This window comes from Mus caroli, unplaced genomic scaffold (assembly GCF_978045245.1).
Source record: "Mus caroli unplaced genomic scaffold, Mus_caroli_1 scaffold_17, whole genome shotgun sequence".
NCBI classification, from domain to species: domain Eukaryota; kingdom Metazoa; phylum Chordata; class Mammalia; order Rodentia; family Muridae; genus Mus; species Mus caroli.
Window position 1 is genome coordinate 82,359,539 of NW_028227272.1, and position 144,179 is coordinate 82,503,717.

The window sequence follows — 144,179 nt, forward strand, 5'->3', positions numbered from 1 at the left end:
TGTTTCTTCGTCAGTTTACCCAAACCTATCCCCATTCAGATCAAGATTCGACACTAGACAGGGAACAGATACACAGAAGTCCTTGGTTTTGAAAAAGAGTGGCAAGTACAACCAGAACCAAGAGTTTTGTAGAGAACTTTCTCTCATATTGTAGCAGGAAACAGAAAAGACACTCAGATCACAGTCTCACCTTCAACCTTAACTAAAAATGCCATAGAAAATAACATAATAGGAGCTATGTGATTATAACTGTCTCTATCAAAATAATTTATATGTTCACCTTCTGTTTGGAGCAAGTATTGTATGTCAAGGGTGCAGAGGAGCTTCTTTGCAGCTGCTCTGCTACCGTGAAGACTCCATGAATCAGTTTTCTCATTCATGGAATGCAGGTTATGACTAAATGAGATGATATTTGTGAAAAGCTTCAGATGCTGTTTGGTACACACTAAGTACTATGATGCATTTGTTAAACACCAAGTAAATAAGAAATGGAGTAGGAAGAGGAGTAAAGTGATTGAGCCTCATGTCAGGACGTGCTCAGCCTTGGTTTTGGCTTCACTGAATGGGATAAGGTCACCGTCCCAAGAGTGGACTTATTATCAAAGTGCGTTGTGTCCTCTTCCTCCCTGGTTCTTCTGCTCTCATATCCTACCTTCTACCACAGATGAGGTAGGGCCTTCACCAGAACTGGGACGATGCACTTGGCATTCTCAGCCTCTACAATTGTGAACCAAATACATTTCAGGTCATTATGAATGATCAAGTCTCAGGTATTTTGTGACAGCAGCAGAAAACAGTCTAGTAAAGTTATTTTTAAATTCTGGAGTTTGTTTAATATACTGAAGTTAGCCATTACTTTCACCTTAAAGTTCTTTCTTAACTATAGTAATGTCCAATTATTTGGCATATACATATCAATTTATTTTGATATTCTATTATAAACTTGAACTAAAATGAGGTAACACAATACCAACTACAAACTTCACAGGAATATTTGCACAAAGTAGTCCTGCCATTCAGAGGATGTTTGAGAGGACAGATAACACTAAACTATGTAGTCTGTTTTTTTTAAATCTATACATACACACACACACATTCATGTATATGTACCTATGATACTGTTTAATTTATACTATAGATACAGTAAATAGTTGACATCAACAATAATAAGATAGAATAACAATAGAGTTATTAGAATAAGAATACACTATTAGAATTTGAATAAGAGTCATATGAACTCAGTCGCTCAGAACATATAATTGAACTTTTTTTTTCACTTAACAGAAGGATTTTAAGCTTGTCTGGAACATATCAGAATCAGCAGCCACATTCTCCTTTTATCTTGGGTCTTTCTTATTTAAAATAGGAGTTATTTCAGTCAATCACTGCTTTTCTGCAGCAGTCAGTAACCTGATAATATTAACAGTTATTAAATGAGGAAAAGGTGAGCAGCATGAAGGGTGGAATGCAGGACTCAGGAAGGATGCATGGCCAGAGTGAGATGCAGCAAAACTGGTGAGTTTCCATCATGCCTCTCAGAATAGTGTAGCACACGAAACATATCAATTGTTTAGTTCTGGAATTTTTCATTTGTTATATTTGGACCACAGTTAGTTGTAGATAACTAAAACTCTAGGAGAATCAGAATGAAAAATTCATAGTTATTTCTAATATTTATGTTGCAGGATACGAGGGAGTTGCGGGGAATATATTACAGGTGGGTGCTGAGCCCAGGTGCTGTCTCAGAGATAAGAGAGTCTGTTCACTTTTGTCTTGCCCATATTGTCATAAAAACTGGAACTCATGGAAGTATTGCAACAGATGAACAGACGGGAGGGGGTGAATCAGTAAGACTGTCCAAAAATGTGGAGGAATTCATGTGCAATTCAGGTCTCTCCACCAGGGCCCAGACTCTGACAAGTGAGTTTCAGAAGGAGCAAATCAGGATGTGTTCTTTGAAGAACTCAAAATTTATTCTTACTGGAAGAAACACCGTTTCTTTCTAATGGTGAAGTCACGTAGTACAGATTTTATTTACGAAGACCTAAGGATGTTGAGAGTCCCTACCACACTGAGCTGAGCGGGGTCAGATTTGATTGTGAGCTATGTTAGAACCCTGCTTGGCACACACACAGGGAGATATTATCACTGTTGTTATGACAGGTGACAAGTGCACGGGCAGATCTATTGAGAGCCGTTGTACATGGGAGTTTCTTCTCTTGACAATGGCAGTCAGTACACTGTCGCTCTCCTTATACTCAGCCACAGCACAGAAGCGGCTTGCTTGTTCTTTCCCAGGGTCATTCTGTTTTAACTGTGTTTATTTGTTTTTCTGAATATTCAGTTTTTCAATATACCTTGAAGACATGGAAAAAAATGAGTGAATCAGGGCATCTCCTTTCAGTCCAGTGGCTTTTGAGTGAGTTGCTTGTACACTGTGTCTAGGGTTTGAGTGACATCAGAATCTATGCTATGGAAATGGGTCTTATGAAGCAATTCTTTTTATGTAAAAATAGGAGACATTCGACGTCAGGGTAAAGAACTAGAAAGTGATTTTGCCACGTCATTTTATTCTTTCTAAAGCAGTCAGTCAAGATGAATACCTTCATTTACATGGCAGGCATGTACATTGTATGGAACACCATGATTCACTTGTGTCTGGTTATGTGTTATCAGTTAAACCCACTAACCGGCAGCCTTGGCTCATTTCTTTGATCCACACCTCATATTCTGGACACCATGTAGAATATTATATTCCTTGTTCATTCCATCTAAACCTCAATGTTTGCATGTTTGTGTATATGTGCTCATATGTGTGAGTGCCTGACTGTGTATACGTTGTGAATGCCCATGAATTTGCACGTATTGGAAGGCCAGAGGTCAATCTCAAATATCATTTCTCATGCACTATCCACAATGTTTTTGGAGATAGGGTCTCTCCCTTTTATCTGGAATTCAGTCGATGCCAGCTGGACAGTGAGCTTCAGAGATCTGCCTGCCTCTGCCAGCCAGAACTGGCATCACATGCCTGTGCCACCATTTCTACTTTGTATGTATGTATGTATGTATGTATTTATATGTCCGTTCTGGAGGTTGAACGCGGGTCCATATGCTTGTACAGAAAACCGTTTACTAACTGATCTGTCACCCCAACCCTATCTTAATATTTTTAGTTGTCCAATATCTTTTTCTGTCTGAATATTATTACCCAGTTAGTTCATGATCTAAATGTATCATAGACCCAGGAGACAATGTCCAAGTTCCTGCTTTCAAAGAGTTCATAAGGTGGAAAAGAGACAGACAGATAATCCTGGTTATGAAGAAAATGTAACAGCTACAAAGAGGTGCAGAGAAGGGACACTGAGCTCTGACTGAAAAAACTACAGGCTTCTCCTCAGTTTGGATTCTCTGGTGCTGTCTGGAGGAATGAGCACATTTCCACAGAATAAGCAAGAGAATGATCTATCCCCGAGACCCTTAGGAAAGCAAGCTAGTGTCTGTCCTGCGTTCACACCGTGGTGAGGGTCTCAGGAGGGGTTCTTTGAGGCATGCTCACAGGAGGTGAGCTGGGAACAGTTGGTCTGTCTGATCTGCATCCAATGAGATCATCAGAAAGGGGGCTTGGTGAGGAGATCCAGAAAGGTTTGATCGCGTCTCATCTTGTTTTATGTCTTTGGATTTTAGTCAGAGAATATTAAAAACTTCCATGTTTCGAGCCACGGAGACAAGTCCAGATCTCTCATTCGGCTTATCGCCGACAGCCAAGTGGATGTGAGAAAATGATGTCTGTCTACACTCAAAAGTTACTCACGATGGCTTAGGAGAGGAGAAGCCAAGCAGGCCGAGCTGTGAGGTACTTGATGGTTCTCCCTGTTCCAGAGAAGGCAGAGATTCTGAGCACATTTGTGCAGTCTCAAGCCTTTCCTTGGACTTACTGTTTCTGTTTTATTGAATGTATTCAGGATTAGGCTAAAGAGCAACTCGATCCATGAACATTCATTTGGAAACTTGTCTTGGAAATGTCCTGGTAGAAATTACATAAGCTTCTTGGAACAGACTGAAAACCAATGGCTAGAATTTGGAACCCTGCTGAGATTGGTCTGGAGACATCAGTGGCTCTGTGGCAGACTCCTTTCTCTGCCAATCACCATGTGCACAGCCTAGATGATATTTATGAGAAAAACAAGCCGAACGTGTCTCCTTCAATATTGCTCAGGAATGTGGCGTTTGACTAGCATGGTCTCTGCATGTTGCCAGTCCCTCTCCACTACTGTCACTTCAAGAAAAGCAAGTTGATTCTAGCCAGACATAGTTCTCAGATTCCTTTGGCTATTGAGTCACTGTGTTCTTGTTAAAAGGAAACATTTCTTTTTCTACATCGCCTAATGTCCAAATCACCAGAGGAGAATGTGATAAAATACCCCGGCCGTGGCAAAGAGTACCAAGATGGCCCCTGACCCTCTCCATCTATTTCTTTCTGTTTCCTGGTGTGATTCCTCTTGTTTTATGTATACTGAACCCAGTCCTCTGATTCTCAGCAAGAACTATGGTAGAAATAGTGGGCTTTCAACTCAGAGAGATGAAGTTTCAGAACCCTCTGCTCCCTGCTGCTCCTCTGTACTTTATGAGCGTGCTCACTGACCCCATGAATCTTCTCATGTTTTTGCTCCATGGAGAGGCCCACATGGTAAGAAAGTGAAGGCAGCCCCTGGCCAATGGCCAATATGCACAGGATGTTCATAATCCAAATGTCTTCGAGGAACTGATTTATGTCAACAACTATGTTTGGGAGAGAGCTTGAGGCAGACTTCTTTATTTGCGCATTGACAGAACTGTAGGTTGGGAGAGCTCTTGTGCTCACTAGAAAATCCAGCTGAGCCAGACCTGGAGTCCTGTTCTGTAGAAATGGGATATAAATCTTAGTTCATGCCACTCAGTTCTATGGTATTTTGTTACCCAGCCTTGGCTAATTAGATCTTTGATTATAGAAAAAGCACAGCTTTGGATGGGAATCCATACATGCATTAAGGTCTATCTGAGTCACCAACCTGGATAATGTCTGTTTGACAGTTGTCCTTCATGCATTGCTTGTAATAATTACAACAACCCAACACAGGTTAGGTTGATCATATTTTGAAAGACAGTGATGATCTATGTGTTTTACACACACACACACACACACACACACACACATACACACCTTACAACATATAGTTAGAACCTGTGTGAGGCCGAAACAAAAATCAAAGTGTTTTCACTCGAAAGCTGGGCTCATTTCTCAATATGAGGAGAGTCAGAAGGGGTGGGGGCAGGCCTGCAGAGGGTGAAATGCAGGCTCTCTGAGGGCTCTCCTTTTTCAAGGATCCTGACAACTTGAAACCTAACACAGCCTTCTCCCTTGCAGTACTGTGTCTCTAATCAGTTAATAAGTGTTTCATTTTCTAAGCAAGCTCTGACTGAGGATCTGGTAGCCTTGAGACACTTCTGTGGTGATTAGCAAGGGATCCTGTGACGCTAGAATCTAGTGTTGGGTTGTTTTAATGAAGCTAAAAGGTGAAACAACAAAATGTCACGAACAATGAACATATCCAATAAAAAATTCAAGAGACATAGAGGGCATCACTGCTCATGAGGCCCCTCCACAATATGGACTCTTAGTATTGCAATACTTTCTTCCCAGGTAATTGAAGGATATTACAATTAACTGACAAAGTTACCATTTCTCATTGGAGGTGATTGAATTCCTTAGAGTCTCCCTTGTTTGCTCACCCTTTTCACAAACTTTTCTTTCTTTCTTTCTTTCTTTCTTTCTTTCTTTCTTTCTTTCTTTCTTTCTTTCTTTCTCTCTCTCTCTTTCCTTCCTTCCTTCCTTCCTTCCTTCCTTCCTTCCTTCCTTCCTTCCTTCCTTCCTTCCTTCCTTCCTTCTTTTATTAGATATTTTCTTTATTTACATTTCAAATGTTATTCCTTTTCCTGGTTTCCCCTCCGAAAACCCCCTATCCCCTACCCACTCCCCCACTCCCCAACCCACCCATTCCCTGCTTCCTGGCCCTGGCATTTCCCTATACTGGGGCATAGAACCTTCACAGGACCAAGGGCCTTTCCTCCCATTGATAACTGATTAGGCCATCCTCTGCTACATATGCAGCTAGAGCCATGAGTCCCACCATGTGATTTCTTTGATTGGTGGTTTAATCCCAGGGAGCTCTGGGGTTACTGGTTAGTTCATATTCATGTTCTTCCTATGGGGCTGCAAACCCCTTCAGCTCCTTGGGTCCTTTCTCTAGCTCCTTCATTGGGGACCCTGTGCTCAGTCCAATGGTAGGCTGTGAGCATCCACTTCTGTATTTGTCAGGCACTGACAGAGCCTCTCAGCAGATAGCTATATCAGGTTTCTGTCAGCAAGTTCTTGTTGGCATCCACAATAGTGTCTGGATTTGATGGTTGTATATGGGGTGGATTTCCAGCTGGGGCAGTCTCTGGATGGTCATTCCTTCAGTCTCTGCTTTCAAGTGTACTGCAGTACAGATTGGCTAGCTCCAGCCACATTGCTTGAAATGGGTTGGTGAGACTGAAGACCTTTTCTCTTCTCTTCTTTTCTTTTCCTTTCTTTTTTTTTTTTTTTACTTAATTTAGTTCCAATTAATTTAACTTTAAATGCACAAGTCTAGATGTTGTTATTTTATGACGAGTTTTGAAAATTTAATTTGGGCTCATTTGGATAGGATAGTTTCCAATTCTTGGGTTCCAGACTAAAAATAAATTGCGCACATTTAGGCAGTTTTCAGGAGACCCCTGAGGCTCAGTCTATCATTCATGTATCATAGAATGGAAATTTAGCTATCAGAGGAAAAGTATCCTTCCTCAGATCACTTAGGTGAGAGACAGGATTAAAAAGTCAGTATGGTGACAGAATTATTTCCTTGTGCAAAATAAAACAAAAGGCTTATTCAGGAGGAATAATGACATAATAATTAAAACATGGTTCTTGTTACTCTGGCAGTGGGGCTCAGCTTTCGAGGCAGAGGCAGAGGCAGAGGCAGAGGCAGGAGGCAGGAGGCAGGAGGCAGGAGGCAGGAGGCAGGAGGCAGGAGGCAGGAGGCAGGAGGCAGGAGGCAGGAGGCAGGAGGCAGGAGGCAGGAGGCAGGAGGCAGGAGGCAGGAGGCAGGAGGCAGGAGGCAGGAGGCAGGAGGCAGGAGGCAGGAGGCAGGAGGCAGGAGGCAGGAGGCAGGAGGCAGGAGGCAGGAGGCAGGAGGCAGGAGGCAGGAGGCAGGAGGCAGGAGGCAGGAGGCAGGAGGCAGGAGGCAGGAGGCAGGAGGCAGGAGGCAGGAGGCAGGAGGCAGGAGGCAGGAGGCAGGAGGCAGGAGGCAGGAGGCAGGAGGCAGGAGGCAGGAGGCAGGAGGCAGGAGGCAGGAGGCAGGAGGCAGGAGGCAGGAGGCAGGAGGCAGGAGGCAGGAGGCAGGAGGCAGGAGGCAGGAGGCAGGAGGCAGGAGGCAGGAGGCAGGAGGCAGGAGGCAGGAGGCAGGAGGCAGGAGGCAGGAGGAGGCAGGAGGAGGCAGGAGGAGGCAGGAGGAGGCAGGAGGAGGCAGGAGGAGGCAGGAGGAGGCAGGAGGCAGGAGGCAGGAGGCAGGAGGCAGGAGGCAGGAGGCAGGAGGCAGGAGGCAGGAGGCAGGAGGCAGGAGGCAGGAGGCAGGAGGCAGGAGGCAGGAGGCAGGAGGCAGGAGGCAGGAGGCAGGAGGCAGGAGGCAGGAGGCAGGAGGCAGGAGGCAGGAGGCAGGAGGCAGGAGGCAGAGGCGAGGCAGAGAGGCAGAGAGGCAGAGGCAGAGGCAGAGGCAGAGGCAGAGGCAGAGGCTCATTTCTGTGAGTTTGAGGCTAGCTTGGTCTACAAAGGGAGATCCCACACAGCCAAGGCTACACAGAAAAACCTTGTCTCAAAACCAAAACCAAAACCAACCAACCAAACAAACAAACCCAAACCTCCCATTCTTGTTATAAGTTCTTTCATTTATTGCTCCTTGTAAACAAATTAGCCATAACAAAGGTTAGTTCTTAAATAACCATAATCAAATTTTTACATCAAATATTGTTTGCCTCTGATATACATTACTCCTGAAAATAATCAGTGAAATTTTTAGACATCTATGATATGTTCATTTCTGTTATTATGATACAAATAAAAACAGTAAAATCCTTCATCTATGGTAATTATATAGGTTCATGCTATGTCTCAGGGTGAGCCATAAAAAAACTCAAATAGAGATAGTATGGACAGAAATAGTTCTGGTGCAGGCAATATTTATAGAATGTCAGAGGCACGTGGTAGATATACATTAGTGCCAAGAAGAGCATTTAATTTTGATGGTCATGCCTCTCTATTTTTCTTTAGAAATGTGTAGTAGATTTGCAGACAGACAACATTCTCAGATCACCATGACTTTGGCATTGCGGACTCTTGCTGGAGAACAGTGGAAACTAATCACATTGGTGGAAGAAAAATAAATCATAGCCCATGTACTGTGGACACTATGCTAATACTTCATGCCAGGCAGGAAGCCTCTTACTGGAACAGACAGGATCCCTGAAGGCTTCACATCTTTGAAGCTAAGATTATTCTTTCCAAAGCCAAGCAAGTCACTCAAAACAAATCTAGCCTTAATACCTTCGGTAGACCATTTTCAGTCAATCCCACACATTTCAACTGTAGATATTTGATACAATAAAAGGCACTATTTGTTCATATTAAATTCCTCGACTACAGGCTCATATTCCATAACTTATATTATAAGATATTTCTTTTGGTTATTTATGAAGTGTCTTAGTGTCATTTTGGAATGTCACTGAATTATAATCATGATACTGGATTGAATGTTTTAGATTTTCTTTTAAAGTGGTATTAAGGTCTGGTCATCTATCTCTAGTTTTTGGCAAACAGTTTAAAAGTACACAAAAAGACCCACGTAAAAATATGAATGTTAGGGCCACTTATTGTAGAACATGACACATTGGAATATTTCATTGATTGCTTTTACATTTAAAGGAAGTACTTCACAAAAACTAGTATTCAGGCAAAAGGCAACCCCGTGCCTTCTTGTCTTTCCCATTAATTATATAACTTGTCTAAAAGATTAAAGTTTATAAAATGGAAGAAATGGCTACTGTATTTGAGCATTTATTTTTCCATTTAAAAAGGTCTTTCATCTACAGTCAAATGACACATTTTATTACTGATATAAAACCCTGAGAATGTTTGGTTTCTCACCATTCATTCCACAGTTGGAGCAACCCTCATATACCAGTGACTAACACCATGTGGGTTTTTAGGAGGGGTTAGTAATGACTATGGAGATCTTAGCTCCCAGAACCTGTTGGGGACCTTTGATCTCTTTTAAATTGTCAAAGATAATGGATAAGATTGATTGGCAGCATTCATTGCTGCAGACACAGCTGGTCACACCTACCTAAGACAAAAGCAGAAAGTTTGACCCGTTATTCATTTTAGACATCCTTTCTAGAATATTTCTTTACCACACCAACACCTTTTGTTTGGAATCTTGATAGAAGGGCTTCACAAAGTTAGCTAGTCAACAGGAAAGCTGCAACTGGTGTTCGTTGTTGGCTTGCTTGGTTTTGTTTTACAAACGTAATTTAGAGATGGCATGTGTTTGATATACCCGTACCAGTAACACTTCGATGTCATTTATGAAGTTGCTTGTCTCTCTTGTAAAGCAAGTTTCACAAGAGAATCACACAAAGACTTTTTAGCTTTCCAGAGCACATTCAAGTTACGTTTATACTAGACTATAGTTTGTTAAGGGTCTTCAAAGCATTGTGTATACCCTCATTAAAATATTTTGTGCTAAAAATGGCAACTAGCACTGGAGCTTTCAGCAGGTCTAAATCTTATTGGTAGCAGTGGGGTGAGAGTTGCTGGCGATTAGGTTGGTGGTTGCTCATTTTGGAAGACTGTCAGTTCCTTCAAATAATATGACAATGAAGTCTGATAGATGGGTTTCATGAAACTTCTCTTCATGAAAGAGTTCGAGGTGGCAAGTGATACTCTTTGGTGGCTTTTAATGCACAGTGTTTCTTCCTTGAAAATTGTAATTTTCTCCAATCTGGTTGCTGACTTCTCAAGTCACTTATAAATACTCTAAACCCTCTGCTGTCACCTCATCTTTGTCCACAGCACCTTTCACGAGGAGCATGTTTCACCAGAAGAACCAAAACCTCCTTTCATTGCTTACCATAAGAAGCAATTGTTCCTCTCACAGTGATATCATAAGACATAGTAAGTGAACTGCACCTTCAACGCCTTTGTGGGTTTACCATATCTGTAGGTACTTCCCCACCAAAGCCCTAACAAAGGCAACATTATGTACGAGGGCAAAAATCTACTTCCTCCAAATGTGTATTAGTACTGACCTCTTGACTTCTTGTGAGTCATGGATCTACAATTGTGGGTTCTTTCCATGACTTTGCCAAGCCCCCAGAAGTTCCCATTTCTATGTCAGTTATGACCTTTAAAAAGGTAGTTATTAAAAAATGAGACATAGAAGTTGAGGTAAATCATAGTCTAAGGGACACAGAGTGGGACTGGAATCACTCATAAATTTGAGAAACATCCTTTATTTCTTTGTACATCTCCATCAGAGCTCTTAGATGAACAGTGCATTGTCAAGGAGCAGTAAGGTTTTAAAAGAAACCTTGTTTTTTCCCTGAGCAGTCTCAACACTTGGTTTAAAACATTCATTAAGTGACATCCAAAATAGACCTGGTTGTTCTATTTATAGACTATGGGCAGAGCAAACTTTGCATATGCTTAAGAGGACAAGGAGTTTTGACTAGAAAATGAACATTGAACATTGACTTCACGTGAAAGTTGTGGAATAGACACTAACAAGAAAGCCAGGCTGTCTTTTAAGGTGTGGGATTAGGATGGCTTCTTTTCTCTGGCTGGGGAAGTTCTAGAAGATAAGTCTTTCCATAGGAGGGTCTTTCATTTACACCAGGCAGCCATCTTATGTGTGATCTATTGAGGTCTTTGGGAGAACAGGCAGCAACCTCCATTGCAGTGCCTGAGGCTTCGCTTTCCCCTTTGATACTACAGGGGTAGCTCCTTTCCTTCACTTCAGGACCTGATCTCTGCTCCTCACAATCTTTCTCTTATAGCAGGCAAGCTATGATTCTTCTTCGCCTCTGCCAACCTTTGTAGAATGAAGAGTTAGGTCTTAGCTCTGAATCAAGCTTTATGACTTGAGGGAATGTGGCTGTTTTGATGGCTGCACACACCACTGAAGAGTTCTTATAAACGATGAGGTCGCTGTTTTCTTTCTTTTCTATCAGTTGTGTGTTTGGAGAGAGACATTTTAGCTTCCTTTGGGAAAGCCGCATCTGTGTTTATGGCTTAACTAACGAGCTGGCATAGATGCTGGCCTTTCAGCCTCTCCTGGATTTGAACATGCTTTTGTCACCAAGATGAAGTATTTCCAGTTTTGGGTTAAAGCAAGAAAAGCAAGAACTATATGAGTCTTGTAGCTTGAACACTTAGAGGTCATTGTTGACTTATTAATTGGCTTAATTTCAATACTGTTCCCTGAGTTGGGGGAGGGAGGGAGGGAGAGAGAGAGAGAGGAGGGATGGAGCTTTTCAGTGGAGCAGATATGACACACATAATATTTACCAGTCTATTAATCTCACTGTTCTATATGTGCAGAGTTCGTGACATTCCACCCCCCCCCAAAGGCTACTGTAACAACATCAACTATTGCTGAACACAGATCACCATAACAGACATAATAATAGCGATGATGAAAATGTTTGGAATACTGTTGAGAATGACCAACTTGTGATACAAGGATAGGAAAAGTACACTCCTAGTGGTGGGTAAATGACACTGTTTGGTGCCAGGTTACCACAAACCTTCAATTTGTAAAAAATGCAATACCTGCAAAGTGCAAAAGGTCAAAGTGCAACAGGATGAGGTATGCCTGTGCCAGAACCAAAGTTCCCTCTGGTTACTTCCATCCAGGGCCCCTCATATTGCGAGGCACAGAGTGGGCTCTAAGGCACTTGATACATATTTGTGGATAAATGAAATAATGATCTGTTCTAGTTCTCCTAAGGCTGTATGGAATGTAGCTTTTCCCTGATGTAGATCAGACTATGCTCTGTTCTTCTTTATTCCAGGTTCAATATTGATTTTGTCTTCATCTCATCCTAAAGCAGCATGATTATCAGGAGCCTTCCAATTGCAACACTTTGATCTGACTGTGCCTGGGTGGATCCGCAGATCACTTAATCTATGACTTCTAATTCTCCACCTAGCTCTGAGCAGGGAAAGAGCCTGCTCCATGTGTACATTCTGCCTGAGATGTTATCTGACCCTAGCAAGTAGACAATCAGTTTTGTGCATGTTTCTAAGTTGAGGCATTTTGTTCTGGGTAAAATTGCTAATTGTCATGTATTCTGTTCTGGGATGAGGAATATTTCCTTGGATTTCCAGGATACGGAGGGGGTGGAGAGCGCTGGGCTGAAGCTTGTGGGGCTGCAGAGTATGGAGGTGGCAGGTCTGTGCGATATTCCATCTCGTGGTCATAAGTATAGGGGGGCGGTGCCACTGAAAAAGAAAAGAAAAGAAATCAGGCATTTAGTAATGCCTTGGTGAGTGTGTTAAACCACTGTGCTGGATACTTTGAGAGCAGAAGCACTTTCTGCTGGCAAAACTAGTAATATTTGCTTAGAGTGCGGACAGGTATGGCTGAATAAATGAGATCTCTACAAGGCAGTGCTGTGGGTGAAGAAGGTGTTTGGAGTTGGGGCTTAGAGAAAGTCCCTGAGAAGTATGACACTGAGAGTGAGGAAGCAGGGGGTAACTTAAGTGTGGCTAAAAGCAGCACAGGAAGAGGAGGTTGTGTGGATTTCAGCAGAAAGTGTGAGATCGGAAGAAATGGAAAGAGAGGCTGAGGAACAAGGTTCAGTATCACCATGTTGGGCCTGGTGAGGAACAGGGCTCACTATCCTCGTGCTGGGCTTGGTGAGGAACAGGGCTCAGTATCACCATGCTGGGCCTGGTGAGGAACAGGGTTCAGTATCACCATGCTGGGCTTGGTGAGGAGCAGGGCTCAGTATCACCATGCTGGACTTGGTGAGGAACAGGGCTCAGTATCACCATGCTGGACTTGGTGAGGAGCAGGGCTCAGTATCACCATGCTGGACTTGGTGAGGAACAGGGCTCAGTATCACCATGCTGGACTTGGTGAGGAACAGGGCTCAGTATCACCATGCTGGACTTGGTGAGGAACAGGGCTCAGTATCACCATGCTGGACTTGGTGAGGAACAGGGTTCAGTATCACCATGCTGGACTTGGTGAGGAACAGGGTTCAGTATCACCATGCTGGACTTGGTGAGGAACAGGGCTCAGTATCACCATGCTGGACTTGGTGAGGAGCAGGGTTCAGTATCACCATGCTGGGCCTGGTGAGGAACAGGGTTCAGTATCACCATGCTGGGCCTGGTGAGGAACAGGGTTCAGTATCACCATGTTGGGCCTGGTGAGGAACAGGGTTCAGTATCACCATGCTGGGCTTGGTGAGGAGCAGGGATCAGTATCCCCATGCTGGGCTCGTAAGTGATGCAGCATTCTCAGAATATAAATCATAAAATTTATTTCTTTAAAATTATTCATTGCATATCTTCACTGAATACTGTTTATAAAAAGGATGTTTTCCAACAACTACACATTGCAAGTTGTCCTTCTTATAGGCTCTACCCCACCCTTTTCTCCCACCTGTCATTATTCTCCTTTTTTCCTTGTTTGATTTATATATTCATGTCATAAATGTTCTTAGCTATCTATATAAAATCTAGGACCACTAATGGGAGCCATGGTATCTTTCCAAGACTGGCTGAATTCCCTTAGTACCGAAGAGAATTCTATTGAATGTGGATTACATCCTATCTACCTCTCTCTTGTGGGGCACGACATGGTTTGTTCATTCAACTGTTACTTTGAACAGTGTTGCAGTAAACATCAGTGTACAAACATCTCCGTGATATGTAGAAAAACAGATTAGGGACTGTGCTTTGGCAAACACACTCTCTCAGCTGAGAGGACAGAGGATGCAGACATGAGAGGTGATGAAATAGTATTCAAGAGTGGTTAGAACATACTCCTGCTAACAAGGAGTGGATGCTCATAAAACACAAAGTGGTTGAGTCTGTAGATCACTGGGAAAGTAGAAAATGGTTGGAGGGTGACAGGAGGGGTGAAAGAAATAAGCACCCAGAATGAGAGTTCCTGGAACTTGCAGGATCAACAAGTTTGGGAATGGAGATTAGGAATTTCATTTTCTAAATCTCATTTGAAAATAGGTTTTATTTAATTTACTACGTCAGTGCATTTAATAATCACATTTATTATACTTGCTAGGGACTTCTCCCGTACACCTATTTTGTAGTGATCCTAATCCTGTCTCCAGGGGAGGAAGAGAAGCACCTGGGAGCTGAAATTCATCTATGTCTTCATGATGATAAACCAGAAATGAATCCATTCTCAGGGCATGGATCCTATTGGGAAGTGACAGGCCTTAATCGGTCACTGTGAATGTAGCATAGATCCCCAAACTCATGTCACAATAATATGACTAAATCACCAAGCTCTTAGCATTGCTGTCAGCAGGGAACAGCTAGCATTTCAGCAAACTGTTCTTCCCCGAAGGACCTACAGTGCTGTGGTAAAGCGGCACATGTGCACACATTAGGCCTAGACTACTATGAACATAGAAGTGATCCAATGGATCCTTCTGGTGGGCCTCTCATTAGCAAGACCCTAATGTTCAGATCATTGACTGACCTCACTACAGACAGAGGAAGTGAGGAAAGGGATTAAGTAACCAGAGAAAGGAGGACTATGAATCCACTCGACTAAGTGGTATGTGACCCCAGAGCCCTGCTCTGCTCTAAAGACAGCCACTAGTGTCCTGGGGGCACAGATGTCATTCATCACGGAACTGGGCTTCTTTAGCCTTCCTTCGGACCTGCCTGACTCTAAGCTCTGTATTCTCTGAGCAAACGGAGTAACACCTACAGAGGGCATCAACCTTCTCTCTGGATTTTGTGCCCAATTCCTGGCTCTGTGAAATGTAAGAGGGCTGATACAAAGACTTGCAAAATGTTTCATACATACCAAGCAAGGAGGACCTACAGCCTTCACATAAGCTAGCAAGTCCCAGGAGGCTGCCCTATCATGCTGGTTCTTGTAAAGAGGTGGGTCCATAATATTATTAGGCTGAAGTTTCTCTTGCCTCTGCCATGGGGAACACAGAGTAACTTATCCCACAGACCTTCTCCACTTCCTCCTCTGTCCTGAACCTACCGTGTGTGTGTGGTGTGTGTGTGTGTGTGTGTTGCATTTATGCTTTGCTTCGCTGTGCTATGAACACTGCTAGAGGTCAGTTCAATGGGGATCTCTGTGGTTAATGTTGCTGTGTTTTGAACATCACAATCCCAGCTATGAAACAATGTTCTCTCATTCACAGATCCTTTGAACACTGATGAATGACTGCGATGCTGCAGAGTGGGGCTTTGAGGTCTATTCATCATGAAAGAAGAGCATCTTTTACAACACAGTCACTGGAGGATATGTCTGAAATTGTGTTGTATAATGGACTGTGTTATCTCTCTTCATGATAATAAGGATTCATAACGAAGTAGATATTCAAGGCATTAGTTTTGGAATTCCTGATTAATCCTCATTAATTAAAGGGTTTGGTCCTTTTCAACTGGGCATATGGTTTCTAGAAGATGTGTGGATGCCTGTATAGAGCTGGAACCTTTGAAACTCTTGCATTTCTGGTATTCCAATTTCCTGATATAAGTAGTATAACTATGCTATTCATCTATAATGTCAGATATGAGTGTCTATATTATTAAAAATAGTATTGGGTATGATGGCATATATCTTTAATCTCACCATTTGGAAAGATGAGGCAGGAAATCTCAATTTTGAGGACAGCTTGGGTTATAAACTGAGTTCCAGCTAAGCTGCCATATACAGTCTCAAAATGACTGACTGAGTGAATAAATAAACAAACAAATAGATACTGAGGGAAAATACGAAAATTAGAGAAGAAATGCAAAGTTTTCAATTCCTTCAAGCAATATTTCAAAAGATAAGAAAATTTGGATTCAGAAGAAAATCACCCTGAATTTTGTCACCTCATTCTGAGTGGTCACACCTATGTCCATGGTCATATTTGCATTTATACCTATGCAGTCCCATAAAATGGCAACATCTTTGCCACTCCATATCATAGCATTGCTTATGTTGTGTATTCTCCCCAAAGGTTCATTATTGCTAGGTATATATTATTCCACATTACATTCACTCTGAGGCTAACAGTTCTGTTATGACTGACAAACATCTTCTCACAGGACACTGTATTGTCCTGAATTACTTATTTGGAATAAAAATTCTAGAAACCTTCTGTCTTACACAATGCTTACGTGTTATAATTTGCAAATGCATGGCATGGCAAATCTATTTACAAAAGAATTGTGAGATCCTCTACAGACTCCAGCATGGCACAGGCAGGCGGTTGTATTAGTCAATTCCTAAATGCCAAAATACAGCCATCATTCCTCTCGTCATGGCTGGGCTTTGGAACCTCCGTTTTGGTGGTTGAAATTCAGACTGGGTAATTAATGTATTTATTCATGCTTGTTTCAGCCCGGTAACTTATAAGTTGGGCTCTTAAGAGTTAAGAATGATTAAAGTAACAAGACTATAAAAGACATCTTTCAATTTAGAAATATTTTGTCAGCTGGATCTGGTAGCACAGGCCTTTAAGTTTAGGTCTCAGTAGGTAGATACAGACAGATCTCTGAGTTTGAGGACCTACCACAGGGAGGTCCAGGCAATTCCAAACTACTAAGTGAAGGATTCCCTCTGCCCCACCCTCTGACACAGCACAGATTCTAAGACATATTAAAATCCAATGTTCCCCTTCCTCTCAGATAACATCAGGACAAGTCAGATCATATCCTGAATCCTTTTTATTACCATGAGAGGACAATCTCCTAGGACAGTTTTCATTTTAGACTTGTAACACAGGAGGGCTTTGCACACCTCCTACACCTAGCCCCCTGCTCACCATTTTTCTGTGTGTTCAGCTCAGTGGAAAACAAATCCTAGCTTAGAACAGTCTTAGGTGTCTTTCTTCTGTTTCTTCATCCCTTCAGCTAAGGAATGGGTGCCTTCTTTTCTGAGTCTGATTTGTGGTTTGAGCATGTATGCATGTGTGAGGAGATCAACCAAAAGTGTCTCTTCCCCAGTCACTGAGACCGATGCTGCAGACACTGGGAGTTCACCATTGATTGGTCTAGGGTAGCTGGCCAGCAAGCCCCAGAGAGCCTAGAATCACAAACACATGCAACCACGCCTGGCTTTTTACCTGACTGTTGGAGATTCCACTGAGGTCCTTCTGCCTAAGCAGCAAGCTCTTTATCAACTGCTGCCTCCTCATGGCCCTGATTGTGAGTATTTCTCATAGAAATATGAGCCGTGGAGAATGTATCTGCTGTGGGCTCAGAGGAGGTCTTGAGTTTGGGGAAGGAAGTGGAATGTTAAGACTGCTATCCTGGGGGGTGGTTGTGAACAATTTTGATTTTACCATTGGTGAAATGGCTCAGGGAGATAAAGACGATTGCTCCATGAACCTGACAACTAAGTTTGAAACCCAGAACCTGCAAAAAGCTGGGAGAAGAGAATCGGCTGCAAGAAGTTGTTCTGAAGCCTTCACATGTGCTCTGAGACACACGTACCCACAAATATCACATGATGATGATGATGATAACATTAAAAAAATCTGATCTCCCCACCCCAAAGATGGCTTTTTCTGCCCCACTATCAAACCAGAGTTATTTTTCTCCTGCATCCTACAGTCTTCAGGGCCAGGATATACACAGGATATATGACGTTAAAGCCATTCTTCAAACTATTCTCTGTTTTCTTTTTAAAGGTCTGAGCTGAGCTCTTTTGTACCACCCAAGCCATAAGATTCTATTTCTATATCTTGTAGATAACTGTAACCCTTCCTGTTGCAAATATGTGTTCACTGAAGACTTACTAGAGAGCCACAGTTATCTTTTCACCTAAACATCTGCTATCACTCCTGGTTCTTGTGGGCCTGCCCGACATCCCTAAGGCATTTATGTTTTACATTATCCTTTCTCTCTTCTCATTAGCAATTATATTTTGAATTTTTTTTATCTTTAAAGTAGGATTTTTGCTTTTAATTTTTCTAGACTATTCCTTGCACTAAGCTTGGTCTTTATATTGATTTCCAACATATTAAATGCAAACTGAAAAACACAATTTAAATGTATGCCTTCTCTCTGTTTTCTTGCCCTTTGTCATCTGGTATGTATCTACTGTTCCTCAAACTACTCCTTTGAATCTGTTATCCAGACATTTACATCATTCTGTCCCTATGGTAACCATGGTTACCATGGAGGGATGACTACAGAGAGTCACCATGGGTTTCCCTAGGCAATCAGATTATCAGGACATGGAACATTAGGAGTTGGAATTCCCATCAGGAATCTCTAGCTGAGAGCACAAGGCTGAAGCTTAATATTACCCAGAAGAGGAACTTGTCTCTGAGGACGGTGACTGACAAGTGATGTCACCTCACAGAAGAGACTATAGCCAAGACATAGCGGGTCAGTGACAGGCAGGACCACACATTGGCCAGGAAGGCTAAACTGTATACTTCTTGTACTCTATTTAAATCGAAGCCTCATGTCAGATGCTTAAAGATGAACTAGTGGGTGAGTAAGGGAGATCCCTGGCACCCTTTATTTGTTCCTCTTCCCAGTGTGGTCACAAGAAATGGATACCCTTGTTTTGCTTTTCATTGTTATCTGTTTAATTGGCCCATTGAGGACCGGTGGTTGAGCATAGCTTGTTAGGGCTGCCAGGGCACAGGCTCTGAATGTAACAACTCTAGCAACATGGCTACCTGGAAACACCCAGGCTTTGATTAAAGTCCAACATTTGAACTACCCTGTATCTGTATGTAGGCGCTTTATGTGGCTAGACAAGAAAACAGTCATGCAGACTGATCTCACTTTAAAGCAGTGACCTTTTCTGAGATGTGTTGGCCATTGGTGTTGCTCAGAAAGCATACATTACATAGGCATTTCATACATCCTCCTTTCTGAGCTTGCTTTCTTCACTTTCCTTCACCTACAGTGTATCTGTATCCCTTTCTACTCGCAGAAGACTGGGTTCTTACTTCACTGAGACAATAGGAACAAACCAAATCTACTGCCTCTAACAGGCAGGATGTACACCCCTCTGCTTGCCTCTAACAGGCAGGATGTACACCCCTCTGCTTGCCTCTAACAGGCAGGATGTACACCCCTCTGCTTGCCTCTAACAGGCAGGATGTACACCCCTCTGCTTGCCTCTAACAGGAAGGATGTACACCCCTCTGCTTATCTCTAACAGGAAGGATGTACACCCCTCTGTTTGCCTCTAACAGGAAGGATGTACACCCCTCTGTTTGCCTCTAACAGGCAGGATGTACACCCCTCTGCTTGCCTCTAACAGGCAGGATGTACACCCCTCTGCTTGCCTCTAACAGGAAGGATGTACACCCCTCTGCTTGCCTCTAACAGGAAGGATGTACACCCCTCTGCTTGCCTCTAACAGGCAGGATGTACACCCCTCTGCTTGCCTCTAACAGGCAGGATGTACACCCCTCTGCTTGCCTCTAACAGGCAGGATGTACACCCCTCTGCTTGCCTCTAACAGGAAGGATGTACACCCCTCTGCTTATCTCTAACAGGAAGGATGTACACCCCTCTGTTTGCCTCTAACAGGAAGGATGTACACCCCTCTGTTTGCCTCTAACAGGCAGGATGTACACCCCTCTGCTTGCCTCTAACAGGCAGGATGTACACCCCTCTGCTTGCCTCTAACAGGAAGGATGTACACCCCTCTGCTTGCCTCTAACAGGAAGGATGTACACCCCTCTGCTTGCCTCTAACAGGAAGGATGTACACCCCTCTGTTTGCCTCTAACAGGAAGGATGTACACCCCTCTGCTTGCCTCTAACAGGCAGGATGTACACCCCTCTGCTTGCCTCTAACAGGCAGGATGTACACCCCTCTGCTTGCCTCTAACAGGAAGGATGTACACCCCTCTGCTTGCCTCTAACAGGAAGGATGTACACCCCTCTGCTTGCCTCTAACAGGAAGGATGTACACCCCTCTGCTTGCCTCTAACAGGAAGGATGTACACCCCTCTGCTTGCCTCTAACAGGAAGGATGTACACCCCTCTGCTTGCCTCTAACAGGAAGGATGTACACCCCTCTGCTTGCCTCTAACAGGAAGGATGTACACCCCTCTGTTTGCCTCTAACAGGAAGGATGTACACCCCTCTGCTTGCCTCTAACAGGCAGGATGTACACCCCTCTGCTTGCCTCTAACAGGCAGGATGTACACCCCTCTGCTTGCCTCTAACAGGAAGGATGTACACCCCTCTGCTTGCCTCTAACAGGCAGGATGTACACCCCTCTGCTTGCCTCTAACAGGAAGGATGTACACCCCTCTGCTTGCCTCTAACAGGAAGGATGTACACCCCTCTGCTTATCTCTAACAGAAAGGATGTACACCCCTCTGCTTGCCTCTAACAGGCAGGATGTACACCCCTCTGCTTGTATAAAGGACCCGACTCTTTCTCAGACTCAGACTCTGATTTCTGAAAGGTAAATGCATCAGATGGCACGTATCTGAGCACATGTGGAGTACAGCACACACGTGGAGGTCAAAGTCAGTTATCTACTTCCGACTTTACGTGAGTTGAAGGGATCAGACTCAAGCTCTTTACACGCTAAGCCATCTCACCAGCCAAGAGTCTAAGAATGCTCCCTGTCCTCTATATTAACCAGCTTCCTTTTTATTTTATCTAATTATATTAATTGCTAAAACACAAAATATCATGAAGTAAAGTTCTCTATGGGAAAAAAAATCTGACTTCATCTCTATTTTCTTGATTTCCCCCCTTAAAGTATAAGTTAAAGAAAACTGTGTGCTCTTTTCTCCCTCATCATACAATACATATGTGGTGGTTTGAATGAGACACCCCCATATTAACCGACAACAGGATTACTTCGGGATATGGTTAGGTGGAAGGTTGCTTATTGTAGGTGTGAGAGAAAACAGCCAGAGGCATTTAGAAGAGTCTAGAGCAGAGAAAGAAATAGACTGAATATGGTCAGCACATGACATGGTTAGGGGCTATCTGTGAGAGAAGAGAAAACATCAAAGGGATAGAGAATAGAAAAAACCACGGTGATATTAGCAGGAGCAGGAGCTTAGAGAGCAGCCAGGTTAGAAGAAGAAGCAGTAGCTGGGGGAGGGTGGAAAGCTAAGGAGATGGAGGCATTTTAGGGCAGTGGGGGAGGGTGAGAAGGGATAGGATGGTAGCATGGATAAGTGCCACAGGTATGTTTATTGGTGAGCTATATATCCTTTTTGCTAGAGAGAAGTGACTCCTTTTGGTAGGTGGGAACCTGCTTGACAATTTCCCACAGAAATTTGCTGGCTTTTACCTAACCACCAGAAGTCCTTCTATAGTCCAGGTTAAGATGGGCCAAAACTCAATTTTGGACAAGTCAGTGGGTCTGTCCTTTTTTTGAGGGGTACCCTTTTGGAACTGACAATGCCCCACTCCACATCTCTTGTATCTGATTACTTGATTTCCAGTTGGTAGCCTTGTCTGAGATGCTCAAGAGGTGTGGCCTTGCTGAGGGAGTGTGCCGTTGACTGAAGACTTTGAGGTTTCAAAGCTAGTGCCCTGTCTCTGCCTCATATTTGTGGTTCAAGATGTGAACTCTTAGCTCTTCCTGCTGCCATAATTTCCTGCCATGATGGACGCTTATACCTCTAGATTCGTAAGCACCACATAAACCCTTCCTTCTCTATGCGTCTTGGTCATGGTTTTCTATCACTGAAATACAAAAAGTAATGATTACAACGTCCAACAAATGTTATCTGCAGCAATTAATTAATTAATACAAGAAAAGAAGCCTCTCTATATCATGTTTAGATTCTGACATAATGAAGTTGGTTTCCAAGATGGCGTCTTCTTGGTGACCAGTTTGTTTCTCTCTAGTGTTCATTTTATCTTGAAGTTTATTGTAGCACTATTATTTTATATGGAACATTTCCAGTATCAAGTTTTGGCAGACAAAGAACAAATTACACTTTTCTTTACAATTATTCTTTTATCTACTGTTGTTGTTTATATTATTATTATTATTGTTGTTGTTGTTATTATTATTAATTTGTGTGAGTGTGTGTGTGTGTGTGTGTGTGTGTGTGTATGTGCACACCATAGCACAGCATATGATGAGGTCAGAAGACAGCTCTGAGGAGTCAGTTTCATCTTGGGTTCTAGGAATCAAACTCAGATTTCTAAGGCAGCATGGACTTCCCTCTGTGTGTGTATAGAAGGACAGGGACAGTGTTTTCTTTTTCCTTCTTTCTTTTGAAAAATGTTTATGGATGTTTTGCCTGCATGTACGACTGTGCCCCAAATGTGTGCCACAGAGACTGGAGGAGGTCATTTGTTCCCCAGGGATGGAGTTACGGAGGGCTGTGATCTGCTCTATAGGTAGTAGGGTTTGAACTGAGATCCTCTGGGAGGCCAGTGCCACTCAGCCATCTGTCTATCACCCAGTATTGATTTATCAATGTTTCCAGGGAATTTTAAAGACTAGAGTCTGGCTGTTTTATGGACCATAAAAGAGATTCAAGTAACTAAGAAGAAGGCATAGACTCTCTGGAGTTGTGAAAGGGTGAGGTGAAGGGACCCACCCCTGTTAAAACGGAACTTTAGAGGATGTTCTGGTAGGCTGGACAACAATTGAGGTCAGCATTTCTTGCCTTCAACATCTCTTGGCTGAAGTACCCCAGTTAACTAGCCAATAATAATTGGTTTGAGATTTAAAGGAATAATTTTTTGTATTTTGCAAGGAACAAATGGTGTCTGCAAACAAATGTCCTGTAGAAATCCTTGAAAAAGAAAGGAAAAGAAATGAAAAGAAAAGAAAGGAAAAGGAACAAAGAAAAACCTCTTCCCTAGTGCTGTACATATAGATAGGGCTAAGGGGAAAACCTGAAAGTGGCCACACCATCAAAGAAGAATGATGCTCCTGTCTATCAACTCTCAATTGCTTCTTGGTAAGGGGAGGAGCCAGGAGGTCTTCTAGCTCTATGTGTCAGAATTTTTACTGGCTTGATATTATACAGAGTTAGAACAGGTAAATGCAGTTGGTGTGAGTTCATGATACTGCTCACCTCTTATATCTTGTGTGGTACACATACAAAGTGATATAGAAAACACTATTGGACTCTAATACAAAGTGAAGAGCCTTGTTTATAGAATCTCATGCCCTCAATATATTTATATGTAGATGTTCTAGTAAATTTTCAACATGTATTTGTCAAATTATTAATGTCATTTCTGCTCTTTGCTGAAGATTTTATAATATTACGTGGGAACTATGCTTTTTGTTTAATGAGGACTATAAGAAGTTTTTTCTATACTTTCTCTAGAGACATACGTACCTACTGCCTCAGAGGCAGGTTTATTAAGACAGATTGCATACTTTTTCCATAATTGCTTGTCAGAACTCATTGGCATGTAGACAGAATGGGTGTGAATTTTCTATTTATCTTCATTCTGGCTGACTAGCGATTGTAGCTATTGAGAGTAGGACTATATTCAAAATGTAACATGAATTGGTTTCTTTCTTACCAAGATCTCTCTTCAAAGGTAGAGCTTCAATCTATCATTGTTTGGGAATACTCTAGAAAATTGGGGATTATTTCAAGGAGAGTCTCTTAATGTCTTTTGGAGGACTAGAGCCTCAGTAACAAACCCCGTTCTTCCTTCAATCATGAGCCATTTTGCTTACTGGGATAGGAGATGGCATTGATGTGTGCTGCTCTGATGACCCCAACGCGGGTCCCCCGGTTGTTCTTCATGCACATGCAGATGCAGATGGCGATTCCTGCAATGACCCCCATGATGAACACGATTCCAAACACGATGCCAGCAATCGCCGTGCCCCTGAGAAGGAAAACAAAGCGAATCTGCCTCAAAGTTCTGAAAGGTGGGAGTCCAGTCTCAAGCACAGCACATGGCTCTGAGCTAAATGATTCTCTACAGCTTGAGGGAAAATGTCTTGCTTATTTAGTAGAACCCTTGAATTCATCAGGCAAATGGTCTCTTATAGGAAAATTAAGGAAATTGAAAGCACACAGGGAACATTTGCAGAGCACAGTTGACCATCTCTCCATTCAGATTTTTGTTTAAAGTTTCCTAAATTTGGAGCTGGAAAGATAGCTCAGCAGTTAAGAACTCATAGTGCTCTTCGAGGGAACCTGAGTTTGCTTTGTGGCTCCTGTATAAGATGTCTCACAACCACCTGTACCTCTGGCTCTAGAAGGTCCATCATTCCGTACTGACCCTTGCAGACAAATGCACTCCATGAGTAGTCCCTGCCACAGACACGCATGTCTAAACACACACTCTTAAAATATTTTAAAATCTTAAATTTGAAAATTTATAAACTTATGCTAGCATGCACCCCCAGTTATAAGACAGTAATCTAAAATCATTTTGCTGTGTACTCAAGCAATAAAAATATGTATGTTGTACAAGGAGAACATATGCTTCATTGAAAAAATTTTAAAGGCCACTTAACATTTATTCTTAATTAAAATGCTTCACAAAGTAAGATGAAGAAAACCAGATGCAACCCCATATATATAGAGGATAGACAAAAACAAAAAACAAAAACAAAAAACAAAAACAAAAAACAACCCCCCCCCCAAAATATGTCCCCATTATGTTCAGTAATAAGTCAGCAAAGCCTCTGCTCCCTCTATGGCTAATGGTTTTCTCCTGAAAGCACTAACTTGTGCAACAAAAGTAAGTGAAAAATGGCAGAAGCTTATTGTTATTTATGCGCAACATAATTTGTAGCATCAATACAAGTCACTGTTCTTAGAAGTGGTCCATCATTACCAAAATGAAGGACCTGACTGAGCAGTATTGCTTCTCTCAATGCTTCCCTGGGAATGTAACATAGTAGTGCATGTGCAAATAACAGAAGAAGGATGCTCACCAAAGTGAGTGAGGTGCAATGGGTAAGATACTCACCATGGCTAACTTCCTAACAACATAGTGAAGGAAAACACAGCTACTAACAGATAATATCAACATTTACAGGATATCTGCGATACGCTGGGGGAGAAACTGTATTTTCATGAGCTAGGTTTTTTTCAATGCATGCATATGTCCTGTTTGGTAAATATGGAGCAATGAAGGGATTTTTCTGTTCTCTAATCCGGGCCCTGCACCCATAGCTACCGTTTTCAACTTTTAGCTACATTGCTGAACATCATTATAAGCTTATTTCTCGTTATCATTTTTAGTTAATTTTCTTTCAGACTTACCTATAAGCACCTTTGGCATGCATAATCACTTCATAATCACTATCGGTAGTTAAAATTGTTATCAGTATTTATATTGCCATTGCACTGTGCCCCACTGGGCCAAGCAGAATACGGTGGTAAGCATAGAATTCTCTTACAACCCATTTTAAAGAAGTTCTACTGGTTTCATTTCTCCATGTACCACTGAAATTCTTTCCCCTGCCCATCGTTCCTTGAAAACTCTCATGCAATTTGTGTGAACGTTCATTTGCAAGCACAGTAAAAATACTCATCAGTTTTGTTCCATCTCCATAGCAACCTCTGAAACATTATCAGGCCTAACACAGGTCTTCTCAGTCTATCGCTCTTTCCATTTAGACCTGTATTTCAGAGTCTGAGGCTCAGGACCACATTTCCAAATGGCTTCTTATGGAGGAATTCAAAAGGAAGCTTATAACGGAAAGCGACTTTATATTATGCCCTCCCTTGATTCCTAGTTAGGATATTGTGCTAGTTCTGTTACACAGTGAACAGTACAGACGATTCACCGTATAAGAAAGAAAATGTTATTTTGGCTCAGGGTTTCAGGGGTCTCCACCTACAGGTGCTTCTTCCTGTTGCTTTCCAGCCTCTAGCCCAGCAGTGTATTGTGGTGGAAAAGCAGAGCAGAGGAAGTTGTTCACCTTATGCCAGCATGAAAACAAAGGAAAGAGAAAGACGGTGTGAGGCTGGGGGTTAAGATCACCCTATTCCAGTGAGCCAACTTCCATTTATTGTGTTTCAGCCTTTTGTGGTGCCAGAACTTTCCTGTAGCATCACCCCAAGTACCATGCCTCTGAGAAGACAGCCTATGAGAGATCCAGCTACACCCTCTCAGCTGCACATGGAATTCCGAAGCAGAAAATTTTCTCTTGGGGTCTTGCTCACTGTCCTCTAGAATCTGCCCCAGGGAATTCAATAAATTCTAATTACTTTCCTTTTTGTGATTTCTTTATTCTGTTCTATCTTTCTAAAAATCCTTAGCATCTTCTAATGTTGCTAGACACTCAAAGATCTGACATTCTCTTAGGATTCCTTCTTTCTTTCTTTCTTTCTTTCTTTCTTTCTTTCTTTCTTTCTTTCTTTCTTTCTTTCTTCTTTCTTTCTTTCTTCTTTCTTTCTTTCTTTCTTTCTTTCTTTCTTTCTTTCTTTCTTTCTTTCTTTCTTTCTTCTTTCTTCCTTCCTTCCTTCCTTCCTTCCTTCCTTCCTTCCTTCCTTCCTTCCTTCCTTCCTTTCTTTCTTTCTTTCACTGAGACAAAAAAAGCTACCTTTTATTTGTATACCTGTACATGTATACTGGAAGGTAAAGGGATTAGGAAGACTGGATTCCTCAATTTCTAAAGACTCATTGTCTTCATGTTTTAAAATTCCATAAATCAACAGCTGCTCCACTGTACAGCACGGTTTTCCTTCCAGAGCCCATTCTGAGATAAACTTCTGATCTTCAGTTCCTTCTCATTTCTTCTCTGTTGCCATTTGTGTGTGTGTGTGTGTGTGTGTGTGTGCATGTGTATTTAAATACTATCTATAGGAATTTCATTTGCTCAATCTTCCCAAGTTGTTATTTTTTTCTTCAAAGGTCTCTCTCTCTCTCTCTCTCTCTCTCTCTCTCTCTCTCTCTCTCTCTCTCTCTCTCCCTCTCTGTCTGTCTTAAGCATGGATATTTTGTTATAGAAATGGAGTAGAGACTATTGAACTCTTCTACTTAATAAAACAAATGGTTCTGAATCACCTCCTGTAAGTCCAGTGTGCAAGCAGAATTTGACAAATGAATCATGTCATCTCAGTTTTCATGTCTTCTTGATGAATTTCCTTTTCTTCACAAAAGCAGATTTTGTTATTCAGTTTCATGGTTGGGGGACATGAATCTGACTGAAAATTTTCCAGAGTTTGAGACTTTGCTAGAACGGTGTGAATTTTCACAAAGTCCTCAGACCTTGACTCCAGAGACCCAATCTTTTGTTCTATCATGACTGATGCTTCGAGCTTCAGGACCATGGTTTATGACCCCCTTCTAACCGCAACTTGGGCACCTCATGCAAGTTGCAAAGCCTCTCTTTGCCTTAGCTTTGTCATTCCAGACATGACAGGCAGCTTGGGGCTTATGAGATTTTTCTGCCAGATTTCTTGTCATGAATTTGTGTTCACAACTCATTTGCCCGATAAATAGATCTCTACTTCCAGCCTGCTGTGAGAGTCATTCCCACATCTGTGATCTGCTCGTAATTTCCACCCAAAGCAGGCATCTCACAAACCAGAAGGTTGGGATGTTGGAAAGGACAGTGTATGTTTGGCTTATTGTAGGTCAGCCTCAGAGGCAGCTTTGCTGCTCTCTGAGAACACTTATGTTTCTACAGTGTAGGTAGGGATGCTAATAGGCACTGGTTACCTAGAGACCACTAAAAAGCCCTGGGTTGCTTCAAGCCTATTCTTGTGCCAATCGACCCTCATCTGTGTTTCTGAAATCCTTAAATGCCCTGAAAAGTGGAAGTAGAGACAAAGGACCTGAATTTGTGTTGCCCAAAAAAACAGTTGTCTACAAGACTCTGCCCCAGCAAACACAGAAGTGGATGCCCACAGTCAGCTATTGGATGGATCACAGGGCCCCCAATGGAGGAGCTAGAGAAAGCACCCAAGGAGCTAAAGGGATCTGCAACCCTATAGGTGCAACAACATTATGAACTAACCAGTACCCCGGAGCTCTTGACTCTAGCTGCATATGTATCAAAAGATGGCCTAGTCAGCCATCACTGGAAAGAGAGGCCCATTGGACACGCAAACCTTATATGCCCCAGTACAGGGGAACGCCAGGGCCAAAAAGTGGGAGTGGGTGGGTAGGGGGGTTGGGGGGAGGGTATGGGGGACTTTTGGGATAGCATTGGAAATATAAATGAGGAAAATACCTAATTTAAAAAAAAAAGACTCTGCCCTAGCCCACTTTAAATAAATAAATAAATAAATAAATAAATAAATAAATAAATAAATGAAAACAAAAAAGAAAAACCAGAACACCACAGAGGGATCCAAAACACTTTTATTTCTTACAGGAATTTTTACTTTCTTCTTAAATTACAAAGGCTGGAAGGGAGACAAACCTGGAAGTGTTCCCTATGAGCAATTAAAGAATGCCGACGTCTAGCCACTTAACAACTACTTTTCTGCAAAGAGAAAGACTTGTCAGAGGACGTCATTTGAAGGAAGAAAAGGAAAAGTTATCTGGAAACCTCCTTTGCATTACAATTTTCAGTTTTAAATACAATTAAACTGGAAGGTTTAATTTATGCTCTAGAAATAATCAATGGCTCAATTATTTAAACATAGAGTTCCCAAAGTCTGTGTTCCGCAAGCTGTTAAGATATAAAGTTGGAGCAAATTTATATTCATTAATCCTTCTTTTTAAAAACAGAAGAAAGTGGAAAATGAAGTGCTTTTTGTCCCTCTGTTGACAGTTCTGGCCAGAAGCGCATCCTAAGGTCATGTGGGTTGTAGCAGTGTGCTAAAGGAGGTTGGTGGATTTTTCTACATTAAATTGTGATTTTGGTGTCCTTGATCCTTTGCTACCCATTAGCAATTGTAAATTAGTGCCCAAGACACATTAAGTATAAAAGTCATAGCATCATTTATTCAGCTATTAATTAAAAGAAAGAAGAATCACATAGCAATTTTCTGTATTTAAATAACTTGGTCAGAAAAAAGAGAAGCCGTAAACCTGGGAAGTTCCGTATCACTGTCCCTCTGAAAAAAAAGGTTTAGAAATTTTTTTTTTTTTTTTGGTTCTTGAAAGAATATTTTGCAAAGGGGGCATATTTTTCGCTCCTTTACATTTTTATTTTGGAACAATTATAAGTGCAAGGAAATTGTAAAACTAATGGAGAGATCTAGTGCAACCTTTGTCACTTTCTTGCAATGGTAGCTTGTTAGTTAACTATAGAGTAACAACTGACTGAGAAAACTGAAGCTGGGCTAAGGAATGCAGAGCTCTATGTCAGCTCAGCTTACCATAGGCACAGAGCCACAGGAGTATCACAGCCCGCAGTGGGCTATAGTGTATCCCTGGGTTCCTGCTGTACTCATGTTGACTCTGCCTTTTCCTCACCTCCAGTACTCCTGTACACACACACACTCACACACAAACACACACACATGTACACGCACACACACAAACACATATACACACGGTATATACACATATTTGATTTAAAAGTTCATAGGAGAAGAAAGCAGAGGAGGAAGTCTTTGGAAAAGGAAAAGGAAGCCATGGGAGTGGAGAAGGATGTAGGGTGATGAGGGTGGATATGACCAAAGTATATTAATATGTGTGTATGAAAATGTCAAAGTAAAATCCAATATATTATATGCTAAATACATATATTAGTTAGGAGAACACATGCATATCCTCCTAAGCAAAAAGGTTCAGAGAGCCTTTAGGCTGATATATATACACTGAGGTGTGGGAACAAGAGTGTGTCCAAAATAGGCATTGTTAAAGGCCCCCAGACCTTAGCATAACTGACACCAGGATAGAAGCATTATATGGGCTTTGAAACTCTTCATATGACAGTAACACCTGCCAAATCTACAGCCAAGATCAAATCCATCAAAGTCCATAATTCTGGGAAAGTCCCTAAATATAGGAACCTCACTTTTTGGCTTCTGTAGTTCTGCTTCCTGCTAACTGTTCTCACGAATCGTGGTGTGCCAATCCAGGATGCGGACTTTGTGCTTAAAGGCTCACCTAAAGAAAGGCTGGGGACTGCACCAGGGTCTTGAACACCCACTGCAGCTACTGGCTGACTAATAAAGACTGGTTATTGCTTTGAACCTGCATCTGAGTGGGCTTCTTTGGAGGACACTTCGCAACTGGAACAAAGCCCTGAATGGATCAGCTCTCCTCCCCAACACTTTACTTTAAGCATCATTCATTTGGCTCTTTCTGATAATCAATAATAGCAATAGCTTTCATTGATAACAGCAAGTAAGTGTTTTTGGAGTCCTAAGAGTTGTTCCTACAAATACACAGCTCCCGTAGTAGGAGAGTAGGGATGCTTTAGCACTGTAGCCAGGGCACAGAGGGCACAGAGGGCACAGAGGGCACAGAGGGCACAGAGTGCTGGCAACCTGAGAACAGGAAATGTGCACATGGCATCCGAGGTGAGGAATGTTTGTGGGATTGAGTACTTCCCCCGAGGAACCTGAATGAAGCTAATTCCAATTCATTAACATTACTTAATGTCACAAAGGCATGACTTTGTAGACAACAGGGCATAGTAGCACACACCTCTGTCTACATCTGGACTGGAGGCTGAGATAGAAGGATCAAACTTCGTCTGTGCTCCATAGAGAGTCAAGACAGCCTAGGTGAGCTAGGGACACTTGTTCTCCAAATAAAACTTAAAAATAAGGCTGAGCTTAGGTAAGATAGGCAAAGCAATTTAGCCTGGGTGAGGCCCCGAGTTCAATCTCTAGTAGTGTGTGCATGTGTGTGTATTAATATGTGTGTGCAAAAGAGGAATAGAAACTCTTATATTTCTTTTTTTGTTCTGTTAAAAAGAAAAATAAAAAGAAACAATGCATATTCCTGTAGTTATCAAGCGCCCATTCTTTATTTCTACCAGTAGAAGCTGGCCATTTGCTGATAATGAAAAAATAAAAGAAAACAAAACAAAAGCCACTGGCATCACCACCAACAAAAATAAAAAACCCTTAAAGCAAAATAATTGATTAAGGGTTTGTAACAAATAACATTTTATAGTCAAGACTGCAAGTGTATTTTAGGGGCTCTAATGATAACGGGAAACTTGGTTATAACAAGGCTTAGAGGTAATGCTTTCTACTCCCAAAATAGATTCCCCTGTGTAAAGTAGAGTCTGATAATACATTGTTTTGATAATATTTATAATGCACTTTCTTTCCTAAGCTCAGCTTCACCGCGGCAATTTAGTACAGACATCTTGACACTATTTTTCCATTAAGTGATATTTATGTAAAATAGTAAATATGGAGAAATTGTGTAATAGCTCCTCTCCTCTCTGACATGACTCAATTTTCAAATACATATCATAATACAATATTTATGATTACTCTGTGTGGTAATTTAATGACATCAATCACTGTGAGGCAGATGAGTAAAGAGAAGCCATTAAAAAGGAAAGGACCACGTAAAACTATGAAGCATCAGCAATGATGTCTGTTAGGAGACGCCTTTCACATAGACATAAGAATTTCTAAGAACTCCATAGCTGTGGTGAGAGTATTCTCTAAGTGTGTGTGTGTGTGTGTGTGTGTGTGTGTGTGTGTGTGTGTGTGCGCGCGCGCGTGCTCGCACGCGAGTGCTCCTTCCTCCTAAGTCCCCATGGCAAACCACAGAACAATAACACCAGAGTTTACTGGGGGGAACCAATGAGTCTAAACAATTATTTATAGAGTAGTCAGTAAGTGATAATGGGGAGGAACTTGGGAGACCATAAAGAAGCCACACTGGAGGGTCTGAATTCAGCATGGATACGGGGGTAGACAGAGCTTCTTCCCTCATTCTTCCAGGCTACTCACTTCTGGCTTCTCCCAGAGACCACGTGCAATTAGGGTAGATTGCCTTTAGCTGGTTGGGCAGAGGGCCCTATATTTGGAAAAGGGCGCTTTAACCCTTCCACCTTTTCCTTAGATGAGGGAAAGCCAAGCGGCAATAAGCCTAGCCGTGGAGATCTTTTTGCAAGAGAAGTAATGATGAAGTCATGATCGCGACAGCATGGCTGGAGAAAAGTCCTGTGTAACGATAGCCAGAGATAAATTGTTTCGAAGAGAGTGCTTGGTGGAAGAAACAACCGAATTTTAAAAAGAATAAATTTAAAATGAGTTCATTTCTTATTATAACAAATTACCAGTGAGTTAAGTGGTTCAATCTTTTCTTAGGGAAAGAAATATTAAATGGTCCAATTTATTTATGATAATCTATATATGAAATGACAGGGCAATGAAAAAAATCTTATTCCAACAGCAGAAGAAAGTAAGATACAGACATAAAAGGAATAAAGTATGACACAATTCCCCATTAGAATATTCTAATTTCCCAATAACCTTGGAGTTTTGAGCAACGTATTACCGTAATATCTTTCAAGGCCAATATTTTAGCAGAACATTTTAGTAATTTATAATAAGTTAGATAATTTAATAAAATTTCAACTTGCCTAACTTAAAGGGGGTGAATACATTTTCTTCTATGATGCTTTACTAAATCATCACACTATTGCAAGAATAGGAAAACAAGTGGCTGGAGTCATACCCCAGAGTCATATCTCAGCAGATGAGAACACTTACTGCTTTCAAACAGGACCCAGGTTCAGTTCCCCAAACTCAAAAGTGTCTGCAACTCTAATGTCAAGGATCCACAGCCCTCTTCTGGCCTCCACAGACACCTTCATATATATGTGTGGTGTACATATATACATGCCAGCACATACACATTGGAAAACAAGCTAGTGGAGAACAGTTTTCAGGTCTTGCATAATTTCCAATAATAATCATAGGGTCTCAGAACTATATTCTTATTATTTTCTCTATGGCTAGCTATATATATGTGTGTGTGTGTGTGTGTGTGAATATCATATTAAAGACTGCGATGCCAAATGGTTTAGTTATTACTATTGTTCTGTGAATAAAATATCAGTGAAGGCTAAAAATACTAATCTACCTGATTTCCCCCAAATGTTATTATTCTGAGAATAACAGAAATCAGTTACTAAAAATTCCCTAGGGGTGAAGTGCTAAGTGAAATCATTAAAGGGATTTGCAAAGGAGGAAGAGGAGGAGGGGGAGGAAGAGGAGGAAGCGGAAGAGGATGAGGAGAATCAGTATTATTATTTTTTTGGCATGTTTTTATTTCCACTGACTGCAGGGTAGAGAATTTAAAATCCACACTCACATTCACAGTCATCTCCCTGCCAAAGCAGCAGCAGGCTTTTATGGCCTCAAGCGGAAAGGTCTAATAAGGCCCCTAGGCTTGAGTTGATGTGGACTGAAAGAACCGCAGGAGCAGGTGATGGATCTTAATGGGATAATGAGCCTGTGAGCCTTGCTCAGAACTTGCTTAGGTGGATCTGTCAGCAGCTGGACTGACTATACATTCAAGCCTGGCCACTCTCCCCAATAGCTGTGATGCTCTTTCTGGACCCTGTCTGTGCCTAGACAAACCTGTGATGGATCACTGTCTACTTAGGCTGTCTCCTGCCTATGGTTTGCCTGGCTCTATATTTATCCTCTGGATTCCACTCTTCTGAGCTGGGGGCTGCTCAGACCTGGCAGCTGCTACCTTGCCACACTTCTCTCCTGGTCTTGCTTACAGCCTTACCTCTGCCAGCCTGCTGTGATGGACTGGGGCTGCCATTTTGACTTCTTCCTATGATCTAGTATCATTCTCATTAACGTTATTTATAAAGTAATCCACTCTCCCTAGAACACTGTCTCATGTTCTCTCAGGACAGATAGACATAACTATATGCAAATTGTTCCTGAGGTCATATCTTACTATTATCTACTTAAAACAGACATAACAAAACCACTATATTTATCTTGTCTCATTTCAGTAGGAAACAGTTCCATAAAAGAAATGTGATTAGCCAGCTAGGGAGAGAGACCAATCTCTAGATCTTTTAGCCAAGGCCAGGGTTATCCTGCGTGACCCAGCTTGCGCTACTTAACCTGTATTCAAGCTTGCTGCTTGGAACCACAGAGTTAAAAGGAGGAGTGGTAGGAGAGTGGATCAGAAGCAGAAGCAAGAGAATTCTCAAGCATAGGTGTAAGTGTTCATGTACACTGGAGACTGGTGGAGTTGATAATACCAAAATTGTAGGCTGGTTCTTGGGTGAGAAGATTAGGAAAACCTTCAATAACATTTTAGAGACTCCAGCACTGAGAAGGAAAGGAAACAAGGGAAGAGCTCTAACTATGGATCAGAGTGTAGACTCGTGGATGGTAGATTACATGCAGAACATCTATCTAATAAAAGAATCGCCCAATGATTTTGGGAAAGAAAACAAAAGGTTCGGCTTGACAAAAGCATTGTGCCGTGGAAGAGATTGGGGAAGGGTGGGAGGTTCAAGAGCAGAAAATTCACGGATGGCTGTCTTTGAATCATCCAAACAAACTCTCCAAAACCTATTGTAAGCATCTGCTATCCTCAGGCAACAAAGCTTTTGAATAATCCCAGCATTTAAATGTTACCCAGCCTGGAGGTAACATGTATCTTATGGTGGAAAGTAGAATGTTAAGGTGTTCCCCTGTGGCTATGAATTTTTTGGATGCATTTAGTCTATCAGATTTTTATTTTTAAATCTCTCAAAGAGAACTGCTCTGCAGAATGTGTGCTCTGATCTTTTATAGGGAAAACAAGAAGAGTTGGACTAAGGAAGTGGTCGCAGGGAGGCCAGGGCACAAACTTGTCCATCTTGCTTCTTAATAGTCTGATTTTAATCAAGTGTATTTTCCAAAGGCGATTGTGTATTTAGAAGACACATCTGTTTTTAACTGCGTTCGGTAGAATTTTAAGATAACAACCATGTAGCAACAAGAACTTTGCTTTGGTCTTAAAATCTATGACCTCTTAACTGACCCCTGGAACTGTGTGCTTACACTTCTGTGAATCATAAATTAAAAATTCGCCTTTGAGATATAATTAGACAACATCATGCAGTCTGATCTTGCTACCCAGATCTTTGTTCAGTCCGCATCTAAATGGCTTAGAGATATTTGGGGTTCCCTTCAACTCCCCAGAACATGATTAATTAACAGAATTCCTACTTTAGCAATGTTGTTGCTGCAGGTCAGCAAAGGAAAGCCAAGTAAATGGAGAAATCTTACCCTCATAAGCATAAAATAATAGATTGGAACAGAATTAAATTTCAAAGATGTGATTAATTATAGAGCAATAGGAACAAAATTCAATGTACATTGACTTGTTATATTTCAAACTGTATTTAATCACACAATTCTTTGGCAATATCTCCAATTCTGAGAGGGAAAAGTATCTCTTTTCAATAATCATTATCACACTTATTCTCAAAGTAAGAAACAATCTTGTATTATACGGAAACGTGATAACCATACAGGAAGTAATAAATATTTCATATGAGTAATTATGATTTCATTTTATCAAATTATCTAGCCAATTTAGCCAATCCTTTTATCTTATATCTCGTTGTTGCTGTTCTCTCTCTCTCTTTCTCCACCTGTCTCTGTCTCTGTCTCTGTCTCTGTCTCTCTCTGTCATACATACACATACACATGGTCTCAGTATGTACCCTAGGCTAGAATGAAACTCAGAACCTTCCTGCCTGTGTTTCCTAACTGCAGGAATTACAGGTAAGTGGCACATTACCAAGATGGCTCTTAAATTACATTTTGTGTGTGTGTGTGTGTGTGTGTGTGTGTGTATCACTTGAAACACATAAACACATACATTATTTTTCTTACCTGTCAATTAAAAAAGATTGAAAGGATTTTTGTTTTGTTTTGTTTTGTTTTTAAAAAAAAAACTGTACTCTTTACTTAGTAGTAGAATGTGTTTCTTTGTGTTCTTTGAAATTTACATAGGTCAAAGACTTCCATGGCTGCAGAATTTGTAGGGTGAAATTTGTAAGAACATCACGTGTGATTTTACATCTTAAATGTCAAGAAATCTTCACTCTATTCATGAATTAAAACAGATAAGAGTGAGGGAGAGTAGCCTGAGAAGGGACAGTTTCCCTTCCAGGAAAGAAGAGAATTAATCAGTATAAGCTGTATTGACAAACTGTCAATATGTAACAAAAGGAATTCAAGCCATATGGATGGACTATAGACAGAAGAACAAGGGATGTTAGTTACAGTTGGATTTGCTTCTACCGATTGGAGGTGGCTCTGGTAAAGCTAGTGAAGAGTAGGTGGAGAGGAGAACCCAACAAGAACAACTTCTGCAGTGAGAAGGAAGTGATATTTTCAACATTTCCCTACAGAAGGGGTCATGTTACTAAGTCTCCCCCAAAGAATATAAACGCATCACTTCCTGTCAACATGCACAAGAATCAACCAATGTCTCTTCAATTACTTGTATCCCCAACTTGTGTGATAGGAAGTGAAGGATTCTGGGATGGACAGTGAACTCTTTGGGGGTGAAGTGAGGTTGAGTCACCCAGTTATAGCTTCAAAGAGGGAAACACACCTGAGTTGCTGTGCTGATGAAGTAGCGAGGGCTGCCGGCCTCAGTGGCATTATAAATTTTTCTGATGCGTGAATTTCAAGATCTGGATTAAGCACATTTTAAAATATCCAGTTTTCTCTACTAAAAGGCTTTATGACTTGACCACTTTGACCTTCAGTTTAGGGAGCAAGGATCATGTCACAGGGGTAGAAGGCGGTAAATGGTTTAGGTTTTAGATATGCAAGGCATATATAGGGATGAACACTGGAAGTGCTACCTCCCAAGGTACCCGAGGAAGACATGGAAGCTTATTCTCTGCTTGCTTCACTCATGTATACATGCAATACCTGTACACACACACACACACACACACACACACACACACACACACATACACACCACTTATGTGGAAAAAAACTTGAAGAATTTTATCACCATTTTTCTTATAATCACATTTCTCTTAGTTCTCTTGCTAGTGGGCAGCAAGATGGCTTAGTGAGTAAAGGAGCTCGAGGCCCAGTCTGATGACATGAATTTAATCATTGGCATAGAAACAATGAAGGGGATTCCCAGAAGTTATCTCCTGACATCCACATGCATGTTGTTGTATGCCCCTCTCACAAATAAACAAATGTAACAGAAATTTCAATAGCTTTGTCTTCCATGTACAATACCGTCCAAGTTCTTCTCAAAGACTTCATGTTATATGCTGTGGCTTAAATGGTACAGTATTGATAAAGCAATGATTGAAATTGCAAACTGTTGAATTGACTGGCATAACCTAAAACAGGTCATTGGCATTGCCCTAGAATGTTTTATTGCATCCGTTTCCTGTGGAGAAGACTTGAGCAGAAAAGGTCCCCTTTGCAAATTCAATCTGGGTAATTGTGAGCATCTTTAAGTTTTCCCACAAATATCTTTCATTTCTAGATAATATTTTCAAACTTTTCATATAACTAGGACTTAGAGATCTCACACCAGGGAAGGTTATTAGCGATGGGCTGAGGGAATCTAGCATGTAGATTTCCATGAACATTCACTTGTGTTTAGTAGAAAATGACCTTCCTTGCTGATTGTTAGTGATGGACTCAGAAAAATGATGGGTGTGAGTCAGTCTGGAATTTTCTGTTTCTGGACTGCCCCACCCCCACCCCATTTTGGAAACACTGATCTGTAGATTTTCTTACTATCACACATATCTTTCAATGCCCATCTAGGAACAGAAGAGATGGCCAGCAATCGTTCACTGCCTCTGCTTCTGGGACACTATGTCACTGCGTGGCTAGTTCTGTATAATTATCATCCATAAAGTTTCCTTAGTTAGGATGGCTGGAAATATTTGAGTGATAGAGTGTGTGCCTAGCATGCACGAGCTTATTAATTATCCACTCAGAAAGCACTCTATATTAAATATTCATGGTTACACTTGTAGTATATTTTCATATTCCACATATATACAATTGACTGAGAATATAGGAGAAAACAAGGATGAGTAGAAAAAAATTGACGATACCTACGATTGCTTTATTCCCATGTAATTTCTATTTTAAATGTGTTTAAGATCCTGGCTTTTTTTGTTGAGGGACATCATAAGATTACTTGCTGTTCTAGTTTTGTACATCTGAGTCCATCTGGTACTGATTTCCATGGGTTCTGAAACAACTTACAGGCAACCTGAATCCTTGAAAGCATCCCTGGAATTTTCTCTTGGCCTGGTGATCACCAAGGAAGGTCAGCAAGCCCCAGGGATCTTTTTCCCCATTCCTGAGATTACAATGATGTGTTACTATGTCAAAGTTACACGAATTCTGGAATTGGACTCAGGTACTCAAGCTGGCAAGGCAAGCAATAAATAAACAGAGCCATCTCTCCAGGCCCTTATCCCATGATTCCTGGCCTTTGTGTTTCCTTTGTACTACTATCATATAGATATAATATTCCCAAGGAATGTCTCAAACTCCCATAGGACTAGAGAAACACAGCCTGTGCTCTTGAAATATTCTGTGACCTAACTAAGGCATGGTCCCTTAAAAAGTAACACTGTAGTTACAAGGAATGACTCATTTCTTTGGGGAGACTGATACATTAGCATCCAGGCCCCTGTTATCGTATAAAAGTATAGTCATGCACATGGTGGTCTATACTTCCTTTAGCTGACCTACGTATGTACAAATAGTATTTTGTGCTTTCTGTTGGAGTGTATTGACTGAATGTTGTCTCAAAGTGGGCCCACATGTTTCACTTGTCTCATATATTTTTATTTGGTTGGAAATTTTAAGCAGCTATATTTGATGTTATCCCTTCATATTTCCCCTCATTCATATCTGATGAGTCCTGGAAAAGTGATGGGGACCTCATCTCTTCATAGAATATTGGCTATAAGTGTTTTTCTGTAGATATAATAGTGACCTAGGAGATATCACTTTTGACTTCTCCCAGAGAAGATGGGTTGCTACACACAAGTTTTATCTGATATTTGAAGTAATAATGCGTTAAACATTTTAATTAAATCAGACACTAAGGATGAGTTAATTTAAGGTAAAAAAAAATCGAGGAAATAGAAACGTATAGAAGCATGAAAGGATACAATGCATGAAAGACTACAAAGCTATTTTAAAAGCACAGTGATTAGCATGCTAGATCCTCTCTGTATCATGAATGGTAGAAAGGTGATTGACTAATGGCTGCCAATAAACTCACAAAGAGATTAATTCATGGTCAAGGGGCTTTGACCCACAGCTGGGAGGGGTGGCAATAGAAGATGTTAGGTGCTAGGGATCAAGCTGTGTTTCCAAAGGATGCAAGCAGAAGGAAAAACTAGATCACAAGGAGGAAGAATGGAGACAAGACAGCCATCTACCAGGAGGCTACATTGTGACTGGAGTGAGGAAAGACATTGGTTAGTATAGTGGTTCAAGGGAGTGGTGTCTCCACAAAAGATATGTTAAAGTCCCAATTCTCAGACCCTGTGAATGTTACAGCGTTTGGAAACAGCCATTAACAGGTGCAGTTAGTTTAAGGATTTTGAGGCATTGTGCTCATTTGGGGCAATCTGGTTAGTCACTGAGTCCTGCATCAACTATCCACATAGGGTTACACAATGGAGGTGTCACAGACATAGAAGAATGATCATGGTCAACTAAGTATGCTATAACAAGTGTCAGCATGGTCCAAGGACTGACATCAGCCCCAGAAACTAAACATCTAGGCTAGAGAAATAACTAAAGAGTGTGAGGTTCTGTTTGACATCTGTTTTGAGGCTGCTGGTCCCCAGAGTGTTAGAAAACACACTTCTGACTCTTTAAAAAAGAAAGGCTTCTTTATGGCAATTTGTCATGTCAACTATGTGTAGGTAGTATTATAGTAAGGCAAGGGAAATGGAGGGGGTAGGAATCGGTGCAGGTCAGTAGGGATTCTGAGCAAGCCCTGTAGAGCAGGATGCTATTGTATATGCACGAGTGAGTAGCTGGAAAGATGTCTGAGAGGTCAGGCAGGCAGGGAAGATCAGCAAGTAGATCAGACTGGTTAGAGGCAAGTGATGTGTTCTGAGTGGTAGAAAGCAACATTAGCAAGGGAATCCAAATGCTGAGAACATAGTATTTTCTTGAGAAAAGTAGGAGTCCTCTGCAGAGTAGCGAGTGATCCCACCATAGAGCAGATGCAATTTATACCCTGTACAAATGGATCAATGCCCCCGTCAGCTGGGGTGCACATAACTAAAATGCTATGCAGGGTTAATCAGGAGTGGCTTATTCTTCACAGTTACATAGGCTGGAAAATTCAGGGTTAAGTCACCTGCTCAAATGGCTGCTTTCTCTCTGTGTCTTCACATGCCAGAGAGAGGAGTCTCTGATGTGTCTGTCTCTCCCTATATTTACTCAAGTTGTCAAGGGGTTCTACCCTATTATTCTCATTTAAATCCATCAAAGGCTTCAGCAATTTAGTATCATCCTAATGATATCACACATTGCAAACTGCATTTCTATGGTGAGGTAAATAATTAATTTTATAACGAGGAGTTTGTTGACCTACAGATGAGGTGTTGACCACCTAGGAGTAGCATCTGGGACAGGTTCTGAGATAGTCGCCTGAAAGAAAAATAAGACTGCTCCGGGAGAGCCTGTCTGTGTAGAATGGATGGTGGCAGGATGGCAGGTGGCACAGGGACAGGTATCATTTGTAGATGTCAGCAAGCTCATTCGTTCAGTAGGAGACAGACTCTGCAACTATAACAGGGGCCAGAGCAGTCAAGCAAAGCATGTGTCAGGAGCGGAGCTGCAGTCCTGTGTGGTGGTCCTCTTCTTTTCTCTGTTCATCCCCACCCCAGATCTCACAGGGTAAGCCAACAACAGTTATCTACGTTTCTCTTACAAATGCATGTGGGCCACCAACTGCTGCTTTCGGAAGACGCTTCCCAAGATATCTGAAATGTTTGCCAATATTGTAGATGAGATACTTAAATTCTTTTGAATAATGGGACCTTGAGACTTATAAGACTTAAAGGTTAAGTGTGAGTCAAAAACTCATACATTTGAGCCACTAGATGAGAAACGCTTTCTGCAAACAAGGAGGGGGGAGGGTAGCTGTGGCTTGCTCCTCTAAGAAGCTTCGTGTTTGTTCTATGTGAATAGACTCTGAAAGCAAAGGACATTTACTGCTAATATATGCTAGTGAGAGAAACCTTTGCTTAGAACAAAGTCAACAAGGAAGCAAATGGCTGCCTTTCCATTCCTTGCGTTGCTCCAAGGACGTGCAAACTACAGGGTTTGCTGCATGTGGTTCATTTCATCTCTTCTGATTGTGAGAGGATGCTTTACAGAGAACTTTGTAAAGTATCATATGCAGGTTTGACTTTTATTTCCCGTGTCAAAGGAGAAGTCTGCCACCAGGTCCATGAAATGACTCGGGATGGAGAGCACGGACTGAACGTCTCCTCTTTATTTGAACACTCTGCCCCTCCCTCATCTCACACTCAACCATCTCAGCCTCGTTTTCTTCACCTGTGTCAGTTTCATCTTGTTATCTGGATAGCAGGATCCCCACCTTAGACTAAATAAAAATCTGACCATGTATGTATTATAAGAATTAATGACAGAATTATGTGCCTCTCTGAAGGGGCACATAATTAATGTAAGAATTCTAATGCTTAAGAACACACAGAGATGGTGGGGGGGAGAATGAGAGGAGGGGGAGGAGAGAGGAGGGGAGAGGGAGGAGTGGTGGATGGTATTAATAAGTGTCAAGGAATAAATATGTTTTACTGAACGTGGAAAGAAACCACACCAAAGAGGACTTTGTCTTGTCTGGCCCAATGTCTCAATGCCTCAGGGTAGAGCAGAGTATGTGTAACAATAACTAAAAAACAAAAGCAGTCACAAAGTGCAACAATCCAAGACATCAATAGCGCCTAGTTCTTTGCATCCTGAACAAATAGCAAAGGATTTTTAAACCCCAGCATCAGTTTCTACACCGAGACTGAAATGAAATCAGGCAGCATGCCTGAGACACGTGGAATTATCTGCTTAGGAAGGCAAAATCAAAAAGCAGAATCAAGATAAAGGTATCATGGACACCCTACAGCAGCTCCGGACCCAACCCACAGCAAAGGCAGGATTTTTTAGAAGAATCCGTTTCTTGTATACATTCAGCAGGTATCCATGCCATGCAGTTAGCCCTAAGTATACAACAGGTGTCCGTGCAATGCATTTAGCCCTCGGTGTGTTGTTTTTATTTTATATTGTTTGTAGGCTGCAGCACACCAGTGAGCTGTAGTGAACAATCAAGGGAAGCTCTGTGGCCCAAGTCCTTTCTTCTTCAGGATCACATGGAACAGGTGGGCATCTGCCATCCCCGGTGAATATTTCATTGACGACTTTTCCTCTTTACTACTGGTCACATATGGTAGTTGATTTTTGTCAGGGTATTTAGAGCCTACCCTAGAGATGTAGCTTGAGAATATATGTGCTGCAGTTATAAACGTCTACTTAATAATTCAGTCTGAAGATTAATGAGCCAAGGGGAATTAAAGTGGACGGAACTTTGGGAAGACAATGTGATTTTTTTTTTACCTTGTTTTCAGAAGGCTCAGTTGTAGGGCTTTATTGGCTTCCAAACTCATAAAAATCCATTCACTATGATACCAGTTCTAATGTCTCTCTGGTAACTTAACACGATTAATGGTACTTTAAGATTCTTAATATAAAAGGGCAATTTGGGGAGAAAGTTTTCTAGAGTGTTTGGAATCAGTTCTTGAGTGGGGGGGAAACACTTTTAAATATTTAAGTCCTGCTTATTTGAATAACTCCTCTCAATATACAAAAAGAAATTAATAAAACTATGTATGATCAAAGTAAATCAATCTTCTGTTTGGAAAAAGATGTTAGATATTAGATATTTCAGATAACAGTTAAAATACCATTAAACAAATAACTGTACAGCTCACAACCTACTTTAAGAAGTTAATTAAAAATCAAAATCTTTCCTTTTAATTCTTCTCAAGTCATGTTCACACATACAAATATGCACACACATGCATATATATATGCATATATATGTACACACATTCACACACACATATATGCACACATATCTTTTTTTTTCCTTCCTTTACCAAATTTACTGTCTCTCATCTTATTTCTGCTCATTTTTGTCCTCAGCATGATCTGCCTGGAAACTCTGTTGCCAGGAGACCACTGCTGAGCACCATCTAATGCTGGCTTCAAGAAAGAGTCATAGAAATTATTGGTTTCTTCCTGAGCACATGCAGTAGTTTCTAAAAGAAATAATAAAATACTTGTCTGGATATTAGTGATTCTGGCAATTGTACCTAATAACTAAAGTAGAAACTGTAAGGGGGGGGGGGGAAAGAACTTTTAAAAATCTGCATTGCATCTGAGAGAGAGAGTGGGGGGGGCAGGGAACAGGTAAAAATAAAATCTCCATCTTACTTATGGGAGAACCATCCTGTTCCTTGTTTCTTATTCATCCTGACTTTTCACATGACTCTGCAGGTCTCTATTTTCTCTGGTTCAGCTATGGCATTGTCCATTGTCATCCTCTTCAGCACAAAGGAATTTTAAAGTAGACAGTTCCATGAAGTGGAACAAGAGGGACCATGGGCAGGGACAGTGTTAAAGGACACAAAATATGTTTTGTTATGCAATTATAAGAATTGCATATCTACATAGCTTCCTAGAATCTCATACTGGAGTAGATTCCAAGAATCCAGGTCACACTTCGTTGTCCAGGTAACTCAGTGTTATGAGAAATGCAATGAAAATTAACCTATAATCTAGAAACCTTATCAGAATTAAAACACAACTCAGCAATGAAATTAGAGAGAAAGCAAGCCCCTCTTTTCTCAACTTTAATAGGTCATGTATTTGCTTAATAGTTTGCTGTATTTATTTCGATTCTATATAACATAGACCTTCATATAGTGTTCATGATTGCCAAAGTACAGTGAAATATTCAAAGCTAATATTTATTTAAAAAAAAAACCCTGTATTCCCGTGCTAAAAAAGAAATCAGTTACAACCCATGCTGCAAATGAGGATAAGCTCCAGCACAGGAATGCAGAGATGCCGGGAAATAGTGCTTCCCAGAGAGCTAAAGATGAAGCTTTGATGACCTCGGTTCTGCACTGTGTCACAGTGCAGCCAGGAGCTGGCTGTGCAGCCTCACCAACCTTCACAGCAGTTTCTTTGATTGTAAGAAAAAGGCACGGTCTTAACATTCTTCACTTACGAGGATATTACGAGAACTAAATGAGGGTGTACGGGCAAGCAGCGTGCCCGGAGCATCAAATGCTTGATATACATTAGCTATGATCATTAGCATTATCTTTTGGTTAATTGAGCTGTTGGGATCATGAGCTTCTGAGACAGTTTATTCAGGCAGCCACGGGGCCCAGCTACTCAAGAACTTCTGCTAAGAAGATGAAAGAAAGTGCCTGTCTCCATAACACCATCTAAGGAAGACTTTCCCTCATGTAAAATACAGGTTAATAAAAAACCATAACTTGACAACAATGTTTCTAACACTTGTTTTTGTAGACATTAGGGAGAAGTGACATGAGACCACATGAAGAAACTATTTATTCTTGGGGTTAGCTGAAATCAAGGTTCTCCCCCTTCTAAACTGTACCTGGACTGTTTATTAACATGATCAAGGTACGATCGTCTTTGCATTTTTAACACTAATTGCTATTATTCTCCTATTGCTCTTAATAGTGGCTGCATATTTAAACATGCTAATTGATGAAGCTTATGGAGTTTGGTATGTGCCTATGGAACCATTATCGTGACCCTTTGGTTCACTGATACCTCCTCCCAGAGGGGTACCATTTTGGTTGATGCCTTCAGAGTTTATTAATTCTGTCCTTTATAAAAGTACATTTATGTATTTGAATACTCTGAAGCCTCTATTTCCATTGTTGGTTAACTTTTAGTCCTCAACTACTAATTTTACTTCATTTACTCTGTCCCAGATCACCCTGGTTCTCTGTTGAAGTCATCCTTTTTCTAGTTTTCCTACGTGATATTTTTTGACAAATAGGGACTTTCTCTAAATTATTAATCTCTAAGGTTTGGTGTCACCACAGTTTTTTTAATTAAAAACTCTATGAATATTATTTTTAACCATATTTTGCAGTCTAAACCAACTTGGCCAAAGGCTTAGTAAGGGTTCAGAGAAAATCGTTTCTGAGAAGACATAAATGCAATCTGTAGGGACAGCTACATCCTCAAACCCAGCTTAATGAAGATCTGGGTCCATTTTGGGTGTAAGCTCATCAAGCAAGGTGCTTAGCGTTTTTGGTAGAACGCTACAATCCATATCAAGGCACTACCCTGGAGATCTGACCCACATACTCATGTGATTTTTTTCCACCCTGGAAAGAAAAACAGCCTTAATTAAAGTTGCATGGACTCCTATCGGGTTCATATCCAAGTGGATGCCCACTTGGTAAATGACCCAGGCCGTCAAGGACCATTTGTTTACATTTGTTCAGTAAATAAAGACATCTTTTTTTGTTGTTAAGAAAAGTAGATCAAGGTTTATAGCTCATCAGCCGAGAAATATTCCTCATCACAGAGTAGCATGCCTGGAGCTTAGAATTATTTCTATGCATGGCATGAAGGGATAAAGAATACTCGAAAATTATAGTTTGGAAAAAATGTCACGGTGGCTCTGAAAACACTCAGCCCCCAAGGTTGTAGCAATCTCCACTTGAGGGTTCTCTTTACTTTCATCTTCTAGATTCACACTCAATCGTGACACATGAAGCATATGTCTCAATTCCTTATATTACCAGCCGCGTGAAAACAGATGACTCACGCACCGCTATAAAAGCATGCCTCTGCAGTAGCCAACCTTCTGCTGACTGGAGAGAGACTTCAAGTTGATGAGGCAAAACCCAGCAATGTCCCATCCCAGAACATATGGTACCCAGTAATAAGAAACACAGGCCTAAATATAAATACCAAACAATGTTGCATTGCTGAAGTTAAGCATCTTTATGTCATTGCTCCATGATTGCTTCTGGGATAGCTCCCTTAAACGAATCATTCCTTACACAAATTTCATAATTGAGGGGCTAATTTTTTCCAACTATTTTCTCCTTTATAGTCAAAGAATCAAACACAGAATAAAATGATGTCAGCCATAGAGAAATTTCATAGCAAGCCAATGAGAATTTCAAAGATAAATTATGCATGGACATGAAAATGCCAGACACCCCCCCCCAAAAAAAACCAACAACAAAGAACATCAACAAAACCCTACTTTATGAAAGACCAAGTTTGATATTGAAATTCTATACAGTTTCTAAGTTATCCAATAAGCTATAGTAAATGCCCATATTACTTGTGGGAATATGTGAGAACACAATATTCTTTTCTGCCTCTTGAGCATCCTTGTGTGTGTGATGAGCTACACGTATCACATTCTCTTAGAAACGTTCAGTGGGGCAACACCTCTCGGTAGGGCAGTTCTGTATTTAGAGTTCAAGAGTGATTGAGCACCTACGATTTGCCTTTGCTTCAGTGGTTTCAGACTCAATAGTTGTCTTGTGGTACTGATGGAGGCAAGTTCAAAGTCACCTCTGATGTGAAGCATCCTGAAGGTGAAGCCAGGGGAAACGTCACCAACCTTTGGCATATAAATAGAAGCTGAAAGTAATAGAACATTGTGAGCAAGACACAGTGTGCAAATCCTCCACTGGAGGGCAGGAATTTTGGAAGGTCAAAGATGTGTGAAATAGCTTATGACATTTGGGAAATAAACTGTATTATATGGCTGCTGCAGCCTGTGCAGTCTAGGGGTGGCAACGGATGGCAGCTAAACATGCAGTCAGGAATTTGATCATGAGGGGATCTTTCAGCCCAACAAGGGGATTGCATAAGGAAGGCAAAAGCCAATCTAATTTTGGCAGATGCTGTCTCCAACAGTATACAACACGATGAGGAAGCCAGGGAAGCTCACAGGGGCATTTCTACAATTCACGTGCCACCAAACAAGAACTAAGTGTGAGGCTGTATTAAGTTGTAGGAAAGGAGGTTGGAGAGATGGGGAAGAAAAGGCTTTTTAGTAACATCTGAGATTCCTGGCTGGGGAAGTCTAGGGAATTATCTGCACTGACAAAAGCATGCTTTGGTCACAAATTACAGAGTTCTTAGAGTATTCATCTAGAAATGTCACAGTAAACCGTGAAATGAATACACCTCTGTAGCTTTGCATGCTATCAGCTTATATTTTCTGATAATCTTTTTTAGTTTCTGAAACATAGGTAAAGATTCTTGCAAAGATCTCCTTGACAGCTGTTTGGTAAATATTTCAAACCAGGGAACTGCAACTGAGGGGACAGGGGACATAGAAGCCTGTACCACTGTGTGCATCATTTCCACTAGATGCTCACAATGAACTAACAAATAGCATTGGCTCAGCTAGAATCACTTCTGGGTCAAGCGTCCGAGGATCAGTGATGGCGGCATTGCATTGCCATAGTGAGTAATGCAAGGCACCGTCCAGTATCACAAATTCAGTTTTTAAAAAATGTTGCTTTTGCGGTTTTGTAGGGCTTTGTGCATGTTTGCTTCTTATTTTGTTTGTTTGTTTGTTTGTTTGTTTGTTTTTAAAGAGAGAAGGAAATGAAGATAAAGTTGGGTGATTAGGGAGGGGAGGAGGATCAGGGAAGGCTTGGGAGAGTGGAAAACACGGTCAAAATATATTGCATGAAAAATTTTCCAATAAAAATATGCTGTTGGAGGATCTAAATTAAATTAAGTTTCTACATTGCACTTTTTTTAAATTGGATTACAATTTTATTCAGAACAAGGGCTGAAGTTCCCATAGTTGCACGAGAGCCCTTCTATGAAGGGCATCCCTCCTGCCTCTCTGACCTTAACACAAGTGTATAATGTAAACACATAATCAGATCAAGATAATTGGCTTGGCCATCTCCTCGAACATTTACTACTTCTCTGTGTTAAGAACACTCCAAGCCCACTTTACAAGCTGTTTGGAAGTACACAGTGTTTTAGTGTCAACCACTGTTGTCCTATTATGCTGCACAATAATATAAGTTCCTTTCTTCTTCAGCATTATACCGCTGATCCAACCACACTCTTTGTATCTCCCTTCCCTGACACCCTTCCCAGGCTCTGATAATTAATAGTCTACTTTCTGCATCTTAGAGATGAATTCATAAACCTTCACACGTGAGAACGTGTAGCACTTGTCTGTTTTGTGCCTAATTGATTTTAGTTAACATGTCCTCTGGCTTCATCCACATTGCTGCAAATGACAGCAATTTATTCTTTTTCCTGGATGAATAATATTCATGGTTGTGTATATACCATATTTCCTTTACCCATTCTTCCATTCCTAAAAGCCTAGATTGGTTCCATATGGTGTCAATTATGATTCACACACTTATTTTAACCTTTGGATAGCGACTTTCTAGGACATTTCTGAATCATTTCAAGTTCATGTTTGTCAGGCTTTTGGGGGGGATTCTATATTGTCTTCTATAACTGCTTCACTAGTTTATATGCCCAACAATCCTGTTTGAGAACCTCATTTCTCCATAGCCTTACCAGCATTTGCTTGCTTGTTTGCTATGTCTTTGATAAAGGGCATTTTAACATGGATGGAACAATAACATACACCATAGCTTAGATCCCAACTGGGCTGGTGGTGTTCTTAAGGTGCACTGTGGCACCATGATGGCAGCTGAGGAGGAGGATGCCCTAAGGCTGGACATAAGACCTGGCTAAGCCAACCACTACTCACTCATCTGGGAAAACAAGCAAACAAACAAACAACAACAAAAACAAGAGAAATGACATATGCCCTATTTCCACCTAGGGAACAGCAAAGGGAAAATTCTGAGGTTTGTAAGCAAATGGGTGGGAGAGGGCTGCTACTAACATGATTGCTGTCCAAGCACAAGGAACTGTATCCCGATCCTAGAATCAGTGTAAATAAAGCTGTGCATGGCAACATGAGCCTGTAACCCCAGCTGTAGGGAAAGCAGAAATGGGCATATTCCTGAAGCTCATTGGCCATCCAGAGAAGCCCAGTGTATGAACTTCAGGCTTAATGAGGGGCTTTGCCTCAAACACTAAAGGTACAGAGTAATAGAGGAAGAACATTCATCGTAGACATTGGACCTCCAACCTCCAAACGCACGTATACACCTACACAAGTATGTACAAGTGGATCCTATGTGCACGCTTGTAAACAGAGTTTCCAAATGTAGGCTGACACTCAAATGGTAGTACATGGACAATGGCGCTTAGTACACAGGGGAAATCTGTTCCGATAACGTAAAACAAATTGGATTTACACTAGGACCCTAGGGAATGTTACCATGTCCAGGTCTGACAATTCCTTCAGCACTGACATAAGTACCTGCTTATGAATTGAAGTTAGATTATTTTATATTTATGGATATTTGTATCCATATTATTTGTATCCATATCATATATAATATTTATATTTATAATTATTTTATATTTATATGAAGAAGATTAATTAAATAATGTAAAGGCCCAAGTTTATAGACTACCAGAGGATGCCTCTGTGTATTGCATCTGACCCTCAATACTGGAAGTCTGTGTGGGAGGTCTGCAGAGGGGATCCCCATCCTGGACAGGCTGACACATCATAGAATCGATGGCTCATAATTCATGTCTGTGTAGTGCAAGGTATAATGATGCACAAGTACTAGGTATTTGAAAAGTCTTACTAGGTTATATTGAAAATATATATAAAAATCTTCTTAATGGTGTTACTTTTTATAGATTTGGACGATTAATGAGTACCTTTCTTGCCCAATTTCAAAGTAAATGAATTTAAGCCTTTTGTCAGTCTCCTCAAGGTGGTTGACGATGATAAAAGGTTAATATTAATAACAGCAGTAACTACATCCAATCTTCCAGGTTTCTATATTTGGAAAGGTATTATAAAGAGCACAAAAGAAGTCTCTTGGGTATATTCAATTAAAGATACAGAAATATGTGTACAGATGTGATCTGTTCCAATCACTTACAAAGTGACCAAGGGGGCCGGGCAGTGGTGGCGCACGCCTTTAATCTCAGCACTTGGGAAGCAGAGGCAGGCGAATTTCTGAGTTCGAGGTCAGCCTGGTGTACAGAGTGAGTTCCAGGACAGCCAGGGCTACACAGAGAAACCCTGTCTCAAACAAACAAACAAACAAACAAAAAAAAAAACAAAAAAGAAAAAACCAAAGAGGCCTCTATGAGCACTTCTTCTGTTCACTATGGTTGTCCATTTCTTATGAAGATCGTCCATTCGGTCTGTGTGCATCTGCATTCAGCAGCAAGGTTTTCATATAGTGAGCTGATAGTTTGTTTGCTCTATGAAAACTCCCCCTGCCACTGGACTAAAAGATGTTCCTTGCAAGTGTATTATTATATATACACTAGCCAGTAGGGATACCTTCAAAGTTACTCAAAGGCCACAGGCAGGGAGCGTAAACTATTCTGGATCATAAACTAGCAGTGTTAGGCTAATCAACATACAGAATACAGATGAGAATCTTCTAACTAAATCTTGTCATGAAATTTCCTATTGTCTTGTTGGTCCCTGTAGCTTGGCTGTGTTGCTCAAAGAGGATGGACTCAGCCGGGACAGACATCAATAGACACAGTCAGACAGGCTCTGAAAGTCAGATGGCACATATTAAAGAGATAAAGCCTTTTACAGGTTCACTGCACCAGTGTTTTGAAACATGCCAAGTGCTGGCCTTCCAAGCTAAGGGACAGAGCCCAGTGCAGTGTGTTTTGCAGCTGTATATAGCACCATGATATGATGGGTTGTTTTGCAATGTGACTGCCTCTTTGTTTTAACTTACAGAAACCATAACCTACTGTCTTCACTCAAGGATATGAGCTACAGTTCCCCCCACCCCATCCCCGTGCAAAGGATTGTAACCTTGAGAAAAAAAAGCTGCTTTTCTTCTTTTCTTCTCTTTAGAATGTTTCTGCCATCTTCTACAATTAAAAATAAAACAAAACAAAACAAAACAAAACAAAACAAAACAAACAAACAAACAAAAACAATACTCAGCCAGATGGCTACAGTGCCAAGTTCAGGGCACATTGGAAAGAGTATTTGGAATAAAAAGATTAGTAGCTATGTAAAAATAGGAAGCCCAGACCTCCTCCTTATCCCAGCATCTCACACCGTATATACCACACACACACATGCACACACACACACTATACCTCACATACATTCTGCTTGACTAATGAGTGCAGCTGAACTTGTTTCCTTTCTTATTTCTCACTTTTTCTGCTCCTTTTCCAATTCCAGTTGTACCATTTATATTGAGCCTGTATCAGAATTCACCAAACTACAGCCTAAGGGCTAGAATTTTTACCAGCTGCCTATTTTTGAATGTCCGGCTAGCTATCAAGGTACTTCACATTGTTAAGTAGTCATGGTAATTGAATTCACAATAATATTTTGTCAAATTAAATTTTGGTGTCCGTAAATAAATTTTGGGGATGAATTTTATCCTTTACTCGTGCATTGATTATGACATCTTTGGAGCGAGAAGGGCAGGGCTGAATACCCTAGAGTACACAAACTCTACAGCATAAATGGTCTGCTATTTGGCCACATAACATACAGAGTTGTCAAGCTCCAGTGTGTATAATTAGCACCCTTGAAGTTGGCAGTATGTGGCTGTGTACCACAGTTCTCCCATCAAACATCTGTTATCCTAAGTGATGTTTTTGTCACTCGAGCATTCTTGTTTTTCTAGAATCTGGACTAGTTGAGAATCTCTTTATTAACATCTCCACTCCCTACTTATTCTTCCCTTGGTACCACTTTATCAGCCCTGTCTGTATTCATGTTACTCTGGCCTTTACCTACTGATGTTTAATACTGACAAACAGGCTCAAATAATACTTTCATTGTGGCAGTTCAGAAATGTGTTAAGATAATGTGAGTTTCTGCTTCAAGGAATTTGCATGCTACTTTGAACTCTTCTGACACTCTATATCCTGACTTGCATGACCTTTAGTTATGTATTCAACTCCTATCTACTGGTTGATCATTAAGTTTTATGACTGTACTTGGTCATCCTTACACTTTTAAGGGTGTTTCAGATGTGTACAGTCCCTATACAGTTTCCATTGCCTGTGATTGACTCTAGACTTCATGCCAACCCTTGGTGAGCTCACAATTCCATCCTTCAGTTGAAGGTCCCAAGGAGTTCCAGTAGCATTGTAAAAGACACATTAGTAGTGTAATTAAAGGTGTGCTGAACAAATGGGGTTCCATAAGAAACAGATAAGTTTGGAAAGGCATGAGCTCAAATATGATTCCAGCAGCTACTGCACTAAAGACCAGCCAGACTCTAAAATAGAAGATCATTATCATGAATTAGAGAGAAACTACTACAAAAAGTTATTTGAATGGAACCCTAAACACTGAGGATTATCTAAATTATTCTTGCTTCTACTTATACATATAACCCAGAGCCTGAAGATTAGAGAAACTGGTGAAGAATAAAATCTGTCCGTAGCTATAGGTGAATATGAGGGACACAGAGGAGAGAATCGAGCAGAGGGTAGAGAAGGACCAAGTAGGAACAACTGACTTGAACACTAACTACTTATCAGACTCCATGATATGACTATTAACAGTTTCTCATGACATATGTGTAGTAACTCTGTAAAGGAGATGAAGTCACCTGTTCTATAGACAAAAAAAAAAAAAAAAAAAAAAAAAGCAGGTTAGCAGAGATTAAGTAATTGGAAGAACTGATAAAAGAGGCATACATGAACCTATGTACTCCATCGATAAATGCTACTAAATGAATAGGATGATAATGGCTTGAGAGAACCCTACATGGAATACCTACATGGAATACCTGATAATGTTACTTCTTTCCCCACCACATTTTCTTAACTTTCTCCTTGTTAGATAGCTTACACCTCTTCTATAGCTGGCCCATGAAGGTTACAACCTATGTGTTGTCTGTCATATGACTCACAAAGCACAGGGAGTAATTTAAAAAATTATTAGAGCTGAGCATGATCCCAATAAACTGATGCAGAGAAATCATGAACTCAGGGCAAACCTTGGATAGATAGGGAGACCTGATCTGAACAAGCAAAGAATCAATATATAAAACAAAATAAAGGAAAATAACGAGTGCTTGGAGAACTGCTTTAGATCTCTGGCCATCAATGATTGGACAAAGTATTTACACTGACTTCCAAGGCTTCTGCCATTTTGTTCATTAACCTCATGGTCTTATCAGGCAATCACTGACTTTATGCCCCCTGTTATTAAAAGTCATATGTTCACTCCTATCTCTGAACTCAGAGATAATCTTTCTTCCTTCACCAACTATGTTCTCCTATAATATTATATGGTGCCATATTTGATCCGAAACAGTACTTGTATGCATGCTAAAAACTTCAAGAAGCATACTGTGAACTTCCAATAATTTTGACTCATTTCTTATACCTCACACAAGTGTATTGTAGTGCCATTTATACAAAACCAGTGGTTTCCAAAGTGCTAGGTACTACCGATAATGAAGAACGGAAATATAATTTTCTTAGGCCATATGGTGATCTTAATGACATGTCCCACATAGTCTTGGATATTGTTGGATAGTTGGTCCCCAGCTGGTGGCTCTGCTTGGGTAGGTTTAGGGGGTGTGGGCTTGCTGGAGGAAGACAGTCATTGGGGGTGAGCTGTGAGGTTGAGAAGTTATGTGTCATTCCCAGTTTTCTCTCTGCTTCCTGCTTATGGTTTAAGATGTAAACTCTCAGCTTCCTGCTCCTGCTGCAGTGCCCAGCTGTTGCCATGCCCCTTTTCTTTGGCAGTGATGGACTCTTATCCTTCAGGAACCATAACACCAAATCAACTTTTCCTTCTAAGAATCACTTTGTTCCTCATGTCTGATCATAGAGATGGAAAAAATATCTAAGACAGGCCCCTTCATCTTTCCAGTTCTTTCCTTCAAAAGTTTATTTTGGAAGAAATTAAAGTCGGATCCTGGGGTGGCTGTTCTCATCTCACACTTCCTTCTGACGCCGTTACTTGCAATTCAGGCTAGTCTCTTTTCCATCTACAGTTCTATGGAATGAAATAACTCTAAGAGGTGGGAGAAGTTGGCATGACTGAGTTTGTGCCTCTCCCTCTCCTCCTTTCACTTTCTCCTTTCCTGCCTTTCTTTTAAATGGTGCGGGATCTCACTGTGTAGCTCTGAATGTCCTGCTTGTTTTAACTGCCAGAGTGCAGAGATCTTGAGAAGATTGGAGGCAAGCAGGCACTTCTTCCTGCCAGTCCTATGTGAAGTGTCATTGGCATGCAACCTCATTTTCAGGCTTTAACAAATCTCTACCTTGATTTGCATCCTAGGTTCATGGATGCTGCCAAGAAGTTCTATTCAAATCCCTGCATAATTTCTTCTACTGCATAATTTACATTGTTGCAAACAGTCTGGGAGCTTGAAAGGCAGTTTGAACTGAAGGGCAAACCATATTGAGGATGTTTTAAACTACATTAAAAGAGACTTTTCTTCTTAGTTGATAAATATTAATATCTTTATTAATAGGCGATGAGTGAGTACTAGCTTATAAAAATTATCTTTCTCTTCAGGGTCTACATAATATTTACCACTATTGCAACTAAACATTTGGACATCCTTCTAAAAGTTCCATCTTATAAAACCATGATGGCAGGATATCAAACTCAAATAGTCTACCAGGTATTATGTCCTTTACTTTGGATAGATTTTAAAGAGATCTCCCAAAATAAAATCAATTTTTAATTATCTGCCTGACTAGGTAATAGTATTATTCTGTATTGTATATGATGTTAAAAGTCGCTTATCTTACTCACTGGAGACTGTTCTACATTTGAGGCAATATTTGCTTCTAAACATTTTCTTTTACTTAATATTAAAATCATGTACAAGCTAAAAATTAATGAAAGGGTCCTAGGAAATAATAAGAACAAGGTTTATCCAGGATTAAGAATTTACTAGGATAATCTATCCAATAATAACCTTGACTATAATCAAGCTTAAAAAATAATAGCCCCTCAATAAAGTGAATTACTATGGAAGAAAAACAACCATACACAAGGAATGTCCAATTCTGTTCCTTCTACAATCTGTTTTTCACTTTTCGTGTTATTATATACAGTCTTAATATGGTATTACTTCTAATCTTTCAAGAACCCTGTCAGATAAACTTAATTATTTCTCAGTGGTTTGCGAGTGAAAGAAAATTGCAGGAGAAAACGTAGTCATTCATCTAGATATATTTAATTCATATAAAAATGTTATTTTGTTAAAGGAACAGAGTCACTGGAAATCAGACATGTGTTTAAAGGCTTTCAGAAGGGACAGGAGGGTCTTAAGATTTTAGATAACCTAGACAGACTATTCTTCATTGAACCTGTAGGAAACTCCAGTTGACTTTCTCATAAGCACAGCAGGCATTTCTTGGGGACTCTGGCATTAGCTTGTGACCTGCAGGTGTGTTATTGTTGTTCTTTTGGGTCAAGAGGGCTGAACTCTTCCATCAGTGGATCTCAGCTTAAAGTGATTTCCAATGACTCTGGTCCTTTAACAAAATAACATTTTTATATGAATTAAATATATCTAGATGAATTGACAAGACCTAGCCACCATAAGAAGGTTGCATCTTTGTTTAAAAAAAAAAAGGATTGATTTCATAAATGGATGGGGTCGTTGCTGAACCCATGGGAAGGCAATGTACTTTTTCATAGTAAGATACACCTTGATCTATTTCAATTAAATGTTCACTGTAGAGAAGAACTCTGCATTGATGGTAAGACGAAGCTACAGTGATTCAAAACAAGAAGAAACCAAAAGCAGATGGGCTGTGAAAGTCATCTTCATCAGAGAAGATTCAGACATGACGAATGATCATATAGCATGAAAACCCTCTTAAGGAGACAAAGATAGTTGAATTCCCAGTATATCTGAAGTTAGCTAGAGATTAAGCAGAACTTGAAAGGTGAAAAAGTTTTCCCAGACATACAATGAAATCAAAAGTGTTCTGAGCACAAAAACCAATAGATGTAAAAATAGGTAGGATGAGTTTGGCAGAACACAGGTTTCCTGACCCTCCCTCCTCTATAGGCTATCCTATCACATTTTTGCTGCTATTACCCCCATTCTGCTTTCTGTTTGCATACATTTTTATGTTCAGCATCTGTACTTGTAAATGTCACTTTTATTCCTTCAAAGGGATCCAATCATAGCCATACCTAAGCTGTGTGAATACATGTCTTGGGCTGAACCCAGAGCACTTCTTTCTGTGGTCTAACTATCTCTAGGCCTAGACCTAGGCCTGGAAGCTTCTAGCCTTTGTACAACCTAATCTTCAGAGATGACTGATTCAGTAAAACCACCATACACACAGACACTCATAGACACACAGACACAAACACACAGACACACACACATCACCACCACCACCACCATCATCATCATCATCATCATCATCATCTTTCTCCCTCTCCCTCTCCCCATCTACCCTGCTTTTAAGTAGCCTCTCTTTCTACTGCTATTTTTCATGTGAGTTGGGTCTATCCTGTCTCAAAGTCATTCTGTCAAACCTTTCTCTGTTTCATTACTTTGCCCCTCAATTAGATGTCACTTTCAAACATGGCTGTTTGAAGCTAAACTTACCTTCATTCTTAGGAACTCAAGGTGTGTACTAAGGGGGTGTCTATGTTTCAGCTAGGTCATATTATAATCCAGAGTGTGTCTGCATTCTGGCTGAATCATATAGACCTAGAAGGTCTTTTGATCTGATCCCTTGCTAGAGCAGCCATGTTGCTGGTTTAAAATTCCTCTACATCTACCCTTCATCCTCTGTCTTCCTTTCATTCATTTTCCTTTTAGCAGGGATAGCTGCCTGTGCAATGTATTCTCTCCTCTTTTCCTTACGTAGAAGAATGTCTAACAGGGTGCAGCTCAATTCAGTAGCCACTAACCACATGTGGCTATGAAATATTTAGTAAAATCAGAAATTCATCCTCTTTGTTGCACTAGCAACATTTCCAGCTCTCAAGAGTCACATGTAGTTACCACACTGGAGCTGGCAGTAATAGAATTTTCATCACTGCAGAGGGGCCTGGCATGTGGCCGACAACTAGCCCATACTTATATGTCCCTAAAATTCACATATTGAAGTCCTAACTCTCAATAGTATTTTGAAGTGGCCCTGTGAGAAGAAACTAGAGACAGATGAAGCCATGAGACTAGTGGTTAATGTATGAAATATTTGTTCTTATGAAAAGGAGAAGCAAGATCAAGGTCTTTTGTGCCTGCCAAGTGACAAGGCCATAATGAGAAAAGATGGGTCTCTACCAGCCACAAACGCTGCCTTCATCATGAACTCCATAGCCAGAATCTTAACTACAGTATACTTTTAGATCATATACTAGTGAGAAATGTATGCTGACTGATAGTTTGTTGCAGTAGCCTCAGTGACGAAGACAAGACAACAAATTTTGTACTATATGCATTGCTTTGTTTTGTCTAGGGGTACCACCCCTTTACTAGCCACACTGAGTGAGTTTACTGAGAACAACACTTTTCCCACAGTTAGGGAGATACAGAGAGCCCCATGGCAGTCATCAGAAAGGAGGACGGGAAATGAAGTCTAGTTAGTTCCTTAATAAACAGAGCAAGTGAGAAAAAAAAAGAACTGCTCAGCCCCTCTCACGATGTCTAAGAGTAGAGATGATTGATGTCCAATTCCCTAAATTAAAACTAGGATTATTCTCATAGAAGAACAACAAGAAGAAGAAGAGAATAGTGAATTTTGAAAAATTTATAGTTGGGATGAATGATATTTAGTAAGATAGCTGGACAAACTAGGATTCTATAATTTATATTAAAAGACTGTTTTAAGGTTTAAAATTGACATTTAAGACAACAACCTGTACCTGCTGACCCATTCCTTTGTCAGATTATAGAGTGCTTAGGTTTCTTGTGCCTAAATATTTTACTCACTGAAGCATAACTACAAAGTATTGACTCTCAGCTGGAATTACAAACTCATTACTGTTTCATTGATCCCAACAATTCCAAACAGCTCACTCTGAATTTTTGGGCCACTCCAGTCAAAGTTGACGTTGTAGAAAGGAAGAAATACTTTTGATCGGTACACATATGAAACCCTAATCCTCTGGACTCCGCAACAAATTCTACTAGACAGTCTAAAATAAACTATCTTGCAGTGGAGAAATAATGGCTTAAGTGGACTTTAGCCAACTCACTGGATCTGTGATGCCTAGAAACTGTGGGTGCTCCACCACCATCATCATCATCACTGGAAGACAGCAGCTCGGCTCTCCCTCTCCATCTCCCTCTCTCCCTCTTCATTTCTCTCTCTCTCTCTCTCTCTCTCTCTCTCTCTCTCTCTCTCTCTCTCTGTTGTATGTTGTATGTTGTATGTTGTATGTTGTATGCTTACATGTGTGTACATGTGTGCTCATGTGCATGTTGAGGCCAGAGTTTGTTATCAGGTAGTTTTCTCCTCAATCACTCTCTATCTTTTTTGTTGTTTTTTGGTGGTGGTGGTTTTGTTGTTGTTGTTTATTTGTTTTGTTTTTGTGTTTGTTTTTGTTTTTTAACCCAAGACAATATCTCTTATTGAATCCAGAACTTGCCAATTTCCTCTAGTCTACTTAGACAGCTCTCCCTGGGCAACCCATATTTTCCTCTGAACACAGTCCTCATGCTTGTGTGACAAGCACTTTATCAACAACGCTATCCCCTAAGCTCCTTTTTGTAAAAATTTGAGCAATTTAACATTTTGCTTCATCAAAAAGGGATCATTTAAAGAATCGTGCATCTACCATGTGGAATGAACTGGCCTGGGTATGTCATCACTTTGCCTCAAGAATTTATTTGCTTTCTTCCTGTCTTCCATTTTCCTTTCAAGTTAAACCTTGTTATAAATGTAAATCTTAGCTCATCCAAGCTATTCTTCTAAAGACCCATATCCATCAGTAACAGAGTTCCCTTATCAAAATTTAATCTATGAATATTTCAATGAATTAGTTAACTGGTTTCTTCTTTTAGCCTATTGCCCAATAATGTACAATTTATCTGTATTTTCAATGGATGATCTTTTGTGAGTTTATTGCAATGTCTACCTGCCAATGCTCCAATGAATACTTTTAAACTTGATTTCTTCCTCTATCAATCTTTCCTTTTTATATCTCTATTAGTAATGGCAACAAAAGCTGTTTTTCTAACACTAAGTAGTTGTACTTTAACTGCCCTGATGTACAGGACATACCACTTGGTTGGTCTGCATACCTGCATACCACTTTCTGATTACTATTTAGATTTCTGTGTTGTTGAACTTTACAAATGCCCCACATGTTCTTAAAAGAAATGTAAATTTCCTGCCTGTCTTACAGCATTTTTGAGTAAAATTTTTGCTTGTACCCTATTTCTTTAAATGGGTTAATATTTATCTACGTACATATATTTTAGCATCTGAGAGTTCCCCTAACATCTGTCATGATCTGTGGGAGCACTAGTTGCTTCTCTTTAAAATTCTGTCAACATTTGCTTTATTTTAGTCTAAGGCAATGAATGGTTCTAGTTGCATGGAGTTAGGATTGTGTGTTTACAAGGATAACTTTACTGATGGGTAGTAAGTTTTTCCCATAGTTAATAATCATATTATAAAATAGTGCCTCTGCCTTCAAGTTTGCTTCATAATGGTTTTACGTTGTTGCTTACTCTGAGATGTTTCTCCAAACTTAATTTTGATGACTATTTGCATGGTATGTCTCTTCCAGCACTTTTATAGCATTTCATTCTTTCATCATAAAAAATTCAATAGTTAAATAGAATCTAACTTAGGTGATTCTAAATTTCTAATGTGTGTTAATTGGTTTATTTTTCTTGTAATTATGGCAAAATGGTATCCTATGCATGTGTGTATGTGTGTGTGTATGGTGTGTGTACAGAGATAGTCGCTGTTATTGAGCAGTGCAGTTTCTTAATTAAATTGTGATTATTATTGTTTGTATATGGGCTATTTAAGGAATTTACCACAGCATATTAAGTGGAAGCGTCTCTGCCTCCTGAAAGATTCTTTTGTTAATTAAAGGTGTGATTGGCTCCGTGACCTCCCTGGGACACTATAATCAGTGCTCACATTTAAATCACCCCACTCACTGTGTATGTGGGTAGTCCCCATGATTGAAGAGTTCATTTCCTCCAATTTTCTGCTTTTTTTATAAACAGTTCTTAATTTACTATCACATAGTTTTAAAAAATGTATACTTGAAATGTCTAACTTCTAAGGTAGCAGATGCTTCTTTGTTAAGCTCTGAGTAAATACAGTACAGCTATTATGCTTAAAGTGGAAGGAAAACTTCTCAATATCAACTAAAGGACTCCAAGAGCACATGGTTCCACCTGGGGACCTTGGGACAGAATCTTTGAAAACTGCCAAGTTTCAGTCTGGAACCATTTATTCCTTAAGTGTCTTTGAATACTTCCTAAGCTCTCCTTCACCCCTTTAATTCTTGATTTACATGTTTGGTTTTTTTTTTTTTTTTTCATCTTTAAAGTTGTAGAATAATCCTTGTCCTTGCTTCAGGGTCCTAGGTATCAAAGGAAATAAGGAAGCTAAAAGCATTTTAAAATTCAGGAACCCCACTCAGGCTCTATCCCACGACCTGCAAACTCTATGACTTTGGTAATTCTGTCTGCCTGAGAAAAGATACTCTTTTTTTTTTTTTTTTCCTGCACAGGAGAAGCCAAGAGTTATGTCAATCACTAAAACTAAAATCTAAATTAAAATGAGCTGACTCCAGTGTCATTTGGAAGAATACCTTACCCCCAAATATTTGTTCTAGTTCATATCTGCTCTGAAGTCAGGTGGTGGCTACCCTCTTGTAACTGTGCTACGTAGGTAATAAAAATGGCAGTAGAGACATGTGGAACTAGCTGAAGCCAGATAGTGCTTTCTGAAGAAGTTCAGAAGCACTCAGAGGTTCCCCCCACTTTCTTTCTTTTTTTTTCCCCTCCAAAGGCCAAAATACTATGAAAATAAAAACCATGTCAATAATGAGTACTTGGAATGTATAACTAGCCATCATAGCCTCTGAATTTCTCCCCTTCCCCTCTCAGCATGATGTTGGTTACACTTGATATATTTGAATCATGTAGAGTAATCCCAGCCATATAGTCAACAGGTAAAGCCCATCACTCTAAGTTTCACTCAGGGCCTGTCACATAAACATCAAAGGTTAGCAAGCTGACCAGGAAGACAAGCCTAACTGGTTTTTATCCTTCCTCCTGGATTTAGACATCCTCTATTAGATAGGCAGTCACTATCAGTTGGCTGGGTTTGTTCCCATCAGTGAGGAAAGGCACCTTAGCACAAGCGGGCTTCCTTTCATTGTTGCAGTTCTGCATCCCTTTGATTTTGCATGAGTATGGCTGGATGACTCACACAATAAATAGGACAGCTCAGCTGCCCTGGAGCAGGCTATTTCAATAGAATCTGCTGCTAAATTCAAGTCTGGAGAATCAGACTCTTTTCCAGGTATGGGGAGGACATTTCGTTCAAATGATACAACAAACAGTAGAGTCATCAATTTCATTCATCAGGTCTCGAGAAAATTCCACAAAGTCAGAGATAATGAAGATGATGACAACACCATTGCCTTTGTCATTTAAAGCTTAGACAAAGAGCTGAACTCTTTTTTTTTTTTTGACAAGGGTTTATAACTTTATTTTTTCATTTTTTATTAAATATTTTCTTTATTTACATTTCAAATTTTATTTCCTTTCCTCCTTTCCCCTCCCAAAACCTCCCTATCCCATCCTCCCTCCCCCTGTTCACTAACCCACCCATTCCCACTTCCCCATCCTGGCATTTAAAAGCAACATAGAAGCTTCAAGAAACAAACGGTAATTCTGTGACTAATGTGGTTCTGTAAATAAAGGAAAGGATTCAACAATGCTTCTCATGACTGAAAAACCCAGAGAACCTCTTTGCTAGAGAGCATGACAGCTGCCAATCAATGAAAAGAATAAGGAGGATTACAAAAAAAAAAAAAAGATTTTGACAGAGTAGAAATAAATGTTTGTTTTACACTAAGTGACTACTAATCAGTAAAGTTTTGCTTTAGTCTCAAATGCTTCTTTTAGACCTTTGTATTAAATGATATTTCCCAGAAATGTATTAATGTAACATTGAGAATGACTTAGGTGAAGTAATCCTTGCACAATAAAATCTAAGATTTAGTTCAATCTGCTGGCATGGTACTGTCCTTTGAACTCAGAGAAGGATCATTTCCAGATCAGAAATCAATGTGACTGTTACTAAGAAGCCTGGCTATGGACTATCGGGTGGGAAAAAAATGAAGGAAAGCCATAAGAGAAGGAGGAACATTCCGATAAATCTCTTTAAAGCCTTTTAGCAAAGGTTTTTCCAGAGTGGACGGGCAGGCTACGCCTGTAAGAGTCTGTTGTTTACTGTCTACTCTCTGAAAACATAGCCCATTACAGGCAGCAAAGGGCCTTTGCTATAGTGAAAATACTTAGCCCTTCTCAAGAGTTCTAAGTGCTCCCACAGCACTTGCATAGATATTTTATACATAGTACTTAAGTCTTAGAACAATCTTGTAGGTGCAAGTTTCTTTACTATCAAATGTATAGAGAAATTTAGGTTCAAAGGGTTTAGTAGCTTGCCTGAGGTAAGTGGATAATGAATCATTTTGATTTGTAGCATTCTAGTCTGGGGTTATATATATATATATGAATATATATATATATGTATATATATATATATACATATACATATATATATTCATTTTACACTCTTTAAGGAAGATGAGCAGTATGTTAGATAATAATTGAGTTACTGGGAATCAAGATCCACTCATTAAATGCCAGATATTGCATTCATAAAGCACTCACCTTGCAAAGAATAATGGCCCACGTGAGGCTTTTGCAGGTTTGAAATGCTAGCGAATCTACTTGGCTTTGCCTCCCATGAACTAAATCTGTAAAAGCATAGTTTTGTGGGAGCAGCCATTATCAGGATTTCAGGAAGATGTTCCCTGCTGTGAAGAACTGGAGGCTGGCTCAATCAGCACTTAGGAACACATCATGAAGTCACAGGCCAGTGTGGTTTGTCACAGCCAAGGACAATGCCATCAATCTTAATTTCATTTAAATTAAAGTTACCAGCTGTGGGCAATGCTGCTTTTGAGGAAGGTCCCCACGGTTCACTGCAACTGAGTTTTCTCTTATTAAGCACTTAGTGGTCTGCTACAATGGTTAAGGGGTTGAGGGCGCATTCAGAGCTTGAGCAGGCCCTTAGATCTTACGTGGTAACAGACATCTGGACTTCAAAGGTTCCTTTTTTGACAATTTCATTTTAATACTGTCTATTCCATCTAGTGACAGTGGTGAAATATGCTCAACACTAATAAGTATCAACAGGAATGTTGCCATCAGAATAGAGCATATCCCCTGCAGACTTACCAGACTCAGTTTAAGCTATGTTGTGGCACATTATGAAGCTTAGATTTGATAAACTCTTTGCTAGTATTGTGAGCTTCACTAGACGAGAAATGGCTTCTGGAACTCAAGCTGCTCACAGTAAGTCTGAGTGACTACTGTGCCCATAATAAAATTATCTTTTCTGAATGGGGTGCTCTAGCCAATATATTAAAAAACTGTCCATGTAAAAGTATTAGTTGGTGTACTGGAGTTCTTCAGAGAGCTAGAACCAACAGTAGGAGTAGTATGAAACACTATCTAAATTATAAAAATTGACTCAAAGCCGTAAGGAAGTCTAGATCCCTCACCATCTTCCATCTGCAAACTGGAGAGAAAAAAGTCAGTAGGAGATTTGATCAGAGTTCTAGAACTCTAGGGGAAGGATGGGTGCTGACTAGAGTAAATTTCAGAGTTCAAAGTTCTGAGAACTGCGAGCACTAAAGTCCAAGGACAGAAGGAAAATTGGACCAAAAGCAACCACCTTGCTCTCCCTCTCTACTCCTTTGTTCTGGCTAAACCCTTGATGGTTAAATGAATGGCTCCCTCCACTCTGACAAGAGTGATCACTTTATCTGCATCAAGATTTAAATGCTAATGTCCTTCCTAAGTGTCATTACAGGGCACTCCAGTCTCCCTTAGCCAGTCAAGCCTGCACACTCTATTGACTTTCACAATCTGCTTGTTGATATTGCCTCTACTTTTGTTGCTGCTGGTGGTTGTGTTGTTGTTGGAGGTGGTGGTTGTGTTGGTGGTGGTGGTAGTTGTGTTGTTGTTGTTGGTGGTGGGAGTGGTGGTGTGCTTGTATATTCATGTTATTCAATTTTTGGTATCATGAGAAGACTAAAAAGTGAGTGCTAGAAAACACTATTTTAAATCCCAATAGGTGTGATGGTGTACATGTGGGCAGGAGAATCAGGGGGTTAGACCAAGCCTTAGCTTTGTAAGTTTAAAGCCAACCCAGACTACAAGGAGATCCTGTCTCAAAAATAGAACAAGTAATATAAATCAAATTCAACAAGAGTAAAATAAAACACTATTTTGTATACTCAACAAATAAGGCCACATATTATTTCATGGTAAAGATCTAGAAACTCTTGTTTATAATTTAGTGTTTAGATATGCATCAGGGGGATTCAAAGGATGTAAGTAAAATTCCATTTCAAAGTCTAAGTGTACCATGGGCAAAACACTCCAAGTACATATGACATATTATTGCTTACTATTTTTGGCATTGTATCGGCATTTATTTCTAATTAATTTAGGTAATTGTAAAAAAGGAAAAAAAAACTTCAAAATACTTTGCTGACAATTTGCAAACATTTCTGGTTTCTCTGTCACAGCAACTGGGGTTCTACTGTTTGCATTTTTTCTACTTCAGTGTCCTGACCAGGCTCAAGAGCAGCAGGAGCCTGAGGGTTCCACAGGCTCATATTCAGTAAGCCACTCTCTATCCAGGAGCAGCAGTGGATATATATGTATATGTATACACATATATCCCCCCCTTTGGCATTAACTATTAGGTTGCCAAAGAAGCTTCAGAAAGGGTGGGCAACTCACTGTGGGAACACACCCCGAGATATTGAGCCCTGCTTCCATAAAAGATGCCTTATTATGTTTGTAACAGTTGGGCATCTCGCCCATGTGACTGAAGACATGGTGCAGCACAGGATCAAAGGAAGGAGATGTCAAATTATAACATTTTAAAATCAGGAAGGGCAGCAACTTAAGAGTCCTTTTTTAGAAGATGCAAGTCATGTTAGTCCACTTTGAACACTGTTTCAAAGCTCAGAGGTTTTCCTGTTTGAAAGGCATGGTGGGAGTTGCTCTGGTGTCAATAGGAAGGGCCTGAAGCTTGCTTTTAAAATTCAACATTCAGGTTGGAAGAAAATGGTAACTTTTTCACTTTGATTTTTCAATCTCTATTTTTATAACTCTAGCCACCCGAGACGCTGGAAGGAAGTGTGTCTGCTCCTAAGCATCGCTACCCGGCAGTCTCTGAGCTGCTCTCATCCGTTTCAGAATCTCTATTTCTGCGTTTCCTAAGCCACATCATTTCTGTGTTGTTTAGACCTATTCTGAGCTTTCTTGATGCTCCATTTGCTTGCTCATTCAGTCATTGAGGACTTACTGTGCAGCATCCCAAGTAGTGATTTTGAATCTTGAATGTGAACTTTCCAGCCAAGCCTAAGACACAAATGCACAAGTGGTGAAGAACTTCACGATGTTCAGCAGGGAAAGGCATATGCTGTCAATCTTTGAGGACCCAGGTTCAAGCTCTAGGACTCACATGGTAGACAGTGGATTCCTTCCAGTTGTCCTCTGACTTCCACATGTGTTGTGGCACATAAGCACACATATACTCGTAATTAAGAAAAAGTAAATTTAAAACAATAAAAGGAGTAATAATAAAGACTAGTCACATTTGTAAAGGAAAACATGGCATAGAAATATTTTTGTAATCAATGTTTTAAAAATTATGATTTTGAGTATTTTATTTGTATGTATGTATGTATGTATGTATGTATGTGTACAACATGCGTGCATTGACCATGGAGGCCATGTGTATTGACTGGAGTTACAGACTGTCATGAGCCAGCAGGTGGATGCTGGGAATCAAACCTAGGTCCTCTAGAACAACCAATGCTCCTAACTGCTGCTGAGCCATCTCTCCAGCCCACATTGTCAGAAAATAAATAAAGGAAGCTTTCTTAATGCACCAGAGTTCAGAGGCATTTCATGGAAAGAGATACACAGAAGGGAGTAGTAACCAGTGAATCCAAGTTAACTAAGGAATAGGAAGGGCTGAAAGAAAGTCGTTCTAGGCAGTAGTATATCAGAGATAAAGGGTAACATTTAAAGGACTCATTTACACAGCAAATGGCCTGGAATCTGCTCTGCTTGACTTAGGACTGCAGGACTCCAACTAGTAAATGTATAACGTAAGGTCACATAGAGAAAGATGTTGAGTTTACTCTCTCCTACTCTTTTGGTGAAGCAACTAATTTCCTTTGGTTTATGTCTTGACCTATTTTCTGTGGCTATTTAAATTTACATTGAATTTATTTTACACTGTAGTTTAGAGTCTGGGATGTCACATCTGTACAGATCTGTTGAGGTCTTGCTTGTTGAATCCTAACATTGCATAGGTGATCACATGGTAAGACCCATCAAGGGTCTGCATGTCTCTCATCCTTTCATTTTATCCTTACTAATGACATTCACCCTCGTCTCATCTCAGTGTCTCCACGACATTAGCCTCGTATCCTAATACTTTCATATGTAATTGGGTGTTGGGTTTCTAACAGAGGAATTGGAGGGTGAGGCACATTCATAACTCAGAGCACAATATAGAGCAGTGCACGGGAGTAAATGGTTGTTCCTGTGTAACACCAACAACCTTGGGACCTCAGTGTGGGTACAAGGAAGGCTTATTAATTCTTGAGGCTATCTGTGCAACCTGCGCTGGCAGAAAGGAGTGCTTTGTCCTCCACTGGCACACAGCAGTTCAGGCTGGAAGAGGCTCCTCCACTGTGGCAGAGAACAGGCTGTGCTAGACCAGATTGTGAACCAGTCTTTCTCCAAGAGCACTGTGCATTTGCTGGCTGCTGTGATTTGAATGGGACATGATGCTCATAGGCTTATTTGTTTACAAACTTGGTCCCCAGATGAGGGAGCGTCCCAAGAGAAGAAAGGCGTCACTGCTGACTGTGGCCTATTGAGTATGGATCTTCAGGTTTCTTGGCCCAGACCTCCTTCTAGTCCTCCCTGTTTCCTGTCAGTGGATGCCATGTGACTAACCACCTCATGCCTTCCCCTCCTTAATGGTTTGTAGTCCTGCATAATCTGTAAGAAAAATTAAATCCTCTCTCTTTATTTTAAAACTTTTTTTTCTTATTAGACCTTTGGTCACAGCAATGAAAAAGTAAGTTATACACAAAGGCAAAAGGCAAACTAAGAACAAGGCTCAAGTTAAAGGTGATTGGAGCCATCCCACCATAAGGCTGTTAAGTAAAAACACTGGAGCCACACAGCAATAAACATACAGCCAGTGCTTATCCACCCTCCACATTCATCCTGAAGCCTAGTCCCTGATGTGATGTTATTAGGAAGCAACCTTTGAGGAGGTTTATGAAGAGTGACCTAAACCAAGAATGGATCTAGTGTACCACAGGAAGCTGTCTGGTCCCTTCTATCACATAGGCATAGTAGAAAAGACACCATGTGTCCTCTTTAGACATTGTAGCTACCAATGCCTTGATCTTGGATCACCCAGCTTCTAGGACGTTCGACATCCATTTCTGTTGTTTGTATGGTACCTAGTTGATGTACTTGTTCCTGTAGCCCGATTGAACTGAATCAGTGAGCAATAGTAGCACCTACCACAGAAATGAGCCTTTCCTTGGTCAGATATTGGTGGTTCCATGAAGAACAAATTGCTGACACTGGTACCCTGCCTTCATCCAAAACATTTTGGGTCCTTCTTTTCTTCTGAGCATCTGCTTTTAACTATACATGGAGGCAAGGGTTATTGTATAGAAGTAGAGTTAGGAAGATGTTCACTGGGGGCACATAATGTTTTACAGAGGTAAAGTAAGCATCAAGTATAAAATTCCATTTCTCTGCTCTACTTTCTAGGTCAAGAATAATTTCTTTACAGTCGTTTGCTGCATTTTTAACTAAAGCTATCTGGTTTAATTATAAGAGCTACTTCCTGCTCTTTGTTCTTTTGTGTGCAGCATCCTGGTTTTCTTTCACGGATGCAGTGTAGTTCTGTATTTCTCTTAGGACATTAATTATTGGGTTTCTGTTAGTTTACTTTTCTACCACTTTGTGTGTATTCCCTTTGTTCTTGTTTGATTCTTTATTGGTTCTGCCTCCACCTTTCAGAAGCGAAGCTCTCCTCAAGTGTCTGTTCTTTCTTAAATATCAAATTATATTTGAAAATGAGCCTCAAACGGTCTGCTTGGGTATTCCTTTTATCACAGCTACTCAGAAGGTTGAGGCAGGGGGATTACAAGTTCAAGATGCATGTGAACAATTCAGTAAGGCCATGTCTCAATAAATAAGTAGATGAATAAACAAATAAAGAGAAGAAAAGGCAATGGTATGGCTTGGTGATGGATTACTTGTCTAGACTATAAAAGACTCAGTGTTCAGTCCTCAGTGTAGCAGTAGACAAAAGAAGAGGGGTCGTAAGAACTCCGTTCGGCAGCCTGAGTGTGGTTATCAGTTTAGCCACATCCCTGTATGTTTGCCACTGTGGGATTGTTTTTATGGGGAAAATTCGAATACTGTCCCTGTCTATTGTTCAAAGACCCCCTTGGCACTCTGGTAAAGCTCATGGGCTCTGTGACAAAGTTCTATATTCAGATTGCTCTAATTTATAAATAATGGTGTAATTTTGAGAAATATAAGGATGAGTCCTGCAAGGGGGAAAAAAAAAGCTGTGATTCTTATTTGTCACAGAGTCCCGAGGTGTGATTCTATTATGATGGCCTGCTGCTTACATTAGAAATGAGAGAAATGTTAGCTCTCAGAGGCTTGTGAAAATAGGAGATGAGTTGCTGTTTTCATTTAGGTTCACAGACTCACTGGTTAAAATCCCTGCCTTAGGATTTTACTTCGATGAGGATCGATTTTTCCAGGAATCAGCCGACCAACGTCCAGCCTCTTCTGAACCACGCAGAGAATAAACCTCTGCTCACTGGGATGGCTTTTCTAATGACCCTCACATCACACTCCATCTCCAGTCCATTAGCTGTGTCTGAGTTCAGAGATTGATGAAACCTCTTTAAGAATAGGCTCCAGATTTCTTCCCAGTGCAGCAAAGATGTGGAGAGAACATGGGGAGTCCAACTTGTCTTTGATCTCTCAGCAACACTTAGGTTTCTAGTTCCAGTTTTTGAGGGGGTTGTGCATTTGCCTTCAAAGGACCAGTGGACTCTAACCTGCACAATTCTGGAGTTTTGCATGGAGATAATAAGCTTTTTAGCTCTGTGGCACACTGTACTCAACATCTTGGTATTCTGTGTTCTCCAGTCTGAAGCAAGGACCAGGAGTTAAGCTATTTTCCACTTTTTAAAATGATATTTTTCTGTCTTCATTTTGTCCTTGTGAGTTTTTAAAAAATTATTTTATCATCATAACCTTGTGAAGATTCAGCAGGAATTATAGGTAGATATTTGCATTCCATCTACACAGAATAACTGAAGCCTGGTGCATTTGTAAGTAGCCTTTTTTTTTTTTTTTAAATCATACCTGAAATTTATCTCTCTCCTAAATAGTCGCTTATCTCTTCCTCTGGTTTGGCAGAAATTAAATGGGAAACAGGCATGATGTATTATACAAAAAAAAAAAAAAAAAAAAAAGCTATTTTGCTATTTTGTCTCTTAGAAAACTGTTTCTTGAAAAAACTTATTAGACACCTGTCTGTGGGTGCCTTGTCATCCCTGTTCAGGGCATTAGTATATGATGTTCTTCAAAGGCAATGACCAGGTACGGCTAGTTCCTCTCTGAGAAGAATAGCTATGGTATCCTCCTTATGGGTGAATCCTACCACACACAGATCACAACTACAAATCTTGACAAAATATGTAAGTTACTCTAAGATGTCATTATAGAAAACCAAAATCAGGAGTAGTTTTGAAGTTAGTCAAATCACTAACTCAAATTCATATGGAACCAAAACATGTTCAGGAGAAAAATACTCAGGAAAATATACAAGCATTTTCTTTCTTTTTAAAAATTACAATTTTTGAATTAATTGTTTGAGAATTTTCCATGTGCATATAAAGCCCCAACGTGCTGGGATTTTGACTGGCTTGTTCTTCTATTGGTCTTGTGCAGGCCACTTGAGTTCATGAGTGCATTGTCATAAACAGTAGACATTGTTTTGACCCCAGTCTTCCCTGGCTCCTACATGCTATCAGGGTCCTCTTCCTTAATGGTCACTAAGCACTGGAGAGGGTAAGCACTTTCTCAGCATGTATAAGGTTTAAGTCCCAGATGCAAAAAAAAAGAAAGAAAGAAAGAAAGAAAAGTAAATGAATTATCCAGTAGAGTTTTCCCCTCTCTTAAAGGACTTGTATTAGCTCTTCTCTTAGGAATGGCCTATTGGATAATTTCCTTCATTTTTCCCTTTGAAAATTTCTCTGTGTCATAATCCCTCTCCACTGGATAACCTTCACAATTCATTTCTTTGAATACTTATGCCCACTTAAATTTAAATGATGGCATGAATAGCACATTATGTGAAAACCATTGTAAAAATTACAGAGAGGGTGGAAAAGATTTATAAGAAAGCTGTTATGGCTTACAAGAAGTCATACAACATTAACTTTCAACATGCTGAAAAATTAATGGTACTATATTATAATCTATAGATCATTACTGAAACAATCAAGGAAAGAGATAATATAGAAAGCCAACAGATGAAATGGAATCCCTGAAAATCAATTTCAGTGATTTTAAAAGTGGTTGGAGAAAGGCAAACAGGAAACACAAAGAAAACAAGATATACAGTGAACCAGTAAATCGAACTATCTCCATAATTACACTGATTGGAAATTAAGTAGTTCAATTAAAAGGTATAGAGCACTAAAGCAACTTTGTGAAACACAAATTATTTACTCTCTAGATGCCTGCTACTTTGAATACAGAAACTCAGGGAGATGCATTCTGAATAGAGACTTGTTCGGAAGCTGGAAGATGACTCCCTACCATAAAAGTAGGAGATGGAGATAGAGGGAGGGAGGGAGGGAGAGAGAGAGAGAGAGAGAGAGAGAGAGAGAGAGAGAGAGAGAGAGAGAGAGAGAGAGGAAGAAGAAGAAGAAGAAGAAGAAGAAGAAGAAGAAGAAGAAGAAGAAGAAGAAGAAGAAGAAGAAGAAGGAGGAGGAGGAGGAGGAGGAGGAGGAGGAGGAGGAGGAGGAGGAGGAGGAGGAGCAGGAGCAGGAGGAAGAAGAAGAAGAAAAAGAAGAAAAGAAGAAGGAAGAAGAAGAGGAGAAGGAAGAAGAGGAGGAAGGGGGGGGGAAGGAAAAGGGGAAAGGAAGGGGGAAGAGGGAAAAGATGTTTTCCTAGTAATGCAAGAGAGTTGTACATTTTGAACACCAAACATTTAATTTAAAGCACTTTTCAAGAGAACATAAGGTGATCTTTTCAATCGATGCAAAGAGGCACTTGATGAACTTCTCCTTCCCTTCTAAGAGGCCCAAGGCTTTGTGTGCAGGACTTAGATGCAGAAGATAATTCCCTTAGTCCACTAAAGAGAACCAGTTAACGTTAACGGGTTTAGGTCACACTTAACTGAGCCTTTGTCCCCAGGCTCTAGAACAAGACAAACTTTGTTATCTCACAGCTTTGATTCAATAAATTCAACATGTCCAGATAATTAAGGTAAAGCAAGAAGTGAAAAGAAATACATTAGAAGTTGGAAGTAAAAATCCTATTTATATTATATTATATATATTATATGTAATATATTATAGTAGTAGTGGGGAGAGGGAAACCTGATCTGGTATTGGGTGAGGGAAAAGAACTGAAGCCCTGAGGGCCAGCAGAAGGAATGGAAACAGGCAACCTCGGGAAATAGGAGTTTACTGGAACACAGAGAAAGTCCTATTCTGTTGATTTACTTGTTGTTCTGTTTTGTCTTCTTTTGTTGAGGCAAGATCTCACACTACAGTTGACGCTAGTCCCAAACCCTTTATCTAGTCCTATCTGGCCTTATGACAACCCTCCTGACTTGCCTTTTTGATTGTTGGGATGACAAGTCCAAGTCACCATACCCAACTCTATTTGGTCTTTTTATTTATCATTGGAATTGCATGCAGGCAATCAGTTTTCTTCACCCAACCCCTCAAATAAAAAGGTAGGGGACTCACTGCTAAGGGTGGTCACCCAGAAAACATGCTGGGCAGGATTTATGTATTACATGTTAAAGCAGAAATTGTAGAGTAAGATTTGTGCCTGATCAAATTATAGATTTTGGTATAGTGATTCATAAATCAGCCCTTGAAATCCCAAGGGTAACAGATAAATCCAAGTGTATGTGGGATTTACTGCACGAGTGACTATCAGGGGGAGGCTATGTTTATAAATCTCTTTCCAATTTACAAAGCTACATTTTTATAAACTCATGACACGCTTGATGAGGATACATTCCAACATTTCTGACGACCCTGGGAGTACACAGACTGAAGATAGTGTTAGAAGCCAGGTAAGTCATCTGCCTTAAATTATTTAATGATACATAATGTTTTATACTGACCTATATTTTAAAAAGCAGTTTCATAATGAAACATAGATGTTTGATAATACTGATTCAGATAAATCATTTGGACATGAAATGACATGTAAATACTCATATAACTTAAATATTCATATAACTAAGTGCCACAACCATCTGAAAGCATGCTCATATTCAGAAACATGAAATGATACAATCTCTTGACTATTATTATGGTCTATGTTTACATTTTAATTAGGCAAACATAATTTCTAATACACTTTTTTTACCAATATAAAATGCTAAAGCTGATTTTATAACCTTGGTGTACTGGCTAGTTTTGTGTGTCAACTTGACACAGCTGGAGTTACCACAGAGAAAGGAGCTTCAGTTGAGGAAATGCCTCCATGAGATCCAGCTGTAAGGCATTTTCTCAATTCGTGATCAAGGGGGAAAGGCCCCTTGTAGGTGGGACCATCTCTGGGCTGGTAGTCCTGGTTCTATAAGAGAGCAGGCTGAGTAAGCCAGGGGAAGCAAGCCAGTAAAGAACATCCCTCCATGGCCTCTGTATCAGCTCCTGCTCCCTGACCTGCTTGAGTTCCAGTCCTGACTTCCTTTGGTGATGAACAGCAGCATGGAAGTGTAAGCCGAATAAACCCTTTCCTCCCCAACTTGCTTCTTGGTCATGATGTTTGTGCAGGAATAGAAACCCTGACTAAGACACTTGGTAAAAAGGAATTCTAAGGAGACACTTGGGTCTCTCAATTATAAAATTGTTGAAACAATGGACTCCAAAGAAATGGATATTTCTCCAGGAATCTCATGCTGGAAGGAGGGCAGCCAGAAGGGTAGCTTGTCTCCCTGCAAGAGATTTCAAACAATTCTACTTGTCAGGCCAGGACAGGATGAGACTGTGAAACCTGCAGGAGATGGGTCAGTGGCCAGTGGGACCGCACGCTGATTGGCCCTGCTCAGATGCCTATCCTGGCCCTCCCTACATTTAGACTTTATTCCTACATCAGGACCCTGAAGATGGACTCGAGGGTTTGCTGGATCTGTCTCTTTGTCTCTTTTCCAATATATCCACATTGAATAAATCTCCCCTTTCTGGCTTTCACTATTAATTTACCTCTCTTTATTGACTAGTAAGGACCAGTGGCTAGACCCGATATGTGGCATACATTTTGACCTCCTTGGATCAATACAAAGCAGAGAATAATAAATGATAAAATGTACCCGTTATCTATCATAGTCTTTGTTTAAATTTTAATTAGGCAAATACACTTACCAATCTTAAACTCCGTTGTTTTGTAGCTGTTTTGAGAAATGACCTTTTCCAGGTTCAGTTCTTTCCCATGTGATTTCCACATCCAGAATCATAGGACTTGCTTCCCTCTCGCACATCCGTACCTTCAAGGCCCACCTGGCCCACACTTTATCATTTCATCCCATCCTCTGCTTTCAAGCCCACTTGAGACACAGCACTTGTCCTTTCTTCACAGAAGGATGCTAATCAACAACTCAAAGGTTTATGTGCAGGATGCCAGAGTTCATGAATGACAGCACATATAAACGGGTTCATGATGCAATGGTTCCTATCTCATAATTAACACGATAGTTATTACATATATTTATTTAATAAAAATATGTAGAATTGTACTAATAATGAAATAGCATTGTTATATAATAAAATTAAGGATGGTTTATATTATTTATTTGTAAGGAATAAAAGGCAAAACCAATATAAGTTACCATTCAATGGCATACAGAATCCAGTAGAAATATCAGTTCTGTGGCATCAAGATACTGAGAACATAAGTAGCCTTGTGTTTTAGTTATGCTAGGAGCAATTCTTGCCTTAGTAGATGTGTTACTTAAATTATGTGACATCTCAAAAAAAGGAAGAAAGGAAAGGAAAGGAAAGGAAAGGAAAGGAAAAGAAAAGGAAAGGAAAAGAAAAGGAAAGGAAAAGAAAAGGAAAGGAAAGGAAAAAAGAAAAGTCTGTTGTGGCCTGCAGTTTCAGATATATTTAATCCATCAAGGCAGAAACAGCACGGTGGTAGGAGAGGCTCTGTCTGTGGCTCCGAGAACATACAGCTCTGATTCCTTACATTATGATAGGCAGAAAATATAGAAAGCAGGCTAGAAAAAGAAATGGGTATATCTTTCAAGGCTCACCTCAAGTAATCCACCCTTGCCAGCCAAAGCTCTAACTCCTGAAGGTCCCACAACCTTAAAATTGGTACCAGAAGTTGGGGACTGATCATTCAAAGCATAAACCCCTGGGGGATACTTTAGAGTCAACCCATAAGACCATCATATATTAGTCCATATGCTTGAAGCACATTGTGATAAAGACCATGTAGTAGTTAATAAGGGCTAAGCACCAGGTCCTATTCTTGATTCATCTAATCCGATAGGAACCAATGGGCAGATTCTAATGACATCACCATTTCCTAACCATCATTTTGGTAGATGCAGTGATTTATAAATTTGGCCTTTTTTTAGACTTCTAAGAACTCTCTTCACTGCTCTCCTTACCGTATTCAAGCACCTTAATGAAACAGAAGTGAACCTTTGCATTTCATTTTCAATACTCCTTAATAGAGTTGCCATAGTAATTTAAGATAATGCTTCAGGGTCACTCTATTTAATTGTAAAGAAGTTACGGCTCATGAAATGACTGTTTAATTATGTATCATAATTTGATAATTAAGTAGATTATTAGGGTTCCAAAATAAAATGATTTTTGATGTGGCTTATTCAGACTAGCATGTTCCTAGGACCATTTGTTCCAGGATTTTCCTGTGAGGAGAGATGGTAGGAACAGATTTGTCTCATGCATAGTTCACCTACTGTATCTGAATGTCTAGATTAATTCCTGGGAAAGTGTAGTTTTAGAAGTCACTCCCAGGAGAATTTCATAAATATTATCTGTTGAGAACGTGTGCAGTAAGCTAACTTGAATGCTGTAAAATCTCTGGTTTTAGGTTTTGCTGAATAGACACAATGAAGACTGGTGTTTACAAATGCAAAACACTTAAAAAGCTTGCATACCATTTAAGAAATGGATACTTTTTTTTTTTCTTACAAGTAGATACTGGTTTGAACGTGTTATTTGTAACAAATGATGCTGTGCAGGAAAAGAAATAACTTGCACGGGTTTCTAGGTCTTTAAATCAAACCTCTGATTAATTGAGACACCTGGGGGTTGGGATGCCTAATGGCATAATCTGAAAAGCAGAAAAGATTTTACTGGCTTTGGAAAAATCGTTTCAGGATAAGCTTCTTTCCCGTGAGAACTATTTTTCCTCCTCTATCCAGAAATGCATAAATTTGGGGCCTCCTCAATTCTGTGTATGCTCTCTCTCTTAAATATTTAGGCTACCAAAAAAAAAAAAAAGAGTCAAGATAAATTATTGTTTCTCTTTTTTTATTTAATGGATTTTTTTAAAAAAAATGTGTGAACCTAGTTTGGAGAGCCTGCCAATGATCAGAAAGCCTTGATTTTAATATTGCTATCTTCCTTCACAAATAGCAATGAGACATTTCAGGAAACATTATTTTTCTCTTAATAAACCTTTTCAAGTCATTTTTACTCATTTTCATCATGTAATTTAATTATCAACATCCATAGCTTTCTGTTTTCCTAGTCCAGATCTTTATTTCACCTTACTTATGGGATCTCTTTTCATAAAGTGTATGAAGTTGATACTTCAGCTATTGCTGTAGTAAGTTTCTGGTTAACTGTGGATGTATAGAATGAACCATCTCTCCAAAGATCTCAGATACTAACTGAGATACTTGCCCAAATAGCAAATGATAGGAAGTATTCGGATTTTAAGCTGGAGTAGAATGGCAGAGATACAAGTTGTCCTTGTATTATTTATAACTCACTGGACTAACAGTTAATTAAAATGAAAGATGTAGAGGGCTGGGTGTGGTGGTACCTTCTTTTAGTCTCAGCACTACAGAGGCAGAAACAAGTTTGAGATCAGCCAGGTCTACCAAGAAAGTCCAAGGACAGCCAGGGCTACACAGAGAAACCCCGTCTGAAAAACAACAACAATAACAACAACACAAATTATATAGTAGAGAGAGATATATAATTACATGTAGGCCACATAGATAGGTTGTGCTTTTTTCCCCTAGAAGATGATTTTTCCAAACATAAGGTTTTTGTTTGCTGCTCATAAAACCCAGCATCACAACTGTGCATTTCTCCTTTAGATTTGTTCTTTTACTAAAAGGGGACTCATGGTTCTTTCACTAAGCATCTTTCCACAATAACACGCCCTGGGAGACTTAGTGTCCCAAGTGGGCACCCATGGTTTGGTGTTGGCTCTCTTTTGACATTTTTAAGGCATTATGAGCTATGGGCTAATGAAACAGGTTCCTGCCCTTCTTTTTATTTATCTGAAAAATGTAATAGTTGTATCTGCTTGTCACTTTATGCCAACAAAGGACGCCTTGTCAATACAGACTATGATAGCCACACATTTCGGCAACTCCCAAGTGAGACATTTTGGTCAAATAGAAGGAACTGCTGTTAGAATTTCCTCATAAGTGAATTTACATCAACATAGGAGATATGGGTGTTATCCTGTAATGAATCTATACTAATCAAGCATTTTATTCCCCAGGAAAGTGATGTTTTGGTCCAGTGTAAGCAACTGTTGTTAGATATTCTTTATCTGTATGCTGAACTCTCTACATGAAAACCTTAAAGGTTTTTCAAAGTGCTTCTATATCACAAAGCAACTTAGAAGCCTGGATGTGTCCTTTTACAGGCTAGGTTTGCTCAGTCTTGCTACTATTAACATTTTGAACCAAATCATTCTTCGTTGTGAAATACCGGCCTGTGCATTAGAGGATGTTTAGCAGTATGTCTGACTTCAACCCGAAGATGTCAAAGGGGTATCAGCGACACCACTTTCCCTAATTTTTCCCCCTTCCCTTCTCCCTCTTGCTCAGGCCCCTACTTGCTCTGGCCCAAAGGTTTACCATGTGGTTGCTGTGATTTGAACTCATGACCTCCAGAAGAGCAATTGGTACTCTTAACAGCTGAGCCATCTCACCAGCCCCTCTTAAATATTTTAAAGTATCCAATGTAGGGACAAAAGTCTTACTAGTTGAAAACCACTATTGTAGATATTTCAGGATTTTTATCCTGCTCTATCAAGACAACCTAATCTTACTGCTATGATACATCTTCGTATGTCTCACCCTGTGCCCATTCCTGAACCATTTTCTCCAAATTTGGGTATTCATTCATCACATACAGCAAACATTTTTATATACAACTTTAAGATGTTGTACTGGCTGGTTTTGTGTGTCAACTTGACACACAGGCTGGAGTTATCATAGAGAAAGGAGCTTCCCTTGAGAAAATGCTTCCATGAGATCCAGCTGTAAGGCATTTTCTCAATTAGTGATCAAGGGCTCATTGTGGGTGGTGCCATCCCTGGGCTGGTGATCCTGGGTTCTATAAGAAAGCAAGCTGAGCAAGCCAGTAAGTAACATCTCTCCATGGCCTCTGCATCAGCTCCTGCTTCCTGACCTGCTTGAGTTCCAATCCTGTCTTCCTTTGGTGATGAACAGCAATGTGCATGTGTAAGCTGAATAAACCCTTTCCTCCCCAACTTGCTTCTTGGTCATGATATTTGTTCAGGAATAAAAACCCTGACTATGTCACATGTGTATACATGTAACTGATATGGTTGTATTACAGTATTCTACATGTTCCTTACGACACCGAGGAGATAAAAGTGGGCATAAATTCCATGGTTTACCAGTACCTGCTTAGTGGTTCATCTTTAAAGATATTGATTGAACACAGTTGGGAGACCACCCTTGTAAGACATAATTCTATGCTTTTTAATAAAAATATGTTGTGGGTGACAGAACCCAATAAGTACATACCCATTCCATCACAGCCATAGGGCCATTTGACCTCCTCTCCAGTAAGAGGCAACTAAGAGAGAAATAAATGGACTTGCCCCTTTAACAGATATAAAGCCAGGAGGGGTCCTGGCTTTGCTGGTCTCCATAGCCCTCCCCACCTCTCTCTCTCTCTCTCTCTCTCTCTCTCTCTCTCTCTCTCTCTCTCTCTCTCTGTCTCTGTCTCTGTCTCTCTCTGAATCTTACAAGTGAAGATTTGTTTAAGTTTGTAAATGTCTTCTAACCGGATAGCGTTTTATCACACTCTAAACTGCCAAGGGACTGGGTGTCACACAGTGAAAGAACGAGATCTAAAAAATGAATGTAATATGTAGTGTTCCCTTAGGAGTTTACAATCAAGTAGAGCTATCTCAGCTGGCATGGTCACAAATGTGCAAATGGAAGGGAGAAATGGTTAAAGAATCAAGAGAATAAATTGCTTGAAAAACTCAGAGAAAGGGATCAAATGCTTATTTATTGGCTGGAGGGACAGAAAATTATTAAGAATGAGGAAGAACTGATATGTGTATCCCTTGATTTAAATTCGTTGTGCAGCTTGACATTTCTCCATTTCATGGTTATTCATCATAACAGCAGAAGTAAATTATTGTGATAGATAACTTAAACAGTTCACTCTTCGAACACTGGTAATTTATGTCTCTCCCTCTTCCCCCAGTGTTCCTAGAAGCCTGTCAATGCTATATTGATATTTTCAGAGGCTCAGCTCTTGGCTTCATTACTTTTCTTACCACTCTTTTGTTCTCCTGCTCATTGATTTTTGCCTTTGAGTTTATTTTCTTTGTCTTTTCCTGACTTCTAAAGATGGAAGCAGATTATTGATCCAAAGAATTCTTTTCCTAATATAAGTTTTAATCCTGTATATTACTTTCCAGACACTATAAGCACCATTCCTTATTTCTTAATTTCCGTTTAAAGCCTCTCTATTTTTTTTACAGTGTCCTTATGATTGCTTCTTGAGTCATGTGTTTTCATAAGGAGGATTTCAAGTATTTCCTTCATCAAGATTCCTCTTACCTGTTTCCTGACTTCTAGTATTAATTATGTTGATGAAAGATTGTGTACTTCATTCTTTTCAATTTTAAGGTTTTTTTTTTTTTTTTTTTGACCAAGGATGTGGTCTTTATTAACACATGTTTAAGGAAAGCATTTGCACATGATAGATACAGGCTTCTGTTGGCTGGGGTGTTCTGTGCATTATTAGTTCATAGTACAGGTCACGTCTTGTAAATTTTTGCTGGTTTTCCTCTCTAGCAACTCTGTGTTTGGAAGAGATCCTCACTAAGTATGGACCTGTCTTTTCTGCATCCCTCTTCTTCCTGTGTCTGTTTCATGAATGGTTGCTATTGATTCTTAGCTGTGTGTGCACTTAGGATAGCCACGTATTCTTGACTCATGGACCACTGCATCGTTACGTAACATTCTACTTTATCTTTGGTAATATTCTCTGCTCTGAACTTTTGCTTAAGTTACTATTGTCGTATCACTTTCTTTTAGTAACTGGTTCCATGGTGCATCATTCCCGATCCTCCTGATTTTGTAGTGAATTTAAATCACGATTTTTCAGGTGAGTTTCAAATAGTATAGATTTATGAATTTCAAATAGCTAGTATAGATTTGAGTTACACTTTGTATTTTAAGAAGCCAACTTTTGTCATTTATTTGTTACATTTAAATTATTAGTGTGATTATTGGTAACTTTGAACTTACAGTTTTGTAATTCCCATTGTCCCTTCCATCTTTTTCCTTGTCCCTTTTATTACCTTCTGTGCCTTCATGTTTGGTTAAATCAGTGTGTAATATTTCCTTCCCTTTGCGGCCGTGAAAATATAACTGAGTAAAGCAGCTTCAGGGTTCATTTTGGCTCATGGTGTGAGGGTGCAGCTGTCATAATGGAAACAGCTCATGGCGTGAGGTAACAGTCGGTTGTCCTGGGCAACAAGGTCATGGAGTGAGGGTTGCAGCTTTCATCATGGGGAACAAGCTCATGGCATGAGGGTGCAGTCCGTCATAATGGGGAAGGCATGGAGGCAAGTGGGAAATGAGGTGAATCATGGTGCTGCATAGGCAAGGTAAATCTCATTCCTCAACTCCTTCACTGTTGTTCAGTCCAGGACCTCTGTCCTAAGAGTAGAGCTGTCCAAGTTCAGATTGCTCCTCTCAGCAATACCTCTCTGGAATCAGATACACTCAGAGATGTACTGCCACATGATTTGAAAGCACATTGACAGTGATAATTGGCCATCATCATTAGCTTTCCATTTTAACCATGGACTGTACATTTTGATAAATTCTGCTATAGGCCAGTAAATCTGTTGTTTTTACCGGATGCTCAAGGGAAAGATAGAAGGCAGGCTGATCTTTGAATGAATTTGGTATCACTTTCACAGGATAGCAACACGTTCACAGGATACTTTGTCATCCCAACTCTCCAGCTTTGCTCCTAGGTATTGTGCCTGTGACATAACAATGCCCATTGCATGCATTGTACCTTGTAAGTGCATTATAGCACATTATGTTTTCCATGTGGCTATCAGGTGCATTTTCAAGACTAGGAGGAGGCAAAAAGCAGACTAATACTTACCAGTCCCAGACCAGATTTTCTTAATCTCATTTGCTTTCCCATATTCCAATTTGCTTTCTGGCACCATCTGCTTCATTGCTTATCTTCTTTTAGTAATCCTTTTAGGTCAGATCTGCTGGCCTAATGCTGTCACAGTTTTTCTTAATAATGCAACCTTTTGTTTTCTTAATCTCAACATGGCTGTTTTTGCTGAGGGCTATTTTTACTGGATATAGAAATGTAGATTTCTACTTTTCCAGCACTTGAGAAAAAAAGTATCATTTTTCTGTCCTCTGTATTTCTGACGAAAAAAAAAGGAAAAAAAATTCAAAACATGGTTCCACTAAGGTAATGTCCTTTCAAATTATTTTCTTTATTTTTTATTGATTGATTGATTGATTGACTGATGATGATTTGCCTGGGTGTGAATTTATTTGGGTTTTTCCAATTTAAAATTGGCAGAGATTCTTGGATATATAAATTCTTTAATAAAGCTGGATGTTTCTTCATTATGTCCCCCTCTTCCCACTTTATTCTATCATTCTCTAGTAGGTAATTCCCACACCCCTGCCATCTTTTGATTGGCTTCTCCCTTGTGATAAAGACCTTTCCTTAATCTTCTGTGTGTTGAGTAATGATGCACTGTACCCTGGACTTTTTAAAGACCAAGTCATGAGACAGAATTCTGTTAGAGAAAATAATCATTTAGATTCAGTTGAAAGCATAGATCCAACTTCTATGAGTGGCAGTTGTTGTTATAGCAATTTCCTCCGAGTTGGGACAGTCTGTGCCGCAGGGAGTCTCTTAAAGACTCAGGACATTCTTAGATGGGCCTCCTTAAAGATCAGGAGGTAAACAACTCAGAATTTTCAGGAACTTCCTGAGACTGACAAGTTTCACTAGCCCCTCCCCCTTCTCCCTCATGGACCATTACCCATACTGGCATAGGCTTTCTGTCATGTAGCTGCTTTAGAGTCAATTTTGCTCCATAAGTAACACCCCACACACACATACTCCTGTAAGTAATCCTAATAAACTCATTGGTTTAGTAAGTTTGACTTAGGTGGTATCTTTATTTTGGTTTGTTGCCAATACGCTATCTGGGCTGAGGAGACATTTGTTCAGGAGTTCATACATAATTAAAGGAGCCTCTTCTTGAGTTTCCTCATCCTTTATCATTTCCATAGTATTTTCTGCTTCCATAAGATGAACCCTTTTGGATCTCTTGCCAAAAGATGTGCTTATAAATAAAGCACATAAATACCAACTTTTTTGAACATATTCACAATGGGCTCATATATAGGAAGAAGGAAGGAAAGAAGGGAAGAAAGGAGGGAGGGAGGAGGGGAGGAGGGAGGGAGAGAGGGAGGGTAGGAGTGTGAGCATATGAATGAGAATGAGAATAGGGGAGAGAGTGAGACTTGCTCCATGGAGATTGGAGATGCATCCTATCTCCTCTGATTAGAAAGTCAGGTCTGCACTGCAATTGTCCTAGCTTTGGGCCCTACTGGGTCTCATTGTTGCAGTGTCCCTTGCTGCTGTGCTTCACTGTTTAAGGGATCTTCCAAGATGTTGGGTACAAAGGACTACAGAAAAGAAAAACATTCCAGATGCGCCCCCCCCCCCAATACCTGAGCACAAAGAGACTTTACTTGCCCAGCCAAAGCTAGAGACCTCCTCCTACAGTTCTGAATGGTATGGAAGTCCACCTAGTACCTGGGATATGTTTGGTCCACTGTGGATTAAACAGAGGAAGTAACCTGGCAAAGGCCGTAATTAATTAGGCATAACTAAATTTGTCTTGAATCTGCCAGGTAGCCATAGCCCGGGGTCGTTGCTGTACACACCCAGTCCAGGTTTGAGAGCTGCATTCAGTGGTAGCTTGGGGCAGAATGTGCTTTCTCCATCTCACTCAGAATCAAAACCAAGGCTTCCACTCAAAAAGGAAGAAACAAAACTATCATAAGCACAGCAAATAGCCGGGCAGTGGTGGCACATGCCTTTAATCCCAGCACTTGGGAGGCAGAGTCAGGCAGATTTCTGAGTTTGAGACCAGCATGGTCTACAAAGTGAGTTCTAGAACAGCCAGGGCTATACAGAGAAACCCTGTGACAGACACACACACACAAGCTAAAAAAAAAAACAGGGCAAATACGCCATGCAATGTATAATAAGTTGACTATACGAAGCCAAAAAGATGAATGAAAAGAAATTGTTTTAGACATGATCAATCTCAGTCTTTGGAATAACCAGTGGCTCTGAGTTGCCATACAATTTGTTTTTTTTATTTGTTACTAGTGGAAATATTTTCTGTCTGGAGACTACCATGGTTGTATATTATATACAATATCTTCAAGGCAAACTGTTGTTTTTTAACAGCCCTGTAAGTTCTATAAGCACTGGCTTTTATGGAGAGAACTGCTAATTAGCATAATTTTTGAAAAGCCTAATCAGGACCATTCTGAACTGCTACATGCAAAGGCACACTCATATCTATAGATCACTGTGATCACACTGCTGCGATGCACTGCCGTCAGAACACTGCTGTGTACATTCATTATTCATGTACCAGGAGAGAAGAGCCAGGCATGTTCAAAATAGATGCCAGAAATCTTGTGAATTAAATTTCGAAAGGGGAATTAACTAGAATTCTACAGTGAATCTGTTTGTGAAGCCAATCATTACCTCTCGGCGTTTGCTGTTCCATGTGCTATTTCTTTTTCGTAAATAAGAGTTAGGTAACATTATTCAGACTTGTCCATGTTTCTGAGACCCTCTTCTAACTCCCTGGTCAGCCTATGGTAACATGGCAGACATGTAAACCTAAAGGGCATGTCTTTGGGGGCTGTGATATATTTTTTTGGCAATCTCTGGGTAGAGGGATACAACACTTATTGAGCTGCCTTCCAGTCAGCAATCTATAATCACATTTGATGGAGAGGCTGGAGAGCTTCCCTGAGGCTGAGGGTGCTCCCGGGAAGCTCCAGTGTCAGCAGGTGGCGGTAGCAGATGTTACTCCTCTGTTGGCACTAAGGAAGGCCCAGGAAATCCCCTCAGCAGGCGAGGCCCCCTGCAAGGCCTCCAGCTTTCCAAACTCTCTTGGTGATCTGCTCTGTACTTGTTTTCTTTTCTTCCTTAATCCAGATATTTTCCAAGTCTGATATGTTTACTACTGACAAAAATGCATATATCCCTGCTGATTGCTTCCATGTATAAATATATCACCCAGACCCTTTAGGATCCAGAAGCAAATTCTTTATTTCCCTTTTAGCTACTTTCAAGGGAGGGTCAATGAGGTTAAGAAAACAAGAGAATTCCAAGGGCATTTTTTTTCTGCCTCTAAACGTTCATAATCTTTCTTCTATAACTTCATTTTACTACAACCAATATGAAGTATATGAAGCTTCCCCCAAAATGTCTTGTTATCCAGTAAAGGTGAGGCCTCTCCAGCTAGTCTAAGAATGGATATTTTTTACTATTACAATCTTAAAGCAGAAGGTTTAGATACAAAGGATGTGCTTAGATTAATTCTAATCATTAGTTGTAACTCAGATATGAAATTAGCAATGAATGGATGGACAGACTGACGAATGAATGGGTAATGATTAAGTATCACTCACAGAACACTATTCAACTATTAAAAAAGAACAGAAGACTGCCATCTGTACCAGCATGGACAGAGCTAGGATGCATGCATTAAGCAAATGAACCAGAATAAAACCACATTTCCATGTAGAAGCTACAACAAGAAAATCATCTTTTATGTAGATTAACAGTTGCATAGGTTGCAAAGTGGGAGGTGGATGGATAACTGTAGGTTAAATTTGACCACTGCATCTTCTGCCTATGTCAGTTACTGAGCTCCATAAACTTGTGGAACTAATATAGTTTCATTGAAAATAAATTCAGAAAAATAAAAACTGTGTAAACTCCAGAAATTTTTCTGTGTGCAATATCGTAGAAACTGCTATTGTATTTTATGCCTGTGAATGAAATATACATATATATTTTTAACATTTTTGAGTTGGCTCTCTGCAGCCCCAGGTAGTTATTGTTTTTTCAAAATGTAGCATGGAGAAATACTGATCGGCTGACCCCTGGTCAGTGTGAATGTATACAGAAATACAGAAGAAGGAATTTGTGATGTTTTCTGTATTTTTGTGGGATGTGCATAATGGCATGAGGCACTTCTCTTGCTACAGATAAGGTCTACTTCCTTCTGCCCCTTCTTATTACAGTGATATAGAAACCACAAATCCTGTTTGTCTTGAGTCACAAAGATTCTGTGAGTTAAATAGCCCAGACGGTCACCCGTGGCACTTCAGATGGAATCCTATTAGACTTTGTGAGGTTATCCTCACCTGCAGAAATTCATTAGTTAAGAAGTGGGTTCTTCCTAACATTCTGCCATTGGGAGACAGCTGGGAGGTGTTGTGTTCTTGGTGGCAGCTGTCTGCCAGAATTCTTCAGATACAATGGAGGAAAGAAAAAACAAATCACTCAGTGTGTGGAATTTTCCTCTCCTCTATATTACATTTTATCTCTCCAAATTATGGAAGTGAATAAAGACGCAGAGGAGCCCGTTGTCATAACAGTCTGTGGCGGGTGGGTTGCCTTGCTTCCTTGAGGGAGAGCACTCACCAGGAAACACAGAAGTAAATCATCGGAATCAAATCAGCGTTTCAGCTCTCGTCCCCCTCATCTAATTCTAATTTATCATAAACAATGCGATCAGGAAGTGATGAGTGACTCTCATACCCTTTACTGGGATGGCACCTCATTTGTATTCCACGGAAAGATAGTCTCGGAAGCCAATAACATATTCAAATTGTGATTTGAGTTTTCTAAATAAATATTTATCCAGATGATGCATATTAATAATTTAGCACCCACAAACTCTCAAGGTGTTTGCGTTTCAGTGGCGGATTGACTCGCATTAAAACGGTATGTTATTGATTCTATAGAACCAAGAGCTTTGATGATGGGTTGGAAGACTGGCTTCTTACCCTTGCAGGCCTGGAGTCTATAGAAGGACAAACAGGAGACCTTGGAACCAAACCAATGAATACTAATAGGTTAGAGAAGGAGCAGTGTAATATTAAAAGAGAGGAAAGCTTTTAATACAGACATTGGCGATGAGAAAGGGGAGCAAGAAGCATACCAAGTAGAGTGTTATGGTCCTCCTAATATCAACGAATGTCAGGGATCCTTTTCATTTACCCCATCTTGAGATCTTCAAGGAATGCTGAATGCCTCTATCCTACAGAACACTAAAGTTCAACTGGGCTGACCTTAAGTGAGACTTGCATACTTACATTAATCTAGAGTTAGCTAAAACTATCTTAGACAAGTACCCTCTTTAAAAAAAAAAAAAAAAAAAGCAAGGGCTGACTATCTCATACACAGGGCGATGGACTTTGAAGATGTAGGCGAATGTGAAAACAGAATTAGATCTGGGATAGCCCCAAAGCCCATTTGTTAAACACACTTGTTCCTCCGTTGGATGCTATTGGATAAGTGAATTTTCAGAGATAGGATTCAATAGAAGGAAGTTGGATATGTGCCCTTGAAGATAATACTGTGATCCTGAGTCTCTCCCCTCTCCCTCCTCTCTCTCTGTACCATGAAGCAACAGGCCTTCTTATCTACACACCCCACTAATGATGTATTGTGCTGCCTCATGCTCAAAGCCAGAAAAGAAAGTAACCATTTTAAATGGCAGCCTTCAGAATTACAGATCACAACAAACCTTTTCTTTTCCTAAGTAGGATGTATCCAGGTTTTTGCTACACTAACAAACAGGACTAACACATAAGACCTAAGAAACGTTGTGACACAGTACTTTGTACACTGGGTCGGATGCTTCTGCTGAGATACCGGCCTGATTAGGAGTTGTGCTTACTAAAAAAATTTCTAAGCCCTATAGTCTTGATTATATGATCGGTTAACACATAAAGTACTTTCTAATAAGTATATTTTATTTTTAAATTTATTATTATTATTATTGTTAATTATTATCATTGCTGGTGGTAATGGTGTGTGTGTGTGTGTGTGTGTGTGTGTGAGAGAGAGAGAGATAGAGAGACTAAATGATGTATGTGATATCTGACCTGTGACATGTGTGATGTGTGTGTCATGTAGCCGGACATATGTAGGTCAAAGGACAATTCAAAGGAGGTAGTTCTGTCTTTCCACTGTGAGTTCTGGGGATCAAACTTAGGTTGCCAGTCTTATTCAGCTAGCACATTTACTCACTGAGACATCTCACCGGCAGTAATTTTCCTTCAGAGACAGGATCTCCCTTTTCCCGGACTAGCCTTGGACTCACGATCACCCAGCCTCAAGCCCCTGAGTAACTGGGATCATAGATGATTCATATGATTCATGTTCATGTCTATCGTGTCTGTAGGAAATGCCTGTCCTCCTTGCTTTTATTACAGCCATTGTCAGTTTTCTGCGATCTTTATTGCACATAAACCTTAGGCACAGTCTCCAAAATTCAATAGTAAGCAACTCTGAGGATTTTGACCAAAACGGCATGGAACTGACATAGATAGTCCTGGAAAAAATGACATTGTTAAAATATCCCATCTACAGAAATGAGGCTAGCCTCTGTTCCCCCCTCATTATGATGTGGTCTAAATATGAAGTGTCTTCATAAGCACATGTGAGTGAGCCTAGGTACACGTGTGTGGTGCCGTTCTGGAAACGTGGGGAAGCAGAGACTGACTGGAGAGAGGAGGCCCCCAGAATCAGGTCCCTGGGGCTAGCTTATTCTTGCCTACTTCCTGTCTCCTCTCTGCTTCCTGCCAGTGAGCAGTGAGGAAGGTCCTTTGCCACACATTACCTACCTCCGGCTCGTGAGAAGTTGCCCAAGCCTAGAGGGTCACACAATCAGGTGTTCTCGTCACAGTGACACAAAATAGTAAATAACACTATTGAAGTTTTATGTGTTTCTGTTGCTCTGCAAATGCCAAGGATATATGGAGTTGCTTAGGATTTACCCTGAGTCGTTTGCTGGGAGTGGGAGGAGTGATGGGGATGGAGGCCAGGATTTCTGCATACGAGGCAAGTCCTATACTGTTGAGTCCTAACTCATCTCTCTTATGGTCCTTAGGTGGTTTGGGTGTTTATTTGCATACACATTAGGATTCCTAGTATGTGTTGCTGGCATACAGCAGTCCACTACTTTTGTTATGCAAAATGTATACACTGCCAACTTGGTGACATTTTGTTAGTTTAAAAACCCTGTATTAACAGTCACAATATTTATTAATGACAATCAGTAATTTAGTTCTTAGCTTTCTAATTATTTTATCTTCTACTGCCTTATGGGACATGCTGGTTGAGATTCTCAGTGCAATCCTGAGTAGCCACAGTGACAAACAGGCTTGCCTACCACTGGCTTTAAAGGAAGGCAAGCATGGGAATCAAGGCAAAATGATTTGACTTTTGAAGATTATCTATTAACCTAAAATTTCCCCTCTATACATAGTTTTCTAAATGTGAATCCTATTTTATCAGTTCCCCTTATTTTTGAGACTTATTTATTCATAGCGGTGTCTCCTGCAGTTAGGGCTGTTCTGAATTCTTCAGAGTTAAAGATGACTTTCACCTCCTGACCCCTCTGCCTCGACCTCCCAAAGGCTGGCATTATGGGTGTATACTAACTCACTTGGTTTAGGCAGTGCTGGAAACCTAAACTAGGACCTTGTGGATGCTAGGCAAGTTCTCTAGCAACTGTACAACACACCCAGCTCTTGTGTTAGATTTCAGAATAATTCCTCTTCAAGAAGCCTTCGGGGCATGCTCAGGGCAGAGTGAAGGCAAGTCTTTTTTTGGATCTGCCAGGTTTTCAGCTCTACCAACCATAGTGGGCTAAGCAATCTGCTTAGAGCTCTCTGTTACCTGCTAGCTCCTAAAAAAAAAAAAAAAAACAAAACAAAAAACAAAAAAAACAAAAAAAACACGAGCAGGTCTATGTTTTTTTGATGGCTTCATCCTCCAGCAGTTGGTACAGAGCACGGAAGAGCTGGAGTGTATTTCTACAAATTTGTTGACACTATGTTCTAGAAACTTCACGTATTTTTTTCTCAAAACAAATATTCATGTTAAGTTCACTCCATTTATAAAGGCAATTAGAGTAGATAATACATTTTTTTTAAATCTTTTTTTTTTAAAGATTTATTTATTTATTTATTTATTTTTTACATGTAATACACTGTAGCTGTCTTCAGACGCACCAGAAGAGGGCATCAGATCTCATTACGGGTGGTTGTGAGCCACCATGTGGTTGCTGGGATTTGAACTTCGGACCTTCAGAAGAGCAGTCGGGTGCTCTTACCCACTGAGCCATCTCACCAGCCCTAGATAATACATATGACTGAAAAGTTTCATTTATCAACACATTTATATTTGCTGTTAATAAAATAAACCCTAATATATAATTACGCCCTCTAAGAGAGACACCTAATTTCTACCTTGATAAAACAGAAATTATTGTTATATTTTCAACAATTTTCAAGTTCATCTTTATTTTAACATTGTCTTTTTTGGTTGCTGTTCATCATTAATAAAACAAAAGTGAGACTTTCATGCTTGTTAGTTTTTTGGTTTGTTTTTTTAACCAACTCAACGAAAACTAGAGTCACTTAGAAAATGGAACTTTAACTGAGTGATTCCTACCTCCAATAGACTAACCAATATATTGTAGATCAATGGCTGACATGGAAAAGCCAAGGCCACTGGAAATCGTCCCACTTCTAGACTGGTGTTCCTGGATTGTTTAAGAAAGCAGGTCAAATGAGCCAGGTGGAGCAAAGCCATTCTTTCATGTTCCCTGTTTCAGTATCTGCCTCCAGGTCCCCGCCTTTGCTTCCCTCTATGGTGGACTATGTAAGCAAATCAACTTCTTCCTCTCAAAAGGGGCTTCTGGTTGTGTGAATTATCACAGTGACAGAGACACAACTAGAACATCCACTAACTTGAATTTTCTCAGTGCTTACTTTTTTCAGAGGTGTTTTTTTTTCTCATCTCTGAAACTAAAATAATTTTATTTCCATTTAAATGCTATTCTTAATGGATGCAAAAGTCTCTCCTGAGTTTAATTAACATCCTCAGCCCTTTAATTACCACAGGACCACAAATGTCATTTCGAAACGGAAAACCTTTATTCTTTAACTTCGTGTTGACTTCATGCATAGCGTGGCTCTAAAAAAAAAAGAATCACAGTAGTGATATTTATTAGCTGTCTTTGCAGAACTGTGGGTAATACATCTTTCATGTTTCATTGAAAAGAAAAGAAACCAAATCCCACCAGGGCCTGCATTGTTAGTTCTGTCTCTTGATTGCTTCCTATGGGCATGTTTCTCTGCTATTAGATGTGCTTGGCTTAATCTTCAGTTTAAAATGGCAGTCTGGGAAAGCAAAATCCTTTTTTTTTTTGAGTTAGACAATTAAGTCCTACATCTGATGGTCTGGCTCACAGTATCTCCCAGCCAGTCTGGCTCACAGATAAGATTGAACAGTAATTCCTGATATGGCGGAGTGTCTTTATTTTCAGTAAGGTTATGTTTTTACTTTGCTCCAGTGGATAGCAATAAATAGTGATGCTATAACATCCTGTATTCCCTTGGGATTCTACCAGTTCTAAGGAGTACTCTACGAAACACAGCTTTTCTCCCTGGCTTCACTCCTAGGGGATGTCAGTCAGGTTCTATCAACAATGTCCATGTAAGCGTCTCTTTACACATTCATCAGGGTGTCTGTCCCACCTTCTCTGTGGAAGAGTTGCAGAACAATGTGTGTGACTCATTATGGTCATTATATCACTCATTATATCTTATTTCTCAACATAACTCAAAATCTCACATTTTTAAAAAGTATATAGGCTTCTAAACTTCAAGAGCTTGATCTTATTATCAAATAAAAATAAATAAATAAATAAATAAATCTCTTACTCACTGTCATGTCCTGTAGTCTATCCAATGTGTTCCACACATTATGCCCTGTGTCCTTCCTGATCTTTTATCTACAGAATACTTGAAATCTCCATTTGAGGGCTTTCTTAGTGGTACCTAAGATTGTGTCTACCCTACATAAAGTCATATGTCTACTTTTCCCATGGAAAGTCGAATTGTTTTATTTTAATTCGGGGTGGCATAACCAATAAGAGTCTATTAATAACAATCCACCTTTTATCTGATTCCCCCCTCCCCCTTTCTATCTCTGAATCAAAGTTTAATTTCCTTTCCGGCTACTTTGAACAAGATGGGTTTTGCCAAAAGATCATTTCCTCGCTTCTATCTTTGGCTGTGTGTCCAGGAGTCTCTCTGTCTCGAAGGAATTTCCTTTCCTTCACTGTTCATTTGTGTAAACCTTTACCCTTCCTTCCCAACTCTTATCTAATGTCACTTATGAAGCCTTCTCTAAACATCTCACTGTAAATACACAGTTCTCTCTGTCTCTGTCTGTCCCTGTCTCTGTCTCCGTCTCACTCAGACAGACACACACGTGTTAAGTTTTAAAAAGCAACATATCCCCCCTCAGCTGTGATTGCTGCAGTGGTAGACAGAGGCCCCATACCCCTCACTTTAAGCGATTTATAGACATTACGGAATGGCCCAATTATCTTCTGAGCTAGTCCTGATTTTTTTATTTAAAGTTCATTTTAAACTAAAGGTTGGCAATTTTACTTTGAAACTAAGCCACAAGATAAAACCAAAAATAAAATTAACCAAGACTAAATTTTATTATCTCCATTGGTTTTCTTTCTTTCTTTCTTTCTTTCTTTCTTTCTTTCTTTCTTTCTTTCTTTCTTTCTTTCTTTCTTTCTTTCTCTCTCTCTTTTCTTTCTTTCTCTCTCTCTTTTCTTTCTTTCTCTCTCTCTCTCTCTTTCTTTCTTTCTTTCTTTCTTTCTTTCTTTCTTTCTTTCTTTCTTTCTTTCTTTCTTTCTTTCCTTTGCTTCTTTCCTGATAACATAAGAAAGTTTAACTTTCTGTTAAGATGATTCAAATTATTCAACAGAATGTGCCCAGAGGCTTGCTAAAGGAAGTATAGATTTTGAATTCCAAACCGGCAATATTGGGAAACATGTGCACAAAAGAACTCATATGACCATTCTTAGGACTCATGCCCACCCCACCCCCACCCCATCCCTATCCCCTCCCCTATCCCCACCCCTACCCCCACCTCCATTCCTTCCCTGTTGCCCTGCACCTAGTTCAACATAATAGAAAAAAAAAGTCTTGGGTGGAGTAGAAAACTCCTTTCAAAGGTTAAACAATCACTGGAAATCCTGAAAATGTATCCTCCTCCATCCAGTGGGAAAAACACTTTAAAGGGTTTTTTTTTTTTTTTCCCCTAAGAATTGTTTAGCAAGAGCTTTACTCAGAAGTTTCTATTTTTGACAGAAAGTTCAGTTTTAACTGCCTGAAATACAATGCCATCTGTGTTTACTTTTCCCCTGCAAAACACAGTTCCCTTTTCCCGTTTATGCATAACAAGTACATGGTGCTAGTAACCCCAATTAATGTGCTGATTGGAAAGGTGTATTCCTTTTTTCTGAATCTAAGTCACAGAAGGCATATTTTCACATTAAAAAAATTTATGATATTCTGGTTAATAGTTATGGCCATAAAATTTAGTTCCCACTGAGACAGGGTGGTAAGTTAATAAACTGGGCACCATACATACTGACATTTAGTGAGTGTCACTACATTTAGTGACATCAAGGGCACAGGACTAAAAAATCCCAAGTTTGCTCATTCATACCCACGACTGGTTCCACTCACACATACACTGGAGCAGTAGTAGCATAAGACATTAAGAAATCATTAAAAATATAATTTATTATTCAGAAGCTTTTAACTATCTTATAGTCTGTATAGCTATCTACAATTATAAAAGTCATTATAGATATTTGAGTTATCCCATTCCTGTGAAAACATATGCTGATTGGCAATTAGTTGCTTTGTCACTGAATCCTCCATAAGGGAAAATTTAGAAAATTTACTTAGCTTATATTTCATTGAATATTTACTCTTCATTTAAAATCAATGCATCATTCATTTTTAAAATTCCATCCTGGCATTTCTTCCATAGCTCATAGTCTTTAAGAGTATCCCAAACCAGATTGTTGGCGAATGATGTACAGTCAAACAGAACTGTATTATCAGGTCTAGTGTGGATTCTTGAAAGTTTTTGTCGTGGTAGAGTTCCCTTTAGGGTTTCCCTTTGGAGAAACAGAGGACTTTGTTGCCAGGCTTCTCAATGGGCATGTTTCTGGAGCAGCCGGGTCGCTCAGAACAAGCCTTGCACATCCTATTTCCTCCTGAGCCTTCAGGAGGCAGAAGCTGAGCTGAGCTACTGCCTAGGAATGGAGGAGTTTCCACTCAGCCATACGCATATGGAGAGGGAAAGCAGGAGAGAACAGAGGCTGGACCTGCAGCATAGCTGAGTCACAGGAGGCTCTGACTACAGGGTGACCTTTTCTACCAGTTCCTGCTTTTCACTCCTCAGCTCTATGCGCAGAGGACCTGCAAGCCCACACTTACATAGATTTAGCAGAAATACAAAATTAGAGACTTTCAGCCCAAAGGCAGGCATCACTCCCGTTGTCCTTTGGTCAGAAGCAGCAATTAAATACATTTTTAATCCAATATGGGGGATCTACTTAACACAGTCTGCGTTTCTGTGTATGGGATGTCTGTCACTCACATCTACCTTTACTTAGGTTCTGAATTTATTTCTGAGTTGTCATATATGCGTTATATAAATAACTGAGATTTCATATTACAGTTGTTTTCTTTATTTATAACCCCTCATTTTCCTTAACTTCCTTAATATATTAGACAGTTTAGGGTATGGTTGGTAAGTAAGCTGACCATGATTTAACAACAAATGTCAGCTTATACATCCTTCAATACAGGAGACTGGAGGATATCATGAGTTTATGAATAGACGACATAACACACTACTCTAGTACATACAAGAAACAATGAAAGCATTGTTTTAAAACTCTCTTCTAACAAAGGCTATTTTTAAATTTGCATATTTATCAAGTAATATTATTTAAATCTCTAGGAACGTTTTTAAATCAATAACCAATCTTTTGATTTGTTTGTGTGACGAAATTTCACACAGTATTCCAGACTGTATGGAAAATAATTATATTACTCAGGCTGCCTTTAAACTCTTGGCAATCCCCCTGGCTCAGTGCTGGAATTACATTATAAGCATGAGCCACCCTCTCCTGCACCAGTCTTCACTGTCTTGTCTGCACTCATATCATAGTGCTTCTTGAAAGTGAGACTGGACCAAAGGAAGAAGCATACGGTGAGGTTTGCCCTTTACTCACGAGAGGATGTTCCCAATATAGGCGTAGTAGGAGCAGCAGTAGGGTGTGTTTCCGTCACAGCAGTAAGAGCGGCACTCTTTGCCACACTGCGCCAGGCAATCTCCTACAATGTAAAAATGAGAATGGTTGAGGTTGTGAAATCTCAGCTTAAGGAAAAGTTATCCTGTTTGAGTCTAAATCAGCCAAGTTTTTGAGCACACAGAGAGGTTCATTTTCACACTCAAAACTCCAAAACCTTTCTAAGGGACTAAATTGGCCTTTCTCCCCAGGTAGACTCTAAGTTGGTAACATAAAGCTATTCTCCCCAAGCCTCCCGCTCTGAACATTGTAACTGCCATTGCAAAGTTGGCTTTGGGTGAACAAGATTATGACAGAAGGAAGGAATATATCAACTCATCAATCAATAAAGTTGCCAGTGGAGTTTTTTATAATAGCTTTTATATAGTAGAATTTCCTGACTTTGGAGTATTGATTCTCTATTAAGTTTAACTAATGAGAAATATTATTGGCATGGGTAATACCAAGAGTGATCATTGGAAACTAATATGTATATTTGCCATGGTAATTTAGTAATGCTTCTTCTTATGTTATTTTTCCCTCCATAATTAGACTTCCTAAACACAATTACAGAATTGACTCTGCATACTGTTGCTCTACTAGGCTTGGAAGGCAATGAGCTGGTGAGAGAAAATGTCCATATAAATAACTTGTAAATTGACAGTTTACCTGATATCATACTGAGGAATCAATAAACAATGTGAAGCAGGGAATTTCTGATTAAAAGGATGTGTTGAACCCAACATGACCATGTTGCTTTTCAGTATGTAATTTTCAACAAGAGAATTTATACAAAAATATTTAATAAGACTCACACTTACCTTAAACAACTCTTTGCTCTACCTAATGATTTATTTTTACAGTATACGGTTATTACTGAGCTCTAAGAAGCAGTATAAACTATAGTGTATGTGTTTCAGGTACATATTTAAAAAGCATTCTGCTCCCACAATATACATTCTGTCCCCGAGAATTTCAAAATGAGCCACTTCCAGCTCAACTCCTGAAAGTAATGGGGATTGTATGCTATAATTTATATATAGTTTTTATTCCTAACAAAGATAAGATATTGAAAGTACAAGATATTATGTTTATGGACACATGTTATTTTATTGCTTTTTTTTTTTTAAAGCAAACCTTCGGGAGCTTATAAACCAGGTCTTCCTAAGACATGATCCAAATAGAGCAGAGGCCATCTGACTTTGTTAATTAATGTGGTTCTCGTGGAACAAGTGAGAAAGGTCATATTTTCTTCCTCTTCATCTTATTTCTGTATCACAGATAAACAAAATGAACTTTAAAAGTTTCCACTTGACTGAAGAGGGAAATTATTTTTGTTATTCCACTTAAATCCACACACGAAACGTGATTGATCATATAGCTCCAAGAAAGAAGCTACAACATCAACAACAGTATTTTCAAGAAAATACACCACTATTTGTTTGTCTGGTTGGTGTAGCCCAGGCTGGACTGGCTACCTGAATGCTGAAGATGTCCTTTAACCCCAGATCTCTTAACTTTACCCTCTGCCCATTGAGGTATATGGCACCTCTTCCAGTTAGGGCATCGAAATTGTTTAGACTTCCTAATCTGTCAGTGTCCTTAGTGAATTTCTCCAGCTTGATTTTTTTGTTTTGTTTTATTGTTGTTCAATCGATTCAGGTATCTAGACAAGTCAGCTCTCTGCAGAGCTTAGCAGGGCTATGCTGCTGTTTTGTTCTTAATAGCTACTGAGATCATGAAGTGAAGACCCCATTACTCCTGGTGCTGGCTGGGAGCCCTGACTTCCAATTAAGCTTCCCAGGAACTGAATGATTCAACTGCCCCATTGCACTCCTTACTGTTACTACTGACATGAGGACACCGTGTTATCAAAACACTGAGAGCCAGCTTTACAGGAAACCAAGCCCCAACGTTTCTAGCCACGAAGCAGGGTAATTCCTGCAGCAAACATCCACGTTACACACAGTTCATTGTTTTTATGGTATTTTTCTAGCACTGCTGTCTGCTTCCCAGAATTGACGAATGTCCTCACAATCAAAAACCCTTCCTTCAACCAGACCCCCACGCTAACGGTGCTATCATAGTCAATTTTTCTCATATTATGAGAGTAATCTGGTGGAGATCAAAGTGCATAACATATTGGGCTGTTTCTCCTTTGTGAAACAATGGAACAGTTTCCATTAGTTGCCCTTGGAAAATAATAAAAAAACTATTCCTAATATCTAAATTAATATCCCTGAAAACGAGTTCAGGCTGTTTTCAAGTACTTTTTCATGAAAGGTATGATCTGGAAGGTTCCCCCAGCATCCTGCCCACCCACCTTCAGGAGTGTGGAGTACAGGAGCACAGGATAGCTCTATCTGGCTTGAATCCCTTGCTTAGAAACGGCTTCTGCCAGCTATAGCTGAAGCTGAGAGGAAGAAAAAGAAGGGGCTGAGACCCTGAAGGTAAAACCTTGATCAAATCCTTTCTTTGTAGCCTGCAGTGGGAGCTGTACAATAATGTAAAACTTCATTTGGATCTCCTTCCAAAAGTTACTCAAAAAACAAAACAAAACAAAACACCCTAAAAACCAAAAACCAAAACCAAAAAGAAACAAGCAAACAAACAAACAAAAAAACAATGTATTAAGCCTAGAAGAAATTACTATTTGCTTAACTTTGCTGAACCAAACAGAACATGAATGTATTGCATTTGTTTTGTGCAATATAACTAGGCCATGGTCAATGTATCCACTTAGAGATTTTCTGTGTTGTGAAATCACTTATTAGAATTCACTTATTAGAGTGTTCGGGCGTTTAACCACCACACGTGTGTCCAGTCATGTCTCAGTTCCAACCGAACTGAACTATCCATTGTTGGGATTACCCATTTTACCACGCAGCATATGTGAATTCTATACCCTAAAGTTTTCTTGGTCCAGGGCTTTCCTAGTTTCTAAATGTCTTGGTCTTGCTTGCTTTCGTCATTCAGATTTCACAAGTTATAACCTGAATTTGACTGAGCTCTTCTGTGGTCTAGTAGCCTTGCTCACCTGGGAGGTTCTCTTGGTGAACATAACAAACATCTCCCACAGGGGCTTACTCTCTTGAAAAGCAATATGGCCCCCTTCTTTGATAACATGGTACAAGATTGTACCTGTGCCATGATGCATGCTTTCCCACATTAAACTGATCTATGCGCTCACCTTACCATCCACCGAAAACTCAGAGCATGACCTCTGCTCCAGCATCAAATAAAGGTGGTAACCTTAAAACAGCCTCTGAAACAGGAGGTTGGGGAATTTTCACCAGAGAACTCAACATTTCTCACATGAGCCAGCAAGCCACCCTAGTGCTGGGCTTGCAACTCTATAGTTGATTAAATAGAAGCCTAGGGGAAGCAAAAACTACCTCTAGAAACCATTGGTCCATTGGTGAGGTTCCCTGTACACTGGAAGAGCTGTGTGTGTAGACAAGAGAAAGGGGAAGGGGCAAGAGCAGCCTTGTAGCCTACCATGAGGAAGAGACCCAGAACAAAGAAGCTGTGGCCCCATGAAGATCCTGAGTCAAGGCAGCAGCATCACCCGCTGCATCATTTGCTTCTTGCTATTTCTCTCTCTCTCTCTCTCTCTCTCTCTCTCTCTCTCTCTCTCTCTCTGTGTGTGTGTGTGTGTGTGTGTGTGTGTATGTCAGATAAGCTGAAGTGGTGGGGAGAATCATCATTGTTTTCAAGAAACTAGCAGTGAGATGTTGATTCAAAATGACCAGGAGGACCATGGATACTTAGTGCCTCCGATAGAAACACTGAGCACAATCTAAACAGCAGACATGCTACAATCACTAGAATTGGAAAGATTGTCATCAAGAAAGAAGTACTCTTTCTACTTTTATTAATTTTTATATTAGAAAGGCAGCATTTCCCCTATATCATATTTAATATAATAACTTTTAGATACCAATTTGCTTTTTAAAATATTTTAAAGACAGGGTCTCCTGTGGGGTAGGGTGTGGTCTTAAACTAACCATACAGCGAACCTTGACCTGGAACTTCTGACTTTCCTGCTTCTGCCTCCCCAGTGCTGGGCTTACACACTTGGGCCTCTCACAGCTGGTTAATGCAGTGCAGGGGATTGAACCCAAGTCTTTTTGTTTGTTTATATTAGGTAAGTACTTGCCTAACTGTGCTCAATCCCAGGCCCTCGTTTGAATCTTAATAGATTAAAATTTTCAACCAGCAAGGACTTCTTTCTGGCAGATCAGGGTGATGGATTTGATTATCTTGATACAATGATGAAATTCAATTCTTTTGCTGTACAGAGGGAGGCTGAAGGACATCTTCCTTTCAGTTGGAGTGTCTTGTCTTGGCAAGTGAGGGGAGCTGAACAGCTCGATCTATGCCTAGGTCAGCCTGTGATTCTTTGTCTTAGAAAGTTAGAAACACAAGATGCTTTAAGCTTGCACTGTCTGTGAACACGAGGATGCAAGGAGCGCACATGTAATTAAATTTATACTCGAGTAAGCCCTGAAAGGCCACATAAGGCTCCCTATCAAGCTTAGAACAAGGAAAGCACTCTGCTTCATTAATTATCAGCAATTGCCACTACGAATAATTATAAGGAGGGAAAAGAAAGGCCTTTCACAAACAGGTGCTTAATCACATTTAAAAAGGGAAATCATATTTGCCTGGCGACCGTATAGCTCAGAGCATACGGCTGTTCAGCCGATTTTGTGGAGCGTCTAAAATAAAATAGATAAATAAACAAATAAAATATGGGACATGTCTAAAGTAACTGACTTCTAAAAGAGGTGAAACTGGACTATTCCAGACGTGAGTTGCCAACGATAAAATGCAACAGTCACTAATGCGTTTATTTTGAATAACTTCACCTTTATGTTTCAAGTATTTTAAAGAGTCTCTGGCGGCCCTCGACCAAAGTTCATTTAAATCCTGGATATGTCTTTACATTTTTACACTAGTCGGGTTAAATCCCCTTAAATGCGAGCTTTTGAGTTGCTTTACAAACAAAAGAGAAAGCAAACCAGCAAATTAGTAATGTTAAAGGAGAGATGGTGTTTGAGCATGGGGGTGTCTGGTGTTGCCTCCTAGGGGAATCGCTACCCTTTTACATTCCTGCGTTGGCCCCACGCCCCCGGCTGGACCCTCTGTCCCTGTTCCCACTGCCACTGACCTGCATAAACAAAGAGCAGGATCAACTTCGGAAGCAGGACCCCTGGACGCCGGGGCAGCCTCAGCGCGTCCATCCAAGCCGGTGGCCTCAAGCTGCTCTCTAGGACAGAGATCGGTAGACCTGGGCGCGACTGGAGTGAACCCCAGCAGCGATGCGGAGGATACAGGGCAGTCAGGAGAACAGGGATGTGGTCCTGAGAGCAGGGTCCAGAGCCGCCCTGGCCATGACCTCAGCCCTGGCGAAATCCGGCCGGCTGCAGGGCAGCTGGGCGCCGATGGTCCTAGCCCGGGTGAGCTGCCGCAGGGGCTTTATGTTCTGCCCAAAGGTGCTGTGCCCTGGCAAGCGAACGGCAGCCTCTCTGGCGTCCTTGGCCACCCAGGCTCAGGGTTCATCTATGAGGGTGGCACCAAAGTGGGATGGGGGTGGGGAGGTGACGGACTCCTCCCCACTTCGCTGAGTTTTCCTCTATAGAATGGCAGGGTGCTTGGCTCCAGCAGGAAGGAATTTCTGAGTTGTTTGGCTTTTGCTACAGTTTAGCCAACCCCCTCATTCCACAGGTCTACTGTCCTCTCTGGGTCACAACACTCCCCATCCCTTTTTCTTTTTCTTTCTCTTATTTTATTTATTTAGTTTTCGAAGGAATGGATGGAGACTTTAGTTTCCTGTCTAAACAAATGAAGATTTAAAAGGCACGAAGGATATGTTAACTATACAAACTAGACGGAAAAGCTTTTCTCACCAGAAAGCTGGTAAAATGTCCATTTCAAGCAAATTCAGGGAAAACGAATGAAACAAGAGGTGTCTGGCCACTGCTACTGCTCTGGAGTTACTGTCCTATGCAATTAGATAAGAGAAAGAAAATGCAATTATAAAATTTTGAATCTAAAATATTAGCAAGTAACTTGTACGTGTGTATGGAAAAATCAACCAAGGCAGAAACTCTTTTCTAAATCAATGTTTTTTTTTTCCTTTGTAAATGAAAATGCTCAATTCTGTGCAGAAAGGAAAACAGAGAAAAAAATAAAAGAAAATATTTCTCTTTACTAAGAAAAGCCAGTAAAATACTGTGTTTTCCTCGATTATTCTGCAAATTTGAGGATAAATTAGATCTTAATAGGACTGCCAACCTGAAGCTTTCCAGGTAAATTGGCTTCCAAAGTTCATACAGAAAGTGAGTGTGTAAGGACAGGAAGTCAGCTAAAAAACTCCGGAGATTTTTACAGCCAACTCACTACACTTTTAAAAGATTAAATTGAATGGAAGACATTATCTGTAAAGTATAAAACCAAGTAACTAAAAATACTGCTTTTAGGAAGCAATACGCACTTTAAAAGCTAAATGTATCTGTACCTTAATTTAGTTTATCTTCTTGGAAAAATCCCGGTGTATGAGAGCCATAGACCATAGGCTGGGAATATATAGAATTCCTAACTATATTTCCTGCCTGAGGAAGAGCCAGTCATTCATTGCTCCAAGAGAAGCCTGATCAGTTCCCAGTCTCACCTCCAGCTAAACACAGTGAAGTTTTAGTGACATCATTCAAATCTATCCCACTCTGGAAAAACATTGTCACCTGTTTATTTTATTTAAGGCAGGGATGCTGTGTGCACATGTGGAGGCCGGAGGACAGCTTTCCTTTTCTTCTCCCATGTGGATCTCAGAGAACAAACCCAGCTGGTCTGGGTGTTCAGCAAGCCCTCTGGGTGCTGAGCCATCTATTCTGATTTCATCCTGTTTTTCTATCTGACTTTCGACCCTTATAGTTGTCATTAGAAGTAGGTCCCCTGCCCGGAAATACCTGCCCTACTAATAATACAGAATTTCCTTTTCCCCTCCTTCCAGATATAACACCTGCAGTGCTATGATTATTGTCCTACAGTTTAAAACATGGTATGAAGGTTCTATGTGCATTCAGATTATCTGAAGGCTGTTAGACTAGAGGTCAGCAGACCCCAGGCCCAGATCAGAAGCACCAGAGGCAGACCAGAGAATCTGCATTTTCAACACATTCCTTACTGGGGATCCTGCTGTGTTAGCACTACAGTGAGAGACTCACCTCAGAACAATCTGGCCTAGGCACTATTCTCCCCACCCCCACCCTGCATCTAGCTACTCCTGACAAGAACGACCCTGTGTTTACCAAGAACAATATTTCTAATTGATCCACAATAATTACACACATGTATGGGTATAGTATTTTGGTCCAATTGGGATGTGCAACATCCTGATTTTTATAAGCATTTATCGACTCTTTGTGGTAAGATATATTCTTTTCTAGCTGTTTTTGACTCTACAGTATTTGTTGATTGTAGATGTCACCCTAGTTCCTATTCAGTAGGACTCAAGAGCTTACTCCTGATATCTACCTAACTAGTTGGTCTGTTCCCTTCCTTCCTGGCTACACTCTGCAGTGTCTGGGAACCACTGTTATGTTCTCTGCAGTCATGTGATCAGTTGTGTTAAATTCCCATGTGAGTAAGGAGAATAGTATCTTAATGGATCTGACTTATTCATTTAGCATAATCTCTCCAGGCCCATTCATTTTGCTGTGATGGTAGAGTTTCTAGTATTCTAGGGAGTATCTATACTATATTTTTCTTACCCATTTGTCTACTAATTGACCTGTTGGTGACTGAATTATGCTACCGTAAATACTGAAGTGTTAAAGTCAGGAAAAGACAGGCTTGAACTGATGGTTCTGTGACTAGTTGCATGTCTGTTTTAGCGTGATGCTGTGTCTCTGCATTTTGTTATTGACAGCCCTGAGAGTTATATTTCAAAAAGACTGGTGAATAGTGTAGAATTAAAACAAGGCTTTGACGGTTCATGGTTTTCCCCATTCAACATGGGCACTTAGGCTTCGCTCGGACAACTGTGGGAAGGATTTACGTTCAAAGAAGACTTTGAAATAGTGATTTAGTTTTAACCTTTAAACTAAATCTATTTCTTTAATTAAAAAAAATCAACTTAAAGTAAATAGGGAAAACTTTATATAAGTCACTTTGTATGATGTTATATGTCTTAAATATTGTCATTTAAGAACTTCATATTGGTTTTTAAAAAAAGTGACTATTTCTGCTAACCGGAGGGTGCAAGCAATTTTATAAAATTATTTCAATCACACATTGCATAATTTCTTTATATTTATGGAAGACACCCCAAAATTTGAGTAAAAGAAAGAAGACAATAGAGCAGCTTTATTATGTGAGTGTTTTCTTCTATACTGTTTTACTTTGAATTTTTTTTTCTATCAGCCTCGAGAGTTGCAAACACTCAGAGAGATTACAAACATTGCTTCTTATATGCTCATCTCTTAAGCTTTCTAAAACAGAATAGCAGTCAGAAAATTTCAGAAATAACACCGGGGTACTTTTCTTTGACCTCCATTTTCCTCTTTTTAACATTTCACCCCATTTTTCACTATTCTTTATACCTGGGCACACACAAGTTTTCTGAGCTATTCAAAGAAAAGTCTGGTTACTGAGCTGAAGGGCAAACGCATCCATCGTTTTTAAAGCACTGTCACATTCCTCTTTAGCAAGTAATGTTGTGTTTTGTTGCTACAAATGAAATGCTCTTCTTCTTTTAAAAGGATAAACAGCATCCCATTGTGTACAGCTTTTGGTTTTGGTTTTCAAGTTTTGCCAACTCGGTGGAAGAAATTATATTTCATTCATTTTGCTAGGTATGGATGAAATTGAATGTTTTCATAGCCTGTTATTTTATGGGTTTGTATTCTTATCATTGTCTATTTTCTGTGGGATTTTGGATTCTTCTTAATTAAAAAGTTATTTTATGTCATAGATAGTAAACCCTTGTAATGTGTTTTCAGTTACTTTATGCCAATTTGTTGGTTGCCTTTATTTATCATGTATATGTTATAATCAAGTAATTTTAGCTTCCCCTCCATCTTACAGATTCCTTCAGAATTATGATTTTTTTTCAGAGATCATTCTTTGTAACCCTCCATTATTCTTGATCAAACTTCTTAATGGTTTAAAATAACTTGCAGAAAATTGTGATACCTATTAATATCTGAGTACTGATCTGTAAAAAATTGCTGCCCAGTAAAACTATGTGAACCATATATGTAATTAAATTCTTTCATAGCTACATTTTAAAGGTAAAATAAATGAAGTAAAATAATGATATTTTTTTACTTAACTTAATCTCAAATATCATTTTAACTGATAAGTAATATAAATAACCATTTATGATTATATATTTTATGATCATATACTTATGATCATATATTTTACAATGTCTTTTAGAACAATGTCTTTAAAATCCTCTGTGCATTAGATTTATAATTAATCTCAGTTTTAGTTTTAACGTTTCATCAGAGATATCCAATCAATATTTAGACTCCCTGTGCAACAGTGAAAATGGAGTTATATACTAAATCTGATTTTAATATATTTAACATTTTCTAGTAACTAAATGAATGAATTTTAGGTTAAAACTTAAACTAATTAAAAAGACATAAAACAAACAGTTTGATTCGTTAGTTATACTTGCTTGTTTTAAGTTTGCTGTAGATTTGTTTGTGTTTGTTTTCATCAGGACCTTTAAACATGGTTTGACTCATTAGGATGTGCAGCTCGTTTAAGTTTTTAAAAAACGGCATTATAATACACTCTAGGAAAGTTAAACCAAGAAGTATAAAACATTCGCTTCACTGTCTGGGAAACATCAGTTTGAATCTTACCCTCTTGGGAGGAAGAGGTACATTTTCTCTCTGCGCTCCAAATTTTGCTACTGCCAAGATGTTTCCCTCATGTCTTCCATGGGGTTCTCTAGAAGATAAATTAAAAATGGAGTGTAGATGATGAGAAGGATAGAGCGACGTTGAGCTCATAGCCAGGGATGCTTTGATTAGCAATCTCTGGAAGTATGTCATTCAGGAAAATTGCTTACCCACACTCTTTAAGGGAAGCAGACATGGGCACAGGCACATAAAGAGACACACATAGGAAGCTGCAAGCAGATGTTATGATACAAACTGATTTTTTTTCCTCTCATAGCTTTGTTGATCAGATTTAAAAAAAAAAAAAAACATCAGATTTGAATACTCACTTTTTAGACTGCCAAATGATTTTTAGCATTGCTTTATGGTGCTTCATATGAAATGGCCAGCACAGTCCCAGACATTTGAATGCTTGCTGTCCAGTTGGTAGCTTCATTTGGAAAGGCTGAGGTACTGTGAGCTAATTGGAGGAAGTGTGCCATTGGAGGCTGGCTGTGAGATCTTAAAGACTTGAGCCATTCTCTGTTTTTACTCTATGCCGCAACATTGTAGTTCAAGATGTCAGCGCTTTGCATCCTGTTATAGGCTCTATGACTTCTGTTTCTCCATTGTGACAGACTCTTCTGCCTCTGCAACTGTAAATGAAATAAACTCTCTTTTATAAGTTGCCTTGGGCAGACGTTTGATCACAGCAAAGGAAACTAACATATCCACCTGGAAAAGAATTGAGTGGCTCTTTGAGCATACATGGCAGGATCCATGGTTCCAACTGCATATGTAGCAGAGGATTACTTTATTTGGCATCAGTGGGAAGGCAGGCCCTTGGTCCTGTGGAGGCTTGATGCCCCAGGAAAGGGGGATGGTAGAGGGGTGAGGCGAGAGTGGGTGGGTGGAAAAGCATCCTCCTAGAGGCAAACAGGAGGGAGGCTGGGATGGGGGCTTTGTGGAGGGGAAACTGGGAAGGGGGACAATATTTCAAATGTAAATAAATAAAATAACAAATGAGAGAGAGAGAGAAAGAGAGAGAGAGAGAGAGAGACTGTATGGATTGTAATATGTTAGAATTCAACTTAGAAAATACCCAAATGAGTTATGGCTGTGAAGCAAATTATGTAGGATTCTGTATTAGGGGAGAGTATAAAAGAGCATGCAAAAGCTATTTACTTGTCTAAATGAACAAGGGAGGGTCAATGAAATGGACGAAATGAAGTAGAGAAGTTAATTAACATGTATGATATATGCATAAGCACACATTTATGAATCCATACGTTCATTACAGATTTTCCCTTATAGAAAATGTTCTGAGTTTATACATTCGAAATCTTTAATTATGTCTTGTAACGGTCTTTGGGATTTTGAGTCAGATGCAGTTAGATTAGTGATATTCTTTTCTACTGAGAGCCCAGTCTAATATTCCCTTCTTTTCTTCTCATCCTGTTGTCCTTCATCTCCAACACACTACACACTACATTCATTACCTATGTAGCATTACTCATCATTTATGTTTCCTTATCTACTGATTACTGTTTTCTATCAGTTTCTCCTGAGTGAAAGTAGGAACTATGACATCAGGAGTGTGAACTTTATATACATTACTGGACTGAAATATTCCTGGTGGTGAAAAAGTATGTGGTAAGTAGAAAATTATACATGCCATATGCAATGGAAACTATAGATTTCTAAAACATTTTGAATATCTTCAGAGATGCTGGATGCTGGAAATTATAATAGAAACTGTGTTAAGATTAAAAGATCCTGTGCTGAGGTCTGTAGGCCACTCTTGGAGTTTTTAAAAAAGAACTGATTCCACAGACCCAAAAGATACTTCAACACAAACAGCTACAAAAGTTATAAGTTGTATGGATTTCTAGGTTCCAGGATGGGAAAACAGTAAATATCTGCCCCCCCCCCTTTTGGAAACTGGTTCATGTGATATTGAGCTGAGGCACTCCTAGCAATTTGCATTGGTGCTATCCAAGAGCAAAATTCTGGCTGAAATTATTAAGGAAAGATTATCTAGAGAAAATTGGGCTAAGAAATAAGCCAAACAAAAGGTACTCCAACTGGAGGGTCTATGGAATTGGAACAGAGTCTAGCTGGCTTCTTATCCCAGTGGCTACTCAGAGCTTCAGTCACAGATGGACTTACAGCTTCTGACCTGGACCCTCTAAATCAGTATCTTGCTCACACCTACATCCTTTTCAATGATTCATGCTAGTGCTGACTCGTATCTGAAGACCTGGGAGACCCAGAAAATTTGTGCGGTGTTGCTTTCTGTACTTGTTAAGAAGTTCACAGATCTATCTAATGATTGCTAATAAACAACACTGGAGTTTTAACCTTGGTCAGAGGACTTTGAAATTCATTCTCTTCCCACTGACAATGTTGTGCTAGTTCGGAGACATGGTAACCTCTACAAATGAGCACAGCAGACGATGTTGGTCAGGTTTAGTCCACAAATGCCTTACCCACTGTGGTCTCTGATATAATTTGTCCTTCATACCATAGACCCAGTGGTTAACTTGCTCACAGTATGGGATTCTGAGAAGAAAACCCTACCTTCAATCTACAGAAATGAATGTCTCTGCTCCACAGCTATTATTTGCTTATGAAGAAGATATGTATTTTAACACACCTTTGTCACCATTTCTTTCTCTGTGAGCACATATTTTCTAGTTCTATATCCTAATATGAGAGGTAGTCATAATTACAGTCATTCCTCCTTTCTATACAGTTAATTCAAATCGTGGTAGTAGATGGTATTTTTAACATATATTTTATTAATTTAGAATTTGACTTGAGTACTGTATTTACATCTCCACTCTTTCCCTCTAATTCTCCCTATGCTTCCCACTCCCTCTCAATGTCATGATCTCTTCTTTAACTATTATTACTGCATATACATATATACATACATATACATACACACACACACACATACAGATGTGTCTATAAATACAAGTTACTTAGTCCATTTAGTGTTTATCATGTGTATATGTGTTTGGGGTTGAGCAGTTGAGTTTGGGTAACCTATCAGGGGCTCATACCTGTGGAAGACTGAGTCTCCCTCTCTTACCAGTCAAGACCTGTCTGTATCTATTCTTTTAGGGGTAGGACTTTTTGAGGTGTTCCCCACCTACGTTGTGAAGGCCTTGTATAGGCAGATATATTATTAGTATTTTATGGATGGAGCATCTGCCCTGTCATAGATTCAAGACACTATCCTGTAACAGTTATCCAGATTCTCTTGTTCTTATACTCTTTTTACTCTCTTCTCTGTGATATTACCTGAACAGGTATAGGTACAGGGGTTGCCGTGTGGATATATCAACTGGAGATGGGCAACCCAGAGTCAGTCATTCTCTGTACTTTGACTAGTTGTGAATTTTTATGATAGTCTCCGTGATGGCTATGCTTTGTTGTCAACTTGACTCTTTCTGGAATTAACTAAAATCTAAGCACCTGTGAGGGATTTTTTTTCCTTGATTGACTCATTTGAAGAGGGGAGACACAACCTTAAGCCAGAACTTTTGAGGAAATATTCACCTTAAATTTGGGTCACACCTTCTGGTGGCAGCCTATATAAAGGACATGGAAGAAGGAAACTAGTTCTCTTCCTGGCTTATCCTCATTCTCTATGACATGCTCACTTCCTTACTGGCATTAGAACCTACTTCTTTAGAACTCTGAGTTATACTAAAGACAAAGCTGATACATCCAACCTCATGGACTGAACAACTGCTGGGTTCCTGGTCTTTTCACTGGTAGACAGTCATTGTTGGACTAGCTGGACCATAGCTTCCAAGACACTCTAATAAATCTCTCATATATTTCATTCTATCAGGTCTGTTTCTCTAGAGAACCCCGACTAATATAGTCACCATCTGCTGCAAAAAAAGAGGCTTCTTTGGTGAAGACTGAAAGAGATGTGAAGCTTTATTTATAATATCCAGAAGCAAGAAAGAACCCAGATGTCCTTCAACAGAGGAATGGATGCAGAAAATGTGGTACATTTACACAATGAAGTACTACACAGCTATTAAAAGCAATGGATTCATGAAATTCCTAGGCAAATGAATGGAACTTAAAAATGTCATTGTAAGTAAGGTAACCTAGTCACAAAAGAACACACATGGTATGCACTCACTGATAACTGGATATTAGCCCAAAAGCTTGAAATACCCAAGATATAATTTACAGACCATATGAAGCTCAAGAAGACCAAAGTGTAGAGGCTTCAGTCTTTTCTTAAAATACTCACAGGAGGTAGAGGGTAGGAGAGATTTGGGAGAAAAAGAGGAGGGGGAGGGGAAAGGGGGGCAGGATCAGGTATGGGAGGAGACAGAGATAGCAATGATATATAGAGGGTCAGGAATTTGAACAGAGGTGTGTAGCAATGGGGATGGGGAACTGGGGGTAGCCACCAAAAAGTCCTAGATGCCATGAAAGCAAGAGGCTTCCAGGACCCAACGGGGATGAGCTTACCTGAAATTCCCAACAAAGGAGAGAGAGAGCCTATATAGACCATATCCAGAGACTAGGCAAGGCCCCTGGTTGGGGAAATGGGGCCACCCACTCATCAAATTTTTAACCCACAATTTCTCCTGAATAGAGGAAATACAGGGACAAAGTGTGGAGCAGAGACCGAAAGAAAGGATATCCAGAGACTGCCCCACCTGGGAATCCATCCCATATAAAATCATCAAACCCAGACACTATAGTGGATGCCAAGAAGTACTTGCTGACAAGAGCCTGATATAGCTGTCTCCTGAGAGGCTCTTCCAGAGCCTGACCAATACAGATGCAGATGCTCACAGCCAACCATTGGACTGAGCACTGGGACGTCAGTGTAGGAGTTAGAGAAAGGACTGAAGGAGCTAATGGGGCTTGCAATCCATAGGAAGAACAACAATATCAACCAGCCAGACCCCCTAGAGCTCCCAGGGACTGAACCATCAACCAAAGAGTACACATGGACTGACCCATTGTTCCAGCTGCATATGTAGCAGAGAATGGCCTTATCTGGCATTAATGAGAGGAGAGACCCTTGACCTTATGAAGGCTCTATGCCCCAGTGTAGGGCAATTCAATGGCAGTGAGTTGGGAGTGGGTAGGTGCGTGGGGGAGCACTCTCATAGAAGCAGGAGGAGGGGGAATGAAATAGGGGATTTGCAGAGGGGAAACCAAGAAAGGGAATACCATCTAATAAAAAAAGAAACTTAGGATGGAAATTTCCAATGCACTTGGAAATTATAGAGGTTTAGTAAAGTGTCAAGATTAGATTCTTCTCTCAGACCCAAGAACTCACCAGCCACAAATAGTTGGCCAGGTTTGCAATGTCAAGCAGTAATTCCTTCTGATCAACTAGGCCTTAGGTCTAATTAGCTGGCTGTTGGTTATGCCCACTCTGTGATTGCCACTATTGCACTATTGAACATATCTAGTTGTGTTGGTAGTTGTAATTTGTAGACATTACAGCTGGTATTGCTTTCAATTGTTTTTCTTCCTTAACAGCTTGTGCAGCCCCCTTTTGGTTAAATGGAAGCTAGTCAGCTCTGGCTGAATTTCATCAGGTCCTGAGTCTGAAATGTGTGGCACCTGGGGAGAAAACTAAGGGCAAGAGCAATAGCTCATATTGTGCGAGTCCCTCAGATACTCTGACTAATGAATCAAAGGGAAAATTCCCATATCTGACACGCGTGTTTTTTGTGTAGTCTATGTTCTTTTGGGGGAGCATTGTCACCTCAAGTGGCATAACTTCCTTAAAGCTGTATGCATAGCTGTATCTCTCTATGTATATTCATATAAACGTGTATTTTTATGTAAACATAAAATTATATTTTCCTATGCCTTTTCCTCCCAATTATCATTGCTCTCCTTTATGTTATGCCTCTACCCCCCCCCTCCTCGGGTTTACCCATCTTTCTTCTCATACAAAGTTCTTCCACCAGTTCTGCTGTTTCCCCCATCACAGCTTGTATGTCCTCTCTGCAGCTCCATTTACTACCCTCACAGTCTTTCTTACTTCCTGGTTTCTGCAATTACTCTCGGTTAGACACTCAGACCTGAAGATTTGACAAAGGGCTCTCACAGTTGCGAGAACCTGTAGCATTTATCTTTCTGGGACTGGCTTACCTCACTCACTACAAAGTCTTATTTTCCAACCACTTAAGAGTTAATTGTGCATATTTAAGAAGTCTAAAGCTTTATTTTTCTGTTTTCTGCATTGTATTGTAGATTTCAATTTTAGATTAGAATCTTTTTCTAGGTTTTAACTCCCAAACCAAGATCAGCATCTTCTCCTTTCCAAGGTTAATCCACCTACCTATGCTTTGAATTTTCCCTCCTAATTATTACATGTCCAAAAGATTTGCTTTCTGTGTGTATCACTTATTCTGTATTTTTGGCACATCTTTCTTTTTTCTCTGGATCTTTTTCTCAGTATGTAAATATGACTGCAGATGTTAAAAACTGAAAAACTATATAGTCACTTTGGAAATTTTAACTGTTATGCATAAGTTTTTGGCAAAGCCACGCATCCCTGGCTTTTGTTACTCCTTGGAGGGATGTTCTGTTTATGAATATATTTATATGGTAATATACTAGTATGCTCTAATTTATGCTTGGAGATTTTATGTCTTCTTACTTGACCAGATATTTTCTGGAATAAGGCTTTCATTCCAGGTAAGGAGAGCTTCAAGAGAATGGTACAAGCATCATTTCAACTTATATCCCAAATAAACAGAAAGCCAAGGGCCTTAGATTTCATGTAGCATGGACACGTTGTTTTTCAGTCTTATCTGAAACCAAATAACTTAGATACTTGGAAGTAACATCATGCAGGGATCTTGTGTTCAGAAATGATTGCCATGTTGAGACAGAATGAAAGGCTACAACCTTGTCAGGGTGAGGCCTCTCCTTCAGAGAGGTAAACTCTGCTTATCAACCAGGAAAAATGAAGAAGCCCATTTCAAAATTGGTTGAAATGGAACTTTTCCTTTAGCTGGAGTCTTAAGATAGTGAGTTTTGGTTTCATAATTGCACTCGGAACAAATATACCCCGAAAGTTCCTCTTAATTCTTGGATTTATTATTGATGTTTTAGAATCTTAGCCTAGGCAGGAATTTATTAGCTAGCATTAGCAGTTAATTAAAAATGAAAGGTAGTTTACATTCCTCCGTTAGGTTAACCAGGTATCTGTCTTTGGGGTTCCTCTATTTTTTAACACCCACTTCAATTTTAGACTATGTCTCCTACACTCCAGCAACAACTAAATGAGGAATTGAAACAAATTTTAATATTCACAATTTAATGCAAACCAAAGCATAATTATAAAAGTCTGTAAAGAATTAAAAAGCTGAAATCCTGTTAATGCAGTTCAAAGCTCAGTAGAAAATAATTTTCTTAATTACATGCTCATGAGTTATGTGCTGTAGTATCTCAAGGGAGGTGCCTCTTCACATCCAGACACTGACCTCAGTGCTGCACTATTCTATCACTAAGTGGTATAAAAGGAAGTGAAACCATCCTCTTCTCTGCTTTCACTATCACCGGGGACTAGGGAGAAAGCAGGATAACCCTCTGTCATCAGGTCAGCATTCACTCCCCTTCCCAAAGATCCACTCTGTGGTGGGTGGTGGCTGTTGAGTAGGAAAGATGTAGTAAAGAAAGGAACCTCGTAGAGAGTCTCAAGCATTCCTCATGCTTGGATCCTGGTCTTCCCTGCACTCTTCTGTAGTCTTTTGTTTGTTCTGTAGGCTTCGTTGTTCCTCTGCTTTTTCTGATAACTAAGACCATTGTTACACACATATCTGTTTTCTTGGTTTTAAACCAATGTTACTTGGCTGGTTCTTGGCTCTATTGTTCCCATTTCCTCCTAAGATTATGACTTGCAATTTTTAATGTTAGATCTCATTTTGGTGAGATTTCTAGTGGGAAGAGTAGGAAAATGCTTTCATGCAATAAACCACTCTGGAATAGATATTCCAGAGTGTATTTTGAAACAGAAGGAAATAATCTTTGTGTTCTCCCACTCTTTCAACCTATTTTCTGCTTAGTGTTTGAAAGCCTTTATAGTGGTCTTAGCTAGCTGTCAGTTGATGTCCATCAAGACATTAGCTGGTGGAAGCTTAAATGATTTCTCTGAGTAAAGAACACTATACACAGAATTTTTCTGTCCTCCATAATGAACACATTTTCTCAGCAAGCAAAATGAGGCAGAGGCACACAATGATAGTGAAATGTCTTTTAATGGGAACTCAAACAAACAAAAAGCAGATCAACATAACCAAGCAATCGGTAAATCATGACTGAGATTTCAGGCTGTGCCTATTGCTTAGAGATGGAATATCATTATGAAGTATCCAGATTAACCCGGGGCAACTCAGATAAACAAAGTGCGTCCCACTGAGCTTCAAGCAGCTGCTCTGCTAGCAACAAAAATTTCCCATGGTAGACAGACAACTGTGAGTAAAGAAATAAAAGACCATATAAAAAACACACTTTGTTTCCAAAGCATTACGTACAAAAAATGTTATGCTAGGTCAATCTTTTAATTGGTCAACTAGATAACATTTCTAAATAATGTTTATAGCCCAAATTATTAGAAAAAATCTCTTTTCTAAATGTCTAGGAATTGGGAAAATACACATTTAAAAGATCTCCCCAGTTATGAGAATAAATATGTGGGAATCAAACAACTCACTAATCACTTGTCTGAGAAGTTATCTAACATTTACTATTTGGGTTCATAGTACCCCGTGGCATGGCATTTGGGACAGGGCTAGAATGAATAAAAGGACTAAGGTCTTGAATGTGTTCATGATCCCTTGAGAAGATAAGCCTTGAGTATATTATTTCTTCATAAAGTGGACTGAAAATGAAGCAAATCTCCCAAATCCCAAGGAAAAAATAAGCAGTAATTAAAAATCTATTATTAAACAGTTAAGAGCAGCAAAATTTTATTCTTATGGCTCGGTGGTAATAACGGAGGTGTTTGGTAATGCTATGTGTGTAACAGTATTTACAACCAGCCAGCTCAGTATACAGAATGTTCCCAAATGAAAACTTGGGGAAAATTTATCTGATATTAAATCTTTAGAAAAGAAGCTGACACAGTCATAGTGTTAAGACCTCCTTGGCATACTAGACTTTTCAGACTCTCATTCTATTTTATTTTTTAAAAAAAACTTTCTATCTAGTTGTTCATTTTAAAATTGAGCTGGAGTCAGAGCCACTGCAGAGTGGCCTTGGTCCTCACCTCTGTTTTCTCTTTCTACCAGTACTGTCCAGTTCTCTCTTGTCTCCATGGGAACAAACACCGCAGTTTAGCTTAGGCTGCAGAATTATGATGCTGCTGTGTCTGAAGCCTATGGAGAAATGATCAATGTGTGGGTATTAAGGCTGTGTTGGGAGATCTGAAAAGGGAAGGTCAAGGATGTATTGACCCAGTTTCTTTACCACACCACATGTTATTGCAACTTGCAAGGTTCTGCGGTGGCTGTGCCACTCCTCCTTCTCTTAATGATGACGTGTACAAAGAAAAGCAAGCAGGCAATAGTCCAGGTTGAAGCCAAGCATCTCTGAAACAAGAAACCTATTCTGAACCTGTTGCCAGTTCAAGCCACTTGGATAACAAATGCTTGTTTGATGGTACATGCATGATTGCCATCAATATAGGATTAAGGAAAAATTCATATGATTTGTAAAACCTTTAGCATCAAGATTGACTTAACTGAAGAGAAGATAGCTCAGAGACACAAAGAACCTATGGTGTGCAGGGAATAGAAATGTTATCCTACATTCTGTAACACAGGAAGAACTAGTCTAAGTGCTAGGTGGTTTGTTTTATGGTTAACATGAGACAGCAAACAGACACATGGGGCCTCAGATCCATTACACCAGCATAGAATTATCCCCACTCACTGTGTGTGCAGCTTGAAAACTGATTCCAAACCTATGACTAAGATTTGTTTTCTAACAACTAAAAGTTTTTCTTGTTCTTCTCTCAATAAATCTGAACTGTGGGTTCTCTCTTAAAAGTGCCCTTTTGGACTTTCCGTCTTTGTAGAAAGCAATTCTGCCTGCTTTATTGTCTAGTGAGCCTTAGAAAGCTTTTAGAAGTTGGCGGTGTAAATGAAACAACTTGCAAAATATTTTTGAAACAGAATTAACAAAACTCAGGTTGAAAATGAAAAAGACCACTTGAGGCAAATGTTCCCAGCCGGGGTGCTAGGAGTTCTCCTGGACTCTGAGAGTCAGCTAAGCCATGCCTTTGCCATTGATCAAACTATAGATAGCAGGGCTCCCTTGGTTGAATCTGAAAATATGTTGGTTTCTTTTTAATTTTTATTAGTTTTTTTCATACATGTATATAATACATTGCATATAATTGCATCTCTCCCCATGTTCTCTTGTATCCCATCCCCTCAATTTTATCAATGTCCTCTCTCTTTACTTTTGGGGCCTGAGGGAGGGAATCATTTAGTTAAACCACACTATTATTTTGGAAATACCTATGTGTGATGATTTGAATATGCTTGACACAGGCAATGGCATTATCAGGAGGTGTGGCCATGTTGGAGTAGGTGTGGCCTTGTTGGAGGAAGTGTGTCACTGTGGGGATGGACTTTGAGACCATCCTCCTAGCCACAAGGGAGACAGACTTCTCCTGTTTGCCTTCAGAATAAGTTGTAGAAATATCAGTTCCTCCAGTGTCATGTCTGCCTGGCTACTGCCATACTTCCTGCCCTGATGATAATAGACTGAACCTCAGAACCAGTAAACCATCCCTAATTAAATGATGTCCTTTTAAAGAGTTATCTTGGTCATGGTATCCCTTTATAGCAATGGAAACCCTAATTAAGACACTATTGGAGCCAGATATGCACATCACACATGCACAACTGAAGGTAATGACTTCCACTCTTCCTGGCTATATCAATAGCAAATATTTCAGTTATGAGGAATCGAGTTCCAGAGTGTCTCTTCTAATACATGTGTGACTAGTGATGGCTCTATTCTTGTTCAGAGCCTGTGCAGACATCCCCAGCAATGAATTCATAATTTTAAAGACCAAGTATCAAGCAGACAATGATGTTTCTTAGCCTTTCTCTCTACTTTCCAGCTCATAGCTTCTTTTTGACCCCTTTCCACAGTGTCCACCTTGCATTAAGGAGGGTGGTATACATGTCTTGTTTATGACTGAGCCCTCACCCATCACTTATTCCCAGAACCTTGTGTAGCCATGAGTCTCTATTCACCACAGTTTACTGGAAAGGGAAGGCTGTAATAGAAGAAGAACCTCTGATTAATGCAAGTGTAGAATTTGCCTATAGACATAAACATAAATATTTGGAAGGTAGTTCTTTTTTTTTAAATTATTATATGTAAGCACACTGTAGCTGTCTTCAGACACTCCAGAAGAGGGAGTCAGATCTCATTATAGATGGTTGTGAGCCACCATGTGGTTGCTGGGATTTGAACTTTGGACCTTCGGAAGAGCAGTCGGGTGCTCTTACCCACTGAGCCATCTCACCAGCCCTGGAAGGTAGTTCTTAAATTCAATTGATTTACAGAGTATTTGTTTCTTCTGCCTTAACCTTGGATTTTGACCAGGCTTACAGTACTAAATATGTATTCCTTCCTGTGGGTTGGCCCTTAAATCCCATCAAGGGAGTGCTGGCTTCACCTATTATATTAGTGTCACTCTAGTACAAGTCCACATATTTTACCTGGCAGAAAGATCTCATAGTTTGTAGTATCCATAGTTTGGTAAGATCTTTGAGATCTTTTCTCCCTTAGCAGCCTGCTGTGGCTAGGAAATCTAGCCAGCAGAGAGGATATTTCCAGCTTAGTTCCAACTTCATTTATTTTTACAATGAAAGCAACGTGTGTGGTAACTTCACCAGTATTGTCTTATCATCCAGCTTTGATGGGCAAAGATCGCTCTGAGCATACCAAAACAAGAACTCGTAAGGATCTACCTCAGTCCCAACACTGGGGTTTTTGTTCAACAATTTATGGCTTTTATAAACAGTTTGTTTTCTAGCCATGGAGAATACTCAAATTCTTTAAAATTGTATTTAAAAAATTTAGTTATGAGATAGTAAGTTTCGATATGTTTTTTTTAATACCTATTCATTTTGGTTAACTCCCTCTCCTATCTCCTTCTTCTCCTCACTCCTTGTTTAAGCCCTTCTGCTCCCAGAATCCTACTCCCTATTTTCATGTTAGTTACATTTTTATCATCTCCCCTCCATGGAGACATCCCCTTTCCAATAATAATGTTTTAGTTTTCTGATCTCTCTAGGTATTTCTTTGTTTCTTTTAATGAAAGCAGACTCATCTCATACAGTACATCCAGACTGCGGTTTCGCCTCACTCCACTCCTCCCAGCTTTGCCACACCTCCCCTCCCCACAGGATCTACTGTCCCTCAATCTCCCTTCAGAAAAGAACAGACCTCTAGGAGACAACTGCCAAGTGCAACAATAGAAAATACAGTAAGACAAGACAACGGCCCCCACACTGAGGCTGGACAAGGCAAACAAACAAGAAGAGAGTCCTCAGAGCAGGAGAAAGAGTCAAAGACACATCTGCTTCCACAGTTAGGGGTCTCACAAAAGCCACCATGCTGACAGGCAGGGCATATCTCTAGAGGACATGGCATAGACCCCTGCAGGCCACACGTTTTCCATTTCCATCTCTGTGAGCCCATATGTGCCCTGCTTAATTGATTTGGTGGGCCATGTTCTCCTGGTATTCTCCATTCCCTCTGATTCCCACAATTTCCCCCCCCCCCCACCTCTTTCATGGGGATCCTCAGACTCTGAGGGAAGACACCTAATGGAGACCTCCAGTTTAACCTCTCTCTTTGCATACAATGTCAGGCAGTGAGTCTCTGTATTTGCTCTGTATTTATGTTGTGGGAGGAAGACTCTCTGGTGACAGCCAAACAAGGCACCAATATGTGATTATAGCAGAATATCATTAATACTCATTTCGGTGTTTGTGTGTGTGTGTGTGTGTGTTTGTGTGTGTGTGTGTGTGTATGTGTGTGTTTGTGTGTGTGTGTGTGTTTGTGTGTGTGTGTGTTTGTGTGTGTGTGTGTATGTGTGTGTGTGTGTGTGTATGTGTGTGTGTGTGTGTGTTTGTGTGTGTGTGTTTGTGTGTGTGTGTGTTTGTGTGTGTGTGTGTGTTTGCTCAGTAATACTTGGCTTTGCCGATTCTTCTTTAACCTAGGTTGTTTACAGTTTCTGGCTATTATGAATAAAGCCACTGAAACCATAATTGAGCAAGTGTCCTTGTGGTAGGATGGAGTGGCCAATAGTGGAATAGCTGGGTTTTGAGGTATATTGATTCCCAGTTTTCAGAGAAATCACCATATTGATTTCCACAGTGGTTGTTCATGTTTGCACTTCCACCAGCAATGGACCAGTGTCATCACTGCTCCACATCCTTGCCTGTGTGAGTTAACACTTGTATTGTTAGTCTTAAATATTCTGACAAGTGTAAGATAGAATTTCAGAGTCATTTTGATTTGCATTTCACTGATGTCTAGGGCTGTTGCACAGTTCTTTAAATTTTTCTCATTTGAGATTTCTCAATTGAGAATTCTGTTTAGGGCTGTACCCCAATTTTTTTAATTAGATATTTTCTTTATATACATTTCAAATTTCAAATGCTATCCCGAAAGTTCCCTATACCCTCCCCCTGCCCTGCTCCCCTACCAACCCACTCCTGCTTCTTGGCCCTGGCATTTCCCTGTACTGGGGCATATAAAGTTTGCATTACCAAGGGGACTCTCTTCCCAGTGATGGCCAACTAGGCCACCTTCTGCTACATATGCAGCTAGAGACATATGTAGCTAGCTCTGGGGTTACCAGTTAGTTCATATTGTTGTTCTACTTATAGGGTTGCAGACCCCTTCAGCTTCTTGGGTGCTTTCTCAAGTTTCTCCATTGGGGGCCTTGTGTTCCATCATATAGATGACTGTGAGCATCCACTTCTGTATTTGCCAGGCATTGGCATAGCCTCATACTAGACAGCTATATCAGGGTCCTTTCAGCAAAGTCTTTCTGACATATAAAATAGTGTCTGCGTTTGGTGGCTGATTATGGGATGGATCCCTAGATGGGGTAGTCTTTGGATAGTCCATCCTTTCATCTTAGCTCCAAACTTTGTCTCTGTAACTCCTTTCATGGGTATTTTCTTCCCGATTCTAAGGAGGACTGAAGTATCCAAACGTTGGTCTTCCCTCTTCTTGATTTTCTTGTGTTTTGCAAATTGTATTTTGGGTGTTCTATGTTTCTCAGCTAATATCCACTTATCAGTGAGTGCATATCTAATGACTTCTTTTGTGACTGGGTTACCTCACTAAGGATGATATCCCCCAGATACATCCATTTGTCCAAGAATTTCATAAATCCATTGTTTTTAATAGCTGAGTAGTACTCCATTGTGTAAATGTACCACATTTTCTGTATCCATTCTTCTGTTGAGGGACATCTGGATTCTTTCCAGCTTCTGGCTACTATAAATAAGGCTGCTATGAACACAGTGGAGCATGTGTTCTTATTAGCAGTTGGAACTTCTTCTGGGTATATGCCCAGGAGAGGTATTGCTAGATCTTCTAGTAGTATTATGTCCAATTTTCTGAGGAACCTCCAGACTGACTTCCAGCGTGGTTGTACAAGCTTGCAATCCCACCAGCAATGGAGGAGTTTTCTTCTTTCTCCACATCCTTGCCAGCATCTGCTGTCACCTGAATTTTTTATCTTAGCCATTCTGACTGGTGTGAGGTGAAATCTCGAGGTTGTTTTGATTTGCATTTCCCCAATGATTAAGGATGTTGAACATTTTTTCAGGTGCTTCTCAGGCATTTGGTATTCCTCAGTTGAGAATTCTTTGTTTAGCTCTGTACCACATTTTTAACGGGGTTATTTGAATTTCTGGAGTCCAGCTCCTTGATCTCTATGTATATATGGGATATTAGTCCCCTATCAGATTTAGAATCGGTAAAAATCCTTTCCCAATCTGTTGGTGGCCTTTTTGTCTTATTGACAGTGTCTTTTGCCTTATAGAAGCTTTGCAATTTTATGAGGTCCCATTTGTCGATTCTCGATCTTACAGCACAAGCCATTGCTGTTCAGTTTAGGAATTTTTCCCCTGTGCCCATATCTTTGAGGCTTTTCCCCACTTTATCCTCTATTAATTTCAGTGTCTCTGGTTTTATGTAGAGGTCTTTGATCCACTTAGACTTGAGCTTTGTACAAGGAGATAAGAATGGATCAATTCGAATTCTTCTACATGATAACCGCCAGTTGTGCCAGCACCATTTGTTGAAAATGCAGTCTTTTTTCCACTGGGTGGTTTTAGCTCCCTTGTCAAAGATCAAGGGACCATAGGTGTGTAGATTCATTTCTGAGTCTTCAATTCTATTCCATAGATCTACCTGTCTGTCATTGTACCAGTACTATGCAGTTTTTATCACAATTGCTCTGAGGTACAGCATAATGTCAGGCATGGTGATTCCACCAGAGGTTCTTTTATTGTTGAGAATAGTTTTTGCTATCCTAGGTTCTTTATTATTCCAGATAAATTTTCAGAGTTGGAATTTTGATGGGGATTGCATTGAATCTGTAGATTGATTTCGGCAGGATAGCCATTTTGATTATATTAATCCTGCCAATCCATGAGCATCGTAGATCTTTCCATCTTCTGAGATCTTCTTCAATTTTTTTCTTCAGAGGCTTGAAGTTCTTATCATACAGATCTTTCATTTCCTTAGAGTCACACCAAGGTATTTACATTATTTGTGACTATTGTGAAGGGTGTTTTTTCCTTACCCCAGTTTTTAATTGGACTATTTGTGTTTTGGGTTTTTTTTGATACTTAGTTTTTTCAGTTATTTTCATATTTTGGATATTAATACTCTATCAGATATAGAGTTGATAAATGACGATTCCAAATCTGTAGACTGCCTATTTGATTGACAGTGTCTTTTACCTTCCAGAAGGTTTTCAGTTTCATGTGGTCCCATTTATTAAACTTTGATCTTTGTGCCTATGCTATCAGTGTTCTGTTCAGAAAGTTGGCTCTGTGCCAGTGCATTCAAGGCTATACCTCAGTTTCTCTTCTATCAGGTTCAGTGGATCTTGTTTTGTGCTTAGGTTTTTGATACATTTGGATTTGAATTTTGTGCAGGGCAATATGCAGGTATCTATTTGCATTCTTCTTTGTGCTCACATGTACCTTGACCACCACCATTTGTTAAATATGTTGTCTTTTTTTCCTGCGTGTATTTCTGGCTTTTTTTTTTTATCAAAAATCAGGTGTCCATAAATATGTAGATTTATGTTTGTGTCTTCAATTTTATTCAATTGATCAACCTGTCTGTTTTTAATGCCCAAACCATGTAGTTTTTATTATGATAGCTCTGTAGTACAGCTTGACATTGGGGAGGTTGATATCTCTAACAATTCCTTTATTATTCAGGATTGTTTTAACTATTCTGGTTTTTGTGTTTTTCTATATAAACTTGAGAATTGTCCTTAAAGGTTTGTAAAGAATTATGTTGAAATTTTGATGGGGATTGCATTGACTCTGAGACTGTTTTTGTAGGAGGGCCATTTCTACTATGTTAATCTTACTGATCTGTGAGTATGGGAAATCTTTCCATCTTCTGATATTTTCCTCAATTTATTTCTTTTAAGACTTGAAGTTTTTGTCATACAAGCCTTTCACTTGTCTGGTTAGAATTACCCCAAGATAGTTTATATTAATGGAAGCTATTGTGAAAGGTGTTATTTCCTTGATTTTGTTCTCAGCCTGTTTGTCATTTATATATAGGAGGGCTACTGGTTTTGGGGCATCAGTCTTGTATCCATTCATATTGTTGAAAGTGGTTATCAGCTGTAGGAGTTCCATGGTGCAAATTTCCGGGTCACTTACATATACTATCATATTATCAGCAAATAATGATCCTTTGACTTCTTCCTTTCAAATTTGTATCCCTGTGATGTCTTTCAGATGTCTTATTGCTAAAGCTAGAACTTCAAATACCATATTGAATAGATATGGAGATAGTGGACAACTTAGTCTTGTTCCTAATTTTAGCAGAATTGTCTTGAGTTTCTCTTCATTTAACTCAGTGTTAACCTTAGACTTTCTATAAATTGACTTTATTATATTTCGGTTTGTTCCATGTATCCCTAACCGCTCTAGGATTTTTATTATGAGTGCATGTTAGATTTTGTCAAAGGCCCTTTCTTCATCAAAAGAGATAATGATGTGGTTTTATTCTCTTCAGTTTTTTTTACATGGTGGATTACATTTATTGACTATTGTATATTGAATGAACCATCCCTGTAACTTTCAGATGAAACCTACTTGATAATTGTGGATAATTTTTTGATGTGTTCTTAGATTCAGTTTACAAAATTTTATTGGGTATTTTTGCATCTATATTCATAAGGGAAATTGATGTGAAATTCTCTTTCTTTATTGGGTATCAAGGTAACTGTGTCCTCATAAATTGAATTGGGCAATGTTCCTTCTGTTTCCAGTTGGTGGAATAATTTGAAGAGCAATGGCATTATTTCTTTGAAAGTCTGGAAGAATCCTAGGCTAAAGTCATCTGGACCTGGGCTTTCTTGGGTTGAGATTTTGGTGACTGTTTTTTTTTTTTTCCTCTAGTGGTTATAGATCTATTTATATTGTTTATCGGATCTTAATTGAACTGTAGGAAGTGACATCTATTGAGAAATTTGTTCATTTCCTTCAAGTTTTCCAGTTTGGTGGAGTATAGGGATTTAAAGCATGTCCTTATGGGTCTCTGGATTTCCTCCGTGTCTTGTGTTACCCCTTTTGATTCTTATTGTGTTAATCTGAATATCTTTTCTTCATCTTTTAATTAGTTTGGGTAAGAGTTTGTCTATATTGTTGATTTTCTCAAAGAATCAACTCTTCGTTACAGTTACATGATTCTTCATGTTGCTCTCTTTGTTTCTAGTTTATTGATTTCAGCTCTCAGTTTGATTATTTCCTGCCATCGATTTCTCTGCACAGGTATGCTCAGCTCTTTTTGAAGTGGACTTTCAGGTGTGTTGTTAAGTTTCTAATGTGGAATCACCCCTGCCCCACTTTGTTAATTAGTGGTGTGAACTTTCCTTTTAGCATCATTTTCATTGTGTGCCATTAGCTGGCATATGCTGTGTATTCATTTTGATTGAATTTTAGAAAGTCTATAGGTATTTCTATTTGAACACTCTAAGTTAGAGATCCAAAGTTAGCATCCACATATGAGGGAAAATATGAGGCATTTGCTTCTCTGATCCTGGGTTGCCTCACTTATTTTTCTCCAGTTATATTCATTTACCTAAATAGTTGCCATATTTCAGTTTTTATTTACAGATAAATAAAATTTTATTGTGGATATGTACCACATTTTCCTTGTCTATTCACCAGTTGATTGACATCTAGGCTGACTCTGTTTCTTCAGTCCTGTGAACAGAATGGCAACAAACATGGATGCACAAGTGTCTCTGCAGCAGGAAATTTGCACGTATTCCTAGGAGTGGAACAATCGAGCCATATGCTAGTTTGATTTCCAGGTTTTTGAGGAATGTCCAAATTGACTTTCATGGTGGATGTACCAGTCTCTACTCCCACTAATAGTGAATAAGAATTTCTTTCTCCATATACTCTACAAACACACAGAGAAAGGAATCTGAGAAAAATATATCCATAATATCCACAAGCAAGCAAGCAAGCAAGCAAACAAACAAAACAACAAAACACTCAGAACAAACCTCATCAGGAAGTCAAAGACCTCCACAGTAAATAATTTAAAAACTCTCAATAACAGATGAAGAAAGACATGAAAGACAGAAAACCTACCCATGTTTATAGACGATTGTTAAATGATAATCCGGCACAAAATAATGTATGATGCAGTATCATTGAAGATCTTCATGTTCTTCATACCATCCAAAACACTAATTGGAGACACAAAAGATCCTGGATATCTAAGTCAACTCCGAGTAAAAAGAATAATATTCAAGGCATTACCATACTCAATCTCAAATTATACTTCATGCCCATCTAATCAAATCAATGTGGTACAGGCATGAACATAGACACATAAATCAACGGAATAAGATATATGTCCCAGATTTAACTCTATGCAATTTCAACTATCCTATTTTCAACAGAGACTCCAAAAATACATACTGGAGAAAAGAGCAGCTTTGGCACATGGTGCTGGACAAACTGGGTGTCCATATGTAGAAAAGTGAAACCACATCCTTATCCCTCAACCTACACACAGATCAACTCCAAATGCATCAGAGACATTAATATGAAACCTGACACTCAGAAACTGCTAGAACAGAAGGATAGAAAAATTCTGCAACATCTAGGCACAGGTATGGATTCTTAAAAATAGACCCCTGGTCCTTCAAGAAATAAGGCCAACAATGAACCGTTGGGATACCATAAAATTTAAAGACTTTATAGCTAAGAAGACAGGCAAGAAAATGGATAGTGTGTCAAAATCTTTCACAGTCATATATCCAACAGAGCATTAATATCTAGAATAAATAAAGAGATTTAAAATACAACAAGAAAACAAATAACTCAATAAAAATGGACTATATATCTGAATGGAGAAGTCTCTAAAGGGGGGAAAACATACTCATCTAGTATAGCCATCATCAAGACATCAAATGTTTCTACATTTTTAACTTCTCAGCTACGTATACATAGACTCATAGACTCAGTTACTACCCAGATTGTATATTTAGGGATGAAAATATAAATAAAATTTCAACTTTTAAATTAAGAAGAAAATTTTAAGAAATTTGAGCATGGATCACTCTCATGTCACAGTACTAGGTGGCTGAGATGTTGAGCTAAAGGCAATGAGGCATTGGAAATGTGACTTAACTGTAGATGTTACAACACTGAGAATGTACTGTCACCATGAAGCATTTTGTGATCATTCTTCATAGATGAAACACAGGTAAACTCAGTCCTGAATCAGTTTAATAGAAAGTCTGGAATGCTAACCTCTGTTTTTAAGAGATGTTAGTACTACGCAGACTCTTGATTTATGCTCCTTCAAGGCAACCAGTGTTGTAGATCAAATCATTTCAAAAATTCAGTGGTGGAGAGATGTGGCAGGGAAGACGCTCACATTTCTAAGTAAAAAAATCAGCTATTATGAAGCCTCTGAAATGGTTTGACACAGTTCTTGTCGTCCATAGATGACTAGTTAGAGGTAGCCTGTGTTCATGTGCTTTATCTTGGGTAAAATAATAAAACCATCTCTGCAAATAATGGGGACTGCACCAGTTCTGTAGTATGCATGAAAAAAAATGTACACAGATCATGACACGGTTGATACAACCAGGTGAATTTGTTCCTATGTTTTTCATTGGTTCAACAAGGACATTAATGCATATGTATGAAGTTTATAAGTGAACAAAGCAATTTAGTATAAAACACATCTCTGATTTTTGTCAGCATAGGAGGAAACAGGATCTTGAATATATATTTGTAATCCCATGCTCATTGTAGCAGTATTCAGAATAACCCAAGGGTGAAAACAACATGATGAAGGTTTACATAGATGAATAAGCTACACATAGCAAAGCATATGTAGCAGAGGATGGCCTTGTGGAACATCAATGAGAGGAGAGGCCCTTGGTCTTGTGAAGACTCAATACCCCAGTGTAGGGGAATGCCAGGACAGGGAAACGGGAGTGGGTGGGTTAGTGAGCAGGGGGAGGGAGGATGGGGGGGTAGTTCAGAGGGCAAATTAGGAAAGGGGATAAAATTTGAAATGTAAATAAAGAAAATATCTAATAAAAAATGAAAAACAGAAAAAACAAAGAGGAAAGCACATCTAATGCAATGTCTCTCTGATTTAAAAGGAACAGAAGTCCTCTCATTTAGTACAGTAATGGTGAGCTCTGAGAAGACTATACACATGAAATAAGGGTCAGAGAAAGGCAAAAATTACATAGTTCCTCGTCCATGAGAAATATCATAGTCAATTTCATAAAAGCAGTAAGCAATGTGAGGTTGAGGAAGGGAGAGTCTGCACAAAGGACATGGTTGTGCAAGGTGAGAAAGTGCCAGCGATTCGCCATATAAGGCAGACACAGTTACTAACATTTCAACACACGTTTCAATCATTAGTAAGTTGCAGTTCACATTACATAATTTTACCACAATTTAAAAAAATAATAAATGCATGTAACCAATGAGTTTGTGTTTATAGGAAACTGAGTTTTGGTCATGTGGGTGAGAACAGTTCCTTAGCAGAGAAAGGTTTAGTGTTGCTGAGTGAGAAGCAGATATCTTCACAAGCAAGGTGACTTTGGGGTGACCCAGAGTCACCATTCAAAATTGCCTGGGAATTACTATGCATGGAAGAATAAAGGATGTAGAAGCAAATATAAGATAGGTACTGGACTCTTTGAGCTACAGTCTGACTTCTGCCAAGCTGTATTTGGAATGGAATGACCCTGAGGATTGTGAGGAATATGGCTGTGTGTCCATGACTTCATGATCATACATGCACCAATGCCCAGGTGCCAGAAGATCCTAAAGGAAAAAAAAAAAAAACCTTGATCAGGGTTTCCCTGATTGGTGAATGGTGATCATAAAGAAGTGGGGCAGCTGGGGGCAGTGAGCTTGACACAAAAAGAGGACCATTCATTTTTTTAAATTTTTTATTAGGTATTTTCCTCATTTATATTTCCAATGTTATCCCAAAAGTCCCCTATACCCTCCCACTACCCTACCCACCCACTCCCACTTCTTGGCCCTGGCGTTCCCCTGTACTGAGGCATATAACATTTGCATGACCAATGGGCCTCTCTTTCCACTGATGGCTGACTAGGCCATCTTCTGATACATATGCAGCTAGAGACATGAGCTCCAGGGGGAGGGGAGGTACTGGTTATTTCATATTGTTGTTCCACCTATAGGGTTGCAGATCCCTTTAGCTCCTTGGGTACTTTCTCTAGCTTCTCCATTGGGGGCCCTGTGATCCATCCAATAGCTGACTGTGAGCATCCACTTCTGTGTTTGCTAGGCCCCGGCCTAGTCTCACAAGAGACAGCTATATCTGGGTCCTTTCAGCAAAATCTTGCAAGTGTATGCAATGGTGTCAGCATTTGGAGGCTGATTATGGGATGGATCCCCGGATGTGGCAGTCTCTAGATGGTCCATCCTTTTGTCTCAGCTCCAAACTTTGTCTCTGTAACTCTTTCCATGGGTGTTTTGTTCCCAATTCTAAGAAGGGGCAAAGTGTCCACACGTTGGTCTTCATTCTTCTTGAGTTTCATGTGTTTCACAAATTGTTATCTTATATCAGCATCCCTAATTATCAGGGAAATGCAAATCAAAACAACCCTGAGATTCCACCTGACACCAGTCAGAATGGCTTAGATCAAAAATTCAGGTGACAGCAGATGCTGGCGAGGATGTGGAGAAAGAGGGACACTCCTCCATTGTTGGTGGGATTGCAAGCTTGTACAACCACTCTGGAAATCAGTCTGGTGGTTCCTCAGAAAATTGGACATAGTACTACCGGAGAATCTAGCAATACCTCTCCTGGGCATATCCAGAAGATGTCCCAACCGGTAAGAAAGGGACCATTCATTTTTAAGGAGCATCCATCAGCCAAATGGTTGAGAACAGCAAAGACCTAGCACCGAAAGGTTTAAGAAAGATGAAAGGAGTACACAGAAAAGAGGATTAGTCAGCAGGAGGAAATGTTAACCGGATGAAGAAAAATGTGGGTTTGAATCTAGGCTCTAGCACTGAGTTCAGGCTTGTGAAAGGAAATTCCCTAGTTGGGTTATATATGCATGTTTTTATTTAAGGTTGTCATGGTAATCTAGAAATGTGATCACCTAGAAACTTTGGTTTTCCTATGAATATGGTCTGTTATGTGTCACAAACCAAATCAAGAATTATTCTTGGAACAAATGCTATTCTGTATAAAAATTATGTTAGTGTGGATCTCAGTCTTTGAAATTGTCCCTGAGTCTTTGCTTTGGATCATCTAGTCTCCTTTTGTACATTTCACCAGGGTAGTGCAGCTTTTTACTCTATTACATGTTAACTTCTACTCGGGGGCCATAATAATGATTATGTGTCTGCCACACTCACATGTAATATATGAACTCCAGAAGGGATTATTGAAGGCTTTACCTTCCCTCCTGTGCTCCCTTTCCAGATGGTGTAAAATGGAGAGAAACTGAATATGCAAATGTTTCCTACCTCTTTGATGGACCTGTATATCCATACAAGGGACTTAGCTAGAATCCACAATGGGATAGGACTCCAATCTAGTCCTTTCTCTGTACTTTATCTGGGAACTGGATGAAGGATTTTTATACCCGCATGGTTTCATTCTTTGTTTGTAAAACAGTTTCCGATTGTATAGTGTTCTTTAATAGCATCTTTCTCTCAGAAGTTGAAACTGAGATTGCCTGTGAGCTCCCAATTTTCTTTTCATGTAAATGCACCATTTGTTTCTCTTTAAAATAGTCATTTTTAAGAATAAAGATTATCGTGCCTCATTGTATCTCCATGGGCTGTGCTCTGTGGGTTTAGTGTGAATGATATTAAAGCTTATGCATATACTCTGATTCCTGTATGTTTAGCAGCTTTCCCACACTGGACCAGAGTCAACCTGTTCTTCCATGTTTTATGTCCTGGTCCCTTCTTGGCTTCACTATCTTGTGCTTTGAAGCAACTGCTCAGCACAATAAAGGTTCATCAAACAGAAACACTGTGATAGAGTGGCAATTGATCTGAATGTCAAGATGGCTACCAACTAGCCAGTGTGTGGTGCATATACCATGTGTATACACTGAGAACAGGATGAATCATATCCTAAACAGAAGAGTATGACTCAATGAGATTTCATCCTATGATTTAGAATAATGGGCAACTAAAATTTCTGAGTGGTTGATTTCCAGAATTTTCCATTTAAGATTTTCAGACTATAGTTGGGTACAGGTAACTAAAATCCTGGAGAGCAAAGGGGGAGCCAAGGGAGAGGTTCTGTACTGTGTCCAGGTAGTTTTGACGCATAATGGAATGTGAAGCATCATATTTTTATTTTTCTTAAATTCAATTCAACCTCAACAGTGTAGTAGTGATCTATTATTTCCACGAATAAACTCATCTTATAAGATGAAATAGTTTCATTCTTTTTTTCATAATTGACCAGGTATTTTCATCTACCATCTATCAGTATTGTAGGCAAGAAAAACTCAAACACTCCTTTATAGAATATCCCTCTGTTTTCTCATCCATTCTCAGGAAGAAAGACAGCACGCATGTTGTCGTAGGTGATGGTGTTCCATACCTGAGTGTGAATTGTTGTGTGTCCTCCAGACTGAAGTGAGACTCCAGTCTGTCTGTTCATACGTACTGATTGTCTGCTGTGGGAGAGCATGCTTCCCCTGAAAATGCAGATCCTAATATGATCTAAGTTTTCTTTTCTATTCACAGCACTGGGAAATCTTTTCTCTTTGAGTTCTGTGTGGTAGATGCAGTCCTCATTCTGGTCCTTCGACACATAAATTCTGTCTACTGTTTTCTCATGCACAATTGGTTATCCTTACTAGCTGGGTATCTCCTCTTCAGTTGCCAACAGTGAGGACACCAAGGAGTCTTGACTGCTTACTTTACCTAGGGTCTTCTGGTCTCCATTTTCAGTGCTTCATGGTTTGTTCATTGATCTAGCTGTGGTAAAATCAATGCCAAACTAATTTCTCTACAAGTGGATATCCGACTTCCTGTGTGTTCTTCCTCCATATTTTCCCTCAGGTATCAGCTGTGTCTAAATTTTCTTTACTTTGTTTTTCTCTGGGTCAGGATTTCTCTTCTGTAAATTCTGACCTCCAGCATTCCAAAGAGGGGTTTGTTTTCCATTTTCCATGAAGGCCTGTTTGTCACCAATCATAAAGGCATTTTGAATGATATTAGAAAACATTTCTTCTACTGAAGCATAGATAACTCAAAAAAGAATGAACTGATTTAGATTTTATGAGGGAGAAGAAAAAGCATTTGGTGGGTCACTTTAAGTTGATGACAGTGTAGGTCATATTAATGGATGCTGTTGTGATGTACTTTCTGGGTAACCTCTGGGCTGCTGTCTTCCAGGGGGAAGGGGAGGGGCTTTCTTTTGCAGGTCTTAGAAGGGAAGCACTTTGCCCTTTTGGACCTTTTGAAGAGTTAAGGTTGATTTTCCTTGAACTCTCTCTGGCTAATTGGAATGTCCTATGATTCCTCTGGTGAATCCCAGGAAGAGAATTATTGAGGCCTTGTGGGGCAGCATGCTTCAAACTGTGTGTCATGACCCATTAGTGAGTTGTGAAATCCGTTTAACAGAGCTTGAACGGTATTTAGAAAATATGATAGAAACTAAAATGGAAAGGGAAATATCAGAGCCCATGGTGCAGGCAACACCTATTAGGACAAGTGCATTTTGTTTAACATCTTCTGTTTTGTATTGGTTTAAAAATTAAAACGGATCACTTATAGAGCTCTCAAGCCACATATTTTGTAACTCAGTTCTCTAATGATATTTGAGCATTGTCATGCCTGTATGGTCAAATAACATGTTTTTTGTTTGTTTGTTTGTTTGTTTGTTGAACCAACAGCAAAAAGTCTTTGGGCTTGGCAGTGGGGACTGAAAGATGATGAATGAGAGTGGGATGGTAATGCACGAGGTGACCTCACCATTTATCACTACCTGCAAGCCATCTGATCAGCAATTGAAAGATTTGGGTCCTCCAAGCACCACTGTACTGTCTCAAATGCATGTGTCATCCATGAAATGAGATGGCCAGCAATTGGGAGCATACAAGAAGAAATAGGACTAGTTGCATCTTCTTCTTCCCAGCATGCAACCTGCCATGTGCCCCACTGTCAATAGCTAGGATACCAAGAAGAGCTCTAGTGGAATGGCTAACTTGTTCTAGAGAGAATTAACCCAGATTTCATAAGAACCAACTGTCCTCTCTGCGGGCAAGCCTCCCATGACGTTCCACCAGGCCTTAACTCTTTTTTTTTTTGTTTGTTTGTTTGTTTGTTTTTTCTTTTTTCTTTTTTCTTTTATATATTTTTATTACATATTTTCCTCAATTACATTTCCAATACTATCCCAAAAGTCCCCCATAGCGCCCCCCACTTCCCTACCCACCCATTCCCATTCTTTTGGCCCTGGCATTCCCCTATATTGGGGCATATAAAGTTTGCAAGTCCAATGGGCCTCTCTTTCCATTGATGGCCGACTAGGCCATCTTTCAATACATATGCAGCTAGAGACAAGAGCTCCAGGGTTCTGGTTAGTACATCATGTTGTTCCAACAGTAGGGTTGCGGATCCCTTTAGCTCCTTGGGTACTTTCTCTAGCTTCTCCATTGGGAGCCCTGTGATACATCCAATAGCTGACTGTGAACATCCACTCCTGTGTTTGCTAGGCCCCGGTATCGACTCACAAGAGACAGCTATATTTGGGTCCTTTCAGCAAAATCTTGCTAGTGTATGCAATGGTGTCAGCGTTTAGAAGCTGATTATGGGACGGATCCCTGGATACAGCAGTCTCTAAATGGTCCATACTTTCATCCCAGCTACGAACTTTGTCTCTGTAACTCCTTCCCTGGGTGTTTTGTTCCCAATTCTAAGAAGGTGCACAGTGTCCACACTTTGGTCTTCATTCTTCTTGAGTTTCATGCGTTTAGCAAATTGTATCTTATATCTTGGGTATCCTAAGTTTTGGGCTAATATCCACTTATCAATGAATACATATTGTGTGAGTTCTTTTGTGATTGTGTTACTTCACTCAAGATGATGCCCTCCAGGTCCATCCATTTGGCTAGGAATTTCATAAATTCATTCTTTTTAATAGCTGAGTAGTACTCCATTGTGTAAATGTACCATAATTTCTGTATCCATTCCTCTGTTGAGGGACATCTGGGTTCTTTCCAGCTTCTGGCTATTATAAATAGGGCTGCTATGAACATAGTGGAGCATGTGTCCTTTTTACCGGTTGGGACATCTTCTGGATATATGCCCAGGAGAGGTATTGCTGGATCCTCCGGTAGTACTATGTCCAATTTTCTGAGGAACCGCCAGACTGATTTCCAGAGTGGTTGTACAAGCTTGCAATCCCACCAACAATGGAGGAGTGTTCCTCTTTCTCCACATCCTCGCCAGCATCTGCTGTCACCTGAATTTTTGATCTTAGCCATTCTGACTGGTGTGAGGTGGAATCTCAGGGTTGTTTTGATTTGCATTTCCCTGATGATTAAGGATGTTGAACATTTTTTCAGGTGCTTCTCTGCCATTCGGTATTCCTCAGGTGAGAATTCTTTGTTCAGTTCTGAGCCCCATTTTTTAATGGGGTTATTTGACTTTCTGGAGTCCACCTTTTGAGTTCTTTATATATATTGGATATTAGTCCCTTATCTGATTTAGGATAGGTGAAGATCCTTTCCCAATCTGTTGGTGGTTTTTTTGTCTTATTGATGGTGTCTTTAGCCTTGCAGAAGCTTTGTAGTTTCATGAGGTCCCACTTGTCAATTCTCGATCTTACAGCACAAGCCATTACTGTTCTATTCAGGAATTTTTCCCCTGTGCCCATATCTTCAAGGCTTTTCCCCACTTTCTCCTCTATAAGTTTCAGTGTCTCTGGTTTTATGTGAAGTTCCTTGATCCACTTAGACTTGACCTTAGTACAAGGAGATAGGAATGGATCGATTCGCATTCTTCTACATGTTAACAACCAGTTGTGCCAGCACCATTTGTTGAAAATGCTGTCTTTCTTCCACTGGATGTTTTTAGCTCCCTTGTCGAAGATCAAGTGACCATAGGTGTGTGGGTTCATTTCTGGGTCTTCAATTCTATTCCATTGGTCTATTTGTCTGTCACTATACCAGTACCATGCAGTTTTTATCACAATTGCTCTGTAGTAGAGCTTTAGGTCCGGCATGGTGATTCCACCAGAGGTTCTTTTAGCCTTGAGAAGAGTTTTTGCTATCCTAGGTTTTTTGTTATTCCAGATGAATTTGCAGATTGCACTTTCTAATTCGTTGAAGAATTGATTTGGAATTTTGATGGGGATTGCATTGAATCTGTAGATTGCTTTTGGCAAGATAGCCATTTTTACAATGTTGATCCTGCCAATCCATGAGCATGGGAGATCTTTCCATCTTCTGAGATCTTCTAGAATTTCTTTCTTCAGAGACTTGAAGTTTTTATTATACAGATCTTTCACTTCCTTAGTTAGAGTCACGCCAAGATATTTTATATTATTTGTGGCTATTGAGAAGGGTGTTGTTTCCCTAATTTCTTTCTCAGCCTGTTTATTCTTTGTGTAGAGAAAGGCCATTGATTTGTTTGAGTTAATTTTATATCCAGCTACTTCACCGAAGCTGTTTATCAGGCTTAAGAGTTCTCTGGTGGAATTTTTAGGGTCACTTATATATACTATCATATCATCTGCAAAGAGTGATATTTTGACTTCATCTTTTCCAATTTGTATCCCTTTGATCTCCTTTTGTTGTCGAATTGCTCTGGCTAGGACTTCAAGTACAATGTTGAATAGGTATGGAGAAAGTGGACAGCCTTGTCTAGTCCCTGATTTTAGAGGGATTGCTTCAAGCTTCTCACCATTTACTTTGATGTTGGCTACTGGTTTGCTGTAGATTGCTTTTATCATGTTTAGGTATGGGCCTTGAATTCCTGATCTTTCCAAGACTTTTATCATGAATGGGTGTTGGATCTTGTCAAATGCTTTTTCCGCATCTAACGAGATGACCATGTGGTTTTTGTCTTTGAGTTTGTTTATATACTGGATTACGTTGATGGATTTCCGTATATTGAACCATCCCTGCATCCCTGGGATGAAACCTACTTGGTCAGGATGGATGATTGTTTTGATGTGTTCTTGGATTCGGTTAGCAAGAACTTTATTGAGGATTTTTGCATCAATATTCATAAGGGATATTGGTCTGAAGTTTTCTATCTTTGTTGGGTCTTTTTGTGGTTTAGGTATCAGAGTAATTGTGGCTTCATAGAATGAGTTGGGTAGAGTACCTTCTGTTTCTATTTTGTGGAATAGTTTGTGAAGAACTGGGATTAGATCTTCTTTGAAGGTCTGATAGAACTCTGCACTAAACCCATCTGGTCCTGGGCTTTTTTTAGTTGGGAGACTATTAATGACTGCTTCTATTTCTTTGGGGGATATAGGGCTGTTTAGATCATTAACCTGATCTTGATTCAACTTTGGTACCTGGTATCTGTCTAGGAACTTCTCCATTTCATCCAGGTTCTCCAGTTTTGTTGAGTATAGCCTTTGGTAGAAGGATCTGATGGTGTTTTGGATGTCTTCAGGATCTGTTGTTATGTCTCCTTTTTCATTTCTGATTTTGTTAATTAGGATGCTTTCCCTGTGCCCTCTAGTGAGTCTGGCTAAGGGTTTATCTATCTTGTTGATTTTCTCAAAGAACCAGCTCCTTGATTGGTTGATTCTTTGAATAGTTTTTCTTGTTTCCACTTGGTTGATTTCACCCCTGAGTTTGATTATTTCCTGCCGTCTACTCCTCTTGGGTGAATTTGCTTCCTTTTGTTCTAGTGCTTTTAGGTGTGTTGTCAAGCTGCTAATGTGTGCTCTCTCTAGTTTCCTTTTGGAGGCACTCAGAGCTATGAGTTTTCCTCTTAGAAATGCTTTCATTGCGTCCCATAAGTTTGGGTATGTTGTGGCTTCATTTTCATTGAACTCTAAAAAGTCCTTAATTTCTTTCTTTATTCCTTCCTTGACCAAGGTATCATTGAGAAGAGTGTTGTTCAGTTTCCACGTGAAGGTTGGCTTTCTATTATTTATTTTGTTATTGAAGATCAGCCTTAGTCCATGGTGATCTGATAGGATGCATGGGACAATTTCAATATTTTTATATCTGTTGAGGCCTGCTTTGTGACCAATTATGTGGTCAATTTTGGAGAAGGTACCATGAGGTGCTGAGAAGAAGGTATATCCTTTTGTTTTAGGATAGAATGTTCTGTAGATATCTGCCAGATCCATTTGATTCATAATTTCTCTTAGTTTCACTGTGTCCCTGTTTAGTTTCTGTTTCCATGATCTGTCCATTGGTGAAAGTGGTGTGTTGAAGTCTCCCACTATTATTGTATGAGGTGCAATGTGTGCTTTGAGCTTTACTAAAGTTTCTTTAATGAATGTGGCTGCCTTTGTATTTGGAGCATAGATATTCAGGATTGATAGTTCCTCTTGGAGGATTTTACCTTTGATGAGTATGAAGTGTCCCTCCCTGTCTTTTTTAATGACTTTGGGTTGGAAGTCAATCTTATCAGATATTAGAATGGCTACTCCAGCTTGTTTCTTCATGCCATTTGCTTGGAAAATTGTTTTCCAGCCTTTCATTCTGAGGTAGTGTCTATCCTTTTCTCTGAGATGAGTTTCCTGTAAGCAGCAAAATGTTGGGTCTTGTTTGTGTAGCCAGTTTGTTAGTCTATGTCTTTTTATCGGGGAGTTGAGTCCATTGATATTAAGAGATATTAAGGAAAAGTAATTGTTGTTTCCTGTTATTTTTGTTGTTAAAGTTGGAATTTTGTTCTTGTGGCTGTCTTCTTTTAGGTTTGTTGAGGGATTACCTTCTTGTTGTTTCTAGGGCGTGGTTCCTGTCCTTGTATTGGTTTTTTTCTGTTATTATCCTTTGAAGGGCTGGATTCATGGAGAGATAATGTGTGAATTTGGTTTTGTCGTGGAATACTTTGGTTTCTCCATCTATGTTAATTGAGAGTTTGGCTGGGTATAGTAGCCTGGGCTGGAATTTGTGTTCTTTTAGTGTCTGTATAACATCCGTCCAGGATCTTCTGGCTTTCATAGTCTCTGGTGAAAAATCTGGTGTAATTCTGATAGGCTTGCCTTTATATGTTACTTGGCCTTTTTCTCTTACTGCTTTTAGTATTCTATCTTTATTAAGAGCATTTGTTGCTCTGATTATTATGTTTCGGGAGGTATTTCTTTTCTGGTCCAGTCTATTTGGAGTTCTGTAGGCTTCTTGTATGTTCATGGGCATCTCTTTCTTTAGATTTGGGAAGTTTTCTTCTATAATTTTGTTGAAGATGTTTGCTGGTCCTTTGAGTTGAAAATCTTCATTCTCATCCACTCCTATTATCCGTAGGTTTGGTCTTCTCATTGCGTCCTGTATTTCTTGGATGTTTTGAGTTAGGATCTTTTTGCATTTTACATTTTCCTTGATTGTTGTGCTGATGTTCTCTATGGAATCTTCTGCACCTGAGATTCTCTCTTCCATCTCTTGTATTCTGTTGCTGATGCTCGTATCTATGGTTCCAGATTTCTTTCCTAGGGTTTCTATCTCCAGTGTTGCCTCATTTTGGGTTTTCTTTATTGTGTCTACTTCCCTTTTTAGGTCTAGTATGGTTTTGTTCATTTCCATCATCTGTTTGGATGTGTTTTCCTGTTTTTCTGTAAGGACTTCTACCTGTTTGATTATGTTATCGTGTTTTTCTTTAAGGATTTGTAACTCTTTAGCAGTGTTCTCCTGCAATTCTTTAAGGGATTTTTGTGCTTTCTCTTTATTGTCTTCTGCCTGTTTAGCAGTGTTCTCCTGCATTTCTTTAAGTGTGTTATTAAAGTCCTTCTTGAAGTTCTCTATCATCATCAGGAGATATGCTTTTAAATCCGTGTCTAGCTTTTCCGGTGTGTTGGGGTGCCCTGGACTGGGCGAAGTGGGGGTGCTGGGTTCTGATGATGGTGAGTGGTCTTGGTTTCTGTTAGTAAGATTATTACGTTTACCTTTTGCCATCTGGTAATCTCTGGGGTTAGTTGTTATCGTTGTCACTGTTTAAAGATTGGAGCAGAAGCTGTGTTCCACTCACCAGCAGTCTCTAAATCCTGCGGCGGGGGTCGTGGGTAGCTGAAGGTACCCCGGTGCTGGTCCAGCCGGAAGAGGCCTGTGGTCCTACACAGGCCGTTTTTCTGCTTCCCTAACTAATGCAGTCTCTGGTCCCGCGTGCAATTGGATTGGAGCAGAAGCTGTGTTCCACTCTCCAGAAGTCTTAAGATCCTGTGGTGGGTGTTGTGGGTAGCTGGTGAGTGTCAGCCGACCCTGCGCCCCAGCTGCCCAGGTGCTTTTCTGACCGGAAGAGGGTTGTGGCCCTATGTAGGCTGGATTTCTCTCTCCCCAACCAGAGCAGTCTCAGGTCCCGCGTGATTGGACTGGAACAGAAGCTGTGTTCCACTCACCAGCAGTCCCAAAATCTTGTGGCGGGGGTCTGGGTAGCTGGCGGGTGTCAGGCAACCCTGCGCTCCCACTACCCCGGCGCTGATCCGGCCGGATGAGGCCTGTGGCCCTACTCAGGCCGGTTTCTGCTTCCCTAACTAATGCAGTCTCAGGTCCCGCGCAATTGGATTGGAGCAGAAGCTGTGCTCCACTCACCAGAAGTCTTAAGATCCTGTGGAGGGTGTTGTGGGTAGCTGGAGAGTGTCAGCAGACCCTGCGCCCCAGCTGCCCTGGTGCTTTTCTGACCGGAAGAGGGTTGTGGCCCTATGTAGGCCGGATTTCTCTCTCCCCAACCAGAGCAGTCTCAGGTCCCGCGTGATTGGGCTGGAGCAGAAGCTGTGTTCCACTCACCAGCAGTCCCAAAATCCTGCTGCGGGGGTCGTGGGTAGCTGGCGGGTGTCAGGCAACCCTGCGCTCCCGCTACCCCGGCGCTGATCCGGCCAGATGAGGCCTGTGGCCCTACTCAGGCCGGTTTCTGCTTCCCTAACTAATGCCAGGCCTTAACTCTTTAAAGGCTCGCTACTCAACCTTACCATAGTGAGAATCAAGCTTCAGACATATGAGCCAAGCTAATTCAATGGAGAAATAAATTTTCCCCTCAACAAATGTTACTGTAACATTAAAAAAATTATATAGATAAAAATACTAAAACTGTTAACTGATGTTATGTTGGGCTTACAGACAGGAACCTAGCATGTCTGTCCTCTGAGAGGTCCAACAGGCAGCCAATAGAGTCACATGTAGATACTTGCACTCAACCAATGGACAGAAGCTGGGGACCCCCATGGTTGAATAGGGCAAAGCTGGTGATCCCATAGGAAGACCAGCAGTCTCAACAAACCTGGATCCCCAAAATCTCCCAGACACTGAGCCACCAATCAGGCAGCCTACACTAGCTGGTCTGAGGCTCCCTACACATATACAGAAGAGGACTGCCTGATCTGGCCTCAGTGAGAGAAGATGTACCTTACTCTCAAGGGACTTGTGGCCCCAGAGAGTGGAGAGGTCTGGTGGGGTGGGGTGGGGTGGGGGGCTGTGACAACATCCTCTTGGAGATGGAGTAGGAGGAATTGGATGAGGAACAGTCAGAGGGTGGGCCGGGAGGGGGATAAAGACTGGACTGTAAAAAAAAAAGATTAAAGAATAATAATTAAAACATAAATAAAATCTTAACTGCTATAATACATTTAATACAACATATACTTTTGCTGTTCAGTTTATTGGATATGTATTTAAAAGCTTCTTCACTTACCACATGCAATATTGGATCTAATTCACTAATTCATTTTATGGTAAACAAAACAAAGTAAAGCAAAAAAGAATGTAGATAAAGCCTCATGAGATTCATTCGTTTTATCCTGTATTCTGTAAGTTGGAAGCTTCACTCACTAAGAATAAAAGGGGAAGGCACATGATTGTGACCTAGTTACAGCCCAGGTGGTAGATCATTTCTGCAGGAAGCAGTATGAAGTACTCACTTCTAGGTTCAGACGAGTCTTTCTCATTGCCCGAGTGGACTCATTCTGAGAGCAGGAGATGGGAATGAATTTAACAGTTCCCATTCTTAAAAATGACATTTCCAACCCTGCAATATGAGGTGCTTTGGTTTAGATAGTTTAGCAAGCAAGGAATAATTGCCTTCACCAAGATGCACTGGTGTCTTCTAAATTAGATTGAGACAGAGAAGCAGCCTGAATGTGAGAGCACAGTGAAGTGGCATGGTAAATGTATGTTGTCATCTGAAGTGATTATTCAAACGTGTCTTACTATAGAAACAGCATACCTGCTAAGCTTCAGTTCAGAACTTCATTCAACGTTAGGACCTGATCTCCGCCATAAACCTGGGGAACCTCAAGGGCCCAGTATCATTGACCACTCCTCAGTTTAACATCCACCTACAAACTTTGATTTTTAAAAATCAGGTCATTAAGCTTCTCAGACAAAACTGAGATTTCTGTAGAATGTGTCAAAACTGAGGATTTTTTTTTACAGACTTTTCATTAAATTATAAGTATAAACAGACAAATATTACTATCCCTCTTTTTTTCCTGGGTTAGATCACCCTGGTAAACACTATCAATTCTCTGATTTCCTTCTCTTTGTCTCTCAGGGCCAGGGAGAGTTGCCTGGACACAAGACACAAGACACTTCACATGGCATGCTAAGGGGCAAGTTCTTGTTGATCTTCATGGAAAACATACACATTTGTACAATTTAAAGAAGGCTTCTTTGTTGGTATGCTGTTGAAAGAAACCTCTGTGAAGGGATTGATTGGCAGATAAGAGATTCAAACTTGTTTGAAGAAGAGAGAGAGATGCTGGGTAGCAGCTGAAGAGGCAGGCAGGCTTGCAGCACATGGAGCTGAGAGGATACCCATGGTGGGAAGGTGAGAGATACTGGAAAAGATGAAATGCACAGTAAATTCCTGTGTGCCATATAGTAAAAGTTAATTTGATTCAATGACATATAGCAAGTTAGAGGACTTTCAGTGGCAAGCATGCATGAAAGGTCAAAAAACACAATTATTACCATAGCAAAATATTCTGGATGCATATATTGATAACATACAAAATATAATATACAATACAATATATAAGACTACACCTATTTAATGAATATACTGGAACAACAGATACATATACTACGTAAACCCTGTACCTAAGGCCCAGAGAACATCAAGGAAGAGTTGGCAGAAAGATTGCAAAAGACAGGAGACCAGAAAGCCTGCTGTGAGGTGATGTCTACTAGAAACAGCATGAAAGCCATTCCCATACCTCAGCAATCTGGCTGCCTAAGCAAGACCTCAAAATAACAATAATTTGAGAGAACAAATAGGAGGAGGGAGAAATCCTCCTATTTGTTAAGGCCACATCCATAGACAAGGATCAACACAGGTGACTAATGAACATGGAGAGATGGAGAATTAGTCTTTCTGAGAGATGATACCCTTAACCAATTACCTGATACCAAGAGGAATCGGACACACACGAGCAATGTTAAACAGATTCACCAGGTTTGTATGTATGTATGTATATTATTATTATTATTATTATTATTAACAGTAATAATCAAAGAAAAATAAGCTATCTGTTTAAGAGGGATGGGGAACATGAGAAGTTATAAAAGGAGGGAATAGAGAAATCACAGGAAGGATACATGGGAAGGGCTCGAGAGAAGAAAGGAAAGGGGACAAGTGATGTAATCATATTTTATTTTTTTTTAATTTTTAATAATTTTATTACATATTTTCCTCAGTTACATTTCCAATGCTATCCCAAAAGTCCCCCATAGCGCCCCCCACTTCTCTACCCACCCATTCCCATTCTTTTGGCCCTGGCATTCCCCTATATTGGGGCATATAAAGTTTGCAAGTCCAATGGGCCTCTCATTCCAATGATGGCCGATTAGGCCATCTTTCGATACATATGCAGCTAGAGACAAGAGCTCCGGGGTTCTGGTTAGTACATCATGTTGTTCCGACAATAGGGTTGCAGATCCCTTTAGCTCCTTGGGTACTTTCTCTAGCTTCTCTATTGGGAGCCCTGTGATACATCCAATAGCTGACTGTGAACATCCACTTCTGTGTTTGCTAGGCCCCGGAATCGTCTCACAAGAGACAGCTATATTTGGGTCCTTTCAGCAAAATCTTGCTAGTGTATGCAATGGTGTCAGCATTTAGAAGCTGCTTATGGGAAGGATCCCTGCATACGGCAGTCTCTAAATGGTCCATCCTTTCATCACAGCTACGAACTTTGTCTCTGTAACTCCTTCCATGGGTGTTTTGTTCCCAATTCTAAGAAGGGGCACAGTGTCCACACTTTGGTCTTCATTCTTCTTGACTTTCATGCGTTTAGTAAATTGTATCTTATATCTTGGGTATCCTAAGTTTTGGGCTAATATCCACTTATCAGTGAATACATATTGTGTGAGTTCTTTTGTGATTGTGTTACTTCACTCAAGATGATGCCCTCCAGGTCCATCCATTTGGCTAGGAATTTCATAAATTCATTCTTTTTAATAGCTGAGTAGTACTCCATTGTGTAAATGTACCATAATTTCTGTATCCATTCCTCTGTTGAGGGACATCTGGGTTCTTTCCAGCTTCTGGCTATTATAAATAGGGCTGCTATGAACATAGTGGAGCATGTGTCCTTTTTACCGGTTGGGACATCTTCTGGATATGCCCAGGAGAGGTATTGCTAGATTCTCCGGTAGTACTATGTCCAATTTTCTGAGGAACCGCCAGACTGATTTCCAGAGTGGTTGTACAAGCTTGCAATCCCACCAACAATGGAGGAGTGTTCCTCTTTCTCCACATCCTCGCCAGCATCTGCTGTCACCTGAATTTTTGATCTTAGCCATTCTGACTGGTGTGAGGTGGAATCTCAGGGTTGTATTGATTTGCATTTCCCTGATGATTAAGGATGTTGAACATTTTTTCAGGTGCTTCTCTGCCATTCGGTATTCTTCAGGTGAGAATTCTTTGTTCAGTTCTGAGCCCCATTTTTTAATGGGGTTATTTGACTTTCTGGGGTCCACCTTCTTGAGTTCTTTATATATATTGGATATTAGTCCCTTATCTGATTTAGGATAGGTGAAGATCCTTTCCCAATCTGTTGGTGGTTTTTTTGCCTTATTGATGGTGTCTTTAGCCTTGCAGAAGCTTTGCAGTTTCATGAGGTCCCACTTGTCAATTCTCGATCTTACAGCACAAGCCATTACTGTTCTATTCAAGAATTTTTCCCCTGTGCCCATATCTTCAAGGCTTTTCCCCACTTTCTCCTCAGTGTCTCTGGTTTTATGTGAAGTTCCTTGATCCACTTAGACTTGACCTTAGTACAAGGAGATAGGAATGGATTGATTCGCAATCTTCTACATGTTAACAACCAATTGTGCCAGCACCATTTGTTGAAAATGTTGTCTTTCTTCCACTGGATGTTTTTCGCTCCCTTGTCGAAGATCAAGTGACCGTAGGTGTGTGGGTTCATTTCTGGGTCTTCAATTCTATTCCATTGGTCTATTTGTCTGTCACTATACCAGTACCATGCAGTTTTTATCACAATTGCTCTGTAGTAGAGCTTTAGGTCCGGCATGATGATTCCACCAGAGGTTCTTTTAGCCTTGAGAAGAGTTTTTGCTATCCTAGGTTTTTTGTTATTCCAGATGAATTTGCAGATTGCACTTTCTAATTCATTGAAGAATTGATTTGGAATTTTGATGGGGATTGCATTGAATCTGTAGATTGCTTTTGGCAAGATAGCCATTTTTACAATGTTGATCCTGCCAATCCATGAGCATGGGAGATCTTTCCATCTTCTGAGATCTTCTAGAATTTCTTTCTTCAGAGACTTGAAGTTTTTATTATATAGATCTTTCACTTCCTTAGTTAGAGTCACGCCAAGATATTTAATATTATTTGTGACTATTGAGAAGGGTGTTGTTTCCCTAATTTCTTTCTCAGCCTGTTTATTCTTTGTGTAGAGAAAGGCCATTGATTTGTTTGAGTTAATTTTATATCCAGCTACTTCACCGAAGCTGTTTATCAGGCTTAGGAGTTCTCTGGTGGAATTTTTAGGGTCACTTATATATACTATCATATCATCTGCAAAGAGTGATATTTTGACTTCATCTTTTCCAATTTGTATCCCTTTGATCTCCTTTTGTTGTCGAATTGCTCTGGCTAGGACTTCAAGTACAATGTTGAATAGGTATGGAGAAAGTGGACAGCCTTGTCTAGTCCCTGATTTTAGAGGGATTGCTTCAAGCTTCTCACCATTTACTTTGATGTTGGCTACTGGTTTGCTGTAGATTGCTTTTATCATGTTTAGGTATGGGCCTTGAATTCCTGATCTTTCCAAGACTTTTATCATGAATGGGTGTTGGATCTTGTCAAATGCTTTTTCCGCATCTAACGAGATGACCATGTGGTTTTTGTCTTTGAGTTTGTTTATATACTGGATTACGTTGATGGATTTCCGTATATTGAACCATCCCTGCATCCCTGGGATGAAACCTACTTGGTCAGGATGGATGATTGTTTTGATGTGTTCTTGGATTCGGTTAGCAAGAACTTTATTGAGGATTTTTGCATCAATATTCATAAGGGATATTGGTCTGAAGTTTTCTATCTTTGTTGGGTCTTTTTGTGGTTTAGGTATCAGAGTAATTGTGGCTTCATAGAATGAGTTGGGTAGAGTACCTTCTGTTTCTATTTTGTGGAATAGTTTGTGAAGAACTGGGATTAGATCTTCTTTGAAGGTCTGATAGAACTCTGCACTAAACCCATCTGGTCCTGGGCTTTTTTTAGTTGGGAGACTATTAATGACTGCTTCTATTTCTTTGGGGGATATAGGGCTGTTTAGATCATTAACCTGATCTTGATTCAACTTTGGTACCTGGTATCTGTCTAGGAACTTCTCCATTTCATCCAGGTTCTCCAGTTTTGTTGAGTATAGCCTTTGGTAGAAGGATCTGATGGTGTTTTGGATGTCTTCAGGATCTGTTGTTATGTCTCCTTTTTCATTTCTGATTTTGTTAATTAGGATGCTTTCCCTGTGCCCTCTAGTGAGTCTGGCTAAGGGTTTATCTATCTTGTTGATTTTCTCAAAGAACCAGCTCCTTGATTGGTTGATTCTTTGAATAGTTTTTCTTGTTTCCACTTGGTTGATTTCACCCCTGAGTTTGATTATTTCCTGCCGTCTACTCCTCTTGGGTGAATTTGCTTCCTTTTGTTCTAGTGCTTTTAGGTGTGTTGTCAAGCTGCTAATGTGTGCTCTCTCTAGTTTCCTTTTGGAGGCACTCAGAGCTATGAGTTTTCCTCTTAGAAATGCTTTCATTGCGTCCCATAAGTTTGGGTATGTTGTGGCTTCATTTTCATTGAACTCTAAAAAGTCCTTAATTTCTTTCTTTATTCCTTCCTTGACCAAGGTATCATTGA

The 144,179-nt window shown here is 39.9% G+C and overlaps 1 protein-coding gene across 1 annotated transcript; it reads right to left on the reverse strand.

The window, feature by feature from the left end:
- Window positions 1-10,956: 10,956 nt before the first annotated feature.
- On the reverse strand, window positions 10,957-100,593 carry Cyyr1 (cysteine and tyrosine rich 1). Its single transcript, XM_021185389.3, has 4 exons — window positions 100,137-100,593; window positions 94,907-95,009; window positions 23,990-24,144; window positions 10,957-12,616 (listed from the first exon to the last, which is right to left on the reverse strand). Exons 1-4 carry the CDS (start codon window positions 100,207-100,209, stop codon window positions 12,450-12,452), a joined length of 498 nt encoding a protein of 165 aa, XP_021041048.1. The 5' UTR covers window positions 100,210-100,593; the 3' UTR covers window positions 10,957-12,449.
- Between the last annotated feature and the right edge of the window lie 43,586 nt (window positions 100,594-144,179).

Excerpts from the sequence above, each read along its gene's own strand:
- Cyyr1 (XM_021185389.3), bottom strand. The coding sequence starts at position 100,209 with ATGGACGCGCTGAGGCTGCCCCGGCGTCCAGGGGTCCTGCTTCCGAAG. Across the intron at positions 95,010-100,136 it reads CCTGCTCTTTGTTTATGCAG|GAGATTGCCTGGCGCAGTGT; the intron begins GTCAGTGGCAGT and ends TTTACATTGTAG. Across the intron at positions 24,145-94,906 it reads TATATTGGGAACATCCTCTC|GGGCACGGCGATTGCTGGCA; the intron begins GTGAGTAAAGGG and ends TTTCCTTCTCAG.